The following is a 144,179-nucleotide window of genomic DNA, read 5'->3' on the forward strand; positions in this document are numbered from 1 at the left end:
CCCAGCAGTTATTCTCATGTAAGAATGAAAATAGTCATATCGGGGAATGTAAAGCACTAGGAAATAAAAAATTAAAAGAGATGTAAGATGTAGAGACAAAAGCACTCATCTTCCGAGGTCCAGGGTTCCAGACAGTCTCTGTTCTACCACTGACAGTCAATGAGAATTTGGCAAGTCACTTGCCATCAGTATCCTCATCTGAAATACAGGAATAATGCCTTCCCTGTCTATTACAAAAAGCGAATAATACAATATGAAGAATATGGTAAACTATAAAGTGTTAAGCAAAGATGAAGTATGTTATCATTAATTCAGTAAACAGCTTGAGGTTAAGCTAAAAAGTTCCTTAATCGATAATGAGAAGCTGAGGCAAGGAATGTTAAGCCTTTGAAAAGTTATTTGATCCTAAGATACAGTACTCTGCTGCTTCCTAAAAATATAACATGTACTTTTTAAAGATAGGTAGGTCAGTAAGCTTCCAAATAACAGTGTGCTTAACTTCAAACTTCTGTGCCTAGTCCCTTAGGTCACAGTCCACTTTTTTCCAGACAATTTAGAATTCCAGAAAATTGGAAGGAATCTCATTCCTCCAATCTCTCATTTTATCAGTTAAGGAAACTGAGGGTCAATGAGGTCAATAGGATTACCCAAAGTCATACTGCCAGTGGCTAAACTAAAAATCTGGACCTCCCAATACTTAGCTCCAAACCCTTGAAGCCAGAGTGAAGAGAAAGACATCAGTGAAAGCAAGCAGGATTTAAATTAATTCCTTCTAGATTTCTGATATTTAAATTTTAATTTCATACGCAAGAAAAGCTGGAAGACTCAGGAAAAAAAAAAACAAACTAAAAGACATCTGTCATTCCTCTACCACTATTATATTTGGGTATACATCCTTTTTTTCTAAGTACTTTACAAAAGTGGGGTTATATTAGACATACTCCTCTATAATTCTTTTTTTTTAAAAAAAGAACCTAATTCACATTAATCATTTTCCTACTAATTTATATATTTTAAATGGTTGCAATGAATGTGCTATAAATATCAAATTTATTTCCAAACAGTCTTAGAAATTTCTGACTCTTTCACTACCATCAAATTCCATTCTTTTCTGTTTTCAGGTTTCTGGAAATTGAGATTCTTGGTATTTAACAAGGATACTCAAGTAAATACCTGCATTGCCAAGGTCATAGGACTTTTAAAGATATGAAGATTTGGTACAAGTTCTAATCTTTTCAAAGAGATACTACATGCTGTTTTTAGGTTACTTTTGAAAGCTGTTCCAAGGGAATATCAACATGGACTACTAACCCAACACATTTACTTAAAAAGATCATACACAGCATAGTACATATTTCTTGAGTGCTTCACTTCATAATGGGGATCCACTGACTTTCAGATGAAGTTCAAAGTTCATATAACTGATACTTTGTTCTTCCTTGTTTAGACAGTTTCTCTTGTCTGTACTTTTAGGAAACATCAATCAACTAGAGTATGCGGACAGATTAGTTACAAAATATTGATCCGCTTTCCTACCAGGACGGAAGGATGGTCCCCAAATATTAAAACCAAACTGTGCAATGTGGAGGGACTAAACAGAAAACAGTCCAAGGATTCAGGAAGCAGTATAAATCTTTTAAATCTAACAGTTATTTTATTTTCTCTTCACATTGGAATTTTTTCCAGAATGACCAAAAAGGAAGGTTAACAAATGTTCTAAAGGAACTGACCCTTGCATATGAATAATTAAAACTTTACTGGTGATTAAATTATTTCAAGAGCCCTCATAGGCTTTCCCAATTCTAAAGACTACTAATTTTGTGTATCACTGAAATTATATTACTGACCCTATTTAGAAAACAGCTACACAAATTATTACTGTTTAATGTATGCAATATTTTGTTAGGTTTTACATACACTATTTCACTTATTCTGCATAATAATCTTATAAAGCAGAAATTTAAACCCCATTTTTAAAATGAGCAAAGAATCTAATTCTACCCAGCTAGTAAATGACAAGCCAAGATTCAAACCCAGGACTGACAGACTCCAAACTCAAACTTTTACAACTATATAACTATTTAAATAGATTTTAAAAAATCAAATGTAAGAAGACTCCACGGTTTCTGACTCTTCAGTTCAACTTGCAGACTATCTACAACTGCTTTTCATTACTACTCCCTTACTCAAAAACTTTCACTGGGGCCTAACCACTGCCTAAGAAGTGTATTTTCCCTAAGCCAACTCTTATCCATCGCTCACATATCAATTTTTCTAAAAAATAAAAAAATAAAAAAAACCTTGACCTTCTAATCTAAACTAAGCCTGTTATTATTCTTTCAAAGTATACTTATCCTTTGGGGCTCTTTTCATAATCTCTGTGTTGATCTGTTTAAAGTTCCATTAGGGCAGGGACTACGTGTGGTGTGTTCATCAATCTACATCCCACTTAATCCCATATGTCCAGAGACTAGCACTGTATATGTCTAATAGTGTTCTTTTGCTTAATGCGTACATGGGAAACTAAACCAGACAGTCAAAGACTTCCGTAATATGGCCCTATTGTATCTTTTCAATCACATTTTGCTATTTTGGCTTAATTTACTGTTTTTTGTGGAGGCTGCTGGCTCCCTCGCAGACTGTGAATCCTACTTATCCTTCGAAGTTCAGCTCAAAACCCAGCCTCCCTTCTATTTCCAACAGACTCACACAGTACTTGCTCACCCCACTTTTGTCCAGCCTTTACCATAAACCACTTTGCAGGGTTAATTTACTGTTTCTGCAGGTAGGTCTTAGGTTTCCACCTAGACCTACACTGTGCAATTCAGTAGTCACCGTGCATATGTGGCCATTGCATATACATCAATTAAGAGTAAATAAAATTTAAAATTCAGTTCCTCATTCACGTTAGCCACATTTCAAGCATCAATAGCTACATATGGGTAGTAGCTACCATATGAGAGAGAACAGATACAGAACATTTCCAACACCAAATATTTCTGAGTGCTTTAAGTGTAATAACTGTATTGTACTTCTTATTCCATTCTCTCAACATGGTATCTACAGCACCTCATAGTGAGAGTTCAATAAATAAGAGTAATAAAAAATAACTTGCTAGAGACCTTTGACATGACCCTAATTTCACTGTAAACAATTGGTTTTCCACATTAGCACAGGATCTATACATTCAGCTAACACCAGTCCCTAGGGCAAGCCTTCAGTTTTTCCAATAGTAGTCTCTAAGAGTCAACTACACAAACAACATTTATATGGTATTTTTCAGTTCATAAAGAGCTTCTCATTCATAATTTAGCTGGCAAATTTATTTTCTGAGGAACACAGGAATTCAGGTTAAGTCTAATATTTACCTAGTGGCAAGTAAGTTCCAGACACTGTGTGAGGTGATTTTCCTATGTTCTTATCAGCCTTACTAGATTAAGAGGAAAGTGAGGCTGAGAGAAGGTAATCTATCCACATCTACAAGTAACAAAATTCAACCACTGCACCTTCGACGACTCCTAGATATTTCTACAAAGTCAGTATGTTTAATGGAGTAGATATCGGCTAATAAAAATATAATCTATCTTATGTTTGGAGAAAAAAGGAAAACAAAAAGTAAAAAATAAAAATCTTTAATACTGAAAAATGTAATTAGGTACTACTTTCAAGATAAATGATGTTTTTCCCCCCTCTTAACTAGAAATGCAGTCTCTTTATTTTGGAAAATGGCTAGATTGTGGGGAAAGTATGGGCAACTTTGAAAAGTCTAAATTATAAGACATTTTTAAAGATGCATAATAATATTACTGAAGATATTGTTATTGTAGGGAATATGTACTAAAATTAATATTAGGCAATGAGTTAATTTTTCAGGCCTATATTATATACCATTATTCCAAATACCCATTTTAATACTTTTAAACCTTGAATGACCCAAATGCTTATTAATAATTAGAAATTATGCATTGAGAGAGCACATTAATGAGATTACACCATAAAAATATCATTAAGGAAGGTGTTAAAGTCCTTTATGAATTTCAGTAAATGTGATCCAGAAGAAAAGGAAGGTGTTAAAGTCCTTCATGAATTTCAGTAAATATGATCCAGAAGAAATGGAATGTGTTCCAAGCAGCACTGTGTCAACCTGCCATGCCAATGAACACTCAATCTGTTTCTTCAAATATACAATACTGATGCTCTTCTAATTTACATCAAAGAGGAGAAACTAAGGTGATTACTGTATTTATTAGAATTCTTTCTAACCTCTGCTATAATTTCTTCAAGAAAAATAACACCAATGACAAAAAAATAGCCTTTCACTTATCCAACTTTTTTTTCCTGAGGATGTCCTTTATCTGTACTAAAGCTAGCATTCTCAAAAAGGAATTGAAAGACTGATATACAAAGCATCAAAGCATTCTTTAGAAGGCTTGGTACCCACTATGGTTACTGCCAGGAAATCATTCCAAACACTCATTTTGAAAAAGGCAGCAATCACAAGGGAAAAGGAAGTAGATGTTGTCAGAAGTGGCAGGTGTTTTGAGGCCATTAGTGTTTTGTTTTTAATGAGGCACAGTTGCAGGTCTCCAATTGTGTGCCACAAGGGAGCAAGACATCTGAGGGCTTCTTAATTCTTTTATAAGCATCACCTTAAAGGAAAAGAACACTTCATTTAGATATAGGTTTGGCACCTCTTTTAGGCAGAAAAGCTTAAGAAGTTAGAATCCTTAAAAAGTAATTCACGTGTTCTAGTTTAAAGAATAAAACATTTTTTTTAAAAAACTCTAGAAACAATTAGATAAAATGAAAAACATAAAATTGGATTCCATGTTTCTTTCTTCTAGGGGGAAGAAGGGATGAGGGATAGGAAAAGGGCTACACTCTTTGATTCTTCCTAACTTTTTTGTATAACGTTGTAGACATATCTCTACTTTAGATATCTCTTCCTTTTCACTTGCTACATAAAAGCAGAAGTTGTCAGAAAGAATACAGTTTCTTCTGGTATCTTCCCAGCGGTGTTCTACTTAAAGAGAGCAGCAGCGTTTGGATTTAAAAAAGTTAATATGCTTGCTCCCTGTAACTATGTATCAGGTAATGCTAAAAAGTGTCGAGGTTTCATCTGCTTTACATCAAACCCATCCTGTGCCTACACAGGCTACACTCTTGAGAATGCTCTGTTCACCTTCAAATAAATTGTTTCATCGGAGTCGCTCTACAATCTTGGGACAAGTAAGGAGAAAGGCAAAAGCAGCTCAACCTCCTGTTTAGCAAAATGAGGGGGTTCTGACCCACTGAGGATAAGATGATCGGTAACCTCTCTTACCAACGTCCGGATGACCCTCAAAAGAGTTCTGTTTACAAAGCATACAAACACACATTGTGTGTGTGCCCGTTTACCTTAAGTAAACGTAGGATGTGGACACATGGATCGTGTCTTTCGAGTTTCTCGAACTCCAGGGAAAGGAGTGGAAGGGAGAGCACAACAAACAGTTTTGATTTTCTGAGGTCACTTCTAGGGACTCAATCGCGAGCGCGTTCCAGTAGCAGTAAGTGGGCCCCGCGGCGGCCCACAACGGTCCGGCTGCGACCTCACACTGTCACCTCCTACGAGGGGAACTCGGGCCAGGATCCGCCGTCCTGTCGCCGCCGCCCGAGGTCGGCTCGAGGCTTGGCCCCGCCCCCGCCCGGCCCCGACGACCCCCGGAGGCGGTGGAGGCGCGGACACCGCCTGCGCGCAACTCACATGTGCGGGTTCCTCCTGAAGGCGTTGGTGATGTCCTTCACCACCCGCTGCACCAGCACCGCCACCTCTTCGCTCGTCTCGGCCATGTTGGCGGCGGCCACGGCAGCTCGGGCGCGCCTCCGGGAGAGCGCCGCGCAGCCGGCGGGAGTTCTGCGGGGAGCGCGCGCGTGTGCGCCGGTTTGGCCGCCCTCCCGCCTCCGCCCCTGTGCCTCCGCCCTGCCCCCGCCCCCGCCCCCGCCTCCGCCCCCGCCGCCGAGCACTTCCGGTTCAACTTGCTGGAGGCCGGGGCGTGGCGCCCGCCGAGACTGAGCCGGTGTGGTTAGTCTGCGGCTTCCTCCTGTTACCCCCTAACCAGTTACCCCTAACAGAGTTTCTCAGCGTCCGAAAAGGTACTGCTGACTTAATTACAAAGTTACCTCAGGTCGCTGTTTTATACATTTTATTTTAATTTCTAGTCTACTCGGGGCTTAAGAGCAAGGATCCTCAAGTCACTACCCCGGAGCCAGAGACTGACCGGACACCTTGCCATCCCAATTCTTAGCTGTTCAGGGAAGCAGCCAAGTCCCCAAGCGTCCCTGGAGGAAAGTTTCACCCAGAGTACAAGGTCTCTTCAGCAGTTAGTCCCGTGGCCTTTTGAGAAGTTGCTTTATTTTCCCATCTGTAGAGATGAAGTCCTGAGACTCCTGGCTGAGTCCCAATTGGACCATGTTGGTGGCCTTTTGGCTTGCATGCAGATTTAACGCTTTGAAAGAAGAAATAGGAAAAAAGGAAAATTTACTTGCCACCTGAATATAGAAAATAGAAGTACAGTACAGAAATATCTTTAAATTTTCTATTTTTAGTGTGTTGTGGGCCCTTCTTGCCATTTGATTCCGTTTCTAGCAACTGGATTCCACCAACTGGATTCAACCAGTCCTCGATAGAAAATACTTGGGAAAAAAGTTACGTTGTGGCTGATGTGTATACTATGTAGTTAGACCTAGGATAGTTGCCTCTGTATTAAACATGTACAGACTTTTCTTGTCATTACTCCCTAAGTAATAGAGTGTAACTATTTAACATTTGCATTATATTAGGTAGTATAAGTAATCTAAAGATGATTTAAAGTATATGGAAGATAAATTATATGCAAGTACTACGCCATTTTTGTAAGAGATTTGAGCATCTACTGATTTTGGTATCTAGGTCATGGAGCCAATCCACCAAAAGGAGAGACAACTGTAGTACTTCATTTTGCATAATGTTTGGTGTCCTTTGAGCAGAGAGTGAAAAAAATCAGATCCTGACAGTTTGCTCTTAGTGGCTATTTATCTTGCTACAAATCATTTTTGTAGAAAGGAGAGGATTTCTAGTCTATTTCGATTTTGAAATGCCATAATTCTAATTTTCATATATCAGATTTAACTTTACCCTTCTGTGATAGGAAAATCTAGCTGCCTTCAGTTCAATTCTTTTACTTACTCCTTGAAATCTGTATCTTTTTAAAACTTTTTTTAAAAAGCAAACTCATACTTTGTTTAATGTGACCATATGCAGAACATTTAAAGTAGGATTGATTTTGAAAAAACCATTGGAAGCAAAATTATAAAGCATTGAAAGAGAAATATAAATTAACTATATCCAGTGATTGATATTCCCTGTGGGTATATTTATGACGGATAGACCTGCTGTATGGACGTTGGCCTTATGTGTTTAACAGAAATGAGCTAGATTCACAAAATTGTAAGACAGCACTATGAGACAGGTTTGAATTAGTACAATCAAATCTTAACCTCTTGACAAGTTCTCACATGAGGCAGTGCTGCAAGTGAATGTGTAGTTAGATTCCAAGACCAAGGACAACTTCAAATATCTTAATTACTCTAAGAATATGATACCAATTACCGAATGATTTGAGTTAACTGATGTCTTCTTCCTCTTCACTTAACCAAAGCTTTGCATCCTTTTATAATAAAAATGGAAAATAAAGCCTTACTTCTGGGGTCAGAGCTCAAAGCAACACACTCAGAAATAGAAACATTTTTTTCAAAGACTTTATTTCTATCTTAAAAATTAATGATTTCTGTATCTCACTCTAATGCACATAACGAGGGCAGGGGGAGCGGGGCGGGGACTTTGTCCCTAAGTCCTGAAGTAAAATTGACATTCTAGAAAGATAATTCTTTTATATAGTTCAATATATTCCTGCCCCACATCTGCATACATGCAAGCACACACACCCTCTGTACTCTTTCGAAAGGCATGAATTATATCTCATGTTTCTTCTAAGAGTTCCCAGAAATTGTTTCACTCAATTAAAAGGATCTAGTATGTTTAGAACTCGAATTTTTTAGAGTTGGAGGATGTTAGAACTTTAATTCAACCTACTAATTTTGCAGATAAACTACTGAAGTTAAAAGAAATTAAGATTTGAAATTCATGAGCCTGTAATACTGATATATATATGAATAGAATATGATAAATTCAACATGATTTTGTTGAAGTACTCAAAGATTTATGATCAAGGATCTGATATATTTACCGATAATAATGAAATATTCTGAATAGCTTAAATGCCCAACAGTGGAGACTGATTAAATTATGGTAAATCTATATGATGAAACAGTACTTGGTCATTTAAAAGCTCTTTATAACTAGAAAACTAAATACCAAACTCTTAGGGCAAGTATATTTATAGGACAATTTTACTAAGTAACGCAAAGAACAAAATACAATTTTTGTAATTAAAAAAATTTTTTAAATTATACGTTAATAAAGATGTGGATATATCTATTAATTTACCAAATATCTCTTATTAATTTTCTTAGAAATATATTGAGTTTTAAGTTGACCATGCCTTGACTTATTGTTCACATGGCTGTGAATGTATATTTTTACAATTCCCTTACCCCAATCATGTTTTTCATATTTTAGAAGACTATTTGATGATGGGGGAAAAGGTAAATATAAAATGACAAAAACAAGTATCAAAGTAGTATTCATAGCATACAAAACAACCCTAATTTTATATATACAAAATGAATTGTACATACTATACATATAATCATGTACATATTGGAAGGCTATAAACTGAAATGTTAACAATGGTTATCTCTGTATATTAGAATTACTAATATACTACACTAGAGGTAATTAAGATATATAAATATACATTCTTTATACTCTTCTGAATGTTTCCAGCTTTCTATAATAAATCGTAATGTATGTGGGAGAAGAGAGACATCAAGGTGGTTTTAATGACACGCCTTGTAAGGACTTTTGTGAAGAGCTGGGGATGACCCTATAATCTGTTTTCATCTTTGCTCTGTATTATTCTTATATCACTGTGTTATGTTGTTTATTTACTCCATTTATATGGAGTGGAAGTCTTTTTTCTTATAGTACTATTATACAATGGCAATGTCTTTTTATGAATTCTTAAGAAAAGTTAACAAGAGCAATGTCATTTAAAGTTTGTATTGAATACCATTTTAAGAAAAGGAATAGAATTTAATGAATGAATTAATTAAGGAATAGAAATAAATGAATTTAAAAAGATATGGACATTAAACTCATGAGAGTTTTGGTATACCCTTTGCCTCAATGTGTGGGTTTATTTTTCAAATACAAAACTTCATATATAATCAAACTGTTTTTTTAAAAAGTCATGAAACCACCCATGAATGCAAATGCTATCTATTCTTACATTTAGTTGATATCTTTAGCACTTCATTATTCTAATTGTTATAATATCAATGAGGAAATGCATGGGATGGTGACTAAACTATGAAGCGCTATTGAATTATTATTTCTATGAATAAAGAAAGCTTGATGAGGAAATCACTATTAAAGCAAGAGTAAAAACTAAGACTAAGCTAAATTCTAACTTTCAATATGAAACTGTTGTTTAACATTTCTAGCTCCATTTTTCTTCCTATTTCCTGTGTTCTTTATTGTGCTACACTGAAGCTCACCATAGATAGCTCATGTTACATGGTCACATGGTATCCCCCATGGTCAGGTATTTAGTCCTGAGAGGGTAGTAGCAAGCCAGAACTATTTCTCAAAAGGATGATATTTATCAGTAGAAGAGAGTGGGCTTTTTTTTTTTTTTTAAATCAAAACCCTAGGAGTATTGCCATGACATTAAAACAAACAAGCAAACCAACCTGCTTCCATTGCATGTCCCAGGTCATATGACTCAAGAATGGCTTGCATGGGAGCTGTAGGGTCCATTCGAAACTATGAGTTGGTCAGTAAATTACTCAAACTAGAACCTTCAAATAGAGTATATCTTTCCTCTTGAATCCAAAGTGACCCATGTGTCTCTTTCGCAGTGGTAGAGTGTACAAGATGAAGGAACTTGCCCTTCACCTTGGTGCAAATATTGTGACTCTTAGAAACTTCACTATTGTGACAGGCTCATGAATGTTTTAAGGGTTTATCTTCCATCCTCTGTCATGTATGTATTTTACCAAGGCATGGAGAGTATTTACTACTTCCTACACATGGAATCAAATACCTCAAAGGAAAAAAGGACTAAAACTTTTATTATATACTCATAGACTCCTATATTTTTTCCTTCTAGCATATAGCAAATATAATTAACAGTTGTCTAATTAGTTGAATATTTTTTTCTGTAGAATGTAAAATCCACAAAGACTGGAACCCTGTTTGTCCTGTGCAGTGCTATGTTCCTGTACCTTGCCTTGCATTAGTGGCCTCTCAGTTAATACTTAAATGAATTGGTAGATGGATGAAAGGAAAGGATGGGGAAAAACTAGGAAAGGAGAGAAAAGCCAACATGTAGTATAGGTGTAATAAAGAAGCATTAGTCGAAGTTATCTAGGAATTTAGGGGCCTAATCATGAGCAAACTTGAGGCCATATTTTTGCAGCTGAAATTTTTCTGAAAGGTTGCAGGGAGCCACTGAACAGGTTTATGCTTCTCTGTTGAAATTCCACTCATTCTTTATGTATACTCTCATTACTTTATACTTTGTTTCATTATACATACATACATAAATGAGCACACACATCTATATACATACACACTTTTGAATTTAATCATAATAAAATGAAAGAATCCATTTCACTCTTTGTTTTCCTAACACCTGGCATACTACCTGAACATAGGAAGCCCTTTAGCATTTGTCAAATGAATAAATAAAGGTCCAATTAAAATGCCACCTCTACCATGAAGCCTTCTTTGACCAGCCCAGCCGGAAATGCTCTCCTACATTATTGAACTCCACTGTAGTCTGTGTAGTCTTTGCTTAGCACTTTTCAAATAGATTTTTTATAGTTATTTATGTAAATCTTTTACTAAGTTGGAAGGGGTTGTCATCTTCATTTTTGTATCCCAGCAACAGTATAATTTCTTATGTGAGAAACACATTAAGTATACATTTATTGAATGGAAAAGAAGATATTTACTCTTTCAATGTTAAAGTTACAGATAGCAGGGAATTATACAATGAGTATCATAATTATTAAAGTTTATTATTCAGTTGTTTTAATTTCCATAGATATATTTTATTCTGTAATTTGAAGTAATTTTCACAAATTGGATGTGCATGGTACAGAAAAACTTTTGGAAAAAGTTATAAATCATGCAAGTCTTTTTTAAAACCATTTTTAATTGAGATATTCACATACTATAAAATGTACCCTTTTAAAGTATATAATTTAGTTGTTTTTAGTTGTTTAAAATGTTATACAACTATCACCACTATCTAATTCCAGGACATTTTAATCACCCCCCACTGAATCTGGTTCTGATACTAGCTTTGTCATTCCAGATTCTGTTGTATGTTTTTTTCTTTCCTTTTAGCATGCCTTATAATCTTTTGTTGAAAATTGGACATAATATATAGGATAATAGAAACTGAGGTAAATAGGTCTTTAGTGAAGGGTTTTATTTTTGTCTGGTTAGGACCTTGGCTGTGTGTAATGTTTGCTATAGCTGCAGGTGCCACAGGATTCAGTTTCTTCAGGTGTACTTGTATTTTTTTTTTCCGTTTCTTAGATTTTCCTAAAAATTCCTTCTTAAATAGAAACTGTAACTTGTTACTCTTTCACTTATAATTCACTGTTGTTATACTGGAGCTCCTGTTGATACAGTGGTATTGCAGGAAAAGAATTATTTAATAATTTTATGATTAACTCTGAGTTAGTGGGCTTGAGTCCTTGGACTGTGATCTTCAGAAGTGCTTCTTGGCTCTCTTCTCCTTTTAGATGAGATAAGGAGGATGGATGGGTGAGAGATGGGCTGGAATTGTCTAATTGCCCTTCTCTTGGTTCCAGTAACATCATCTCACTTGGAGCATTGACCCTTAGTACAGAGAATGTTTTAGGTGTATTTCAAAATGGTTACTTAACCCATACTCTGACTAAAATGGGAGAGTATTTTTGCGGGGGGCGGGGGGTCATCACTGTGAGCACCTAGAGGGGTTCCTTGAGGTAAATCCCATAAAAGTGTTTGGATTTCCCTAAGATTGGGCCCCCAAGGAGTTTCTCAAACTTGAGCTAGTCCACACTCGGCCTCCAGGAATTCAAAATTATCGCTTCAGTGTTTGTAACAATTAAAGGTTCTAGCATCTTTTGCTCCAAATAAGCAGATTTTAGCTGTGATCATCTGTATTTGCCTTTCTCTCAAATTTCTGGGTGACAGTTTGCTTTGTGATCTTAATTCCATAAAGGGCCTAAGAAAAGTCTTTTATTTCAGTTCATTTACCTTTTGGCTTGTAAGAATGAGAGTGAAGACTCAAGTTCTTTACATGTTCTAGCTAAAACCAGAAGTCTTCCAAACTTTTATTATAAAGGGCTAAATAAGACATATTTTAGACTTTGTGGGTTATATGTTCTCTATTCTGATGACTCAGCTCTACTTTTGTAGCATGAAAACAGCCATAAGTATTACAAAAATGAATGGGAATCTCTATATTGTGTTTCTATTATTTCATTTATTTCTGCTCTAATTTTTCCTTTTTTCTTCCTTCTGCTTACTTTGGGTTTAGTTTTATTTACTTTTTCTAGTTTCTTAAGGTGGAAGGATAGATTATGGATTTGGGATCGTCTTTTTTATACAGGTATGTAGTTATACATTTCCCTCTAAGCACTGTTTTGGCTGAATCCCACAAGTTATGGTATGTTGTGTTTTTATTTTCATTCATCTCAAGGTATTTTCTACTTTCCCTTGTGATATTTTGACATATTTGTTATTTGAGAGTATGCTGTTTAATTTCCACATATTTGTGAATTTTCCAAATTTCTCTGTTATTTATATCTTATTTTATTATTTTAGTCAGAAAACATTTTTTATGATTTCAATAGTTTTAACTTTATTGAGGCCTCTTTTATGGCATAATATATGGCCTATTCTGAAGAATGTTCCATGTGCTGTTGAGAAGAATATGTATTCTGCTGTTGTCAGGTTGAGTGTTCTATAGATGTTCAGTTGCTTTATAGTGCACAAGTCTTCTATTTCCTTGTTGATCTTTCTAACTTTTTTCATTATTGAAAGTGGGATATTGAATTCTCCAACTATTATTATTGTTGAGTTGTCAATTTCTCTTTCAATTCTGTCAGTTTTACCTCATATTTTGGGGCTTTATTCATAGGTATATATTTTTATAATTGTTTTAACTTCTTTATGAATCAATCCTTTTATCATTGTAAAATATCCTTTTTTGTCTCCAGTAGCAAATTTTGTCTTAAAGTCTATGATTTTCTGATATTAGTGTATAGCCACTCCATTTCTCTTTTGGATACAATTTGTGTGTTGCATCTTTTCCCTGTCCTTTTCTTTACAAGCTATTTATGTCTTTGAATCTAAAGTATGTGTCTTGTAGACAGTATGTAGTTGGTTTATGTCTTTTTAAAAACATAAAATTTATTCTTCCAATCTCCAACTTTTAATTAAAGATATTAATCTACTTCATTTAATATAATTACTGACATGGAATGATTTATATCTGCATTTTGCTATTTTTTCTATATGTCTTACATTTTTTTATTCTTTTATCCATCCATTACTGCCTTTTTATTGTATTAAATATCTTTTAGTACATCATTTTAATTACTTTATCATTTCTTTTAAGTTTTTTTTCTTTTTTAATTTTCAGTTTTATTTCAGTGCTTGTTTTTTGGTATGTTTTTATTGGGTTCCCTAGGGATTACAATTAAAATCTAACATTAACAATCTAGTTCAAAATAAAAACAACTTAATTACAATAGTATGCAAAAACTTCGGTCTCATATATCTCCATTCCATCCTTCCCTATTTGTGCTGTTACATTCATACATATTATATCTTTATATATAGTCTATGCCCATCGACACTACTTATAATAATTTTTATGCAGTTATTTTAAAAATCAGATAGGAGATATAATAAAGTTTTTAACTAAAAAAAATACATTTATACTGCTTCTTACATTTACCTATTTAGTTACTTTTACTAGTGCTCTTTATTTCTTCATGTGAATTTGAGTTACTGTCTAGTGTCCTTTCATTTCAGCCTCAAGAATTCCCTTTAATATTTCTTGTATGGCAGGTTTGCCTGTGACAAATTCTCTCAGTTTTTTATCTGAGAATGTCTTTTTTTATTCCTTCATTTTGAAGGGTAGTTTTACTGGATGTAGAATTCTCGGTTGATAATCTATTTCTTTCAGTATTTTAGATATGTCATCCCATGGTGTCTAACCTCTATGTTTTTTTGATTAAAAAATTGGTTTTTAATTTTATTGAGATTCTATTGTATATAATGAGATGCTTCTCTTTTGCTGCCTTCCAGTTTTTCTGTGTTCTTTTGACAATTTGATTATAATATGTCTAGTTGTGGTTCTCTTTGAATTTATCCAACTTGAAGTTTTGTTAAGATTCTTGCATGTATCAATAATTTTCATCAAATTTGAGAAGTTTTGCAGTCAGTATTTCTTAAAATATTCTATCTTCATGTTTCTCTCTTTTTCTTCTAAATCACTCTTTAGTAATGCTTAATATGCTTAGAATTTTAAATTTCATTATTACATTTTTTATTTTTAGAAGATATTTTACAAATATGCAACATTTCTTTTTAGAGTTACCTGTTTCTCTCAGATACTTTCAGGGTCATCTTTTTATTTGTTTAAATAGAATAACCATTGTTATTTTATAATCTATATATAATATTTCCAATATCTGAAGTCTTTGCATATCTAGTTCATTAAATGTTGTTTTGGTTATTTCATTACTGTTTCCTTGTGTGCTTATTATCCCTGAAAAAAATACATTTTGGGGGTGATTCTTTAAAGCCTAGGATAAAGATTTCCTTCCTCATGGAAGGATTTACTTTTTGCTTCTTCCAGGTGCCTGAATATGATGAACCTTTAAAAAAATCTGCCTTAGGGCTATCCCTTGGCTTCAAGTTCTTGGGATATTTTTCCTTTACTCTCTCAGCCTCTCACGTTCCAGTGTGCCACAAGCAGGAGTGAGAGAGGTAGGGGTGCATTTATATATGCTTCATCCATATTTCTAATTAGTATGTTTCTTTGAGTTCCTAATTGATTCCTCATTTTGGGTTGGCTCCAGGCCTTGACATCTGTTTCTGTTGCCCGTGAGGCTACCCATACCAAAAGACATTTACTTGGATCAGTAAATGTCCTCAGGACAAACATGACTCACGACTTCTGATGTTCCACTTAGCTCTCTGGGTTTCTCTTTCCCTTAGATTTTTGACCTGTTTATTTCTAGTCTCTTGACAGCTCTTTAGTGCTTTGAGGAGATTTTTAAAACTTTAACATTTTAGTTGTTTTTTACTGGAAGATTAGATTGAATAATCTAGCCTACCACATCAGAAATAGAAGTCTGCAAAGTTTCTTTAAGGATAAACCTATAATAATACTATCTGAAATCTTCTCTTATTATATGTCACAAGAGACAAAGATTAGCATAGGAAGTTAGAAAGACATTTTTTAGATTTTTGAATTAATCACCAAAAAGTCTTTCACTTACAAGTATCTGTTGAACCACTTGCTGTTTTACAGAAGACTGAGTGTTGGAAGGGTACAAAGTTTTAACAGTACAAATATTTTTATTAGGCATTTTTTTTTATTCCAGTAATTCTCAAATTGTAATGCCTCTTTAAATTACTTTTTACATTTACAGGCACAATTATGCTATCTAGCCTCCTTAAAATCTCAAGGTACTGGGCCTGCTCTTAAGATAAAGGGATCTGTGGTATAGAGTTGTATAATTATATTTATTTAAATGGGTTACTTTATTTAAAGAGTGGATTATTTAAAAGTATTAATTAATTATTAAGCAATATTTAAATAAGAAATTTATTTATTGTTGCTTTAAGATAGCTATAAACCAAGTTTTTTTCAAGTTTTAGTTTTGCATTATGTATAAGGAATCAACTTTTTTTGTTAAGTATTTTTGGAGTAACATTGGTTAATACAATTATATAATTTTCAGGTATACATTATAATTTGACATCTGTATCTTCTATTGTGTGTTTACCACTCAAAGTCCAGTTTCCTTCAGTTACCATATATTTGATCCCCTTTATCCACTTCACCCTTCCCCTACTCCCTTATATTTGATCCCCTTTAACCATCTACCTACCCCCTAGTCCATGTCCATGAGTCTCTGTTTGTTTGTCCTGTTCATTTGTGGCTTTTAGGTTTATATTCCACATATAAGTGATATCATGTGATTTTCAACTTTTTCTGTCTGGCTTAGTTTGCTTAGCATGATTATCTCAAAGTCCATCCATGTTGTCTCAAATGGCAGTATTTCATCTCTTCTTATGGCTGAGTAATATTCCATTGTATATATGTACCCTCACTTCTTTAGCCAATCATCTATTATAGGACACTTCAGTTGCTTCCACATCCTGGCCACTGTGAATAATGATGCTATGAACATTGGTATGCAAATATCTTTTTGGATATGAGTTTTTCAAGCCTTTAGGGTAAATACCCAGTAGAGGGATTGCTAGATCATGTGGTAGATCAATTCTTAATTTTTTGAGGAACCTCCATACTATTTTCCATAGTGGCTGTACCAATTTGCAGTCCCACCAGCAATATATGAGGGTTCCTTTTTTTCCACATCCTCTCCAACATTTGTTATTACTTGTTCTGTTGATTATAGCTATTTTAACAGGTGTGAGATGGTATCTCATTGTAGTTTTGATTTGCATTTCCCTAATAGCTAGCGATGTTGAGCATCTTTTCAAATATAGAAATCAACTTTTTACATGTTTTTAACTGACCTTACATCTTATAGACAGAAGTAATGTTTTGGTTTCTTTGCTGATCTTTACCCTCTTGTATGTCTGCCAAGTTTATGAAGTCCTGTTGTCATTCAGCAGAATGGTTCATTTGAAGTGTACATGAAAAAGAAACTTGGCATAAAGCCACAAATCATTAGTGGATGGATTTTCAACTTTAAGAAAGAAAGGTGTTTAACTCTAGGAAACCTCAACATATACCACATTAAGACAGCAGGGATTTCTATCTATAATTCACACAAAGCCATTACCAAGGTGTCTTTTTATTAATTAGATATAATTCACCAATCACAAATTAAACACAAGTTGATTTTTGTGTGTGCATTATGACAGCATATTTTATTTGCAGAAAAGATGTTTCATTCTTAACATAGGGGATTATGCAAAAATCTTGGGCAAAAATTAATAATGTTTCTTTGCTGTATAATTTAATAAATATAAGCAATGATTTAGCAACTGCAGAGTTTTTTACACAAGTACCCATTTATTAGCTATCAATGACATATTATAAGAAGGAATAGTAATTCATTTATATTCTTAAAATGTGTTTAAATATTTCATTAAAGGTATAACGAATGAATCATTGTAAAGGAAACTGAAATGTAGGCTTCTGAGATTCTTATTCTCTTATTTCATTTTAGGCTGAACGAGAAAAATTATCAATATATGCAATGTTATTGGATGTTTTTAATTACATCGTCTCATTAATTCACTAAAATGATTATTTTATAGAAATCTAATTCATACGAGATGTATTATAAGATAGATTTCAAAGACATTCTTAACATTCTATTTGCTGTTTTATAAAAGCCTATATTTTCACCATACTAAATTATATTATGCAGTTGTGGTTTCTTAGTGTTATAAAAAATGTAGTGAGGCTTAGCTGTCCTATGGTGGCTTGGTGAAAATGACATCAAGGAAATGGTGTCAACATAGTTCTCAAATGAATGAGAGAAAAGGAACAGAAAGAAAACTTCTCACGAGACTATAGAATATTTTTTAATTATAGTTTACTGAAAAAATTTCATAATTTCTATAGTTTAGTTATAATAATCAGGAATTATAAATATTTAATACGGTATGATTTTTCAAAAACTTCCTTTTGTTATTCACTTGATAGCAAAGAAATGAATATTGATATAAATACATAAGCTATTGTGTTCATGTGTATCTTATATTTTTAATATAAGATGAAAAGCTGGCTTTCAGCTCCTTTTAATGCACAAAATAGTCTTAATGAATTCTAACAAAATCATACAGTCCAATGAGTATATTTGCTTGAAAACTTTCCTGTACTTCATAAACTCTAGACAAAATGACTTTATGTTGAGCAAATTTAATCCTGTGCTAATCAATATGTTCTTTATATGAAAGATTAAATTAAATATAAAAATGTATTTCAATTAAGATGGTTTTATATTCTATATCAAATTTTTTGACAAGATTTAATTTTGACCAAGAGTATTACTGTCCACATTACACTTCAGGACCCCCTAGTAGTCCACATTCATTTGTACCTGTGTCAGAGTAAGTTAGATTTCTCATTGCCTTTGATAGCATACATTTGAGCCAACAGACCCTACCCCAATAATATAGCACCAACTAATATAAGCTATCTTTTAATCATTTTTAACCATATTTTACATTGTTAAAATCTTTGTGTAAGTGCATGAGACATTGCCAACTCAATACTACTAACATTAAGAAAAGATTGGCTCTGTATGACTGGCTTTAACAGCTGACAGTGCTCTTCATTTCAACAAGAAAAACATTTCATAAATATGTATTTTCTTTCAGGAAAAATGAGTGAAGCCATTTTAGAAATTAATTTTGTATTCTCTTTAAACAGTAAAAAATAATTAGTGATAAATCTAAATTGTAGAATTAATTTTAATGTGATTTTATATAATTTAAGTACTCTAGTTCATAGCTAGAACTATTAAATAATATATTTACCTTGATGCAATAAAAAGGTGAGGTTCATTTATGGTTAGTAGCATCCACCTTTACACAATGTATTTGATGAAGTATTTTAATGGAACAAACATTTATTTGGTATCTCCAAATACATGGCATGTCCAAAGAGGTGACAAAGATGACCAAAGCGTAGACCTAGTCCCAAGAAACTTATTTTATAAAGCAGATGTAACTTGTTTAAACAAACTATATTTCAGGCTTTTATTTCAGAAATTATATTTGGAACAATCCAAACTGCCCCCTGACACTTTTGTGGCTATGTAAGAAAGGCCTTTTCATTTTTAATTATAAACAACAATTAGAACTCAATTCTATACATTTTAAGTCATTTGTTTTTTGAGAAGAGTTACTTGTATGTTATTAGCAGCCAAATGTAGATTTAAAATTAAGATGGCTTTTTAAAAAAAATCTAGGGTTTTATAAGCAAGCTCTCAGTCCATTCCTGTATATTTGATTTTTAAGACAAGAACTTTTAATAGAATATTAATTTTCTATCCTAGGATATTTCAAGCTTTCAAGAACTGATAGAGGAGAAAATTTCAAAACAATTTACATTATTCTAGATAGCTATTTGCTTATAGATATGACGTTGGAAACCATGAATTATCTGGATAGGGAAAACTGGTTCTCTTGAATTCTTAAATTTTTCCCTTTTCTAATAGCATTTAGATGGACTCTGCTACAATAAAAATGCTGGAACTGACAAGCTCCAAGTAGTATTTTGAAGCATCATTTGTGTGTATGTGTGTGTTTTAAGATCACTCATACAGGAAATAAGTCTATTTCATGCCACTGGCCTTCACTCTTCTACACTTAAACATGGAGAGAGAATGGAAACGGAAATTGGAGTTGAAAGTGTTTCTTTCTACATTCTATTTCTTTAATTTTTCTTTTTGTTTCTAAAGTTTCCATACAAAACAGGCTATGCAAACAAAAAACTGACAAAAGCACAAAGTAAAAGCATGGGAACATTTAATGAACTGTTTTAAATAATAATCTTTATTTTTTCAAGTATTTGACCAAATAATTTAGTGGTGGTTATTGGATCATCATATACATTAGGTTTCCAAATTCATGTATTAATTCAGCAGATATTTGTTGAGTACCTGCTATGTTCCAGCCACCATTCTAGGGACTGGAGAAATATTTAAATGGAACATAAAACAATGCTGGGGACATAGTTCTTTGGAGCACAGAGTCTTTTCAGTTTTCTCACCTCAAAGTTTCTTCATTACTCTATTAGATATTCTCTACCTTTTTTCACATTGATTTGGTTTATTTGTATCCATTTTCCCTTGTTAGGATCTAACATAATTTTGTAGACAACATATAGTTGGGTCTTGTCTTTTTATTCATTCTGATGGCCTCTGTCTTTTAGTTACATTTAGACCATTGACTTTTAAAGTGATTATTGATATAGTTAGATTGATATCTACCATGTTTGTTATTGTTATTGTTTTCTAGTCATTGTTCTTGTTCTTTGCTTTTTCTTTTTGGTCTTTTTTTGTCTTCTCTGGTTTTAATGGAACATTTTATATAATTCGATTTTCTCTTCTCTCTTACCATATTTTGCTAGGGCTGCCATAACAAAATGCCACAGACTTGGAAACTTAACAGAAATTTATTTTCTCACATTTGGAGGCTAGATCAAGGTGTTGGCAGGTTTGGTTTTGTTCTGAGGCCTCTCTCCTTGGCTTGCAGATGGCTGTCTTCTCGCTGTGTCCTTATGTGGCCTTTTCTCTGTACATGCATATCCTGTGTCTCTGTTTATTTTTCAAGCTGGTATCTCTTTGTATGTCCAGATTTTCTCTTCTTAAAAGAACAACAGTCAGATTGAATTACCTCCTACCCTAACAGCCTCATTTTAACTTAATCCCCTCTTTAAAGGCCTTATCTCCAAATACAGTCACATTCTGAGGTACTAGGGGTTAGGAATTCAACATATGAATCTGAATGGGGCATGGGACACAATTCAGCCCATAACAGGTATCAATTATACTTTTTTTAAAACTTTGTTCTAATGGCTTTATTAGATTTTACAATATACAGTTACAGCTAATCCAAGTTCAATTCTTCTCTCCTGTTCCTTGTAAAAGTGATGTTATTCATTTCACTTATCCATAAGTGATAATCAACAGTATATTAACTATCGATATTATTGTTTTTAACAAATTGTTATTTGTTATCTCAATTAGGAATTAGAGAAACAAATTTTGTTATTTTATTCTCATTAATTATTATCTAAGGATCATCCTTCTTTATGTAGATCTGAGTTTCTGACCTATATCATTTTTCTTCTCTTTGATTTGACAAATTACCTTAATATCTGTTTATCTGAGAAAGTCTTTATTTCTCCTTCATTTTGAAGGATAATTTCACCGGATACAGAATTCTAGGTCGGTGGTATTTTCTTTCAACACCCTAAACATGTAATTTCACTCTCTTCTTGCTTCATGGTTTCTAAAGAGTAGTCAAATGGAATCCTATCTTTGCTTCTCTATAGGTAAGGTGGGTTTTTTCCCCTCTGGCTTTCAAGATTTTCTCTTTGTCTTTGATTTCCTGAAGTTTGAATATGCTATACCAAGGTGTAGATTGTGTGTGTGTGTGTGTGTGTGTGTGTGTGTGTGGTGTGTGTGTGTGTGTGTGGGTAGGTAGAGGCTACAGTGCCAGCCGCGCTTGCATTTATCCTGGCTAGTGTTCTCTAAACTTCCTAGGTCTGTGATTTGGTGTCTCCATTAATATTGGAAAATTTTCAACCATCATTATTTCAAACCTTGCTTATTCCCTTTTCCTCTTTCTCCTCTTCCTGATAGTCCCATGATGTGTATACTATTCCTTTTGTAGTTGTCTCACAGATTCAACATAACGTTCTAGTATTTTGAAATGTTCAAAAAATACTTTTTCTCAAGAATAAAGGAAAATCAAAAGCTAGATTTAGGAACCTTGGTTCTACCTCATTTGTTTTTCCATTTACTGATTCATTCAACATGTATTTTTATTAAATGCCTTCTTATGTCACCTCTCTAAGTATCTTCATTTCATAACATGGCCTTGTATGCATTAAGCTCCTTAAGTATTTCCTAGCAGTGACAACTTCATGCAGTGACAACTGCATGGAGTATTTAGCACAATACCTAACTTAATACATGTTAATTACTCTCATTTGCCACATAGTTTGAAATGAAAAATACAGATCATAGAAAGTATTATCCCTTTAGTTTTTAACAATACACATGAAATATATTTTTCTGCTCTTAATTGTTTAGATTATAAAAGCAACAACTGCTAATGGTACATATAAAATCAAATAAATTAGCACAGAAAATTTTAAATTAAAAGTAAAATCCCCTGCTACAACATGGATAAATCTTGAACACATTGTGCTAAGTGAAAGAAGCCAGCTACAAAGGACTACATATTATGTGATTTCATTTATATCAAATATGTCCAAAGTACAGAAATCTGTATAGATGGAAAGTAGATTAGTGGTTGCCTAGGATTGGGGAAGAGATAAGGGGGGTTAGAGGGTGATAGCTAAAGGGTACAAGGTTTCCTTTTAAGGTGATGAAATGTTCTAAAATTGTGGTGATGGTTGCACAACTCTGTAAGTATACTAAAATCCATTGATTTATATTCTTAAAAGGGTGAATTATATGGCATGTGAATTATATTTCAGTAAAGGTATATATTTTTAAAAAGTTGCATTTCTATGTACTAAAATGAGTTATAAGAAAAGAAATAAAACAACCTCATTTATAATAGCATCAAAAAAGTACTTAAGAATTTAATGAGTGAGGTGAAAGATCTGTACACTGAAAACTATGACACTGATGAAAGGAATTAAAGAATATGCAAATAAATGGAAAGCTATCCCATGCTCAGCTATCCCATGCTCATGGATTGGAAGAATTAATATTGTCAAATTGCCAGTACTGCCCCAAATTAATCTACAGATTCACTGAAATCCCTATCAAGATTCTACTGATATTTTTTACAGAAATAGAAAAAACAATTATAAAATTTGTGTGGAACCACAAAAGACACTGAATAGCCAAGCAATCCTGAGAAGGAAAGCCAGAGGCATCGTATTTCCTGATTTCAAACTATACTACAAAGCTAAATTACAAAGTAACCAAAAAAATCTGATACTGGTATAAAAACAGACAGAACAAGGGAACAGAATCAAGGGCCAAGAAATAAAACCATGCATATATGGTTAACTAATATTTGACCAAGCAGTCAACAATACTCTATGGAGAAAAGATATAGTCTCTTTAATAAATGGTGTTGTGAAAACTGGATATTCACATGCAAAAGAATGAAACCGGACTCCTGTGTTATACCAATTATAAAAATTAACTGTACATGGATTAAAGACAAATGTAAAATCTGAAACCATTAAACTCCTAGAAGAAAGCATGAGAACAAAGCTCCTAGACATTGGTCTTGGCAATGATTTTCTGGATATGAAATAGAAAGCAACAAAAAGCAAAAATAAACAAGTAGGACTCCATAAGCAAAAGAAATGATCAACAAAATGAACAGGCAACCTATGGAATGAGAAAAAAATATTTGCAAACCATATATCTGATAAGAGGTTAATATATAAAGAACTTATACAGTTCAATAGCAAAAAGCAAACAATTCAATTTTTAAAAAAGGGAAAAAGGACCTAGACTTTTTTTCAAAAGATGTTCAACCGATACATGAAAAGGTGTTCAACTTCACCAATTATCAAGAAAATGCAAACCAAAACCTCACTGAAATATCATCTCTAACCTGTTATAATGGCTGTTATCAAAAAGACAAGAGATAAGTACTGACAGGATGTGGAGGAAAGGTACTTTTGTGCACTGTTGGTAGAAATGTAAATTAATACAGCCACTGTGGAAAACAGTATTGAGGTTCCTCAAAAAATTAAAAACAGAACTCTCATATGATCCAGTAAAATCTACTTCTAGGTACACATCTAAAGGAAATGAAATCACTGTCTTGAAGACATATTTGCACCCCTTTGTTCATTGCAGCATTCTTTATGATAGCCAAGATATGGAAACAACCTAAGCATCTATTGATATATGAATAAAGGAAATGTTACACACTCACACACACACTGGAATATTATTCAGATACAAAAAAGAAAGAAATCCTGCCATTAATGGCAACATGGATGGACTTTGAGAGCATTATGCTAAGTGAAATAAGTCAGAGAAAGAAAAATATTGTATTATCTCACTTATATGTGGGATCTGAAAACATCAAACTCAGAAACAACAGTGCTTGACAAGGGTGGGGAAATGGATGAAGGTGGCCAAAGGGTACAGACTTAGAGTTATAAACATGGTGAGTATAGTTAACAATACTGTATTGTATATTTGAAAGTAGCTAAGAGAGTAGATTTTAAAAGTTCTCACCATACAAAAACAAAAATGTAACTATGTGAGATGACGGATGTTAACCTTATCGTGGTAATCAATTTATAGTATATACATATATAAAATCATTACATCGTATACCTTAAACTTACACAATGTTATATGTCAATTAGCTCAATAAAGCTATAAAAATATATAAAAATGTACACAAAACAAACAAAAGTAAAATCTGCCATTCCCAGGCCCACTTCTCATAAGTATCCATTTTAGTTGCTCTGGGGATTTAGTTGTTCTTGATGTTTTTAACTTTAGATGGTATCTGTTGACCCTGTGGGGAAATGCTTTCTCGTATATACAACTTCCATCCCTGGCTCTTCTTCTTGATATATTTTAATATTTTTATTTCATGCCATTTCTCCCTCTCTTCTTTTCCCTATCCATACATATAACACACACATATAAAAAAATCTGAAAAGATTCATGTACTTCAAAATGTTGAAAGCATTTATCTCTGGGTAGAGAGTTGTAGATAATTATTTTCCTTTTGTTTCTCTGTATTTTCTAATTTTTCAATACTGATTAGATATTGTGTAATTAAGCAATTAAATTGAAATATTAAGGATATTGATGGAAATATTTTAAAGATTATTTTTAATACTTGCCTTCCTTATTAGATAGAATTCTTTGCGTATTTCTTTTCTTGATGATGTTGATTATGCAGATCCCTACCTCCAGGCTAAGTGTCCTGCTCACCTCTATACAACTTCCAAAGTGATTTTTCAAATACACAAAAATGATCATGTCAATTCTGTGCTTATCAGCTTTCAGTTACTCTTTATCACCCACTAAAGAAGAATCCAGATTCTTGCTCATAACACAGAAGGTTTCAATAGCCTCACCCAGCCTACCATTACTGGACTTAATGTTAGATCCTATGCTAAGATTGCAAAGAGGAATAAAAAGTGAATCTTATAACTTTGAGGTAAAAACAGATTGTGAACTGGTGCTGCTGCTCAGTATCTGTAATGGTCTAGTTAGAGCATAAGCAGGATTCACCATGGCATTTCAGACTCTTGGGTAATTATGTCCGATAAACAAACCTATTTCGATTAAAATAAGAAAGCCTAGAATTTCCCCAGGAAGAGGACATGGGCATCAAAAAACGAGCCTTGAAAAATAATAGTGGGATGAGGAGAAGGCTCTGCTGATATATTTGGAGGTGGAGTGACGAATAATTGTATATATAAAATTGTGTGTCGGAGGGGGAGGAGGTTTGAGTCTGTGAAGGCTTTTTATGCAACAACACCATCTCTTACACATCTATTTTATTTAGCCCTCAAAACAACTCTGTGAGATCTTATTAGTATCCTCAATTCACAGATCAGGAACAAGACACAAAGAGATGAAATCGCTGATTTAAAATTACACAGGAAATTCAGACTTCCCCTTGTCTCCAGATTCTATGATTATCATGGATAAAACATCAGGGTTTACTCTCCGATCCAAGAACAAGGGAGTGGACAGGAATGAGATTGCAGGTTCTGGAGCTAGTCTCTTCTTAGGCCACTGTGAAGCAGCCTCTTGGAGCTACTCGTGTTTCTTATTGTGAAAACAAAAACAAAAACAAAAAAACCAAGAGATTGTTACTATGTTGACCTTGTACCTGGCAATGTGCTAAATGCTTTACATATATTATTGCATTTAATCCTCAGCAACTTTATGAGGTATCTGCTTTATTTTTCTCCATTGACTAGATGAGGAAAATGGGGCTTTAGATAAGTGGCTTAACCCAAAGTCACACAATGAGTTAGTGGCAGAGCTGGGACTAGAACCCAGGTCACTTTTGTGACAGAGCCCACATTCTTCTGTTGAGCTTTACAATCCAGTGCATGCCTTCCTCTAAGAGAATAGTTAGACGATTTTTTTTTAAATGTAGGATAGCTTTTTATAGATTTTTGAGTGTCATACATCAGCTTATTACAAGGTGCTTCCTCTTACCTCTTTGGCTCAAAGCCATATTGATTAAATGAAAGGGTATGATGACAACTTGTTTTTTCTGTGATTCTCCTCATTTCCTCAACCTATTTTCTTAATGTTCTAATGTCATCAAGCATTGCAATTGTTTAAAGTCAGCTTGTTATTTAGCCTTAGTATAAAATCCTAGAAAATGAGTACATGGATCAGTGGAGTAGAAGCAACACCAAAATTAGAATCCGAAAACCTGATTTCCAGTCTTGATTCTGCTCCTTTTTATCTGTGTGTTCTTGATCAAGGCTTTTCAATTTTTTAATGGTGTCTAATTTTCTTAACTTTAAATTGTCAATAAGAGTTTCCCCTGTGCTCCCTCCCCGCCATCATAGAACACATGGGAGATTAAACTGATCAGTTTAGTCAGAAATTCAGTAAAAATAAAACAAAACAAAACAACCCCAGACACCGGTATTCTGAAATTTTTTCACTTTTAAATCAACTTCAGAGAAAACCCTTAGAGTACTATGTAAGAATATTTTAAGAATTTCATTGATTTATCTCAGGACTATCAAGCCCAACTGATACCTCCATTTTTTGATCTGCAGTTTTTGATTTGCAATGGAAGGTAGTTTTTCTTTAAATAATGGTAAATGTACAAATCTCTTTATGTAAAAAGCAGATATTTAAGATATACTCAGAGGTAGTGACTCTTGAATACCTTTTTCTTCCCTTTTAGTTCATGGATTATAATTATGTCAGTTAAGTAGATGTATATTCTTTAGTAATTATGAAAGCTCCAATTGCTGATTTCCCCAGCAGTGCACATCTTGAGAAGCTGTGGATATTTTCCTTCCTCAGTCTTCCCCACAGTTCTTTATTTTATGGTTCTAAAGAGTATCCATGTTTGTTGCAGCTGCAGATTATAGCTGGAATCACCTTGACCTTGGCCAGAACCAAAGTTTAGTGAAATAGAGCTGACCTCTAACTTCTGAATGCCAGAGCCAGCACAACATTCACAACATTCACCTTTCCCCTTCAGTCCTTTTGCCCCTAGATCTCAATATTTTCCTCCCAACTCTGACTTTCTCCTACTTTTCCTGGGCTGGGAGGATTCCTTTACATTTTGGCCGGGAAATCTAGGTTCGGTGGCCATTGGTGTGGATGCAGTAGCTGTGAGTGATGATGATGTCACTCACAGGGAATAAATGTAAAAGAGAAGAATGCCATCAATAGGACAATGCCCTGCATGAAAGACGTCATTTATCATGTCAGCTTTAATGTACTACCCCAGATTTTCTTGTTGATATTTGAAATGTTTTTATTAGCTAAATATATAATTATACACATAAATAAAATCTGACATTTACCATGTAATCAAATGGCTTAGATCTTTGAAAAGAATGGGTGGATATATCTGATCTTAGAGTAGGAGGGGTCTTCCTAAACATGTCACCCAAGACAGAAAACATAAAGAAAAAAGTTTGAAAGACAAAAAATAAAATTAGAAAAGTAAAATAAGAAAAAGAAAGACTTGATAATTCATATGACATATAATAAATATTCCTAACATATAAATAGCCCATGTATCAATAAGGAAATTATAAACAATCCAATAACTGTCCAAGGAACATGTTGAGTATTATTGTTCAAAAGGGAAATATTTTTTAAAAGAGGGAAATGTATTATTGTTTAGTTATTATTATTAAAGTGTATTTAATTAGTAACTAAAATAAAAATGTTATAAGAAAACATATAAAGACATAGAGGAGAGATTGTAGAGCATTTATTGTTACAATTCAAATTAATGGAGCTGTTGGTCCAGCTAGATGAAACTGTGTGGATTCAGCTCTCAGTGACATCAATTGTTCCTCAAATTAATGATATTATAATAGAAAATACACAAGCAAAGAAGTCAAAGAGTAACTAGAACTGAAGCAATGTGTAATCCAACTTATTATACCTTACAGAAGGTCTGGGGACAAGTTTGAGAGAGGTCTGGGACATAGATTATAATATGAAATTACAAGAGAATGGTCTTGGGTTGTCAGTAAAATGTAAGAAACTCCCTCGGAGCTGCAGTCCTATTCTCCTGCTAATGAATATGTGGTTAGTACAAATAATGAATGTTTTGTGGATTCATATTGCCTTACCTGTTCTACAGAGCATTCAGTGTGCTTGGATGAAATTTGTGGATTTGGCAGCTATAGTGGGAATTGTCCTGGAGTGGCGGCTCTTGAAAACTAGTTTAAGATTTTAGTAATGTTATCAGCCTGCAACTTGGATTCTTTTTCCTTTATTTTTCTTTTCTCTTTTGCTGTGACCAAGAAGGGTTGAGCCCTCCCAAAGGAGTTAAAAAAGATAGAATAGAGTGTTTACAGAACATCTGAGATGTTAATGCAAATGAGTAGTCAAAAAAATGCAATTTTAAATAATAATTCTTTACCAAATTGTCAAATATATATATGTATACATACATACATACATACATATATTTAATGTTAATACTAAGTATTATCAGATACTGTTGATTACTACCAAAATCTACCCCACCTCAACTTCTTCCTTACCGGCAGAATCCCCATGTTTACTCTAGGGTAAAATATAGATTGGTTTAAGGCTTAGCTATAAACTCTTTCTGGTAGTTCCATTCTCTTTATCAGTGACTGGTTTAAAAGAGGGCATATCACCCATTTGCAATGAAAGACACCCAAGGAAAGTCTGCTGTTGGGCTTCTGGGAAAGATTTTCTCATTCTGTGAAGGAGACATCAGCAGATATGATCCTTTATTACCTCTGGTTATGGTTTTGCTGGGATGTTCATCCCAGAACTGCTTCGACTATTTCATAACTCTGTGAACAAAGCAGAGAGAAGAAGAATGACATTATTGAACCATTGAGTCAAGCAGTCTTGAAAAGTGTTCTACCATTGGTCCTTTGTTAAATGAGATAGTTTCATTATTAACCAATCTCCTAGGTTTTCTGTTCCTATTAGCTGAATGCAATTTTATGTACTGTATGTACATAAGAATTTTAGTTCACTGCCGATAGAGAATAAATGGGCTTATTATTTTCAGAGGGAAATTTGATCAAAGATTTTGATCTAGAAAAGTCACTTGAGTAAGTAATAATTGTATATTAACTTTGAATTTATATCTAGTAATCATACTTATAACAAACATGGTAAAAACTAAATTTCCAAAAGTAAGGTTCAATAAATAGATTTTAGAATATTCAACAGTGCCATACTCTTTTTCACCAAATTAAAAATTTCAAAACCAAGTAACTCTTTCATTGTGGCTGTAATAATTGTATGTGCATGTAAGAAAAGCTATTACCACAAAGGAAATATGGTTTCAGTTGATCATAAATATATTTTCCATTTATTCATCAACATTTTTTGAGTGTTAACAATGTGCCAAGCATTCTACTAGATGCTGTAGACACAGTGGGTCAATGAAAAGTAAGTCACGGGACTCATAGGAATTAAGTTCTCGAGAGGAAGGCAATAAACAAGTAGATAAAGAAATAAAAAAGGTACCTTTGATTTTCTAACAAAGGAAAACAATAGAGTTGTGTGATGGGGTGTAAATAGGTTGGTGGTTTAGGGTGAACTTAGGGTAGTTGAGATGGGACATGATGCATGAAGAGCTGTCCATGCAAAAAGTGAAGATAAGACTGATTAAGGAGGTAGAACAGCAAACACAAAAGTTCTACTGTGGAAAATAACTCAGCATGCTATAGAAGCAGAAATGATGCCAATGTGATTGGCACAGTGATGGAAGGGGAGAGTGGTACCAAATGGAGTTGGAGGAGTAAACAGGATCACATTCGTGTGTAAAGGCTTGTAAGCTGCAGAAGTTGTGATTTTATTCTAAGAGCCACAAGAAGCCAATAAATTATTTTAAGCTGGAATGTCATGTGATGCTACTAGCACTTACTATTTGCTTGTGTAGACTGGATTGTAGTAGAAGCAGGCAGATCAGTTTAGAATCTATTGTCAGACATGGCAGTAATTTGGAGAAAAATGGACCGAATCAAGATATATTTTGGAGGTAGAATGAATGAGTTTTTCTAATGGACTGCATGCTGGTAATGTGGTAATAAGAGAAATAGCCAAACAATTATAAACCTCAAAATACAAGTTATGTAAGTCTAGAGTTCAAGGATAAAGTCTAAGCTAGACATTGTATCCAGAAGGTGGTGCAAAACATTGATTTACTTTCCCCACTGAGTCACCCCACTGAGATCAATTTTTGTTTTCGTTGTTGTACCCCCAGACCTTTTCCTATTACTCTTTTTCTCAAGGCCCCTGATCTATCCTAGAGAGGCCAAGTCACATTCTTCAGATTCTGTGTATCACTGGTCCTCGGGATGCTTTGTGAAAATTTTTTTTTAAGAGAAATGAACCTTTCTTTTACAAAACTCTGATGCATTATTGTGTTAACAGTTGACAAGAGGGAAAAGAAAGAAAGGCCAACAATGAGGAAAATGGCCTCCTTAAGTATAATACTCATACAAAAAGAATATGGGGAAATGAACACACTCATGCACTGCTGGAGGAAGTATAAATTCTTATTAACCTTTCTGAAGGGCTATTTGGTACAGAGATCAAAAGTCATAAAATGTGCTTAGCTTTTTATCCATAAATTCAATTTTTGAATTTTTCATGTAGAAATCATCATGTAGGCATGAAAAGGTTTAGTTAGAGGATGTTAATGGCAGTATTCCTTATAATAATGAAAATAGGAAACAATAAATATTTAACAATAGAGAACACTGTATGGATTGCCGAAACAATGAAGTGTTCTGTCATTAACTTTTAATTGTTGAATGTTAACATATATGTTAACATATTACTGAGTAAAGAATGTTACAAAATGGTGTGTATATTGTGATTACATTGCAACAACAAAAAGACTGGAAAGTTTTTACACCAAAATATTAAGTGGTATTGGTATTGTGATCCTTCTTTCTTTCCCTCTTTTCCTCCCCTCCTACCTCCCTTTCTTCCTCAATTCCTTCTTTATTTCTCTTTCTTTCTTATTTTCTACAATACACATACGATTTTTTAAAACCTTAAGAAAGAAGTAGCTGCTACTTGAATGACATATTGCTAATTGACAGATTTGGGAGCTCTATTACAGATGATGATATGATTATTAGCAATCATGATTGATATCAAATAAAGAACTGGCAATGCAAAGAAAAAAGTAGACATTCATATTTAGCAAATAATTGTCTTACCTAATGTTTCCTCTGAAAACATTTGTTGACATATGACATTTTCAATCTCAAATGATTAAAAATGGACATCTAGACTGAGTCGAGGTCTCACTTAGAGTTAGATGTGACTATGGTCCTTGTGCAATGAGAATGAAGGAGAACAACATCCAGATGTGGATGTCTTGGGAGTTCAGTGGAGCCTGTATGTGGATGTTGCTTATCCTCTTAATGCAAGAGAACCCAAAATAAATAGTCTTAAAAAGTTTTCCTCAGAGCAAAGCTAGTTACTTCAGAGTCTTTCCTTCCACTAATCTCTCTGATTGTAGAAACTAGAAGTCTGCGTTTGTAAACCATATGGCACATTTTGAAGGCCTGTGAGATTCACAATATTGCTCTATGTGTTTCTGTCTCCTTATCTTTCTTATACTACTTTCTCTGCTTATATTTCCCTTTCTACCCTAAATGGTACCTAGACCCAGGTTAAGAAATACTACCATAAGCAGTCATCTATTTATAAATTCTAGCCTTGGACAGAAGACAAAAATCTTTATATTCATGTCCAAAATATGTAACCCCTATCTATCCAATCTGAGAAGTGACCATCGTATTACCAATGTCAGTTGTAAACTCAAGCTGGTGGAAACACCAGATACATGCTCCCTGGGTAGATCGAATGAGATTTAAATGTCTAAATGATATAAAAGGGAACACATCACAGAGGTCAGCAACATCATTCGGGACAGATGGAGGTTCTAGCTTCCGAAATCTTCACCGCTGCATAATTACAGATGATAACGTCTGAGTAAGGGTTATACCAGTCTTTCTGGAGATTTAGTGGTCTTTATCTTTACATCTAGATTTAATACACAAGACTGGATCAATTCTCCAAGTAGACTAGCCTGCATCTGTCCTGGGGCCACTTCTTAAGAGCCAGAAGCACCTCCTTAAATCCAGCTTTATGCTGTGGACAAACTAAATGAGGACCAACCAAATGAGAAGATGCAAAGGCTATTTATTCAGACCTTGCTATAGTAACAGGGTCAATTACTATCACTTGAGTTTTGGCAAGGACTCAAAGGCTCTCAGAGGAGTGGAAAAAAGAGAAGCCTTCAGGTATACCATGATTGGAGCCTGTTGGCATGAGGAAGTAGTGGGCAGGCTAGGGACAGAAATTAGGAAAGCTGCCAGTTTTAATCAAGTCCTGGCCATTTGAGGTTTATTGTTGTAGGGTTTTGTTTGGCTTTATGACCATCACTAGAGATAGCAATCTAACTTTCTTCAAGTCTGACAAAGCAGGCTGGATTCTTGGGCTAGTTGACTTTCTGAACAGTTATTGCAGGTAATGGGTCAGAATTCTATGATCTGGTCTGGTCATTGCTATTTGTATATTCAATCTCTCAATACAACACACGTTATGATTATAGTGGGAAGTACAATACTATAAACCTGAGCATGAATAGTCTCCATTCATCACTCTTGATTTCTCCAGATTGCTGCATCCTGATTCAAGTATATTATATTCTTAAATAGCACTGCAGAGCCAGAATAAAAGTTACTTTCCCAGAAGCTTCTAGGAGTCATGCTTACAAACCCTTAGATAAGCTATAAAGTGTAGCCTGCAATTGAGAAAGTAATATGGGCAGAAAATGGAAGCCAAACAGAAGCGATGACTGTTTTTTTTTTCCCCCAAACCACCTTCATGGCCATCATGTTTTATCCATAAATCTTAATGCTACCACTGAATGAGACTCTTAAATTGTTTCCCACTACTCTTTCTTGGATTTAGGAGATTTAGGACTGTGTCATCTAGACAGAGCTATTCATATACAGTTGTAGTGACAAATAAGCTGGGCTTGTTGAAGGACTTGAAAATGATATATTCTGACAGCCAAATTGCCTATGGACAGAATAACACGTCAGGTGCTCAGAGACTCATTCTGGGAATTGTGGAAGTACTGCTATACCCCCGGCGTGGGAGTTTAAATTAGAAGGAAGCAAAGACCCTGGAAAGTAAACCAACCAATCTTTCTTCCTTGGGTTTTGTTTGAACAGGAAGAGAGGTTGGTTGTCAGCTAATGACTGGTTTTTATACATACATTAAACAAATGTAGCACTTAGATGGCTCTCAGCAAAGAGTAATGAACAAGAATGATACTTACACAATACTTTCTTACCATTCATTTAAAAACATTTCTGCTTGTACTACCAGAGGCCATAATGCTTTAACTCCCCTATCCCAAGTTGTCTGAGATGTTGTATGAATCCCATGTCTCAAATAATTTCAAACGAGATTGAAGAACAAAGTAATTTAAACTCAGTCCAATGAAATAAGCACTCGTTGATGGCATACTTTGTCATGTAAGCACTATCATCTTACCTAATGTCAAAAGGTGAAATTTCATTTCTGATTTTGAAAAATAGGGGAAATATAGGTTAAAGAATATGTTGGAAAAGCTTCATAGGAACCACTGGTAAAATAAAAAATAGAATGTATACTTTTTAAAATCAATGAAAAATGTAATAGCAAGTAGGGCATAGTCCGTAGACAGAAATAAAAGGAAAGGAAGAAAACATTGAAAAGAAGGGAAAAAAAGGTAACGTAACTAGATAAAAAAAAAGTTGTGATGAGAAAATCGTTTTAAGTCCCTTTGGAAAAGCAAAGATTAACTATATTCTGATTATAAATGAACCCAATAATGCTAATGTTAGGTTCTAAGAATAGAAAGACAGGTGAAAATGCACCAGGAAAACATAAATAATCAGAGTAGATGTTGCAATACTAATATCAAACTAGTACAAAGTCAAAAGAATTAAAATGGAACACAGGACATAGTTTTATAATAATGAAAAGAACAAGCAAAATGTCCTATTTTTAGCAGAGATTATAAGAACTAGGTTTATTGGAGAATATAAATTAGCAGACTCATTTCAACCCTCTTCTACTTATGTCAATCCTAAGGGGGCCACCTGATACTATTCACCTCACCTTCCCAGTCTATTAGGGATACTTACTGTACCTCAAGATGTGCCTCATCATCTTTAGGAATTTTTTTTTTAAATAATACTTTCTGAAATATCACTTATTTTAGTTTTCTATTGTTACATAACAAATTACCACAAATTTAATGGCTTCAAACAACACTTATTAGTTTTTGGTTTTATAGGTCAGAAGTCTGGGCAAGCTTCAGTGGGTTCTCTGATTAGGGTCTCACAGGCTAAGATCAAGGTTTTAGCTGGACTGGACTCTTATCTGGAGTTTCTGGGGGAAGAAATCACTTCCAAGCTTATTCTGGTTGTTCGCCGAACTTATTTCCTTGTAGTTGTAGGACTGACATCTCCATTTTCCTACTAGCTGTCAGCTATGGATCACCCTTACAGCTCCTAGAGGCCACTCTCCCATCCCTCATGTGAACCTTCCATTTCAAAGTTAACAATGACACCTTAGATCCTTCTGTTCCAGGTCTCTGACTTTCACTTTTGCCACTAACCAAGAGAAAACTCTCTGCTTTCAAAGGTCTTGTGGTTAGATTAGGCCCACTGGAGAATCTCCCTTTTGATTAACTCAAAGTCAACTGATTGGTGATTGCATCCACAAAATTCCATGTGTCATGTAATGTAAAACCATAGGTAAGATACTGCATTCATCATTTCATACTTCCTATGATTAAAGCAGGAAACTTTGGTGTGGGGAGGGGCAGGGATTTTAGCATTCTGCGAACTACATCGCTCTTAGGTTTCTCTCCACTTACTGTCATGTGAATCCTAAAGCTCAGCAGCCTTTATAAATATTTTGGAGTCTCTCTCTTAATTTTACCAAAATTTGAATTCCCCTCCCTACACCCCACATTTCGTGTGGCTTTCAGATTTCTATGATGAGAGAGGGAAACTACTGATTAATGCATCCACATTCACACTGAAAATGTCTTTGACCATTTTTTATAGTGATTTATCCCTTGGTCATAGTGTTTTGTGATTTCAAGATTTGTTTCTCTAGAATTTCCATTTAGAGTCCTCTCACATGCTACATCTAATAATTTAAACATCTGAGTTGGGTGGTGGTAGGGGACCCAAATCTGTTCTTCGTTATTTTGCTCACCCTAGCTTATTTCTTTCTATGTTTGCCAGTAGTTTCTTGTGAGTTCATATTTGTGGAATTTAATCTGGGGGAATCCTGAGAGTTTAAATTGGGGATATTTTGCTTCAGAGAGGATTTATATTTTCAAAGCCCCTGGCTTAATGCAGGAGGCTTGATATTAACTCTCCAACCTTGCCACAGATCCAAAGCTAAGTCTCCAGATGATAGTTCTGATCTAATATTAGTGTCAGGGCATGCATGTATTTTGGATTTGTTTATTTTTTCCTGGTCTGGTTTCACTTCATCTGTATTATATGCCCCGCCCCCGCCCCATCCAACCTCACTTCCTACCTCTCTTCCTTTCTTTCCCCTCTGTTTAGGTTATGCAAATAAAAACACAAAATCAAATGTATGGGACACAGTAGCCCCACTGTACTGGGCATTGGTCAGAGTGACTGACTGTGCTCTTTTCTGAGAGATGTTTTTCAAGGGGATCATGATCAAAGTGATACTCATCCAGCAGTGTCAGCCATAATGAAGAACAGTTCTGGGAAAACAGAACTCATGTCAACTTTCTTCAAATATCTGAAAGGATCTCATGGTAGAGAGAAATAAGACATCTTTTATCTTCCAGAAACAGAACAAACAAGTGCATCTAGAAGGAAGGTTCACGTAAGCTCAATATAAGATGGAATTTATGGTTATACTTGTACTCAATTGGAACAGAACACCTTTGTGAATAGTGAGCTTCCTCTGAGCTCATGGAAGGTAAGAGAAGTAACCTCAGCAGTATTTTAGAGTCTAGGGTTCCATTTCTACTTTGGCTAAGATGCTATACCACGTAACATTTACTCTCCCTCCCAGAGAGCTCAGATTTTAGGCTTGTTTATTCCATGACTCTTATGAATTTAGATAGAAAATAAGCAATTATAGCCATCTAGAAAAAAGTTATCCTGCATTCTGACTATAATGCAAGGAAATTTTGTGCCACAGTGTGGAGGAAACCTTTCAAATTGGTGAATCAGAGTAATCATTAATATTTTACTTCTAAAATAGTCTTTCTTGTAATGTGCCAAGAAAAAATAGGCAATTAATTTTTACACAAAATATTCTCATGCATATCCATACTAAGAGAAAATATGATGCATTTTTTTCAATAATCACAAGATTCAGTCAGGAATAGAAACTTAGTTCACCTTAAACCACATAGAATAGACAGTGGTAAATGAGAAGCAGTGACACAGGATGATCTATATAATTAAATTTAAAATATATTTCAGAGTAGTTTCTTTTAATATTAAAACTGTAATTCTTGATAGAACTGGATACAGGTTTTCTGAATTTTTTTAGAGTATATTGAGATCTTGGCAACTTTTTTTCTTACAATTTTATATGAAAATAAAATCACACTTGTTCTAAAATCGTATCTTTGGGTTAAAACAAAGCATTTAATCTTCTACTGTGGAATACAAATCTATATTAAAATGTTTTAGAAATCTAGATACCCTTTTCCATCTTTGGAATCTAGAGTAATGAGAGAATTCTGAGGAAGAAAGGTTCAAGTCCTCCAGTCCTGTCATGGGCAATGGGCATACCACAGGGCGATGGAGTTACTCAGAGAAAGGAAAATCGATCCAGACACAGAAAGAATGAGAGCAAAAGAGGCAAAGTGTGAGCTAGATGTTTTTCAGAAAAGCTGATTCAAGTGACAAGGCAAAGGGGCAAGAGACACAAATAATTTGATCATATTTTATGACAAATCCTGGGGTATTAAATTGTATAATTTCAGGAGAAATTAACAAAGGAGGACTTTGTAAACGTACTACTAATCAATCTAACATACATCTACCTAATGCTTTAGTCATAACATACCTAGAGGGAAAATAAATAAATAAATAAATAAATAAATAAATAAATAAATAAATAAATAAATATGATAAGAATAAGGAATAAGACTGGCTTCCGGTTTTGCCTCTTACTAGATACGGGATTCGGTTTACTTATTTTCGAAAAAGAAATGACAATGTACATGCCACATAATTTTTGTAAGGGCTGAGTAAGAGAGTATATGTAGACATATTTTATAAAATGTTATATGGGTGGATGTCTTATTGTTAGTATCTATAGTAGGTTTCTGTTGTTTTTGCCTACCAGACATACTTTTCTCTTATTTTAGAAATAGCATCCTATTTTTTTCTTTAGTCTAATCCCATATTTTCAGTCTAAATTGCTCAATAGGGACACTCTCATCCCTGGAGAGAAGCTCATGACAAAGACCAAGCTGAGGAGAGTACCATATCATCAATGGGCCTGGCTAGGAATTTTTGAGAACAACCATATGAGTCAAGTCAGATCAATTGGTGTCTAGGACTTTTGCTGGAACTAGAGGAAAGAGGAACACTTTATGTTGTAAGAGAGTGGGGGAAATGTAAGTTGGTGGCCTTTTGGGGAGAGCTTGCCTAAAAATAAGCTAACCCAAGAAAGAAAGCAGAATAATAAAATAGAGAAATAGTATCCCAAAGACAAGCCCTGGAGTTCAGATGTGCTTGAAACCCAAAGTGCCCCTGGAACTTCCAGTTACATGGGTCCAAAAATTCCTTTTTTTATCCTAACTAGTTTGATTTGGCTTTCTGTCATTTGTCGTCAACATTGTACTAGCTGAAGTCCCCATGATTAAGGAAAATTTAACTAGAAATTGTTAGTGTTACTTAGAAAATCTCTGCATCTGGTTTATACTAAAGCAATTATGTGACTACTTCAAATTCAAACCTTAAAAGCAGGTAAGTTTTCATTTCCTTCTGTGCATTTTTCCTTCTTAGACTCTGTCTTCCAGAGTTAGCATAATAGAAAGGTCCTAAAGACATAAAAAATTTTCCTTTCGGTCAAATTCTAATGTTTCTTTCCAAATAGTTTGAATACCATAATTTCAGCCTATCTTCTATTAATACTAATCTTTCATAATGTTTTTGGTTGATTACGTTAATTTGTCTTCATAATATTTTTGTTATTATTTATTTAATTTTTTTATTCATCAAACATATATTCAAAGTCCTCTAAGCCAGGCCTTTATCTTTATTACTTTTTCTCTTCATAGGAAAAAAATAGATTCAGGAACAAACGTACAGCAGACTTTAAAAAAAAATAACAAGTAACTGAGAATATAACTAATATTAATAAATTATTTACATGTTTTAAACTCAAAACCAGGAGTTCTTATTTTAATATGTATGAAATGGACCTTTCGAGCATATATTGAAGTCTATGGACTTCTTTTATGGATAATGATTTTTAAATGCATAAAACAACAGGATTACAAAGGGAACTAATCATTGTAACATATATAAATGCTAAAAAAGACAAATTTATGATATGTTATATGTGCTTTTTAAAAATTCATGCATTAATTAAAAAGATCCAGCATGGATCTAATAACTAACAGAATTTCAAAGCAGTATGAGCGTAAATGCTATTTTGGGATATTTGCAGCAGCAATAATATAATAAAAAGATACCTATGATTGCTATTTGTCACAAAGTCACACGCTTGCTAATGCCATTGTGGTCTGTTACCTATATTTGTAATTGAAGAAAATGTAAATCTCACTTAGAAATAAGAGAAAATAAAGCTGTAAGTTGTTTTGGTCTCAGTTATGAATTCTGGGTTAATAAAAGCTATTCTAAATATTTTCATGTAAATGATACATGTTAAACAAAACATTTGAAATAAATTTGGACTAAAACTTATACTCAAATAATATTTAGAGAAAATTTTAAATTTACTTTGAATTAATTTAATTAATTTTTAATTAATTAGAAAATAAGCCACAACTTTAACTATAATTTTATAGATGGTTTTGAGAGGCCAACTGTCTGCATTCAAATCTAGTCTTTATTATTTAGTAGCTGTATAGTTTCAGAAAGTCACTTGAATTAAATAAGCCTTATTTTTTCATCTTTAAAATAGTTCTAAAATAGTTCCAACTTCGTAAGGCTGCTGTGAAAATTAAATGAGATAATTATATATGTTGGAATGCTTAGTATAGTGCATAGCAACTAGAAAGTGCTAAATGAATACTGGCTTTGCTTTTTCTTGATTACCATCCAGGTTTTATGCATTGCGCTACATATTGGGGATGCCAAAATGATGGTGTCCTCAAGTCACTCAAGCTGGGAAGATAGAGATATAAATAATTAACTTTTGTACAATATGATGGGCGACATCATAAAACTTGTTCAAGATGCTGCAAGAGCAGAGAGAAGGGAGTGGTCAGTTCTAGCTGGAGAATGTGGAGTGGGCAGTATGGAGGCGGAGACACACCTTCATAGAGGAGTTGATACCTGTGCCGAGTGTTGAAGGTGAAGTGCCAGACCAGCTTGGTTCATTTCGTTAATGATCCATCATCACTCAACCTCAGTTTATATATGTGAGACTGGTAGAGGGGAGGGAGAGCAGTAGTGAGAACTTCTTCGGAGAGGGTTGGCATAATGCTGTAGTCTCCTCTTCTCTTTTCCCTTTTCCATTCGAGTGAGAGGGGTTTTAAAATACTCTCAGAGAGGTTGACATATACTCCAGGGATTTGGAGTACTTGATGAGTGGTGCCTATTTCTAGTCTGGAAATGTTTAAAGGTCAGAGGCCTCATGTAGCTACATTAAATGGCAGAGACAGGAGAGGAGCAGCCTGTGCTTCCAGGGTTTGGAGGACACCAAAAGTGCTGAGTGTTTCCTGTGGGCAAGAATGGACATTGGAGAAATTAGCTGGGCATGAGCCAATTTCAAACGACTCTGCCCAAGAAGCATGACTGCTAAAGTGAGGTGACCGCAACAATAAAGATGATACATGGCTTGCTCTTATCGATGACGTAGTCTTCTCAGGGGACCCTTGAGAAACTTGAAAAAGCTCCCCATGAGCAACATTGGGCATTATCACCCAGAGGGCCTTGACACCAGATTCCAAATTCATCAAATAAGACCTTCTCCCCACCCTCATTACCTATCTTCCCTTCCACAATCCTAGCAGGACAGGAAACTGCATAGCGAGCCCAGGAGGAAGAGAGTAGTAGTTAAGATGGGGGAATAATAAAGCAGCTGACCTTGCTTCCAATTCTCCCAGGGGGCGGGCTCCATGGTGGGCTCACTTTTATAGCCTACACAGCAGTTTCTCAAAAACCCTCCTTTTCTGGCAAACACTATTTGTTCAACAGTACCCTTAGTTTCCTATGAAAATAACCATTTCAATTCTTTTCCTCAACTTGAACCATGTTCCAAATTGTAAAGAATATATTAATTACTCATAGAATGGGCGACAAGAAACTAAATGAACCCTTGGTGTTGAGTATCTTTATATCCTATGTCTAAGTCTCCATTTCAATTATTTTTTTAAACATGTTATCATACTTAACTTGCTTTAGTCCCCTCCTGGCTCTTTATAAGATGATCCATCTCCTGAAATTGCTTGAACCTCCCTACTTTAAAGCAACCTAAACACAATGCTATAGAAAGATATTTAATTAACAGAGGAAACAGCACCACAAGTCTGACATATGCCAACTGAGTATGGGAAACTCAAAATTATGCAAAGCTCAGACATCCCTCAAGATTCAGAAAATTTTCTAGCTTCTTCCAGCTCCCCACCTCTACCCCAGCTGTGCGCTCAGCTTACTTAACCAGAAACCTCCTGCATATATACCTGACTTTCTGGGAGAAGCCTTTCAGTCAATTCTTTATCAGCCTGCTCACTGTGCGCTGGAGGTGGGTCTTGGGTAGAATATGGGAAAATGTCCACCATTACCAGGAGCAGAAAGGAGCCCAAATCCAACTTCTTTCCTCTGAGCTTCTTCCCTGAGAGAAAAGGTTCTTTTATGCAGATTAAAGACCATGAGGAACAAAGAAAGCCACAACAATATTGAATTCAATTTCAAGCACAAACTCCTTTCACGAGAATTGTTAACTGGTTGCAAAATTGTCTCATTCTTGTTGCTAATGAAAGTGAAGGTGTCAAAACAAAACAAAACAAACAAACAAACAAAACAAAACAAAGCAGTACAGGGGGGAAAAGAAAATGATCCAAGGACTTAGATCATTTTGAAAATGGATGTTTAGTCTTTGACTAATTAAGGAAATCTGATTTTCAGATAGTAAAGAAATCCCTAATCTACATTTATGTTAGAACATGTCATTACTAATCCAGGATGCTAAATTTTTATAGTAATAGTTATGTTGTACAATTCTGCCAAAGAATTTTTCATATTGGCTAAATTAGATATCAAAATAAGAGAAATGCTGATTATAGAGTACTAGACATTGAATATTTAATAAGTTAATGCCTGCTGTGCGGCAGCACTTAATCAATACTAGTTAATAAAAATGGCTTGAGAACAAGTTGAAGCTTAATAGGTTTGCAATCCAAATTAGAAGCACAGAGGCATCATTCTCAAGGTTAAAATCATTCTAAAAAAGATCGTTGGAAGCTATGAATAGTTAAAGGAAAAGAAAGAAGATTGAAGCCTTTGCCAGAGTTGACTTCCTTTAAGAGTTCCTGGGTCATTAAACATGAGTTTATTCATACAAATTTTGGCCCTGGTTTCTAGGTCTTATTTTTCTTTCATATTTTTTATATCACTTTGAATTATACCAGAATTTCAGCAACAGATTCTAACTGTAAAATCCAAATCACTTCTCAAAGGAGGAAGAAGAGGAGGAGGAACTAGATGGAGAGAAGGAAGGAAGAGGAAGAAGGGGAGGAAAGAAGAGAGGAGGTAGGACATGGAAGAAGAAGGGATAACCAGACACTTCTCATTCATTTTGACATAACAGGTGGATGCCAACTTTTTTACATAAAATAGTCATAAGTGAACCCCTAGATATATATATGATGGATAATAGGCAGCCCCTATTCCTGGAGAAATAAAAAATAAAAAATAAATACTATACAGTCCCTGATTAGGATATAAGTACTTAGTTTTAAATTTAAATACAAGATTTTAATATCTTTAAACTAGATTCAAAAGAGATAATACAAATTAATTTACTTATGTAATTTAAAATTTTGTCTCTCGGCTTAAATAAATGACATTACTATTAGAGAGAAGAAATAGAAGATGCTGATGGTAACTTTGTACGGTTCTAAGCAGGGGCTTTTCTGGAAGTTGAGCAGACAAATTGTTAAGACACAAAGGGAAAGGAGATGAAGAAGTTTGCTTCTGTGGTCATTTACATCTAGTTTGTTTACATCTGTTTTAGGTTTGCTTTCCTGCTCAGACAGCAAACCTCTTTAAGTATCTGATAATGCTAATAAATATATGACTAGGCTCAGATGACAAGATTCCCACTTCCCAAATTGGTCTGCCTGCATTTATCCTATAGAAAAGTCCTGTTCGAGTCACCTGAGCTGTAATTTTCTTACCACAAAGCTATTACGGTGAAAAAAATTAATATAAATAGAAGGCATTGCTTAAGCCATACGCTTCATTGGTTTGATGAAATTTGAGAAAAACGGGAATAAGTCATGTGTTGAGGCTCAGTGATTTCACATTTTTAAAGCGTAAAGCTTATTAAGGCTTTGGAGTGAAACCATTCTATATGAATACAAAACCATTGTTGTCACTGGTAACATACCAGGATATCTTGCCAGCATTTTTCTGATTCAGACTATAATGTTTCATATTAAAATATGATTTAAAAAAAGATAGTCATTAAAAAGACCTTATAAACAGGCAAAGCTTGAAAAACAATGAATATACTTAGGAAATTTCACACAAACAACAATCATACTTTAGGATGTTTTTCTCAAATGATAAGGACAAAGTTAGGAAGTAATCATAGCAGTATAGCTGAAATTTAATTGATGACTGAGCATCTATTAGACAATGTTCCACCTGCTTTCAATGTAGTTATTATCTTATGTAATTCTCATAAAGTTCTCCTGAGATAAATACTGTTTTATTCCTATTTTATCGATAAGAAATCAACAAACCAAAAATTCTACAGAATGTACTGGTGTATCCAAAAAGAATAAAAAGCATCTAAATTTGAGGGTGTCAGAGAGTGAATCTCCTACATCTCAACACGAGGATGTTGAAAAGTATTTAATAGACACAAGACAATAAAGCTTATAAAGTTCTTATAAAGGGGAAAGAGAATAGTATAACAAAAAAGCATATTCATAGACTCAAATAGGCTGTTAGCTTGGCTTAAAGAACTCTAAAATAACAAGCTATCTTTTTCTTATTTTTTTAACTTATTGCTACTTGGTGTGCTGAAAAGCTTTCAAATATCTGTAGCACCATAGCACCACAGAAAGGTCTTGGCTCTGGGCAGCTTCTGTCTCTATGTCAAATTAGATGCACAGAGTTGACATCTTGGTTGCACATATATTAAGTTGCCACCACTTTAAGCATAAGTAAAAGATACACACTAACCAATTGATGATAGAAATTATCGTAAAATTTGGAGCAATAGCAATATGCTATGTTTTGTACAGAACTGAGCTTAACACAGATCTTATTTACCCTTTCAAAGTTAATTTCTATTTTTCTTTTCATTTCTTCAAGAAGGAAAGGACTAAATAGCATTCAGCACTCTACTAACATTTAGCTGGTTGGGTTTCAAATAACGTGGCTTAACTGCAACATAATAGAGGTCTTAGGTACCACGGGCACCCACCCTGGGTACCACAGGCCACAGAGAAGCACTCAGTTGTTGTGTGTGATCAAATTTGTGAAAATTGATCCAGAAGAGCACCTCACTATCGAGACGAGGGCTATAATAAATCTTTTGCAAACTAGAAAATCTATTTGTAATGTGAAATCTATCTTAATCTGTTTTTAAATTTGAATTTTTGTGTACACATGGTCTTCCTAAAGTAAGATGATACCTCTGGAAGTTATGGAACCCAGATAAATCTAAAATAATCTCACATAATATTCATTTATTTGCTCATTCAACACTCTGAAATGATGCCACGTACTAAAAGCTCTTTACCAGGTAAGAGGAATTGCCATGATTAAGTCCATCAATGCCCTTAAGGTGTTCAGCTGAGGTTGGGGAGAATTCTTGGAAAGTCAAAAATGAAATAAGCATTTTTCTTCTATAAGACAGCTGTCCAATGATTTCTTGAAGGCAATGCTATAGATAATCTTTTTGAAATCCATGTGAGTCCACACATGACTCACAACACAAAAATGTGATGAATTTGTGTTGTCACAAAATATCAAATATTTAAATAAGAACTTGGCAAGTCTTAAGGAGCTGAATGTCCTGGAGCACTAAACTGTACCCATGTGAAGCGACCTCAGATTCTTGTTTCCACTCCCCACCTTCCGCCCCAGTCCCACTCTCTCCTTGGTTTTTCAGAGGCAGAAACTCGTGCTCAGAAAGGTTGAAATAGCAGCTGAAACTAGAAGCAGCCAGACCTTTTCATCCTCAGGCTTTTTAGCTGATTTGCAGAGTGATTCCGCTCCTCCTCTTTCTTCTTATTAAAGCTATATAGATAGAAATGAGATAACTTGATGGGTGTTCTCTTGCTCCCTTTTAGTCAAACTTGCAAGCAGAAGGTGTGGTGGCAGCAGATGATGGATGGTAAGAACCTTAGCAAGGGTAGCGGGAACAGACCCCTCTCCCGGCTCAGGTCTCATTGCCCTTAACTGACCAGCGACTACCCCTCAACTCTGCGCCCAGCGGCTCCAGACATGAGGCCGGTGGGCGGGCGAAACTACAGGTCCCAAGATGCAGATATCTCTCCCTCCTGCTACGAAGTCTGAACGCTCCCTGCATTGCATTCTGGGAAATGCAGTTTCCTTCGAATCAGCAGCAGCACTGTCTAGGAAACCAAGGTTATTAGGTTTGAGGGATCCGCCCCTCCATTGACCCCGCCCCAGGTTGCTTAGGAGATGAGAGACGCCGAGTCTTGGTAGACGTCGGCGCTGGGCTGAACAGGTGAAGAGGGAAATCCTCTGAGGTCTGTACCTCGAGGATAGCCATGGACGGCTCCAGCCAGGATTTGTGCAGCAGTAGGCAATACCAGTATGAGCTCGGACCTACGGATTTGCTGGAGCGCAAGGGCTCTCTGACCCTCCGCTCCCATCACAAGATATACTCGAAGCCGGTGTTGGTGTATTCCTGGTGAGTAAGTTCTCCAAATTTCCCCGTTTCCCTTTGCTGGGAGGGGGAGAAGGGGAGAAAAAGGGAAGATGGGAAAGGAGAGTAACAGAGAGAGGACGGGGTGGCGAGGAGAGAATAAACAGAAGAAGAATGAGAATAGAGGAAAGGAGCAGAGAAATAGGGGAAAGAAGGAAGAGGTGAAAAAGAAAAACGAGAGAGAACTGGGAGAGCAGAGGAGAGGGAGAAAAGAAAGGGAAACATCTTCAAAAGAGAGATGGAGAGGGTAGAAGTGCAAGTTGGAGAAATGGGGAGGGCACAGGAGAGCCCCTCAAGAGTAGCTCCCCAGAACTGAGACCTGCTGCAGCCAGCTTCCTAGCCACCAGAGGTCATAGATCACCCACACGCAGGATATTCTGGAGGGTGTTTTCAGAGCCTGGAAATCACATTTCTGGGATAAGTACTCATAAAAGACAGGGTCCATTAGGAGACCTAGGCCGCAGCAGGAGGGTGGTGTTTTTCAGAGGATGGCCTCCAAGACTGCCTTTTCTTGAGTTCAGTGAGGCACACTGAATAATTTGAAAGAAGTCTCTAAACACCCCTTAGGCTACTAGGACTTTCTGGTCAAAGATTGCAAACTGGTATTTCTCACTGGGTAAGGCCAACAGTTTTTGGCATGCACTGTGTTTTCATTTCATTTTTCCTTTTAAATTAATTGCTCACATATAAAATCAGAAGATCACGCATAAAAATCAAGGATTATGTCTTTTGTTGAAAAGTTGGAAGGCCTGGCAATAGAGGATTTTATTCCTCCTGGCAATTACGAATGTGCTGGAGCTGAGCATTGGCTGCTCAAGATGAGAGTTCTCTCTGGTAACTTAACTCCTACACGTTCTTACCTGGGCCCTAAGGCATTTGCTTTACTTCCTCTGCTTTAAACCTTGGACTTGGAATTCACTTAGAGATTCTCTTGTTTTATTAAATATTGCACTAACTAATATCAAAACCATGACATATAACTGGGAGAAAAATGGGAACTTTTAGGGCAATTAGTATTCTGTCCTTTGGGTCAATTTTGCTAGCTATGCTGTTGACAATAGTTACTTTTGGAGTATTTAGAGTATTCTGGGGAAGAGGACAGAAAGAGAGAAACGAGAAGACATCTCAAATCTTGTGGACTTTAATCTTTTGTCATTGAAAGATGATGAATGATTTTGACTCTATCCCTAAGGTTAAGGCCTCCTTAATCCCATTTATTTATGTGAGCTCTACAGTTTCTTGTAAACTTTCTACAGCCTACTTTCCCACTAGCCTACTCCCTTACTTTTCTTCTCATCCCTAAAACTGACTATTTTGAATTCAGCATGAGAGATTATATAGATTTGAAATCCAAAGCTATATTGGGAAATAGAAAATCCTTTAGCCTCATATAAGACTTGCCTCATGGGCTCTCAAGCAAAACACTTAGCTCTTCCATGATTCTGTTACTCCATAAGGATTCATGTCATAATATAAATTACTACTAGAAATTATTGTTAAAGAGAAAGATCTTTTTCAAGTGGATCATGCTTCTGTTCTTTTCTCCATTGCTTTGAAAGTTGCCTTGTGAGCATTGCCGACATCAATAGCAAAACCACAGAAGAACGTAAATTAGAAGGAGGTGAGGAACTTGGTTGGAGAGAAGGGCGGTGTAACACTGAAAGTCATTCTGGCCGCTGCTGGAAATGTAGAAAGTTCTCATGCTTGGTTTTAGAAAGAAGGTTTGGGAGCAGGAAGAAATAAGTTTAATCCAACTAACGTTTGTGTGTCACACACTTTACTATGTGTTGGAGACACAGAGAGGGATAAAGGGGATTCAATGAAATAATTTGTGTAAATTATCTCACCATTTAGCACCATGCCTGGCACATAATAAGCAGTCAATAATATGTGGTACCTAATACTATTTCTTTAGGATAACTTAATGGTTAAAAGCTTGGGCTCTAGATTTGAACACCAGCTCTGCAGCTTGTGTATGGCAAGTGACATGACTGATCTGGGCCTCTGTTTTTGAAACTGTAAAATGGGGACAAGAGGATTATTATAAGATTAAACAAGGTATTGTATGTGAAACACCTTTTAACATACAGCCTGACACAGAGTAATCATAATAATGGTTATATATGTATATAGAACATGGTTATTGACTTCAAGGAATTTCCTAGGCCAGTAAAAGAGAATGTCAATAATCTGGTTTGTGCAAAATAGAGATGAGTATAAGAGGCAAAGGGAATGGGGAGGGGAGGGGTTTGTGTGTGTGTGTGTGTGTGTGTGTGTGTGTGTGTGTGATTTCCTGAGAAGGATTTAAAAGGAAGAAAAGGAGCTTCATAGGAAAAGAGAACAGGCAAGTACAATTGAATAGTAAGAAGCAGCGTCAAAAGGAAATAAAAGTAGTTCTCTATAGATGGCAAATACAGTTGATTCTCATTATTTGTGGGTTGTGTATTTGCAAATTCGTCTACTTGCTAAAATTTATTTGTAACCCCAAATCAATACTTGCAGCACTTCATTTACGGACATGTGCAGAAAGGCAAACACATTTCTAGTTGAGATCAGACAGTTATACATGCTGTCTTCATTTCAGCGCTCATACTGTGAACAAGTATTATTTTCAAAGTCTATTAGTGCTGCTTTTTTTTTTTTTTTTTTGTGCATTTTTGTGCTTTTTGCTGGTGATTGCATTGTAAAAATGGTCCTAAAACGTAGTAGTGAAGTGCTGTCTAATATTCTTAAGTGCAAGAAGGCTGTGATGTAGAGAAAATTTGTGTTACCTAAGCTTCATTCAGGCATGAGTTACACAGCTGTTAGCTGTGAGTTCAAAGTTAATGATTCAACAATATGTTAAATAAGGTGTCTTTAAATATAAACACACATAAAACAAGGTTATGTATTCATTGGTTGATGAAAATGTGTTCAGAGGCTCACAGGAACCTAATCCTATATTTCTTCTAGGAGCAACGGTTCAATATGTGTTAATTGTTTATGACAACTTTATAGATCATACTCTCGAATAATGGGAATCAATTGTAAAATGTGAGAAACATTTGTATTTGTCTGAGCTGGCTATGCTGCTGGCATTCTTGTTTTTCTTTCATATACAACCACTCACCAAGATATGTCTTAAAAAAAAAACTGCATAAAGTTCAAATTGTATAAACTTTCAAATGAATAATGTCATTGCCTATTTTGTTTTTTATGCATTCTGGTCATAATTGTTTGCTTCTGTTGACTTACTGTATTACATATTAAAACTTTAATTGAATTTTAATCTTTTACTAGTGATTTTTTCTTTAATTGATGAACACCTGCTATCTCTACTACACCATTTGGGTGGCCTATAAATTGAATATTTGCTCAATTAAGTGATTATAACTATGGGTTTGAAAAAGAATTGGTGACTAGGAGAAATTCTGACTTACCTCTGCTTATATAGTTTAAACATTTGGAGGATTCCTGTGTTTCTGTTTACATGGCATGAAATGCAAATCTGTTTGACTTTACTAGACATATTTAAAACAGTTGTTTATAGCAAACATGATAGAATAATATACCCAGAATGGTTGTTAGAGATATCTCTGGTCCATTACTGAAATAAGACATTGCCTAAGATCCATAGCTTCCTTATAGCTAGAGTGATGGATAAAGAACCATATCACCTGCATCACACCTTTATGCTTCTGAGCGAGAGAGGCCTTTTATAGAGATTATCTTTCTTTATTCATTTTTATAGCATTTATGAAGCTATATCATCAAGTGATTACATCAGAAATTTGAGTTGAAGGAAATTTTTCTCTTGGGATATCTTTTCACTTGCTGGAATAATGGAATACTAAGAACCAGAACAACTATATTTGCCCTTAACCCTAACTCTAACCCTAAAACCTTACCCCTAATCCTAATCATAACCCTAACCCTAATTAATAAATTATCTGGTAGGAGGCTAGTTCTTATATTTTATTACTTACTTACTTACTTACTTACTTACTTACTTACTTACTTACTTTTACTCATCCCTTCCTTGGCCAAGTCAACATCCAGTAATAAGTGATAATAACTTAAAGCAAAATATAAAATCCACTTGAATCTTCATGAAGATAGTTTGTGCTCTGGTCTCCATGATAACAGAGTTTTAAGGGCTCAGGTTAATTTTATGTATTTGTAAATTTTAATTACTTTTCTCTTCTGCCTAAGCCCTAACTTAAAGAGCCTGGGCATTTTACACTCTTCCTACCCCATCACATAATAGGAAGAAAACAAAAAGAGAAAGAAGAAAAGGGGAGCAAAATAAAATGTGATATTTGTGGGGTAGGGAATGTCATAGTTTTAAAGATTTTTATAGAAAATCATTTGGGCAGGAGAAATAAAGAGCTTTTGGTGACACCCTTCAGACTTACACCCTATTGTGTTGTCTGAACAGGTTGTTCATATGTATTTAAGGTATTCTACATTCACAGGAGAACCCCGTTTCAAGGTACCAAGACATTATTAGTGTACTTAAATAGAAAATAGAGATGACTTTTCTAATTTGCTGTATCCATTCTTCCTGTATTTAATCAGCAACTTTTTTGAGGCCTAACTTGGAAGCTTTTAGAGTTCTTCACATCACTAAGGACAAAGCTAGAGTAATATAGATCTTCTTTAGCCAGCAATCCCATCTCTTCATATCTCCAAAACATACTAAAAAAAAACAGGCTAAAAAGGCAAAACAAAACAAAGAACAAAAAAAAAACAAGAAAGCCCTTTAGTAACCACATGCTGTAGCCTGCCTCTTGGTTAAAACCTGTAAAGATTTCCCCTTCCATCCTTCTACCTTTAATAACTCAGGCTCTTAATCAAAAACTTATTAACTCTTATTTATAAGTTTGATAATGTGGTTTCCATGTACACAGCATAGAACCTGCAGCAGGGACAGAAGGGACTTTAAAGGGGCTTTTTTTGGGTCAATAATGAGAAGTGAGAAGAGCAAGCCTCAAAACAAGGGGTAAGAACAGAGTGGATGCTCAGTTGATCAAAGAAATGAACAAATGAGGGAGTAGAAAGAACACACACAGAAACCTAAAAGGTAATGCAGGCTGGGGCCCTCTATTTTACACTTTAAAAAGGTGCTGAGGTAAAAGACTACAGGATAGCATTAACATTTTATTATCCATAATAAAACCAGAGTTGATTCTCACAGCCATAATCCTCATTCAATAGAATGACATCAAAACATGCTTGGTCACCCCTGTATAAGTGAACTTAGAGAGGTATAATGCATTAGACTTGCAATTAGAATGGTAAAGAATTTAAAATGAGAGCTAAGCTGTTCTCTTCCTAGTTGTAATGCATGACTTATGAGGGATTGACAAGTAATAAGGAGATTTTGAGTTAATATAGGGACAAATGATATTTACTTTTTAAAGAGAACTTTTTTTCTTAACTCATACTTTAAAAAAATCTAAATTATAATATCATGTGACGATTTAAGATAATGTAATAGTAGACCAAAGACGTGGAAATATATTCACTATCTAGTGGGTAGTAGAATAGAAATTTCCATACAACTGAGATGCATATATAAAATTTATTTTCTAAAACTGATCCTTATGGCTTTTCAACTATCGGTCACTAGAGAAAAATTCAAACATGCCAATTAAAGGATATCTCTGACTCTTCGAATTAGATTGAAATAGTCTCTTTCAGAACAGTGCCCACTTTTTCTCTTTCCTCCTCCATGCTCTACTTCCCCCAGTAGCATCTGTTTATGTATGAGGAACTGAAGTTATGTGATACTTTGATGGTGAGAGAGTGAGGGCTTCGGATCTATGTGTAGGGCCTTGTTCTTCCTCACCTCATCCTTTATTCAACTTGTGTGCCCTCCGCTGATGAATTTGTAACTAATCCACTTGGTTTGTTGAGGACCTGATATCTCTGCTTATGGACTCAGTTCCACTTTGGCTCTTGCTGACACTACAGATCCCCATGTCAGGCTTGTCCTTCCCCAGGCCAACATGGAAAAAGTCCATGTTGTTAGAAGTTAATCAGCAACACGTTATTTTTCTTCATATTCCCAGCACAACCATCCTAAATCTTCCCAAGGCAAATGTGGATGCCTCTGGTTTATCAGAGCAAATGTTATTTTAAAGAGTTAAGCAAAACAGTACAAAGATTAAGATTTAAAAGATAACCTCGCTATAAGTGAGCAAAAAAAGGCAGTGTGTAACATTCTTTTGTTAAAAAATATGTCTATATGCATTGAAAAGAGACTGAAAGGTTATTCACCATTAATGCAAAATATTTACTGCTGAATGGTAGATTTATAGATTATCTGTCCTTTTCTTTTTTCTCTTTGCCACTTTTACATTTTCCACAATGAACATGTATTATTTTCATAATAAGAATAAAGTTACTTTAAAAAATTAATATCATTTTCTATATCTTTCCCTTGAAGCAAACATTCTCTAAATGATCAGAATTTAGACACAATACTTCATCTCTTTCAGAGTCTGAGTCATTCTTCACGGTTTATTGTGAGTCTTTTTAAAATATCTTTTTAATTGCTAGTTTATGTTGGATAAAAAGGATGTTGCTATTCACATTCATTTGGTTTAACCACCCTTTCATTCTGTCTGTGTTCTATAATGGTAGATCCTACGCCACGGTTATTTTTAATCTAGTCCTACGTTCTTATTCCTCAACATACGCACATACCCACAAATGCTTTTGAATGTAGTAGTTTTGGAGAAGACATGCCTTATTTTTTGTTTTTCAAGATGAAATCCAAGAGATTCTGCATTCTTTTGCCCCCGACTACATTTTTCTTTCAATGCTATTTTCTTTTATAAAGTTCCATTCAAATTATTATTTTGAATATGTATGATTACAGAATTGCTGTACTTTGACGTTTGTGTGAGGTTTTGCTCAAATTAACTGAGATTGGCCAAAATAAAACAATTTTGCTTGCAAGGTGAACCCTTGTAAGGCAGAGTATTCCAGGACAGGTACTTCTGCATGTGGGTGCACTTGGATTAGGAAAGATTATTTCTGTATACAAGTACCTCTGCCTGAACCAAACCCCTACACTTGGGACCATTTCTTACCAGGACCACAGGAGCCACTAAAGCCCCCTCCTCATTGTAATTCTCCTGTATTTTTTCCTTCACAGACAGTCACAAGTACTTTTGCATCAAGCTTTCCCTATCTTACCACACTGATGATCCCTTCCTAGTTAAGGGTGTGAGGTTTGTAGTGGGATGTAAGAAGATGGGGCTTAGTGACATTTTGATAAGAAGAAGTTTAGCCTATGAATACCAGGATACTCAGACTTCAGATTTTTGATAGCACCAGAACTAGTATTGTTAGATAAATTTTTCTGAGTTGGCATGGGAAGTCACCCTAGTGCTACCATTTTCTGTGTGTGCTGGTCAGTCTTTTGGTTGCAAGCTACATATTCAGCTTGCAATAGCCTAAGAAAAGCAAGAGATTAAATTAGCTCATGATTTTCATAAATGGCTGATTACCAGATAAGAGAGCAGGGGTGCAGCTCGACCTTAGGAATAGCTTGAGCAAGGAATGCAAATGCACCCAGATCATGCTTCATTTTTGCTTTCTCCTCTGTGTGTTTGCTTCATCTTATCATTGAAAACTATGGGAAAATGGCTGCTGCAGTTCTGGAATTTATACCTGGCATCTTTATCCCACAAAGAAAGGTTGGTTTTAAGGTATTTTCAGTTCTGAATCCAAAAATTCCAGGTCAGATATCCATTCTTGGGCCAGATATCTGCTTGGGCTCATCTCACTGGGCAAGGTTAGACAGAAATACGGTAGCTCTCCAATAGCTATAGGACAAAGTGGATCAATCCAGGAGAAAGAAGAGCTAGGCTGGCAATCCTATACATACCTGCTATATTCCATCTTAGCCTATAGATATCTACAATATCTACTATAGAACTAATCGCTACTACAGTGGAGAATGAATTCCAAATTTCAAAGACTCAATTTTATAGCAAAAATTTAGAATACAACCCATTAATATATTGAGGATTTTCTACATTTGCTGTTATTTTGACTTCAAACTACATTCCACCCACCCCTACCACCCATACCCCAAACAAATATCAACCCAATTCAGTTTTTTAAAAATTGGCCTTAGATGTAATGAGCAGGAAACAGAAATCTTGTGTAGAGATTAGATGAACAGATCTTTGTGATGCTTCAGAAAAGTCAGTTCTGAATAAATTTGATCATTATGTTACTGTTTTTCGATAGACACTAATTTTTTATTACTATTTCCTTTATTCTACTTGAAATACAAATTCATTTTAATTGTTATTAGTCATACAGTGTATTTTATTTTGATTTAACTGAGTTTTGATGCATTAACAAAAAAATTAATTGGCAGAAAAATTGTTTCTTTTTTAAGATGTTAGATTCCCAATCAGATTGTTCCAGGTTTAATCAATGGAATAATTAATATAATGTTATTTATTTGTTGCAAAGAATTTAGTCTCCTTTTGTAGAAAGTGTTAGGAAGAGTGTTTTGAAATTAAAATATATGAATGACTTGTCACAAGTTTTTAAACACTTGGAAAAACACAGATGCTCAGCCAGAAGCCAGAAATATTAATTGAGCTTTTACAAAAGAATAAAATAAAATACAATATAAAATCAATTTTAATAACTTTGTGCTAAAGAAAGAACTCTTTTCTGAATAGTATTTGTTATAAAGAAATTATTGAATCATTGCTGGGTCTCGGATTTGACAGTGAGCAAGACATCCTCCCTGCCCTAGGGGGTCACGATTACAGTGAGACAGAAGTGAGGAAAGCTAACAGGACAATCACTATGCACTATGATATGTGCTAGGATTAGGGTAAGCAGGGAGCTCTGAGAACATTCAAGAGACACACTTAGGTCTGTTGGACCAGGCAAAGTTTTCTAGAGGAGGTTGTCTTAGCTCCTAGGATTCATATTAAGAATAAAGGTGTCGTATTAGTTTTTAACTGAGAGCTTTACTATCCTTTTCCCCAGAATGTTTGAAAATATGTGTGGGCATTTTTGATAAGTCATTCATACATTATAATTTCAAAATATTCTTCCTAACACTCTCTATAAAAAGAGATTAAATTCTTTGCCATAAATAAATGGCATTATGTATATTATGGGAATTATTAGAAAAATTTAGTCTAGATAGATGGTATGATTTTTATTGGATTTTTTTTGTATTTTAAACAATCCTATAATAAATAAAAATCATTTAGAAACGCTATACCTCCAGTTAGTTTACACTTATGTTAAAGTTAGTGTAGTGAATGTAATGTGATCCACTATGGGTACCCATGCCTGTGTACCCCTGACAAGTGAGCAGGTCATGGCACGCCAAATGTCCTGCTAGACGTTCAGGCACAAGTAAGATATTTCCTCCCTCAATAAAACCATCTGGGCCTAGTACTATTTTGAGGGGGGTAACTCTTTTTTCTTTGACAACTTCCTCCATTTTTTCTTTGGAAGTTGTCTGTTTAGACTTTTGTTTCTACTGGGGACAATTTTGGTAAATTGTTTCTTAGAAAGTTCGCAAGTCATGTAGCATTCCAAATATATTTGCATAGAGTTAGGGAAAGTAGTCTCATTATTTAAAAATTTTTTCTTCTATTTTGATGGTTATATCCTTTTGGAGGGGGCCTTCATTGAAATATAATAGACAATTAGTTGCTTGTATTTACATTATATAATTCAATGAGTTTTTTTTTCAATTATAGTTGGCATACAATAATATACCAGTTTCAATTGTACAGCATAGTGAGTGGTTATATCCTATTTTTAACAGCTTTATTAAGATACAGTTCACATGTCATACAAATCACCCTTTTAAAGTGTATTGGCTTTTAGTAGAGTTATACACCCATCAACACAATTGATTTTAGGACATTTTCATTAACCCCAAAAGAAGTGCTGTTTCTTTTAGCTATTGCCCCCAAATTCCCCCAGTTGTTCAGCCCTAAACAACCACTAATCTACTTTCTGTCTCTGTAGATTTGGCTATACTAGACATTTCATATGGGTGAAATTGTGTAATATATGATAACATGTGATCCTATGTGGCCGGCTTCTTTTACTTGGCATAATATAATGTTCATCCATATCGTAGTATGTATGAGTACTTCATTTATTTTAATTGCCTGATAATATTCCTTTGTATGGATATTATATCTCTCTACTTTTTTTTATCTCTGCCCTTTTTTTCTTGATTTTTCAGATAGGGGTTTACCTCTTTTGTTTACTCACTCATTTGTTCTGTCTTCTAATTCATTTTATTCTGCTTTTATCTTGTATCAGTCTATCATTCTGATTTCTTTTGGCTTGCTTATTCTTTTTCTGTTTTTGAATTAGATATTTTATTTATTTATTGTTTCATTTTATTGATATAAGTACTTAGAAGATTTAAATTTTTCTCTAAGTACTGCTTTATCTATACTCTAAGGATTCTTATAAGTGGCATTTCTATTTATTGAAATTTTTGAGAAATTCAGCAATTTAAGTTTATATTGATCTTTAATTTAAGAGTTGTTTGATAAAGTATTTAAATATTTCCAGACTGAAGACAGATTTCTTTAAAAATGTGTATGGATTTCTGGATTATTATGAATATTATGGATTATTGCATTGCTATTTGTATCTTTTAAACAGATCGAAATATTTTTTTCTTAATTTCTATGCAAGTTCCATGTGCACTTGAAGATGTATCCTTTAGGCAGGTCACCACATTTTGGTCTCACTCTTCCCACATGCAGACTATGTTCGCCCAGTTAATTAAGGAATATGACCCAGATTCCATCCAGTCACAGGTCAAAAGTCCAAAATCTCCACATGTTATGCCGTATGGTCTCTCTACTAAATCTAGCTGTGGCCTCTCCTTTGTTCAAAAACCTATAAAGCAACAATATACAATGATGGGGCAGGGACAAGATAACTTCAGTAAGTACTCTTGCTTAGAAAGAGGAAGGATGGAGGTGACAGGACTGTCATTTGTCCACAGACATTCTTAAATTCTGTCAGGCAAACTTTGTTAGGGAACCCTACGCTGCTGTCAGGAATGTTCTTTGACTAGATCCTTATTCTGCGGTCTGGCAGTGGCTTCTCTTTCCTTCCTGTTTCTCTCTGTGGCTCTTGGCTCTGTCCATGTGATCTTTTCTAGAATAGAAAAGATTATTAATAATAGAAAAGATTATTCTCATTGACCACACCTGCAAAGGGTGTTATAGAATATACCCTCCTGTGGGTTGTATGGCTTTCTCAGTTCATTTTCTGTTTGCAGAAGTTAGGGGGCCAAAAGATATTTTAAATGTGGAACAGATAAAGGATTTTAAAATGCAAACTCCTGGTTCTTTTGGAAGGATGGCTCTTAAAACTTAGTTTCCTATTTGTTTGAATCCAATTAATTCCAACTGTTAGTAACCTCACTCTCAATTCTTTCTAGACAAACTTCTCAGACTCGTTGTATTTCTTTACTTTTTCTGCTCATAACATTTTAAATGTCACTTTGAGACTGTTATAATTACAGAAATCGGAAACTCTGGGAATTTCCATTTGGCCAACTCCTTAAGCTGATATCTGCTCTAATGTAACTTGATTCACTGGGAAGCTCTGGCAATAGGATGAACCTTGCTGTAAGCATGAGCTTTAATGGAACTCTGCTCAAAAAAGTCTTTCTCAGTTTTCTCTCTTACTGTATGAGACCTAAAGTTTGTTGGCTCTTCTAAAATTTCAAGGATCCAAATTTCTGGATTCTCTCATTTCCCTTTATCTTGTCAACCAGCCAGTTTCTGAATTTATCTCTCTCACTCTCCCTTTTTAAAATACTTTGGCAAAATCAGTTGTCAATAGCAATTCACACACAGAACTGTTTTCCAACTCTTTCCCGTTCTCACTAGGTACATGATTTGACTCTTCACCTACTATGGCTATCAAATGTTTGGTCTTTCCAGCCTGTGAAATCAGTTTCCAATTTCCTGTTCTGCCTGGCCTTTCGCCAATGCCATATATTTTAGATTTTATTAAGATAGCACCAACCCCATTTCCAGTACTAATTTCTATGTTAGAGTAAGCTAGGCTTAATAACAAATAGCTCTAAAAACTCTCAGTGGCTTAATACATAAAGGTTTATTTCCTGCTCACACAAAGTCTGCTATAGTTTTTTAGTGGTGGGTGGGCATGACTCCACAGAGATGCTCTGGACAGGGGTCCCCAACTCCCAGGCTGTGGACCATACAGGTCCATGGCCTGTTAGAAACTGGGCCACACAGCAGGAGGTGAGTGGCAGGTGAAGCTTCATCTGTATTCGCAGCCGCTCCCCAGCGCTAGCATCACTGCTCCACCTCAGATCATCAGGCATTAGATTCTCATAGGAGCACGGGTCCTTGGTGCCAAAAAGGTCGGAGACTGCTGCTCTGGGATACAGGCCAACTGAGGCTCCATCATCCAGAAAGTCAATTGCTCTGGCAGGGGAAGAAAGAGTTAAGAATTGTACAGGAGCTTTCACTGTCTTAGCCCAGAAAGAGCACATTATCGTTTCTGCTCATATTTATTTTATTGGCCAGAATTAGGCAAAAGGCCCCACTAACTGCATGGGATCTGGGAATTTTAACCTCTTGCATTCCCAGGAAAGAAGGAGAAATAGTATTGGGGAGCACAATGTATATGATCTATGAAAGACTTTCTTGTGAAACTCCCTCCCATGTGGGCTCTAGGACTAGACTTTTGTTTCTCTAGCCCTGAAGCCATTGCCCTTGTACAATGTCGGCAAACACCCTGAGAGCATCAGCAGATTTGGTATTTGGGGGTGCTACTTATCCCACTGTTTACAGGCTTTCATCCAAAACTGCCCTAGAAATTTCCCCTGGATTTTCTGCTCTTAAATACTTTTAATGTGTTGGAATTAAAATACATATATTTTTTTTATCTAGCATTTTCCATTGTGTTCTGTGAAAGAGTTTATCTGCATAATCACAGAAATGTAGTTTGGTTGGTATTGTGAGAGTTCCCACCTCTGGCAATCTCATTATTGAGATTTCCTGCTAATACCTCTTATCTCCATTTCTTCTAGTTGTCTTAGAGAGGATCTTAGCTGCTTGTGGTAGCCCTTGCACATGATGTAATCTGGAGATTATAACTTCTGATTTTGCCAAAAATTGTTTTCTTACTATTTTTTCCATTTCCTTTGCTTCTTTTGAGTGATTTCTAGGAAGAAAAGGGAAAAATACTTATTTGTATTAAGAGAAGAGAGGAGTCATCTGAAAAATGCAAAGGGAAGGGCTTGCAGAAATGACCACTAAGCCAGTTGTAGATTAGCCACATCCTATAAATCTCTAAATGGCCTTCTGGAAACTCTTGCAACATCTACAAGACAGACGACCTGTAAATAGATAAGACCAGTGGTCTGGAAATTCCTTCTCCCTTGCAGCCCCCCACCTGAAACTCCTCCTCCCTATCCTGAGTCCTGAGGTGTACTTAAAACCTCAGACAAAGGAATCACATGTCTCTTGCATGGACACTACAAAGGTATGTAAACTGTAAGAAATTTAACCAAGGTGAGCTTGTGCTCTGGTGCTGGTAAGCCTCAGGTGCTCCGCTGGCTAATAAATTTTCCTTCCTCTAACAAAGTTGTCTGAGCATCTGTCGAGTATAACTTCCTGCAACAGTGTAGCTATGTTTGTAATGGAAGTCTGTTTTAACTCTAGATTCTATTCATGAAGAAAGGCTTGTTCATTTGTTTCTAATGTGAATGAAATGATTAGCTTTGAAAACAAAGAAGTTTGTATTATTTACTTAATATGCAGTTGCTCCTGCACTTACGGAAGTGTGCATTAAAATGGGCCTTAAACTCATGTAATATAATCTTTCAATGTTATTCTAGAGTAATTAATTCAAATTATTTAAGCCAGTAATAGTAAGACTATAGAGATAGGAGCTTACACAGGTAATCAGATGTTTGCTTTTTGTTTTGGAGCGGGGCAAACTGGTCTTCATGTCACTCATGCCAGATATACTGTCAAGGTATTCTTGAGACTACAATAATTACTAATATATAATACACTTAAAAAATTCTGACTCTCAAGATCCATTCATGTTGTTGCAAAAGGCAATATTTTATCTTTTCTTATGGCTGAAGTAGTATCCCATTGTACACATGTGTCATATCTTCCCAGTGAAATAAGTCATGTGGAAAAGAATAAGACCATATGATTTCACTCATATGTGGCATATAAAACAGAAAGCAACAAACAAACAAAACAAACAAAACAACAAAAAAACTAATAAACACAGGCAATAGTATGGTGGTTACCAGAGGGGAAGAGGGGAGGTAAAAGAGGGTAAAAGGGGTCAAACATATGGTGGCAATAGGAGACTTGACTTTGGGAGTGAACACATAATGCAATATATAAATGATGTATTATAGAATTATACACTTGAAACTTATATACTCTTATTAACCAATATCATCCCAAAACATTTAATAAAATTTTTAAAAATGTTGAATCTCTTTGGTCCAACTCTTCCATCACATAGAGTTTCTTTGATCAGTCAGTATAAGCTGTTTCTGGAGAGGGGGGAATCAAAGAAATCCTAAGAAGTATCCTAGGATTTGAAGATAATTGAGATCCAGTTGTCCGAAGATAGAATAAGAAAGTTTTGATTCTCGTTTGACAAGAATAGTCCAACTTTTCACCACCACAAGTGCACTTAGTACCTCATTTCCCTCTAAAAGTGTGGGATAATCAATTATAGTATCACCCTATTTAATATATGTCTCTTCAGTTGATTTCATAGTCATGTGTTTGGCAGTTAATCAGACTGAACATTTATTTAATGTTTAAACTGTTAAGATAGGGATAGACTCCAACAGCAGAATTCCTTTGGTTTCCCAATATTCTCTACAGAGCCTTCTGTTTTTGATGATTTTGTGTGTGTGTGTGTGTGTGTGTGTGTGTGTGTGAAGAAAATTCATAATAATGATGAGACTTATTTACATGCCACTCAATATATGTTGAGAGAAGAAAATGACTTGATTTATCTGCCTCCATCAAATGGTTTTTCTTTTGAGTGCAGTTTAGGCTTCACATTCTGTGATTTCATAGTTATAGATGCACAAAACATATACACCATGAGAAACACTGAAAACAAAATCTGTCTTCATAACTCGGAAATGTCGCAGTATCTCCCAAGGACATAAGATTTTCCTTATGATTCTGCAAGTTCATCTAAAAGTCTTCATTTGTCAGTTTGATGACTATACCACCAGATAACACTACCTTAGCATGTAAATCAATCGTCTATGAAATCTTTAAAGAAGATTGCCAGACATTTCTTTGCAGTGTTTGATTTTATTGGTTTTGTGCTCTAATGTATCAGGAAATATAGCTGATTCTTGAGGGTAATTTTCTTTAAAGTCCTAGATGGATAATTATAAAACCTAATAGAAAATGTATCTTTCTGTTCTCATTTGGGTTAGATTTACATCAGAGAGTATAATGGCTGAAAGAGTAGTTGTGAAATAAATTAATAATTCTAAAATTTAAAATTAATGTATTCTGCCATCTGGAGTCTTAAGTAAACATTTTTTAACATCTTTGAAATTCACAAAGAAAATGTATCTCTTGTCAAGAAACCAGAAGCTAGAATTCAGCTTGGATTTTCATTGTTCTCATGTCAGATATTGCTCAGATTCAAACCCCTTTGCAATCAATGTTATGCATATGTATGTTGACAGTTTTCTCATTCAGCAAGTAGATTTATAATTCCTCCTGAGACAAGTTTTTGCTGCAAAGGACTAGCATCTCTATATGCATAATCACTCCCTCTTTATTGTGTGCTTTTGCAGAGTGAGCAGGGATACTCGTTATTTTTATGAACACGTTTGAAAGCTGTTGCTCTCAGCATTTATATTAAGAAGACAGTAACAAACTGTAAGAACATTCATTCAATCAATCAATCATTTAAGATTTAATAAGCATTTATAATATGTTAGACTATGCTAGGCATTGAGATCACAAAGATGAATAGAAAATAAGCCCTGTGTCTAAGAAGCTCTTAGCTAATGAGAAGGCAGATTTATTAATGGATAGTTATAAAACAATGTGAAACACAGAGCAGTAATAAAGATATTGGTTTCTTTGCAACTTCTCACTTTGCCTCCCCTGCATAGACATGGGGCCACAAGAACCTTAGAGTGTAACTTGGGGCCCTTTCTTTTGAGAAGTATCCTATGGCCTAACCCCACCCTGTCCTCCACTGACTGCTGGGGCAGCCTCAGGGAAGCTGAAGATCCCTGCCTGAGTATGCTATGAACTCATGGTTGTTCAGCCCTGCACCTCACGTGAGGACTTGTATGTATTTATTTAAAGGGGACTTACAGATCTGATTTGATGTGGAATCATTCAATTCTTACGGTAGGAAACTCAAGCTTCCAAAAGACCCCAGAAATAGACCCAGAAGGTCCACTTGACAAGACATGACTTAGGAATATGTTAGGCCTGAAGAGATAGGAAGAACACAATCTACAGGGTTGAGGTGATTGTAAAGTTGGTGGCAGGAAGTTTTATGTCAACTGGATGTGTTGGGCATTGGTCCAGAATATAACCCACTCAAACTGTCTTTGCCCTACTAGATTCTATTGACCTTGATCCTCTTTACATCAATCTAAGTGGCATTTTTGGCAACAGGGTCAGAATTCCAAGCTCCTTTTTTATACTGTTGGCGGCTCCGATCCCATTCAATCAGCCCTTTCCCTATTCCTAATTCTATTCCAATTTATACTATTATTTACACAGTAGCGAAAGCAAATTTCATCTGTTATAAGTTACGATGTCTTTCATAAAGATTTCTAATGTGAAAATAGAGCCCAAGCATTCAGCTTTGGGCTTGATAGAGCAAGGTTCTCAGCAGAAGCAAGGCTGTTTTTTAAGAAAGATTCTAGCCCTGCTGGCAGGAAGCCCTGTGAACCCTCCTTCCAGCAAGAATGTCAGCCTGTACTTGAATGCCTGGCATCAAAGACACAGCTCTTCATTCAGTCATATTCAAGCTACTTTGGCCTTGAACTGACTGCTGACCAGTTCCTGTCAAATTCATGTCTGGGCAAATTAATATCTGCGGAAGCCAGTCTGTAGATTAGACCAGTGCTGGTCAACAATGACCATTTTACTAATCCAAAGTGATGTACAAGCTGTAAAGACAATGTAGCAAATTTTTTGTATAGCTAAATTTATTTCTTTTATGGGACTCAGATTGTTTTTACTTATCTTTGGTGTTAGAAGTCTTTTTCTTAAAGGCGATAGATGGTTATTTTATTTTTAACGTTTCTGTCAAGACAAAAAGTTGGCAATTTTATGTTGGTTCTACAAATTTTGAGGGAAAGTTTTGCTGCTACATGAAACACTCAGGTTTGGGAACCATCGACCTAAGAGTCTGGTATGCAACCGTTCTCTAGAGCTTTCTCAACTTTAGCACTATTGACGTGTTAGGTTCAATATTTCTTTGTTGTAGGGGCTGTCCTGTGCACTGTAGGGTGTTAGCAGTATCACTTGCCTTTACCTACTAGATGCCAGTAACAACCCACCCATCCCACCCAGGTACAACAGACATATTTAGTTGTTGCATCTGGGAGTGGCGGATTGTTACACTGGCAGTTTCTTGGGTTGAGTAAGTGTGGGTAAGGTGGGGCTGTGATCAAAAAGTTTGAAAGTTACTTTTCCAGAGACATTGTAAATTTTATTTTATTATATTCATTTTTTCCTCATAAAAATTTGTATTGCAATAAATGACGTCATAGCAAGTTGTACGGTGACTGTAAATAAATGTAGGTAGCGAGGAGAACAAGGCTATATAAAGTATGTATTTATTATACCTTGATTACTTTTATCTCACAAAGATGTTTTGAAGTTCATTGGTATTGACAAAGTATTAAAAATACCCAAATAAAGCATTTGTAGACAGACACAATATTATTACACACTAATATTTTGCATGTATATGTCACTTTTCACTTGAGCCTCTCAATCCATTGATTTGTTTGTTTCCTCGGTATATGATTTTCAGTTCATCTTGGGGAAATTGAGGCATGATGTTCACCTGATATAAAATCAGGAAATTAATTAGGTCACCATGTCCTTTATGGTACCCTACTCATTTTTACTGTATTTTTATATGCAATAAATATACATGTAGTATATGGTAAATATGTTATATTTAAAAATACAAAATATAAAAATTATTTAGTATATAGTAAAATTTGTGTATTTCATGTTATATATTACTACATATATTTAAGAAACTTTAAACATGTATGTTTATATATGCTAGGCTGGTAGCCTCTTAGATGTTGGGGCAGATCTTCAGCTGGGTATCTCTCATAGCCTGCAGACTGCAGGCACATCCTTTGCGGGTGGCCTGCAGGCTTTAGGGAATGGCGGTTACATTAGCTCAGTCCTCCAAAGAAACATTTTCATTATAGATTCATTTCATTATAGTTTTCAATGTTGGGCTTTTGGCTGCTATCTGAGATTGCTATAAGAAAAAAAGACATATCTGTATCCTTTGTAATAATCTGGTTATAATACAACTTAAAATACATGGTGGGGTAGTCAGAGCTGCGATCCGACTCTCATGGATACTAATTATCTTTGCTTTTATGGGCCCCTCCCTCCATTGAAAAAAAAGGTTAAAAACGACAGTATATGACTATGTTGGTATAAAGTGGAATATAATCCTAGATAAATTATATTCTTTTTCTGATTTAAAAATAATTAAAATACTCTCCCAGCCCATTAGAATATCACGAGCCCTGGGCTCTGTGCCTATAGTGCCCAATAAAGAGGTGCACCCTGGGGATAACACATTGAAATGTTAACTGGTGTTCTTCATTGCTATGCTCTTAAGGAGATATTCTGATTTTATTGCCTCAGGAAAGAATTACCTAGCAGGCAACAAAAGCCATATTCTTGGCTTTGGGATTCAAAAGTTTGGACCTTAGGATGACACCACAGATTTGGAAGAATAGATGAAGAGCAGGGCTACCACAGTAGGAGAAGAGTTCATGGACTGAAGATGGAGGAGGCCAGAAAAGTTGACAATATGTGGATTTGACCAGGATCCCAAATTTGAATAAAGACTGTGGAAATTCTAGAGTAGATGGTACCTATCACTACCTAGCCCTCTATTTTCTGGGTAATGTCTGTGGAGCTGTTGAAGGGCAGGGCTCCTGTGTGTCCCCCAATTCTGGTATGGTGAGGATATGAAACACACGTCTGCTTGATGGGCCAGGCAAAGAGCCCAGGGACAGCATCTGGGTTTTCAGGAACCCTGGGCTATTTGCCTTCTTGTAGGACACAAGAAGATTTTTGGTGGGCTAGACAGTGGCACCCTTGTGGCGCAGTGCCAATCTACACAAGCATCTGTGCGGCAGGACCAGGAGAGAATAGCAGAGATCTGCATAGGTTCACAATGGGAAAACCACGATGGAAAACCATAAGGGAATGAAGATGTTTCCTGGGATGCCGCCACGGAAAGACGACAACGATAGATTCTTGTCATTGCGGCACCACACAAACCCTTCACAGCTGGAAGGAGTCCAGAATTGACCAAGGTTAAGGTTTTTCTACCTGGAAAATGAGAGCTTGGAAAAAATTAAGTTAAATAATGGAAAAATTGTTTTAATTCTTGTATACCAGAATTTTTTGAAGCCCAATTAGTATTCAGTATACGTAGATGTTTATGGTGCTTTACAGTACTTGAAGAACCTTCTGCCTCTATTTTTTTTCATTTTAATTCTTATATATTTCTTATTTTACACATGTGAAAATGGAAGCACAGAAAGGTTAAATAACATGCCTAAGGTCACATAGCTAGCACCTGGCTTAGCAATGACTCAAACCTATGGCCTTATTCACTCTAACACTTCGGGTTCTTGATATTGTTCAATATCCCCGCTAAGGACTTAAATGAGAGCTTCCTGTCAGAGTCTCAAAAGAGGCTGGTATGGCACCAAAATGTTTTTAGTGTTTTGAAATTTAGTGCTCTGATGTGAGGAAGGCAAGAGGGCTCAAGTGCTGGAACTCTGCCACTCCACCCTCGGCTCCCTAGCTGCTTTGTTGTATGCAGAACTCCGCTCCCATGCTCAGAGGTGGGGAGGCAAGGGTGCAACCTGAATGCAGTGCAGAGGCCAAGATGAGGTAGTGAAGGGTCAGGTCCTAAAGAGCCACCTAACTTGGACGATGGGTGCCCCATCCAGGTGAATGGATGTTGTTCTGCTTCCAGAACCCTGTGACCACACCCAGCATGTTGTATATTTTTCTTGTTTGTTGTGTCTCTTGTCACACTGTGAACAACTGAAGGTAGGGACAGCATTAGGCTTGCTCCCCATTGCATCCCTTGCACCTAGCAAAATGCCTGGCATACAGTAGGTACTTAAAAATACACATGAAGGGACAGATGGATAGATGGATTCTTGGGTATCTCAGTGTCCCTTACACAATCTTAGCCCCATATGCCTTAATAGCAAGGCCCGTTCTTAGGGGTGCTTGGGTTCTGCTTCCTTTATCTCACCCAAGAAAGCTTTATGAAAAATAACTACTTCTGTCGCAGGCTACTTCACCTCCTTTTCCCTTCCCTATCCCCAAATGCCACTTTTATTATTATTCTAACCAGTCTTTTAGTCAAGATGTTTGGAATATTTTTTTCTCTTCCATCTACATGTTTTAAGAACTGGGTTTTTTTTTTTTTCCCAGCTTATGTTAATTGTCAATTTTCTTTAGACCCTCTTTAGAAGCAAGAGCACATGTTATAAATTCATATGAACAAATACTGCTGCTTTCTCTCATTTCAAAAAAAAATATAATTAAAATTCATGATAGAAAAAAATTTATAAGCGGCAAGTTGCCTTTCTAAGATATTACCATGTCTTATTTTAGAATTTACTTTCGATAAGTAATCATTATTAAATAAGATTCACTTCATTGGAATCATTGAATAATTACTGTGTTTGGTTTGTTTTTGTGCTATTATTAGTTTTACCACATGTGCCAGGTTGTTTTTAGGAAGTAGTCTCAGCATTACTCAAAAAGAGATGGAAATATGTTATATGTCACAAATTCAGTAAATTTATTATTGAAATAATGTCACAAATATAGTAAAACATCATTGTAATCAAAAAAATTAAAAGCAATACATGATAAATAAGCTTTATCTCTTAACAATTTCTTAATTTTTTCTTAAGGCACCATGACAGAGAAGCTTATCCGAAAGATTATGACATAGGGAGCCCTGAGAAAGTAAAAAAACTGTGTTATTCAACATATCGGAGACTTGGAACTGATGAACCCCCAGTAAGTAGTTGCTACTAATTTCTTTAAGTCTGGAATCTTCTTCCTTGTGAAAATGAAAAGGTAAAAGGGAGGAGCACTTTGTCAGTGCCACGCCTCTTAGCTCTTAGCTACTTTGCTAAGCAGAGGACTTAGGCATTGTGGGCTTCAGCAACCTTACCTGTACAATGTACACACTTCATACAGTCATCAGGAAAATTAAATGAGATAAAGCAAGTAAAGTGCTTAACTCAGTGCCTGGCTCATAGCAAGTGCTCAAGAAATTATTACTATTGTTAGGATGCTGTTGCTGCAGCTGCAGCATCTTGCTAGATGTCTCTTTTAACCTTCACAATAACCCTGTGAAGTAGGTATTATTATTTCTACTTTATAGATGGGTAGAAACTCCTAGAGGTTAAGCAACTTAAAATCATACAGCTTGGGAATGGAAGAGTGAACAGGTCTTTGATTTCAAGTCTTTTGTACTTGTCTTAAGATGGTAGAATTGTAATTAAAATATGCTATTATATAAAATAACGTCATAACATTTGGATGACCCAGTTACAAAAAGAATATTGATTGCATAATTCAAATTCCTATGCTTGGATCCACTTGGCTATTTAGTTTTCTTCCCAATCAGGAGGAGGTAGGAATTCAACTCTCCAAAGACCTCCAAATTATGTCCTAATTTGCTAAGAGCTTTGGGACTAGTTGAAGACTCACTTCAGCCTTACAGGATGGCCTTGGGACCTGAAGAACTGATAATTTGACAAAGGCATATATGAATGTGTTGAGAAGACTGGGTTTGTATCACATTCTGCCCCCAAAGACTGAGCTACTTTGAAATAGGGCAGTCCTAGAAAGATCCACAATTCTATACTAGAAATGGATCTAGGAGAAGCTCCATTCTCCAGAGTGATGGGAATAAATTAGTTTAGTAGGGCCTGGGCCAGTCTCTCTTGGCATCTCTATTTGCCTCTGCTTAGTTGCCCTCTTGCCCCATAGCTTAAATCTCAGGGGCATTCTGATGGTTTCCTCAGTTTCCACCCTACCCTCTTGCCTTTATACCAAGCTTCCTCATTGGTCATTAGTCAGCACATGATGGAGCTCTCAAGTCTGATGCCCAACTCAATCAATAGTCACCCTGCCCCACTACTCCAAATCTAGCTTAACCTTTCTGTCTTGAACACAGGGCTGTGGTCAGGACAAGAACAATTTAGGCAAGGCAAGAATTACTTGGCATGTCCTTAGAGTCTTTGACCCTTAAAAAACATTCATTTTTAAATTCCTAAATGAAAATATTCTTGGTCTCTGTGTTGTTAGAGGAGTGAGATGAAGTGAAATATGAGGTGTAGGAACCTCAAACATTTGTTTCTTATGTTCTATGCATTATAGTAGTCAAGCCTCAGATTTAATGGAGCTTGTATAAATAAGACATAAACTTCTCTATGACTTTTGTTCATGGTCATTGAAATCTTGTCCTTCCTCTACTAGGTTTACAGTATATATTAGATAGGAAGGAAAATAGACCAAGGGTTACTATTTCAGATGAAACTGCTATTCTCATATCTTACTATTATCTTACTATTATATTCTTATATAATAGTAAGTTACATTTTTCTCTATAGATTTTTTTGTATATAAAGCACTCGTTCATCCACCTTTTTTCTTGCTCCTTCAACAAAGTTATAAATTTGTCAGGAAAGATACTATCCCAGTTCTAAACTTAGATGCAGTGATTTTAAATGACTCACCCAAGATCCTAGGTGTAAAAGGGAGGGAATATAGGCACAGAGCCTCCATACCTTCATATATCAGGTGGATGCTGATGTGGCAGGAGGATGGATATGTCTCCTTGTTATAACAGAGTTTTGGTAGAGGCCTAAATACTAGGACACCCTTGCTATTTGGAAAGAACCATATGTCCTAAAGCAAGTTACTAGACCGTCTAAGCAGGACCTGTAAGAGATTCTAAACTAGGTTAGGCCAGTACGAGTGGTTATGTTCTTGAAGACCAGCGTTGAAAGACGGTTTATTTAGTTGTGGGCTGCATGTTCCTCCTTCCATAGTTGAGAAACATTTCAAGGGAACCAGTCAGAGAGATTAATAGGTGTGTCCTCAAATTTAGAGGACATAGGGTCCAGGTATATGACACATGCCTGAGAACCTAAAGGTGAGAGGTCTTGCCTGGTCTGGCAAAGCAGAGAGGGAGAGGGAACAAGCAGCCTGTGGAGCAGGGATGGTGGTCAGGGTGTATGAGTATGTGTGTTTACCTGCGGACCCATTGAAGAGAATTTGCTGGAGCATTCTTAAAAGGGCTACCTAGGGTAGGAGCAGAAGATAAAAAGACCTAGCATGAGAGACCCACCAGCTACCCACGGCTGAGGAAGAGGTATTACAATCAACCAGGAAGAAAAGCTTTGCCTGCTTCCAGCAAGCTGCAGTTGAAGGTCCTTGTAAGACAGTCTCTAGAAATAATTACAAGTGTGGCCCATGAGAGAAGTCAATTTTGAATGTCCTCCAAGCCCAGGGCTGCCAGCAGAGGTCAAGAGAATAAGGGCCAGTTAACACTATGCCTCTTCACCCTATCTCTCCCCATCAGCCAGACCTGGGAGGGACCTGTGGGTTGGGGGAAGTAGAAGAGAGAGGCCTGGAAGGGAAACAGCAGTGGAGCAAGGCCCGACCCACTTCAGGCTTCCAGGCCTAAAGCAGCACTGAACTGGAAAGATGAGAACCTTGAATCTTATACAGTTAGAGGTTTTGATTTCTTTACTGGGCTGGAAAATTTCATAACTAAAATGAAATCTTTCTTGAGATTGAATGGCCCAGAAAAAACTATGGGACTTGCTTAAAATTTCAATTAAGCCAAAGGAAAGAACTAGCCTTCCATGTGGTATGGAACAGACAGCTTGATTAAAATAAAGTTGCTTCGTGATGCATACTATTGATGAAATAGGATCAGTTCAATAAGACGGTTATGTGAACAGTACCTCATTTTATCCTCTGGACAGCTCTCCTGGCAGGTACCACATGTGACCCACATTGCATAGATGAGGACTCTGAAGCCAAGTGAAGCTTTATCAAACAGATTGAAAGTGTATTAACAATTAAAATTTACTTATCTCCACTGGTTCCAAAGTTTAAGATCTTAAATACTTTCCCAAATTGCCTCTTGGAGTGCCAAGTTGCTCCACTCTTAGTTCAATGGTCTTTTAAACATCCAACATTGCATCCTCCTTGCAGGAAGTCAGCCTGATTATTTGTTTATTTATTTATTTTGCTCTGGCTTGGGTATTGTATACATTTCACTGCATATGTCTTGGGGCTTTGATTTCCTACGTCTTAGCTAACCTTTGTCCTGTTTCCCAAATTATGTCCACACATGTGCTGGCAGGTCCTATTCCCATGTGTTTCTCCTCCTGAATGCCTTCTTAGCATTTTTTGTTTTTCTGCAAGATTATTGCTAAGTGGTTCCTTCTTAGGACTACCAACATTTCTGTTTAGCTGATTGAAATTTTCCTTGCCCTTAAATGCTGCTGCTGGGGCTGATGTAATCATTGTTTATTTATAAAGAGATTTAAGATGGGACTCTCTTTGTCTACATACATTTGGCTGGGAATCCAAAAGGTCAAGATTAAAACCATAGTGTCAGGTGCCAAAGTGAAATACTAGGCCACTTATGTGAGACCCTTAAAAAAGATGGTACACTTAGGCCAACATGCAGGCTATAAGAGGAATCCAAGAAACCAAATGAGGAATCTGAGAGCAAAGACAGGGTTTTGGAAAAGGTGTGCTATAAGTCTCATCTGCATACCCCTTGGGTGCCTGCTGAAGTTATAGATATGAGAGGCCCTCGGGGTCTATTTGAAGCAGCAGAGCAGAAAGATAGGAACTAACTACATGTGTACTGTTGGTGGAGCAACAATAAGTGAGTGCTCAGGGCCAGATGTGGCTTTTGGAGATCAGGTGTTGGCCATGTAGAACAGAAAGATGACATGAGACATTTCTGAGCCTGCCTAAGAGCACCTCATGTTGGGTTGGAAGTGGGGATTGGCTGAATATTGCAGGGGCTGAAGCAGGATTTTTAAGTCCAGCCAGTGGGATCCTGTGTCATCGGACATCCAATTGAATGTTGCCAGAAAGGATCTCAACATCTACTAGAACACCCCAAGAAAGTCAGCTGTGAACATCCACCAAAGCCAGAGAGGGTCAAAGATAGACATGCCCAGAGGAAAACAAACCAAGATCACTGCGATGTTGTGATTTATAAGAAAAATATGTATTTTGTCATTTAGATGACCAAACTACCTTTCTCATATATATTTGGTCTTCATGGATCCTGCCTCACAGTTCCCAAAACCTTTGGAATTTCCTGTGTTGAGATTAATAAAGGTGTCTTTTCTAATATTAATGAAGTGATTTTTAGAAACACCTAAGCATGGGGGCTGGTTGCTAGTGGAGCCAACCATGTGATTAAAAAGTTGAAACTTTAATATCCTTCCCCACCACCACTTCTTCAGAGGGTAGAGGTGTCGAAGATCGAGTTCAATTACCAATGGTCTATGATTTAACTAATCATATGTATGTAACGAAGCCTCCATAAAACCCAAAAGGACAGGATTCGGAGAGCTTCTAAATTGGCAAACACTTGGAGGAGTAGGGGGAGTGGTGCACTCAAAGAGGGCATGAAAGCTCCACACCCTTTCCTCATACCCTGCCCTATGCATCTCTTCCATCTCACTGTTCCAGAGTTATATCTTTTTGATAATAAACAATTAATCTAGTAAGTAAAATGTTTCTCAGAGTTCTGTGAGCCAGTCTTAGCAAATTAATGGAACCCAAGGAGGAGGTCATGGGGATCTCTGATCTATAGCTAGTTACTCAGAAGCACAGGTAATAACCTGGGCTTGCAACTGCCATCTGAAGTTGTTGGTGTGGGGACAGTTGTGTGGAACTGAGTCCCTCACCTGTAGAATTTGATGCTATCTCCCAGTAAGTAGTGTCAGAATTGAGTTGAATTGCAGGACACCCAGTTGGTGTCCAGAGAATTGCTTGATGGTGTGGGGAGCCCCAACCCCTGCCGTCACAGTGGAACTGGGTGAGCAGAACATCAAAGAATTACACTTGTGCCTTTACTACATTTACTGTTCTTCTTTCTCATATCCCCATACCCTTGGCTTCAGCCCCCAAGGAGCCAGAGGAAGTTGTAGAGTAGGGAAGAAATCCAAGGGGCACAACTGAGAAGAAGCCAACTATGCTTCATTTTTCCATGGAGGCCAAAGCAGGCCCAAGGTGGAGGAGTGAAAATCTTACATTTTAAATGAAGTGCGAAGTTTTGACTAGTACATGGGACTAGGTATTTTACTTGCCTCAATTAGACTTTTCTTGGGACAGAGGTAGCTGTAAGATTTTTATATTTTCTGAGAGTGACCAGAAAGGTCCTAGGACCTGTCCTATATTTCATCAAGGAGCATAAGAAAGAATTAGCCCCTTTAAATGACTATGGATAGGCAGTGATGGAGAAAGAATAGATTTGTTTTTTAATTATACTTACTTACAAGTCCCACTTGTTCAATGAGCTAGTTACCCATCGGTAAATAAAAAGATGGTCATATCATCCCTTTCTAGCCCCTCTCCTTGCTTTAGTTTTTTTCATGGCTCTTAAATCACTGGACATATTTTAGACTTCTTTAGTTGTTAATTGTCTGTCTGCCCCTACTAAAATACAAGCTCTGTGACAGAAAGGACTTGGTCTGTTTTATTTTCTACTATATCTCTAGTTCCTAGAATGGTGCCTGGCACATAGCGAGTGCTCAATAAATGTTTGTTGAAAGAAGAATGAGAGGAAGGATAGAAAGAAGAGGAGAAGGGAGGGACAGAGGGAGGAAGGAAAAATCGAAGAAAGGAAGAAAGGATAAAAGAAAAAAAAAAAGGAAGGAAGAAAAGAAAAAAGGAAAGGAAGGAAGGAAGGAAGAGAGGGAGGGAGGGAGGGAGGAAAGAAGGAAAGAAGGAAGGGAGGGAAGGAGGGAGGAAGGGAGGAAGGAAGAAAGGAAGGACTACATTCAATAAACATATGTTGAGGACCTATTATTTTGCCAAATGCTGGGGTAAGAAACATTATGCCAAGTTATTATGTTAAATGCTAGGGCAAGAAACATAATAATTCAAAACGATATCCCTGTGTATAAGGAACTGAAAGGCTCATGGGAGAAGTGAGGATGAACAACCACAGTGGCAAAGTGTATGATGGATTCCATAACAAGGAAGAGAAGAGGATGCTGTGAGGGGCACCCAAACTGAAATGGGTTGAATAGAGAGAAGACATGTCTTCCTACTGGATGTGGCCCCTTTGAAGCTCCTGAGCTGAATTTTAAAGGAATAATCTCTTGAAGGAATCTGGAAACATGCCACTCAGGTTTCAGTGGTGGCATGATGGGTTTTCTACCCTGGTGGTCCCTCAGGCTCCAGGAGAATGACTGAGTGGGGCCATGGGTGATCCAAATTCACAGGGGAGCAGTAATTCAAGCCACTGGAATTTCTATGATTGTCTTATTAGTCTAAGTGTTTATGGGAAATAGCATTTTGAACTACAGTATTTTTTAAGTAAAATTATTGGGGTGACGTTGGGGAACAATAAAATCAAATAGATTTCAAGTGTACAGTTCAATAATGTCATATGTATTGCATTGTGCGTTCACCATCCAAAGTTAAGTTTCCTTCGCTACCAAATATTTGACCCCTCTACCCCTTCTACTTCTCCCCTCACTTGTTTTATACCCGACATATGAGTGAAATCATATGGTTCTCAGCTTTTTCTGTCTGACTTATTTCGCTTAGCATGGTTATCTCAAGATCCATCCATGTTATCACAAATGGCAGTATTTCATCTTTTCTTATGGCTGAGTAATATTCCATTGTATATATGTACTACATCTTCTTTATCCAATCATCTATCAATGGACACTTTGGTTGTTTCCATGTCTTGGCCACTGTGAACAATGCTGCTATGAACAATGGGGTGCATATATCTTTGCAGATAAATGTTTTCAAGTTTTTTGGGTAAGCACCCAGAAGAGGGATTGTTTTAAATTTTTATTTGGACTTTATTCAGGGGCTACTTAGGTATACTAGAATGAGTCTCATGCAAACTAAAATGATCAGGAGTACTTCTATTATTTTTTGTGCATTTGTAAAGTCTCTCACCCAAGGATCCTCACAAAACTACAAAAGGCCCTGTCATAATCACAATCACAAGACCGCTTCTGAGGAAGTGATACATGTTGAATCCTGTAAACTTTAGGAGGGTTAAGTACAGAGCATATTTGATGCTGTATCATAGAGGATGAGAAATTTACAGACATAAAAGAACAAAGAAAAGCAAGTCATTTTATTTAACAGATTTTTCTTATACAGCTAATGAATCAATGCCAAGACATTTTTGGAACTAAGAGGACAATATTGATGAGCAAATTAGGCTAATATTAGTATTAACAGCATCACAGTCATTTTAGACTTTAAAATGGCAAATGAATAATACAAAAGTTTGCTAACATTCATTTTATGAATAGATGAAGAATAGCTAAGTAGGCCTCATAGATAATCTGTTAGTGGATGAAAATATGACACTTAAAAGTTAATGACCCTAAAGGGGATATAAAGGGATATAATTATATCAGATCTGAGAAATTCAATTATCATTTACTTACTTGGTTCAGGTATTTTTTCTTTGTTTGACATAGTAAAATGATATTTTGACCAGTATAGTCTTAGAGAGACTTCTTGCATTCAGATCTAAGTACCTGAAAGAGGCATATAGATCAAATTTTTGTAAATGGAATTATTTTAAATGCCATTGTAAGAGAACCACTTAAACCAGGAAAAAGGAAGGTGTTTGGGGGTAGTGGACTGTTGAGTCAGGGCCCCCTCATGCTTTCTGTCTCCATAATCTCTGAGCTTGGAGTTGATGCCATCGGTTCCAGCATCCTCTCCTGGTACTACTTTGGATCATTTTTTCCAATATTAGCACAATTGAATCCACCTTTCCAGGTTGAAGAATTGTGTATAAATTTTGGCCCAATAAGTGTAGCGTCCTTGTTTTATGCTGTAGCTATGGTTTTATTCTAGCAAATAACAGCTCTGTTATTTGGGACGGGAATGAAAGTAGGCATCTGCCATTTTGATCCCAGCACTGTCCTTTGCAACTCTTTCTATATCAACAATTATGCCCTAAATTTAAATTTTAGAGAAACTTGATTTTAATTTTTTATGTATATCAGTTTGCATAAGCAAGTGTAACTGTTATTGGTGAACAAATGGAACTCAAAATGAGCAATCTCACACACACACACACACACATGCACGCGCCCCTGTATTCTTTGCCTCTACTATCTATTTGACCTGCTTTGTAGAGTTAATTCTTTCTTTACTCTTGGATAAAATCTTGTGTCATTTCCAATATTTTTATGATCACTCTCAGATAATAAAAAGTCTATCGGTTGCATTTCAATAGTTAAAATACCTCATCAAAATTATGAATTTTATTTAGGATTAAAGCTCTTCCCTTCTTCCAGTTAGAGTTTGCTCCAGGCCAGAGCAATCAGCAGCTGAAAGTATATGAGGTGTATGGGGATTAGCTGATTTTCTATTTCTTCACTTGCTCTGCTTCTCCTTTCCCTCAGACAACTAGACAACTGAAAAGCTCTCTTGAGATTATTTTATTAATATTAATTACTTACCTGAGATTGTTTTTGTGACATACCTATTTCGTTATCTGAAAATGATCGGAAAAAATATAATACTTGTCCAAGATTTATTTCTTGTAGGAATGGGGAATGAACCATCCCACAAAGGCTAGCATAGCTAGGCAGCGAAGAAAAACAACAAAATTATTTTTCTGATTGTACCCCATGAGTCCCAGTTGTTCAAAATAATAATGGGAATAGGTCCTCTCTGCTTCTCTGGCACTGCTGTAAATAATCTGTATATGGCACTACTGAGTTCACCTAGACATGAAAATAGCCATAATTTCCAAGGGCAAAATTACTGCTGAGAAATAAGCATAGCTTTTTGGATGATTTTAGAAGATAAAGATGTTTAACAAAGTCTCAGTATTTACTTGTTGATGATAATGACTTTTTTGGCAATGGTGCATAAAAGCTACCGTTGGTAGGGGAGTGCTGTTTGACAGGTTAAAATAAGACTCTTCTTCAGTTACGACTGAAGATCTAAGATAATGGATGCTAACTTCTTCATTACAAAGTGAGGTGCCAAATCACTCACGTAGCACGTGCAAAGCATTTAAGCAGTAACTGATTTTGAGCTTCTTGGTGTCTCATCCACCTTGAAGATTAAAAAAAAAAAAAGGTTGAAATCGAAGAAACTTGACCAAGAGTATTTGAAATCTGGAGGAGTCATTTGGAGATGGTATGCATGCTGAGTCCCACTCCTTTTGTCATAAGTATCTCTTGTTCACTTCAAGCCTTTGAGCAAGGCCTCGAGGATACTAGGCAGGGAACTTGATTAGTGTTTCCTTGAAGGCAGGGAGCATGATGGACTGGAGTCCGACTCATTCCTGAAGCAGCCTGTGGCATCAGAGGAGAAAGTTGACTTGGAAAATACCTGTACTTCCTTTAGTATAGGTTAGAGGAGTATACTTTCTGGGGCCCTTGTGAGAAACCCAAGAAATAAATGTCAATTGAGTATTATCTTAAATGACTCTTGCCAAGAGAGATTCTGCCAGGGGGTAAGTCATCCTCAAAAGAAAGAGGCTGGTTACCCTCCAATGTGGAATTTCAGAGTAAGTCTTTAGTGACCTGCTTGCTCCCTGTACCAGTCACCCAGGTTATATGTCTTCTGGGTTTTCTTAAATGCAGCACATATGGGAAGAGTTCATCTTGGAAGATTAGAAATGAAGACTTTAAAAAAAAATTGATACTCAGGTAAATAAGGAACAAGAATGATATTATGAAGTGATCTTCCTATATACACGCTAGATATTTTTTATATTACCATTTTATATTACCAAAACATATGGAAGTGCCTTTATAAAATTACCCCCCTTATGTCAGGTTATGAACATTTCTATACCAAAGTAATTTTTCACATTAAGATGCTGTGGGATTAGGTTTGCCTACATGCAACAGAAACCACAAATCAACAGTGGTTGTTCACATAAGGTTTTATTCTTTCATGTAAAATGTCCAGAGAATAGCAAACCAGGACTGGTATGGAAGGTCCACAAATTATCAGAGACCTACTCCTTCCAGCTTTCTGCATTTCCATCTTTTGGGTAGGGCCCAAGACAGCTGCTGGAAACCTGTCATGTCTGCATTCCATGCAGCAAGAAAAAAAAATAGAAGAGGGACTTTTCTCGGAGGTTGTATAAATTACTTCCACTTACGCCCCTCTGTCCAGAATTGGTCGCTGGTCATATCTAGGTATAAGGGAGACTAGAAAATATAATCTGAAACAACATGAGTCTAGCTAAAATTTGGGGTTCTATTACTGATAAAGATGGGAGGTCTAATATTGGGGGATAACATCTGCCTCTGAAAACACAGAAATTAAGAGCAAGCTCTAGAGTCAGATGGCTTTTCTTTGATTCTTGGCTCCATTACTTATTAGGTTGTAACTTTGGTCAAGAGTCTAAAGCATTCCATGTCTTTATTTCCTCAGGTGTAAAGTGAGAATAGTAGAGTTTTCACAACATTTAATGTGAAGATATTTTGAGTAATGTCTGGCCATGTGCTATTGTTATTACCATTATCCTCATGATTACTGTAACTCACTAAGCTACAGTCTGTATAGCCTCTGGATTTTACTACTCTAGCTGTAGAACTTAGTAGGATGCCTAGAATTTCATGGAAATGAATGGATGAATGAATAAGTCAGACTGAATGAGTTTTGAATTGTAGAACTTCTACTTTCTCATGGCTTACATGAGCATGAATTAATCCCTTTCAGCATTATTTTCCCTTTAAAATGAAAATAAACTATTCCAAGTGTTCTTCCTTTCTCCTTTAAGATCTATTTTCTACCTCTTCAATCCTGCTCTTTGCCAAGGAAGCTGACTTTTATGGATTACATCAGTGTCCTCTGGCTTCCTGTTGAGATTGGCCTGTGGAAGGCACTGACAGGTGATCAGAGGTGGGAGGAGAGTAAGCTTGGACATTTATTTCTATGGTTTCTCCCTGCAGGGCCACGGTTTGGCAGTGGCTGTGTGCTATAGACTAAATGTTTGGGTTGCCCCCAAAATTATAATTCTGAAATCCTAACCCTCAGTGTGGTGGTATTAAGAAATGGGTCATCTGGGAGCCCTCGTGAATGGGATTAGTGCCCTTATAAAAGAGACCCCAGAGAGCTCCCTCCTCTTTCTGCCATGTGAGGACAAGGTGAAAAATAGCCTTTACCAAACACTGAATCTATCGGCGCTTTGATCTTGGCCTTCTCAGCTTCCGAAACTGTGAGAAATAAATTTCTGTTGTTTATAAGCCACCTAATTTGCAGTATTTGTAACCAGTAATGGATTAAGACACTATGTGTCTGTTCTGACATCCACAGCTATCAAGTAGCCCTCTCTTTGCAGCTGTAGGTCTTTCAGGGTTCCAGTAACTGCCCCTACCTTATGGCTCCCCACTATTGCTTTCCTCATGGCATTTCAATATTGTTTGTGATTTTCTGAATGCTGGCCACACTTTTATAAGTGCATCCTTCATTAAACTTTCTTCATTTCCCCATTTGATCTTTTCATTCTGTGACCATGATTGATACGTAACACTCATTAGGTTGCTTTGAATATTTAATGAAATAGCGCATACAAAGTGTTTGAAGCAGTGTCTGACACAGAATAAGCACTCAACAAACTTAAGTTCCACTAATGCTAATATCACTTGTATTCTTTCACTTCTCATTATTTCATGTTTGGCAATATTTTTGTTTCACATAATTTTCAAAGGTGTTTATTGATTTGTTAAAGTATTTTACTACCAAAAATGATCAGAACTTTCCTAAGGTTAATTTTAGGGTCAAACTTACACCTTAAAATAAAATTGTGGCTAGTAGTTTTTCCCCCAAAAGATATGTCTTCTTTTTGTTAACATATAAAATGTGTAGCCCAATACCGTGTCCTCTCCCATTACCGTGAGAACTTATGAATCTAAGAAGAGGAGTAGTTGAGCTAAAGGCATAGGAATCAGAGCTGGGAAATTGGGCTGAGAGACTGGTGATTCAAGAGGTTGAGGTCTTAAGGAATAGTAATGAGAGAAGCCAAGGCTCTATAGAGCCATGGAGTAGACTGGAGAAGTAGGACCACAGACCATAGTTAAAATTGCTTTGAGCAGGGTAGATTCCTAGTTATTACAGAGCCTTATTATACTGAACCAAAGGGGAACAAAGGCATATGACTGTAGCTATGATACTCTTGCAGTTGAAGTCTCCGAATTTCTAAACAGTGGTTTCTCATTTTTAAAGCAAAATCTAATGGGATTAATATGAGCTGGGGCTTCATTGCATGTGTTGGGGAACCTAATCTTTAGGCCTAGGGAAAGTAATGGGTTCTTTTGGTGGTGGTGAGTTCTGGTTCTCTGCTATTAACCTCCACATTCATGATCTCCTAGAGTATTGTATGAAAATATTCAATCCTTAGCATCCATTTTTGTTCCGAAGATCCCCTAGATGATGCCCATGATGCATCTACAATTGATTTGAGTACATTTTGCAATCTTCAGATTTTCCTCATAATAATTGCGTGATTGAATTATCATATGATAGAGAATAAATGATGATGATGCCATTGATGGTGATGATGATGGTGATTGTATCTGAAGTCCTATATGATTTACAAAGTGGTTGCTACAAAAATTTTCTTACTTATGGAAGTTAAAATGTATTAACCTTGAGAAGGAAATAGAAAGGAGATATAATTGGTATTTAATTGAATGCAATACTTTCTAGTTCATAGGAACAATAATTTGATTTTTATTTTCCAATAACACATAGTAAAGAATTGCCATTTTTATATGTTTATGATGAAATAGTTAACTGCTATGAGATATCACTTATTTTTTTAATGTCAATGGAGTCAATAATTAAAAGCAAAATGTACTTCAATAGAAATATATTTTAGTAACTCATCATTTCTTATAATTAATTTATTTTTCTTCTATATGGCTTCTATTTTTCTAGATTTGGATATCAGAAACACATGAACAAATGGCACAAATTTTTTTAAAAACAGAATTGGCTGAAATAAAAAGCAAAGCTTTATTGAATGCAGAAACAATGAGCTCTGGGATTATTGAAAGGTATTCTCAATATTTTCCTTTGCTTACAGAACAGGCACATGCAGGAAAGGATTTATATAAGTACTGAAGAGGTATAGTGACCCCAGCTACACATTACAGGAACACATCAAGCACAGAAACACATTAAGCTTCCATGCTTTCTGCTGATGCCATTCCCTCTGTTTGAAATTCCCTTCCCTCATTTGTTTGCCAATCAACACTACTTATTCTGAGTCCAGTTAAAATGTCATTTCCTCTTACATGTTTTTCCTGTAGGAGTTCTGACTATCTAGGTTTGAATCCCAGCTCCACAATTTACTTGTGAAAGTTATTTGGTGTCTATAAGCCTCAGGTTGTTCACCTGTAAAATGGGAATTATAAAAATATCTGCCTCATAGAGATTTTCTGAAGTTTGGATGAAATAAAGTATGTAATGTGCATAGAAATATTGCCTGAGGTGCATTAAGAATCAGGTAGGTGGTTATTAATCAGAATTAATTGTTCTTGTATCCTTGCCCTCTGAACATTTTATATTACACATAGCAGTTGTACGTACATACATCTAGTTATTTATATGTATGTATGTTTCCCCTGAGATAGAGTTCCCTGAGGGTAGGAACTACTACTTAGTCATATCTGCAGTCCTGCTACCTGATACAGTACCTTCCCGTGGAGTTGTGACTTTGTCTTATATTGTAATTATTGGAAAATGCAGTCAAAGTAATGACAAGATTTACACATTCCATTTACGCATTAGAACATTTTATTTTGCCAAGTGCATAAAAGTCGCAAGCATGAAAATCCTTTAAAAGTAATTATCATGAAAATATAGCCCCAAATAAGTTTTCTGTGGCTTTGATAGTTTATAAATGTCAGTCTGACATGTTTCTAAAAATTGATATCTTGTTTCCAGGGACACTGGATTGCCTGTGACAGGCTTTGGAGCTCTCTTTACTAGACACCCACCAGATCGGCGCAAAATGTGAGTACTCCCTAAACTGCTGCAGATTGCACAAAATGTTTTTTAATGATTCAGGAGGTTTGTTTGCAGGGATGCTAAAGTGCTATTTAATGTTCCTAAGCAGCCCTATGGAGCAAATTTGTGTGTGAGATGAGCTTCCTTCAAGTATGAGTTATAGGGCTGTTGGCTATTTTGCAGAATCTGCCAGAGGTGGGGATAGGGGGGTGCCCTAAATGATAATGACCTACCTCATTTCACAATCACCTGTTATAATTCTGGCCAGGTAGTGTAACCCTCCAGGTCCTAGCCCTGATTGTTTCAGCAAGGCTGGCCTGGGCTTCATCCCCCACAGCCTTACTGTAGCACCTCTGAGTTGGCTGGAAGGTCCACAGGGAACATCCCCAGGATGGTCCTTGAGGAGATTGGGCTTCTGGCTGCCATCAAGGTGATGTGCTAAAAACATTCTGCTGGCTCCCGTCCCTGTGCTGAAATCTGGAATTTCCAGCAAAGACATGGAAAGGCAGAATGAATCCAGAGGCAAACTTTGAAAACTGTATCAAAACACTGAGAAACTCTAAACAAAATAAAGGGCTAGAGCAGGAGAAAACTAGGGAGGAGAAAAGGGATAAGGCAAGAGATGAAGTCTCTAGATGGCATCTTGGGCCAGTCTAGGGTGGGAGCTGTGATCTCGGTGGGCCTGGCATAGATGGGAGCTGAATGAGTCTTGTCTATTGAGTTTGGATTATAGCTCAAAGTTGTATTTTCTGCAGTGACTTTGACTGCTGTTTTTAGTCCAAGGCAGAAAATGAGACAGCCACGGCTCTACATAATAGAAGATTTGATGCCAACAGCCTACTTCCTTGAAGCTCTGATCTCAGCATTGAGATCTGTAATGCCAGTCACGGATAGCCAGTAGGACCCTGAGTTGTCTCCTTCAACTCTAGTTAGAGAAAGCAACCTCGGTTATAGAAAAACTGGGTATTGCATCTTAAGGAGAAAGAAATGTCAGGGAAAACAAGTGGAGTTAAGCCCAGCAAACTGCAGTAGAGGCACTCAACTCATATTTCCCACACTCACAGTGAAGACACCAGCTTAGCCACACTTTTCAATGGATTATCATGTAGTCATCAAAAGTGGAGGCAGCTGAAAGTCTTAGGAATAATACAGACGAAGTCTCAGTAAAAAAAAAAAAAAAAAAATTATGACACATGTAAAGAACAAAACCATCATGAAGAATGAGATATAGGCAACCCATACCAGAGGAAGCAGATCTCATGGAACAAATGGAATAGGAATTTAAAATCAATGGAACGGAAAGTTAAAGTTTATTATTTAGGGAAATAAAGGAAACAGCAGCAGCAGACATCAGGCAAAATAATAAAAATCAGGTTGACATTAATTTCCCAACAGCAACACTGGATACAAGAGTATAACATTAAAGTATTGAAGGAAAAGAATTTTGAACTCAGAATTATTTAAATGTGAGGGCTGAATAAAGATATCTTTTGGTAGAAAAGGGCTAATTTCAGACTTACTATACTGCCATGAATAACTATAAAACTGGGCAAAATATATTAGACAACTACTTTCAAGTGTTGGATAACAACCAGTGAGGCTCTGTGCTATTTGAGATGAGAGGTGAGCATCACATTCTCCCCTGACTCACCACGAAGTTTTCCTGGCTGTGGTGCAGGCAGGCAAACTCAAGTGTACAGCAGTGTTCTTGTTGAACTTGGAGGTAGAAATAAGAATTTAGAGCTTCTGACATGACTGGAATTTTAGGACAGGGTATTGGAGAGAAGGAAGTTTTGCATGGAAGTGGGAATAGAAATCTGCATGGAGTTCCCCTCAAATGATTGATCAGGTGCTGGGCTCTGCATGCACTATCAAAATAGTACATATCCCTGGCTTTAAAAAATCAACTAGAGCCGTCTGTAGTGGATTCTGAAATTTCACAATGGTATTCCCTCCCGTGTGGTCGTATTATGTAGTGAGCTGCAGGGCTATGTTACCTGCCTTCACATCCTGGCCCTGCCACTTACTAGCTATGTGATCTTGGGCTAGTTGTATAACCATTTTGTACCTCAGTTTCATCATCTGTAAAATTGAGATGATAATTATATAGGCTCCCATGTTATAGGGTTGTTGTGATAATTAAGCAAGTTAATGTATTTAAAACAACTGGAACAGCAACTTATGCATACATGGTAAGTGCTACGTGTAAGTCAGCTGGGCCAGATACTTGGGCAAACCTACAGTCTAGAATTCATATCTATCAGTTCAGGGAAATGATCTTGATTTATTTAATTGATGATTTATACCTTCCATTTTCTCTGTTCTTTCTTTTTGGAAATTCTTTATTCGGATGTTAGAATGCTTGGCCTGGTCTTTTAATTGTCCTGTCTTTTCTATTTTATTTTCGACTTTACTCTCTATTTCACTCTGTTTCTTTAACCCTATTATTGAGTTCTGTTTTTTTCTGAGTCCTGCTATTCTTTTTTTTAATAATTTTTTTAATTTTTTAATTATAGATGGCATATGATATACTAGTTTCAGAAATTAGACATTTATATAACTTATTAAGTGATTACACCAGTAAATCTAGTACCCATCTGACCCTATACATAGTTATTACAGTATTAATGACTACATTCCTTATGCTATGCTTTATATCCCCATGGCTATTTTGTAACTACCGATTTGTACTTCTTAATTCCTTTCCCTCTTTAACTTACCCCTCTAACTATCCTCCCATTTGGCAACCTTCAAAATGTTCTCTGTATCTATGAGTTTGTTTCTTGAATCCCATTTTTCTTATAGGAATCTTTCGTTTGTTTCATGACTGCAATATCTTTTATCTGTCTGAGATGTTAATGATAGTTTTCTTTAATTTTTTTTTTTAAAAAATCCACATATAGTCTTTATTTTCTCCAAGATCTTTCTTGTTTCTGTTTGTTTTATTTGTTGGCAAGTATCTATTTTCTAATCCAGAGATTTTCTTCAGGCAATCTATCCTTAGTTTTCTCCTCATGATTAAAAGATGAGGCTTGGAGCCTGTGAGTGAGGCTTGTTGACTTGGAGCTTCACTGGAGGGATCTATGTGGGTCTTTTTTTTTTTTTTTTTTTTTTTTTTTTTTTGGCAGAAGCCCCAGGGTCAGTATTTGAGTCTTTCCTTGTGGATTGGTCATATTCCCCAGAGGAAGCTCCCTGAATCACCCATCTAAAGAGTGAAGGGCTGGTACCTGTGTTACTGGAGCGAGGAGGACAATTGGCTGAGACATCAATATTAATCCTTCACTGTTAATGGTCACTGAACCATGCTGTTGATCCAGGTCTTTCTTTTACCCTTTGCAGTGAATAAATTCCAAGCTTCCTGCTGGAGTAGGGGAGGGACAGTAGCATAGCAATAGGGAGTGGAAGAGGGGCTTGGATTTCTAACTGCTTCTCAAACAGCTCTCCTTAAGTCTTCCTTTACTGATTTAGGACTCAGCTTTCAGCTAAATCAGAGACCACTTCTCCATCTTCTCTTTAGCTTTTAATACTTGTTTTTCTTGTCCCTTTTCCTGTTTTTCCTATTCTTATGGATTTATTACTTTTTAAAAGTCTCTTTAATGTGGTTTTGGTGGAACTTTTTGAGTAAACATGATGCCACATGTACATTCATTCTTAACTCTGAAGTCATCAAATCTCATCTGAAATGTCACCTTCTCCAGAGGAGCTTCCCTTCCTACTGTCACCTCCAACCCTGTGGTAGGTCCCTTGGGTATTCATAGCACTGTGTGTTTCTTTTACTCTAATACCATCCCTTTTGGTTGCAATTAGTTGCATTCTTGTTTGTCTTTCTTGCTAAAGTCAATGCTCTGAAGAGCAAGACTGTCTTAGCTCTATTCCTACTGCCTAACAGAGAGCCTGACCTTCAGCAGATGCACAATAATTATTTCTTGAATGAATAAATTATTTCTGATGTTGAACAGCAAATTAAAATGGAAAAGGAGTATAGATAATTCCTATCTTATTTGATTTAGGGCTTCAAGGCCTGTGGAACCGAAAGTTATTCTAAATTCTATTCTGGTTAATGCATTGGAAGACATGGTCTCTTAGAAAATTAGCCCTTATTGGTTTGAATTACCAAAATTACTTGTTTATTTTATTTGATTCATGAGTATTAACAAGGAAATAAAAACATGAGCACCTTCAACCATTTCTGCTAATTTCATATGCAATTCTTTCTTTCAGTTGATGTACATTAATTACAGGACATTCCATACAATAGACTGTTGTGATATTTTAGAATCTGCTCTCTTGAATATTAAATATTCTTTTGCTTCTTGCCAACTGTACAGCTGTGGAAGTTAAATGTCAACTTTAAAAGACAATGAATAAGAATAACCTTGTTCGATAGACCAAAATAATGTGCTTCCAACTTATAAAAGAAAAGCTGTAATCATAATGTAAATTTAAACTTCAAGTTACTTCTTAACAAAAAAAAAAATAATCAGAATACAGATATAGCTTTGTTATTAAGGAGACATTAGTCAGATGCATTTATCTTAATTTTTAGATAACATCCATTATGTTGTGATGACATTTGGCAGTCTGTTTCTTTTCTCACAACTTAAACAATAGCCTGCTATTTTATTTCGAACAAATGTGAAGAAGACACAACACTTTTACTCAAATTGGCAGCAAACATCTCAGTAGAACATATTGAAAAGCAGAATAACTAGAATGCTTGGTACCACTGGACTTATCACTCCTGACCTTAACTAGAGAATAAGGCTCTGTGGATAATTACTTCCACATAATTCACAGGTGGAGAAATTTTTAAAATTATAATATAGTCATGTTGAGACTAAAAGTGATATCAATGACTTAAACTTTAAAAATGAGATTTATATAGTTTGAGGTTAATTGAACTCATCTAGAACTAGAGCAATCATTTCTCTTGAGAGCTGATTGCCTTCCATCAATGAGTTTCCAAGGAATTGACATTGGACAGAGTTGTAAGGGGTGAGAGGCAAGGAGGCTTAAAGACATCTTAGACATTAACAGTGTTCTTACGGACTCAAACAGATACAGTTACATGCTTAGGGGTGTCTAACATACCTTACTTTTATTACCTGGATAGAGACATTAAAGGTGTAGAAAAGGAATGAGAGACACATTTCCTTTAAGGCTCATAGGGAGAGTGGATGGGAACATGAATATAATTAGTGAGTTAAGAGTCTTTCTTGCTCTCCTATCTTGTTCTCAAGAATCCTCAAGGAACTTTCACTTAATTTGGAAGTATATTTTGAGAAACAGAAAACTAATTCACTCATTATCAAAAGACCCCTGGATATATGATTATCTAATACAAAATCATTTTATGATTTGTCTATAGAACCAGACAGTTATAGCTGATTCCTTCTAGGAAATAAGGTTTTTCACGTATAATATCTGTACTGCATCTATGACCATTAAACAAACAACCAGAAACTAAAACAATAGAACAACAACAACAAAAAAACATATCAAGCAGATAAAATTTTGAAAGGAAAGTGTACTATAAATATAATTTTAAGATCTTATTTCTCAGAAGCACTTATTTAAATATGCATAAGTAACCATGTGTGATCCTGGGGTAATGGTTTACAGAGAAGTTAGTTTTTCTGACAGGGAAAAGCCAGTTCTGCCATAGACTATTTCCTGGGTGAGAAGCAGGTCCATGGGAGTCTGGGGCAGTTTGAAGGCAGCGCAGGAGTACTGACCACCTACTGGAGAATGGAGAGGTACACAAGGAAGATCTCTTACAAGGTCAACCCTAACTAATGTGTCCTGACATTTTTAACAAATTTCATTGTCTCCTGGTTGTAGTGATTAGTGTATATTGTTGAAGTTTTATGATAAATGTGTCATTTCCAGAATTCATCAAAACATTTATTGCAATCCGCATGACTGGAGAAGAAAGAAATTGTGTTTTGGATCACTAGGTAGCTTTTTGGACACGATGTGGTTTTTCAGAAAGGGTGTGGTATGAGAAAATAGAAGACATGGGTTCTACTTCTGGACCTGCACTAAAACTGCTCTGTGGCCTTGTGCTGGCTAATAACTCTCTCTGGGCTTTAGTTGTTTCCATCCGGAAAATGAGGGAATTGATCCAAATGACCTGTGAAGTCCTTTCCTGCTCTAAAATTTTATGATTCTGAGGAGAAAGGAATCTGTAGTCACATAGATGGACAAGTTAAATCAGGCAAAAAAGTAATTCAGGCAGTTAAGTTTTGACTGCTGACATAGAGCACTTATCCATTTGTGTGTGGAGTGATTACTTCACTGTAGTAGTAGCAAGCTTAGGCCACAGTTTAAACTTTTTCCATTTATTCTTTCCATGGGGGCGTGCAGCATCTCTAAAACCTTTGGCACCCTTCAGAGGAATGGGACTGCATATGAATAGTAAGAGAACTTTCTTTCTTCTTTTCTTTTCTTTTTTTCTTTTCTCAAAGTACAATGGAAGGCTTTTACTTTTGTTTCTACTCAGGCACTTGTGTGGTGGGTTCTCTCCTGGTAAAATACAACATTTTTCCAAAAGAAAAAAAAAAAGTTAAAAAAATTGCCCTGTTGTGACAATGATGAGGGTAATGACAAAGAAAATGTGAAGAGGAGAGTGGTATGTTGGTGAAAAGACCACAGAATGGGAATGAGACAGACTGGAATTCAGTTCTTGATTCCGCATCTCACTCATTGTAACACCTTTTATTTTTCTTCTTTTGGACAACATTGTCTCTCCCATTCGATGTAATCTAATTAGGCCATAAAATGACTGGGCTGATTTTGTTCCCCCCCTTACCTCTTCACAAGCCAAGTGTCGGTCTCCAGGCCAGGACAATCAGAAAGCACTCTAGGATAATAACTGGTTGGAGCAAGATGCTCTCTCACGCTCCAGGTAGCAAGTTTACAGAGGGCATCTTACAGCTGGGGGAGCATCTATTTGTAAATGAAGCTAAGCAGAAATGTGGAAACAGACAGAATTCTGATGACGTTCTTTTTATGTGTGCTGGAATTTTCCTTTTTTTTTCTTTATGGAGTTTGAATTGAGTTTCTATAACTTACAACTTTAAGAGTAACACTGAAAATAGCAAACACTTCTATGCTTGCTTATTATGTGCTTGGCACTATTCTAAGGGTTTTACGTATGCTAACTCATTTACTCCCTACAAAAAATGTGAGTTGACTCCATCATTATTTGCATTCTATGGAGGGAAAAACAAAGGCACAAAGAAGTCAAATAACACATTCAAATTCTCACAGCTGGCAAGTGATAATGAGCCAGGATTTGAACTGAGACCATCTAATTCCAAAGCTCATGGTCTTAGCTATTTTTCTATGATGCCTTTTTGAATAACAAGCCAATCAGGAGAACTCTGAACATCTCTTTCCTCTGTAGATATGGAGATGATAATTGCTACTTTTAGGCAGGTCGGGCCTTGAGCACCAAGCTCATAAAGGAAAAGTTCTTTATCTCTTTTGAAATTTCTAGAATCAAATTTTCATTTTTCAAACAACCTGGGCTACTCGTTCCTCAGATAATCCTTGGTCTGGGCCTGACATTTTTCCTCATCGAGGCAGGAATACTGCTTGAGGACATATCTCCAACTTGGGCTCCCAGGAATGGGTGGCTTAGCGAGTGCTGAGTAATTGATAGCTTTTCTAGTTCTCCAAATTTGTTGAAATGATTTCAGAGCCAACCAAAATGCTATTGCCCTTTGCATTACTCCTTCAAATATGGTGTCCTTCCTTAGCTGGTATATTTTGAAGCCATATGGCTAAGTGGGACACTTTTCCATTCATTAATATTCGGGGTTGTGACTCAGGTCCTGACCTGAGCTGTGTGCCTTGGCACAGGAGTATTTTAATGGTGGGTAGCAATAACCTATTCTATTGCTATTCTTGCTGGGTAATTCAAATAATTTGATAAGAAAATTTGTGTGAATGTACTTGGTATGTGCCTGCTAGATCTAAAGTTTGGGCATCACAATAGATTAATGGCTGACACTGCCCATTTTTATGTCTTTATTGAATCTAACTTCATTGAGTAGTTATTCAAGTTATACCTATCAAGTTGAAGGTTTAGGTTTCTTTGCATAGTCAGGTGGGCTCAATGTGACTCTCAAAATAAAATTATGAAGCTAGGCTTATTTGATTTACTTATTGTGGTCACTAGTGTCTAGAGCTGGCCTCCAATAATTCCTTCCCTCTCTTTACAAGCATGCCACCTCTCCCATCAAGTAGCAGAGGTTATTTGCCTGCCCTCTGAATCTGGGCTGGTCTTGTGACTGATTCTGATCAATAGAATGTGGCAATAGAATCTGGGACTTCTGAATGCAGACCCACTGAAGTGGACTGGTAGATTCTACTTTTTGATTCTTAGACTCCAGCTGACATACTGTGAGAAGCCTAAGACACATGGAGAGGGCACCTGGAGGAGAACCAAGCCACTGTATTTGTCAGCTCCAACTGAGCTCACAGACAATAGGCAAAATAAATTGCCAACCACGTGTATGAGCTATCTTTGACATTCTAGTAGTCAAGTCCCTGGATGCCTGTGGCTCTAACTGACATCACCTGGAGCAGAAAAATCACCCAGCTGAATCCAGTCATCCCACAGAATAATCAGAGATAGTAAAATTATAGTTATTTTAAGCTACTAACTTTTAAACCATAGTAATAGGTAATTGAAATAATCTTCATGTCTCTAACTACCATGATTATGTGGCTATTTCTATCATTGTTTAAACTATATGATAGACCTATATATAATGGCCTATTTGTCATTGCTAACTCATCAGGGGTGCAAACAGTTCAAACTTTTGGGACTGATGAGCTAACAAAATGAGTGCGTGGTAAAGATTTTCAAAATGTCATGGTTGTGGAATTTATATTTAATTTTCACATTTCTTTTTATCCCATGTACATAATGATGAGTCGGTATTACTAGTATTTCTTTTTATATAGTATTGAAAATTTATGTGCTTGTCATAAAAATATTATTAGTTATAATTACTTAAACTAAAGTCTTCATTGGATCCCAGTGGATAGTACGGTACTATGAGTCTTTGACCCATGGCGGTGGTTTCAAAGGAATAAGAAGTTTCCAGAATTACAGAAACCTTGCTTCTATCCATATTTAACTTGATTCCATATAAGGCACTTATATAGTTCAATTATTGCCCTAACATGTAAGCCTTAGAAGATAAAATAGAGGACAATTTGAATCTTCTTTTACTCCTAATCAAAGCCAAGCCCTTGCTAAGTTCTCTAGCAGTTTTGGAAGCAGTTCTCCCTTCTTGAGACTATAAGGATGAGAGCTACCTACAAAGCCATTTCCTTAGAAGAGGAGGAAGAGACAGGGATGTTCATTTCAGCACATTATGAGATTTTTAAAAAAATGATTGTTGCTGTTAAGAATGAGACAGAATTTTTCAGAATGATTGTAAGCTCCCCACTTCCCTCCTACCACACAGAGTCAAGTAGACACCATGCCCCTCTGTGGTTATAGTCATCCTAAATAATGAATGCTGCTTCTGCTGCCAGCGATGGGATTAATTTCAAATTAATTCTCTGCTACTGTAAGTCACTTACTCAGATTCAGACTCTGAGGAGGAGCCATATGATATGCTGAGTAGATATAGCATGCACTTCTTCCGGCTGCCGGGAAGCTAGGAGAGCAAATATCTGCCCCTCCTCCAGAAAAACAAACAAACAAACAAACAAACAAAAAACAAAAAACAGAAAGGAAACAGTTGATCTTTAAAGTTCTTGCAGATTTAAAAAACTGATCTCATGAGTTTTGGTGCATCATCCTGTCATAGATCCACAAAAGGTACCACTGGTGTTAGTGTAAGTATAGGTATTTTAACTAGTACCATGGCTTTAATGATAATTTTAGTATCAGACTTCTTTTCTTTTCTCATCTTACAAAACATCTCTACCTTATAGCCATTAAAAGTTGAAGATGACGTGTGTGGCAAATTGTGGGTGGTGCTGGGTGAAAGCTGTCAACTTCCAACAGTGTTTACAGCATGGCATTACCCTGGTGAGTGTACCAGAATCTTGTCTTCAATTTTACATTTTAAGAAAAACCCTTTTATCCATGCTTCAGAATTTGTCTGACTCATGAAGACTGACTTATGCTCATTAAACTCACACAAAAAGCAAGAATTCTAATTAATTAAGTAAAATGTGCAAGCATACCAGCCATATCGGCCTAATAAAAGCAATCTTTCTCTAGGTTAAAAAACAAAAACACATATAAGAAGCCAAACTATAATCTGAATGTTGTTGTTCAGAGTGTTTGGATAGAGCAAGGTAGTTATATGGTTTCAATGATCAATGGCCTTGGACTCTGATTGCCTGATTATAATAGTCGGGACTCTTTTCAGCTGTAAGTGAGATACACAATTAAAATTACTTGAGCTAAAAGCGGAGTTCATTAAAAGAGTAATGGAGTACCATATGGAACTCTGGGAAATTCTATGGTGAGTTGAGCTTCAGAGACTGCTGGAATCAGGACTAGAAAACCTCCAAGTTTCTCTTCCTATTGTCTTTGTTTGCTCTCTCTGAGGGTAGGGATGTTACACCACATGGTTCTCATCACCAGAGGGTGGCCCTTTCCCATTGGTCTCTCTTAAGAAATCCCACGGGAGAGCCCTGACCAGACATGGGCTGGAAGCTGATATTTGGACTTACCAGCAATGGGTAGGGGTGGAGTGGTAATCGGGCATGAGGCACAGGCTTGTTCCTGGTGATTCCAGTCATTGTTGGCTGTCATAGGTCTGCAGCACTGACATTGATGAACTCCATCTCTGCCCCCGAACTAGAGAGGCCTATTTATGAGCTAGAGCATCTCTTCCCCAGGTTGATGCCTGGAATCAATACCTCTCTTGTCTTTCTCACCTCTTGCTTTCTTGAATTTCTTTGAAGGCCATTTCTCTTCTAATGGATTGTTCTTTCCTTATGTTCTTTATTCAATTACAGCCTTAAGCTGACATCTAAGAGGCAGATTTATCATATTTTTTTCTCAAAAGACTATCTTATTTCAAATTTGATGAACTATATTACTTAAAGATTGTTGTCCTGTTCTTCAGATTTAAAAAAGTGTGTGTGTGTTGGGGTAGCAATCACAAAAAGTTTATAAGTAACTGAAAGTCATCTTTCGGTATTACAAAAGTTTCCATTCTGTTGATCCACAATGCCTTTTTAAAAAGATAACTGAATATTTTAATTTCCATTTGTATTTACTTTAAGTTCTCAAAAATCTGTCTCTTTATACCTAATTTTATTTTTATTGCTTTAGTCAGTCAATAAATATTTTCAGTACCTACCTTATAACAGACTCCCTGCTGGGAGGTGATAATAAAGAGAGAGAAGGGCCTGAACATGTGTAGAATGGGTTTCTGACTGCTTTAAGTGAAGAGAGAGATGCCCAATGCTGACTTGCAAGGTGGACCTGCCCAAAGCAACACTCTGATATTTGACTGATAATCTTATCATTTGAGTCATAACTTTAGATGAGAATAAGACAGGAAAACTAGTTCATTGTCATCTATTAATACTTAAATGTCTTAAGATTATAGAATATTTCCCATTTTAAGATTATTGAATATTTTCATATAAATACTATTCAAACATCCATCTACCTACTCATTACCTGGTTATAATGTAAGTTAATATTTTTACTAAATTTGCTTCACATTTTTTAGAGAAATGATTTATCATGTCTTATATAAGCATCCAATATAACTACCCTATTGATGGACATTAGCTTCCAAATTTTCACTCTTACACATAAGGTTGCAGTGAGTATCCTCCTACATGTCACCTTTAGTATATATACAAGGGTTTCTTTATACTCAGAAATAAAATTGCTGGGTATTAAGAAGTGTGTATCTTCAATTTTGCAAGATATTGCTACCAGTAGTGTATGGATATATCCATTCTTTCATATCCTTATAAATATTATAGAGATTTAAAATTTTTATCTATCTAATAGATTTAAAGTGGTACCTCATTGTTGTTTTACTTTACCCTTTACTCAGTACTGAATTTAAGACTAAATTTTAAGCCTGAATTTATCTTAAAATATATATTAGCCATCTGATTTCTTCTACTGTGAATTGACTGTTTATAGGCTTTGTCCATTTTTCCATAGGATTTTGTCTTTTATTGATTTTTAAGAATGTTTTATCTTGGATACTAATCCTGTTTTGATTAATTTTATTATGTCTTCTACTCTATTATGTCTTCTTCTCTTATAACTGTTTATGGTGTCTTTCAATCAATAAAAGTTTTAAACATGGATAGACCACAAGATAATCATGCTAAGTGAAATAAGCCAGACAGAAAAAGTTGAAAATCACATGATATCACTTATATGTGGGATATAAACCTAAAAGCAACAAATGAACAGAACAAACAGAGACTCATGGACATGGACAATAGACTAGTGGTTACCAGAGGGTAGTGGGGAAAGAGGCAAAGGAAGATGGGGTAAAAGGGGTCAAATATGTGGTGACAGAAAGAAATCTAACTATGGGAGGTGAACACACAATGTAAATATATATATGTATATATATATATATGTGTGTGTGTATATATATATATATATACACATATACACATATATATGCCTTACTATTAAAATGTACAGCTGAAACTTATCAGATTTCATTAACCAATGTCACCATAAAAAATTAATTAATTAAGTATATAAATAAATAAATAAAATAAAGTTTCCCATATTAGGGATTGTTCATAAAAAATAAATAATTAATAAATAAGCTTTAAATTATAATTTAATCAAGATCTATATATAAAATGTCAGACTGTAAATTTTTAGAAACTAGATATGTATGTATATACACATACACACATATATGTATTTGTAGCATTTATTGAGTCATCCATCTATAAACAATGGAGTTATTTTATATCCTTCAACAAATTTTATAATTTTTTCCACAAACATCTTATAAATCTTCTTAGATGTAGTCCTGTAGGAACCTTAGAGATTTTATTGCAATTATAAATGGAATTTTTCCACTTTAATCATGCTTTCTAATTTCTTGTTACTGGTACATGGGTATACTATTTTTGTATACTGATCTTGTATCCAACAATCTTCTGAAACTTGCCTGTTTTTATGATTTGAAGAGTCTCTTGGAGTTTTTAATGTAGACAATCTTATCATCTGTGGAAGATGAAACTTTTGTTTCTTCCATTCTAATTATATACTTATGCTTCTTTTTCACGTTTTACTGCATTTGCTAGAATCTGCAGTACATCATTGAATAGAAATGCTGATAGAAGACTTCTCTGACTGGAAATGTTTCTGGAGGAATTTTCATCAGTTTAGTTTCGATTCTTATTTACTGTTTTCTTCTCATAGTAATGTTGCCCTTTTCTATACATTTCTAGTATGTTGAATTTTCCTGGACTAGCAGCAGTCAGGTAATTCTATGGAGGAGGGAGAATGAGAGATTTGGAGAGTTTCCTTAATATCTTAGTTAAAGAGTGCCCTCTTCAGTTAGAACAGTGAAGTGTACTTTATTTCATTAATGGCATCTTTTTTGGAAAAGTGGTGCTTCTAAGGACCCGAAATTTCTGGGCTTGATTTCTTATTTTCCTTTACTTTGCTAATTTCCCCCTACTTTCCTAGAGGCAGTGCCTGACCAAGACGGCCACTGTGGTCTTACATACTTTCTAAGCCTTTTTCTTGGAAAGCCAGTGTTTAAATCTTCTGGTCTCAGACTTGTTCTCAGATTTTCCTCACCAGGGAATGATGCTCTCTTTCTGAGTCCATGTTCTATGTGTTCCATCCCCACTAGGGACTTGCTACTATCTCCTCTCTTCCATGTAATCCCCACTCAATTTTGCTCCAGCTTGGACTGTGAATCTGGTTCTACTAATTCTGGATTGTTCTCCTACCTATATGAAAACAAGTGTGTAGTCTTCTCTAGCCCCTATTATTGTCTATGCATGGGCTATTGTGTGATTTTATTTGCTTTCTGTTTGTCTGTATGGTTTTGGAGGATATATGTAGAAATTTGTATTTAAGGAACTAAAGGATCTAGTAATGTTTTACAGTTTTCCTCCATGACTGTGGAATTGTCTTTTTGTCTATAACTGGAATTTTATCTTTATGATATTATTGTTTTTTGACTTACATATTCCACATATTATTAGGTTTATTGGCCTAGGATTTTTATATTTTCTTGGTGACTTGCTCCTTTAACAGTAAGATTAGTAAATTTTTGTAACAATTTTTGACTCGAAGTCAATTATACATGATATTAATAAAAGAACACTAACTTGCTTTTGGTTAATATTTGTGGGATATATCTTTTTATATCCTTTACTTTCAAACTTTATTTGAAAATAATTTTATTTTAGGTATAAAAGCGTAGAGTTGGACTATATAATACAATTTGATTTTCAATTTAAGTCTGAGAAAATACCTTCACTGATGGGTTTAAGCCCTTTACTTTCTTTGTGATTACACAAAGATATTTAATTTTATTTTTATGATTTTAATTTGTCTGGTGAGCAGAAATGATTTTCCTTCCTTCCTTTTTTTCTCTTTTCCTGCTTTCTATTAAATTGGTTTTTTATTTTGAAAAAAATTTATTTGCTGGTTTGAAAGTTACAGTAATAATTTTTATTCTTTTAATTGTTAATATTCAAACTTTAGTGTGCATCAAAATCACCTAGAGTCCTTGTTAAAAACACAGATTGCTGGACCCCACCCTCAGAGTTTCTAATTCAGTAGATTTGGGGTGGGACTCACATACAGTAGTGCAGTCATGCACTGCTTAATGACACTGTGAGAAAAATATCATTAGGTGATTTTGTCATTGTGTGAACATGGTAGAATGTACTCACATATACCTAAATGGTATAGCCTACTACACAACTAAGTGATATGGTATAGCCTACTGCTCCTAGGCAAACCTGTTGCTGTATGAAACAACATGAGATTAAATCAAGCACAAGAGACAATGACACAATCAAGAGAAATGGTAAACATGACATATGAGTCTGCTGCCGGCATTAGCATGGCATACAGTTATACGACAAATGGTTTTTTTTTTAGTAGAAAGAGTACGCTCTAAAATAGTGATAAAAAGTATAGCAAATACATAAATTAGTAACATAGTTATTTATTATCATTACCAAGTATTATGTACTATACATAATCTTATGTGCTATACTCTTATACGACCACTACTGCAGTAGGTTTGTTTATACCAGCATTACCACAAACACGTGAGTAATGCACTGCACAACATTACGACGACTACTATGCCACTAGGCGATAGGAAATTTTCAGCTCCATTATAGTCGTATGAAACCACTGTTGCATATTTGGTCCATTGTTGACTGAAACACCATAATGCGGTATATGACTTTATTTGCATTTCTAACAAGATATGCTAATATATCCCGGGTAATGCTAATGCTGCTACTCTGGAAACCACACCTTGAAAACTTCTCAGGAATTGGTGGTTACTACCAGGTAAATATTAGCACCTGTATCCAAATAACCATTCTGAGTTTAACTTTCTTGTCGTTTTGGAGTTCTTTTATTGTTGAATTCTCTTACGGTCCCACCAGCTCAGCTATTATTAAAATATTTAAATTTCCTTGTACCCAATATTTTTAGTTGTTGGCATTGGAAACTCTCAGAGGAGTTTCTTTGACTATCTTGTCAAAGAAACACTGCCAGGAACAGAATTAGGGCTTTAATTTCTCACAGAAGAATAATTTTCCCCCCAACCTAAGTTCCAAACACAGAAACTTTCTTGTAAGTTCCCCTGGATTGGTAACTGGAGTTTTTTCTGGTCTCTTTTTTATGGAGATGCAGCTTTTACAGACTCCTCATTGTGAGTAGGAGTTTAGCTCTATGCCTTTGGTGAACCCATTCAAGACCCTGTCTTCTGCCCTTGATATGCAGTTCAAACTTCAACCCCTATCCTTGGGACATCGGCTTATGGCTTCTCATTCTAATGAGTATACTCTTCATTTCTAGCACCTCAGGGTTTCTCTTTTGAACCTGGTTCTGCCTGTACACATTGGGGAGGGAGGATGTATTTCATCCAGCATTTCTGTGTGCTTAATGGGGTGGAAGAAGCTATGTTATCTCAGGCCTCTTGGTTGTTTTCTATTGTCTTTTTAATTGTCATCTAGCATAAGATCAAAAAGGTTTGAGAGGCAGAACATGGATAGTAAATAGAATCCATAAAGTCTGGATGGACCTGAGCTCAGCGACTTGGGTTGGTAGCATACCACTAGCAGAGGAGAATAGTAGATGGTGCTGAGTTGGCAGTATTGAAGGAAGGGCACTCAGCTGGTGGAAGTTAACACTATAAACAAGGCCTGGGGCAGTTGTGGGTTTTAAATTTTTTATTTCACATAGAATGTATTTATTTCACATAGAATACATACCACTAAAATTTTAAAATATTTTTCCTTTTGGGGTCATTCTTTTCTCAAATATCGATTTATCCATCCCTCTTAGGTGTGCATTGACAACATATGCTGAAAATTACACTCCACCATATGATTATCAGCCACTTGTGAGTATAAGAGGACTGAAAAGCCATATTCTAATACTTTTTTATGTACTTAAAATGATTCTTTACATCTATTGTAAATAGTCAAGCTTGGGAAGAAAGGACAGATTGCTGAGATTTATGATGTTTTATATTTATTTAGAGGTATAGCTATTTGTTGGAGTCAATGGAGTGTTTTATGGTTATGATTTATTTTAGGATGTTTATAGATTTCAGGGAGAAAATATTGCAATGTCCAAAATATATTAGCTACTTTCTTCTTCATCTTGTTTTATTATCCCCATTCCTGAATTCAATTTATCTGAAATAAGAACCTACCTTTCTATTTATTTGTATTGTGTTGACACATAAAAGTGGCTTAATTTATCTCTAGGAAATGTATATGTTGATAAAATATGTCCAGTTTACAACTTTAATATACTTTTACTTAAAAAATTAAACAACAGAAATAAAACAAGGGTGCATCCTATTAACCTTGTTCTGGAAGACTTAACCAGTGCAATAGATAAGAGATGTGATCATTGACAAAGAAAGAAAACAAGTTATCTTTATTTTCAGATAGTATGATTATCCTCTTAGGAGAATCAAGGTATTAAACTGAGAAGTAAGTAGAATGGAATAAGACCATTTAGTAAGATGGGTAAATACAAAATAAGTGTATCAAAGATGGTATCTTTCCTTCATATCATCACTAATTGATTAGTAAACTATAAAAGAAAAATTATACAAATTATTATAGCAACACAGATTTAAAATACTTTAATGAGGAAAAATCTAGATCAGTAAAGACCAATAGATAAGATACGGTAGTTTGTCTCCAAAGATGGGAGACCTTCCTATTTGCACAGGTCACTTTCCCAGCATGATGCGAATGTTCTGGCCAGTCAGGTCCTCGATTTGATCAACAGAACGTGGCAAAAGTGACCCTGTGCCAGATCTAGGCCTAGCTTTTAAAAAGACTGCTTTTAACTTTTGGAGCCCTGAGCCACCATGTAAGAAATCCAGGCTACCATGCTTGAAGGAGAGACCACGAGGAGAAACACTGCTGAGCTTGATTTATGAGTGAGGAAGCCATCTTGGACATCTAGCCTAGTTGAGCCTGGCCTCCAGCTCTAGCTGCCATCTAACTGACAGATTCCAAAAAGAGGATAATAAATTGTTGTTTGTAGCCATTTTTTAAAAAAAATATACACCCAAGAAATAAATGGGACAGAAATCTCCAATAAAAAGGAATAACTATAATTTTAGAAGATTGGAAAACTAAATTAATTATAAATTAATTAATTATAAATTAAATTAAACTTCATCAGTGAGATGAAGATGGGGTGAGAAGGGTTCTTCTTTTTTATATATATATATATTTTTTATTTTTTAGATTATAATTGACTTTCAATATTATACTTGTTTCAGATAGAGAGCATAGCGGTTAGACAATGTATGAAGTGACCCCCACCCCATTAAGTATAGTACCGACCTGGCACTATACATAATTATTATAACATTATTGACTATATTCCCTATGGCATACTTTAAATTCCTGCAACTATTTTGTAACTGCCAATTTGTACTTCTCAATCCCTTCACCTTTTTCACCCGGCCCCCATGACCCTTAGTGAGGTGGGTTCTTTTACCTATTGCCAGGCAAATTGTTAATTGTTTTAATTTTTCAGGAAAGGAATTTGGCAGTATGTACCAAGATATTATTTGATCTAATAATTCTCCTTCTAAGAAATTTCCCCAAGGAAAAATAATTTAAACTAGGGATAAAATTTATATTTAAAGATACTCATCACTGGATTATTTATAGTGGCAAAACTTCGAAAATACCTAATGTTTTACTATTAGGAATAGTCCTAATTAAATATGTATAATAATATGATGAGATATTTTGCAGCTTTTATGATGTTCACAAGTAGTTCTTAGCATCATGATAAATCTTCATTTAAGGTTAAGAAAAACATTAAAATACAAAATATAACGTATGTTTTATCTAAAATATGTAAAAATATAGAGAAAAAACCTGAAGAAACTGTCAAAATGCTTGTGAAGCTGGCCATTGAAATAGTGGGATTGTAGTTGATTTTCTTCATCTTTACACTTTTGAGCATGGTTGTTTATAAAACTATATAACCGGAAAAAAAAAAAACACACAAAGAAACAAACATATTATTTTAAAATGCAGTTCAGACCCATTTTCTTATATGCATGGAATTTGGCTCCAACTCTAAACAAAAGGAAATTGAAGACACATAATTAAAAATACAAAATTTGAAGGACTAATTTCCCCATAGGCAGAAATATAAAGAAAGTAGGATGTATTCTCAGAGTGTATAAATCTTTAGCTATTGTGTTATATATTTATGGTTTTAATTTTTTCAGCATTAATTCTAATATTTCTCCATTGCTTGTTTTTACATTAACATCACAGCCTGCCATGGCAGTTGTTTGGCTTTATTTAGAGTTTTCTTCATTTGCTTCCAACTTCCATACCAAAGTAATTGATTTTGAGACATGTTTTTATCACTGCTTTCTAGCACTCCTATTTAACGAATGCTTGCATTACATAGTTATAGGATACAAAACATTATTTTAAATTATAAGTGGATGGGTACATCAACAAGTGTATATGTCATAAAATACTAACAAATGAAAGAGGATTTTTTTTGCTTGCTAGATACTTCACCATATGATCTTAGCATAAATAGTTCACCACTCATTCAGGCTACCACCTTTGCAATAATGCAATTCTTGATGAAATCTTAAAATATTTGGATTCATATTATTGCAAATTTTGTGCATGAATTGATACTTTGTTAATTTTATGACGCCTCTTACATTTGCTTTATTCATATTTGCATTAAGTGGGACAGCATTATAGGAAGTTTAAAGGGAGTAGAAGTTATCACACCATGGTTCTAGATGTAAGTAAGGAAATACAGAGTATTAGAAAGCTATAAAATCATTTCTAAGGAGAGAAATGAAACAATTGCAAGCTACTTCTTCAGAGCTCCATGTCTTCCTCTGGGTGCTTATTATAGCTCACCCCAATTTCAGTGAAAGATACTTTCTTTTAAAAGTTTCCCTATCTTTTTCCCAAAGAACCAAAATAAAGGAAAAATTGCAGAGAAGGCAAATTAGAGGACTGGTCCAAGCTGGTTGTATATAGGGTGCATGAGCCTTTAGGACAGGGGACAAATGAGTTGAGGATAATGGTGGAGAGTCCACTGAACACACTCAGGGTGAGTAAGGAAAAGAATTAGTTCAAGCAGGGACTAGCAAATTCAGAAAGTTGAAGGGCCAAGGGAATGAAAATGTTGAGAAAAAAGAACAGCAAGCATACTAGTAGTGAAGGAGTGAGAGAGCTACAAGAATTAGAGGTAATGAGCAAAGGGGATTTATTAGAATTTCAAAAGTAGAACAATTCTGAGGAATGACAGAATCCAGGATGGGGCCATTAGAGTGAGTTTATACAATGGAACCAAAGTCATTGACTTGAGAAGGTGAGAAAATGGTAAGACAGAGTGTAGGCTAGCTTCTAATATGGGTGTTGAGAATCAATCTACAAGACGGCAGGAAGAAAGGGTGAGGCCAAGCCCTCATTGAACTTTGGGGAGCATTTTGAAGGTTAATGGCTCCTCTCAACCATGCAGCTGCCATTTGGGTACATTCATTGATCAGTATCATGTTTGAAGAGAGCTGCCTATTGAGTTATCTTTGCAGGCATATGAATACCTTTAAATTAAAAAAAAAAAAGTGTTGCATACCCTAGTTCATTCAGGGATAGAAAGATGAGAAGGTTTTTAATAGAGAATTATGTTTTATAGTTGGCATGCATTCCAAATTGACCACATGGAGTCCATGCAGTGTTTCATAGTAGGTAAGAAAGGAAGCTGCATCTGTTTAAGAATTATTCCCAGTAACAGCTTGGCCTGTCCTACTACTGGGCCTTTATGTACCAGTATAGGTATAGCATTGTAAAAATATTGATATTTCTGTACTAATTAGATATTAGCTATGGCCTTGAATCCCTCAGAATCCTGCCACCTGAGCAGCCCCAGCTCCTCCTCTTGACTCTGGACCCAGGAGGGTATGATGACTTTCCCAGGCCCTAAGCACTTTTGCCTTCGGGGGCTCTTTTTTCCATTAAAAAACCAAACAAAAAAGCAAAACAACAACAACAAAAACAATATGTTTTACAACTGCATTGGTATAAAAACAAATATAACCCAAACCAGATTATATTCAGTTTTTGAAGTAAAAGATTATTAAAGAAATACATTTTTAATTTCTCATTGGCATTTTGTAAAGATTACCCATCTTTTCTCCCTCCTTTCCTATTTTTGACTATTATTTTATTTTATGGCCATGTTATATGACTTTGTTAATGTTAACAATCTTGAAATTACCAATAACTGAATGAGTGTTATTACATGAAACTAAAGCATACAATACTCATTTTTTGGGAGTAAGTACTGTCAGACTTCTATACCTTATTTTAAGCAAAATTTACTGTATGATAGGTGCCATTGGTTTCTGCTGTGAGATGTTTATGGCTGTTATAGTACCAGCATCATTTCTTGGCTTAGCTATGAGATTCTATTATTTAATAAAATTAGTTTTTTCAAAATGTCACTTGCATTTTTATTGTATTAAAATATACATAATAAAAAATATTATTTTAACCCTTTTTTAGTGTACAATTTAGTGGTATAAGTATATTCATATTGTTGTTAAGTTAATTTTTTAAATTCTGATTTTAAAAGAAATGGAAACATTTTTGTCAGTCCCCAAAAGTACTGTGAGCCCTAGGCAGTGGGCTTCCTGTGCCTCATGGCTCAGTGGGCCCAGCCTGGACCTTCTGGAATTTTAACACCTGCTTGGCCAGGGGCTTCTAGAATTTGCTCAGTCTGATTGGCTGCGCTTTACTGGTTAATAAGTACTTTGTATTGTCCCAGACCAAAATCCGTCTTGGCCGTGAGTTAGACGTGGGCAACATCATTAGGGGCCCTTTATTGTCCAGTTATGCTCATTCACATGAAAGAAACTCCCCAAAGCCTGCAATTATGCTTAGTTTTATGCCTCCTAAGAAGAGCTGTCTACCAGGGGCCTTAAAAAGAAGGTGAAAGAAAGAATAACTTCCTGAGAAACACTAAAATTTGGGACAGAAAGTGAATCTAGAACAGGGTGGGGGTTCTGTGGGAAGCATCACTTGTCTGAACTAAATTAGCTTTCAGTTCCCACTTCTACAATTTCAATTTCATTCCAATATAGACAGCCCTTTTGTATGTGTTCTTTTCTTTTTCAGTCTAGAATAATGTGTGGTTTTGCCAAACTTCTACCCAGAAAATTAAGGCTGAACTTTAACTAGGTAGTGTTCCAGGCTCCATGATGTATCTTCATGACTTTTATTTTAGTTCTTTTTGTCTTTGCACTGTATTTTAGTGTATCTGCTGTTTAGTTCTCTACTTTTTGTCCTGGTTATGTTCCGACTCAATATCTACTAACAAAAGAATAATGACCATTTGTTTGAAAATACTTGTTCCTCTTATTATGTATTATTAACTGAAACAAATGAGAGTTTTAGATTCTCCTGCAAACGAAGTAGTGGTGTGGGGTGAAATTGGAAAAGAGGGACGGGGTCATGTGGTTTCACCTAATATCTTTTGGTTGATGTCAGTGTATTCCCAAATGCTGCTGCTAGTTAACCATGGAAATAGCCATCTATTACTTGGGTTTAGAAGACAATGATGGCCTTCCTGAACTGAAATTCTATCCCTGAAAGATCTCAGTACATGTTGTACATATGTGTGCTGACTTTGTACACATGCATGTAGGGTTGATCTTGTAGCATTTAGGCAAACAATTCTCGTTCTGAGTCTCATGGCATTCTGCCAGCACCAAGGGGCCATATTTCCTAGGCCCCAGCTTTAACATCAGGATCTATTGGCAGTTGCTTATATAGTTACACAGCTTCTCCAGTTAATTGGGATACAATAGAATTTGATTACCCTCAATAATGTGGATGGGCTTTGTCCAATCAGTTGATGGTAGCCTTAAGAGCAAAACTCCAAGGTTTCTCGAAGAAGAAGGAATTCTGCCTCAATATCTGTAACATAGAAATCCTGCCTGAGTTTCCAGTCTTACATTCATGTGAGCCAGTTCCTTAAAAATCTTGGTTTCTCTGATTTTTGTTCTCTTTCTTTCTCTCTCTCTCTGGAGAGACTTCACTGATATAGACAGAAAGATATTCATGAGCTCTCTGGCTTTCAAATTCTACTATTTGATCTGATTCTCTTTTATTGATTGTGTGCCATCTTAACAGTCATTTATTTATGATCAAGTAATCTTTTCGATTAAGGACCTTGGCAGGCATTTAATTCAAACCTACTTAAAAATTAGAAAATAAATATTAGAACTTCTGCTCATCTGGTATAATACCAGCAATTGAGAAATTGTGGGTCTCTATTCTCAAGAAACTCAGATTCTTAAATATTTTAGTATTGTGTCTTTAGTAGAAAGAACATATTTTTTTCTAAAATTATACTTTCATCTTATATTACTTTCTGAAAGTAAGTTACTATGATCTCCTCTTTGTTTCTAGGTTAAGTCATACAGCTCAGTTCTACTTCAGGGAACTTGAGATTGTGGGAGATTTCATTTTCTTCTTTTTGATTACGTTTATTTTCTACAGTGAACATATTTGACTTTGTAATGGAGAAAAATTAAAGAATTTAAAAATTGAGAACCTTAAGTCTCAAGTTTACACCTAACAACACCATTACAAAATAAAACAGCTGCAGATGTCCTTATATGATATAGATTGAAGAGTAAAAAAATGATATTTATCTTTATATGATTAAAATTACAGAACGAATCAAAATTTGTGCATTAGGAAGAAAAAATTAGTCGATAGCTAATATTGTGATAGTAAGTCAGCTTATTTTGTGAAAAGTTTGTTCACATAGATCCCCATATTTTTCTTTCGGATAAAACCTTACTATGTTGATTGGACTCATTAATGATATAAATGTTTACATTTATACCCATAGGCTAAACTTCCTCGCACTTCCCATGACTACTTTCCTTTAGTTGAATACCTATATTTGTTATAATTACCTTTCCTTTGTAAAATTTTATAAATAAAAAGGGCTAGTAAATGTTTCTTAAATATGTAACAAAATATATCAAATTAGTTATATATTTATTATAGCTATATTTGCCAATTAATTTTATGTTTATAAAGCAATCAACAGTAGAAAAAAATATCCAATAGAAATGAATTATCCAAAAGGAAATGAAAGAAGGGATCTGTTTGAGATGTCTATCCTCTGTGGTCCCCAGGGATGAAAAAGGAGATTTGGCTGTGGGGGAAATGTTCTTTCCCTCCCATGGCACACTACACTGCATGTGTGCTTAGGAGACAGCTTTATTAGGGGAATATAGGTCTTCAGTTAAGTGCATATAAGTGCTAAAGAATTTTATGTATGATGTATACTGAAAATAATGAAACAAAATAGCACAGCAATCTACTTTTATGTCTACTTTCATTTTATCCAATGTGACATTCACATTAATAAGCTTGCTGCCTAAAATACCTTTTTAAGAGGAGATAGAATACCCCAAATGAATGTGCTTATATAGGCATGCTAGGGTAGAATGATCTTTACTGTATGAATGCCAGGTGGCTAATAGCTATCCAGTGGACACAAGGTTAGTTCTCAGAGACTGATTTGGCCAGGAAACATAACCCATTATGCATTTTTATGGATGATCTAGATGAGGGAATTAAACTATGCTTTCAAATTATTTTACAATATTAAATTAGGCAGTTACTGATGTTCCAGACGGCAGGCCTAAACCTGAAAATGACCTTGAAAAATAAAACTATCAAAAATAAAAGGTCCTAAGAGAAAGAATGAAATCAAATGTGAATAACCACAGAACAGTTTCCTGGATGATTGGGAAAAACTGGTGAGGACTGGGTATACGATTGACCGAAAAACAGCAATATCATTTCATTCTGTAAAAAAGTTCAGGAGATAATGGTGTTAGAGTAAGAATATAACAACCAATGGATAATAGGGATAAAGTGGGAAGGGGATGGCGATCTAAGAGTAGGATACACTGATACATTTTACTGATATAAGTGTTAAAACCATATTGTTTATCCTTCATAATGAAGGAAGGTCGATTGGGGGCCCCATTCACCAAGAGGACCCTCCTGTAACATCCTATCCTGCCTTTCTATGACATGTCAAAAGGAGGAAGAAGAGGAAGATCTTCCCTAAAGTGACTCTTCTATTGCATCTTTAGGAGGTCCTGCTCCTACAAGGCCTGTTGCCCTCAGTCTTCTTTTACCTGACACTCTTTATTTTTTCATCTTTTATCAGGATGTTTCAACTCTTCCTTGAAACAGCACCCTCAAAGATGATGAGAGATTGATTCTTACCGTTGGTTGTGTTTCGTCAGGTCTTGCTCTCTATGGTGCTTTTTTGGAAGTGAGTAGTTGTCCACTACCATGCATTCTCTTACCTCCCTCTCCTTGCAGAATCTATGACATTGCAGCACTCTCTCCATCACCCTTCTTTGTTCTTCATTGTTTCCTTATGGATCCAGCCACAGGCATCCCCAACGTAGGGGCCCCAGAACCCTACTTTTCTCATTTTATACAATCTCAGAAAATTCATCTACTCCCATGGCTCCCCAACCATCGCTTTTTGGGGGGAATATATTTTTGTCTAATTTCAAACTTACAGGAAAGTTGCAAGAATAACGCAAGGAGCTCCCATATAATCTTGAACCAGAGTCACTAACTGTTTACTACTTGAGAGTAGGCTGGAGACATTGCACCCTGTTACCTCTATGTGTATTTTCTAAAAACATGGACTTATATCTATGGTAAAGTTTTCAACCTCAGGAAAATCAATACAGTTTAATTATGTTATGCACAGCCCATATTTCTATATTCCAATATAATTAATGATCCTAGTAATGTTCTTTATAGCTTCTGTTCCCAGCCAGTGATCACTGCTTTGCTTAGGGCATTGACCTCTCTCCAGGCCATCTGTCCCATAGTACCACCTTCCAAATAAACATTTGTAGTGATGTCATCTCTTATTCTTTGTAGTGATGTTAGAACTCTCTCAGCCATCTAGATTGGAACATCTTTGGTTCTTTCTCATCGTTAGCTAGGTAAATCCTCTAAGTTCTTCCTGTGAAATGCCCTCACCAGTGTGGCCCTGCATAAGCCATTGTTTGCTGATGCCTACCCATTCCATACCTCAGACAAATTCTTCCAGTTACCCCCATCTACCAGGACTCAGAAAAAGTTTGCGGTGATTGTCCTATCTTAAATGAACTTTGTCAGTACTCAAGATCTGTGTCGCGCCAGAATAGTGGACTAGCCCAAAGTAACATGATTAAATTGATGTTGATTATTAGCTATTATACTCATCCTCTGAAAAAGCTGCTTTTTGTCTCCATGGACATGCCTATTTTGGACATTTCATACAAGGAATCATACAATGTGTGGTGTTTTGGTTTAGCTTCCTTCACTTAGCATAATGTTTTCAAGATTCATCTATGCTATAGCCTCTATCCATTATTTTATTGCTTTTACTGTCCAGTAACATTTCATTGTGTAGATAGACTGCCTTTTGTTTATCCACCAGTTGATGACATGTTAGTTGTTGAAATCCAATTCTAATCACAGTTCCTAAATCCAGTCTTTTCTCCTTCAGTCTTTAGTACCTTCTGCTTCCAGAATCCTTTTCCTAAAACATCGCATTTAATCTTGTCACTCACCTCATCAAGATGAATTGTTTTCTCTGCCTAGGAGCTGCTAAAAGAACACACTGACCTTGCATTTGAAACTCTCTTCAGTTCGATCACAGCTGCAGGAGAAATTAACAAATCCTGCCTTTCTCTGAGAGGGAAGTCTGGACCATTGATGCTCAAATCTCATTTAAAGGACCTCTACCTGACCAAAACAAACAAACAGACAAACAGACAAAAAACCAAACAAACCCAAAGAAATAGACCCCAATGACAAAAAGCAAAAGCCCAAATTATATGGAAAGTGACATGGATATTATGTAGTTTTAGAATTTTAATGTGTATATTCTTTTTCATCTCTTAATTATTAAGAATTTCATGAGGGTCCTGGAGGGATAATGAATCTTATAGTCAGTTGGTTAATTTGAAGTCCTGGGTGAGTCACTTAATATTGTTATTCTTTAAATTCTCTCCTTTTAAAATTTTAAGCAAATCATCTTTTCTTATATGGAAAGTGGGAGTAGTAATTATTTTCAATAAAGCCAATCGAAGATTATAACTTTATTTTGGCATTCTTTCATTGTTCTGTAGTTTTAGTGATTTAATATCAATATTGTCCTAGTGCTTTAAAATTAATACCAATTTAAGGCAGAAATTAGATAATTAGTTCAAGGGCTTTATGTTCCTTATCTACCATTACCCTTGAAGTAATCTGAAAGAATCAGTATTTCCTTTGGGAAGTCAATCAGTATTTCCTTTGGAAGTCAAGTGGCTTCTTTTACTGCAATAGAAGCTTTAATGAAGTGATCTCAGAATAAATACCTTAAACATTGTACTGGGTTATGCTGAGGTAAATTTCTCATGGGAATGAATCTTTGAGCTTGGCATTTACTTGCAAGTGTGACTTGTTAGTAATTATTAAAGCTATACCAAGCTATTGTCCTTTGGAATGATTATAACTTATATTGTTTTAAAAAGTGTTGAATGGTAGATAAATTGTAATTGTTTAGGTCTTATGCAGGTGATCATAAACTTTAAATTGTTCTTTATGCTGTATATTTATGTAGAATAATTTTAAATGTATAATAATTTATCTTTTTCAATTTATAAATAAAACAACCATGAACTAGTTTCTTTCTTCAGAATTATAAGTACTTATAAATGCAATAGCCATTTTTTTCATTGAGGCATGTATAATTTGAGAGGTAAAATTAATCAATAGTTTGAAAATTAATCTTTAATCATAATAAGATTAACACATTGAAGATCAAATTTTAGAAATCACTCCTTTTTACATATTTCAGTCATTCAAAATCATTTCTCTTTCTCCTTCCTATAGGATTATCCTTGTCAAGATGATTATTCGATAGTCCACAGAAAGTGCCGTTCTCAGTTTACAGATCTAAACGGTTCCAAGAGATTTGGCATCAACACTTGGCATGACGAGAGTGGAATCTATGCTAATTCATATGTAAAACAAAAACTCTTCCCATTAACTGGTGGTCCTATTGTCCCATTTTTAAAATAATGTATGAAATCAGATTTCTAACGAATGAAAGAATAATGGGTTTAACAGTTGATGATTTTCTATCCTAATAAATGCAATAGAAATATTGCTATAGTAGGTTTCTTTAAAAACAAAATTTTATATTCTAGACCAGTGTGTACATCCTTCTTTTCATAAGCTACGCTGGTATTTTCCAAAGTTTAGTATGTGTACCACTGAGAGGATATAACACAATGTAGCTAGTACTTGGTGAAATTTTATTTTATTTTATTTATGTACTCTATTTATTTGATTTTTTTTTTTAAAAAATGAATAAAGCTAGCACAACCAAGCTTATGATTGCTTAGAGTGTGGCTAATTAAAAAAAAAAATGAGCTAACTTAAATTCCACTTTTAAGTGAATAAAAATATGGGTGGTATTCAGATTGACAGGAAATTCCAATGGTGGAAGTTTGGGTAACACTGGCACTATAATAATAATGTGTGTGTGTGTGTATTGGGGGCAGAGTCTGTTTAGAAACTTTGATTTATCCAGCACCCAAGAACTAACACTCATTAACATATCTAGAGTGGACAACTGTTTGAAGTATGCAAATCAGGATGTCAAGCTACTCATCATTTTTTAAATTTCTGTAAGGAAAAGTCTTACTGGGCATATCATTACTTTTGAAGAATGCTTGTTACCTGGAAAATAAAATTTACCTCTTTGGCAGTAATTCTATATTGTCGCAATGACTAATATCACATTTTGCATAAATGACCTAGGACTGCCGTGAGGTAGTCAACTTAGAAAGTAGTTTTTGTTTGGTTAGAAGGAGAATGTAATAAGAGAGATTTTATTTAAATTAGTATAATAAAACGGTGCATTGAAATAAAGATTACAGCAGGGGTTTGCCTCGTTCCAAGTATTCAATTGCCATCTATGAGTCAATGAATGTTGGACCCAATGAACCCTGCAATATTTCTCTGAAACCTAGTTCTTTAGGTGTAAGTATTTTGTATTGATTTGGATTCCTTAGGAATGGTTCCTCTCACTGGTATCAAAGACCATTTGAACAAGAAAAACTGGAACTCAGATTTATTCTTTGGAGAATGTCTTCTTTAGGAAGTGACCACATTGCCTCCTGATGGGTCCACATGTATACTTAATAGGATTTCACTGAGACACCAAAATAACACTGTTTCTTGTGTATTTATAAAGTTAGTTGCTGCTGCTGCTGCTGCTGCTACAAGGTTAAAGGTTGCTGCTTCTTCTCTTTTCTTCTTTCTTCTTCTTCTTCTTCTTCTTCTCCCCTCCTCCTCCTCCTCCTCCTTCTTTTCTCTCTCTCTCTCACTCTCTCTCTCTCTGTCTGTCTCTCTCTCTCTCTCTCTCTAGTAAATATATGTATTAGTAAATATATGTATATTATTTAGTATTTTTCTTTCTGCCTTTAGGCATTATAATGTCAGAACTGTTGCTATGAGCCCACTATGACAGAATGCAGACCAGACTGCTGTTGAGAGAATGAGAGACTGATTGGGCAAATTCTAAGAGCTATATCACAATTGGGATCCTTTAGTTAAATTTGGCCTGCATATAGGTTTTATTTAGTCTGTACAATTTGTTCTTTTCTCATTAATCAAAAAATTTTCTAAATTAGAACATTTTATTTAAAAATCTGGATTTCTTTGTCCTTGACACATTGGCATATCTAGCAGCACTAGTCCTCATTTTGATACAATAACAATCAGCAGGAGTATTGTGGTAGGTCCTCTTTAGATGGGCCTAAGTTCATTATTTTGTTGCAATTCTCACCTGGTATACTTCACTCATTTATGGAGGTATTATAATGCTTTACTTAAGAAGAAGCGGAACAAACATGAAGTAATAGGTTGTATGATGGAAGTGAAGTAACAGAAAACTGGCAAACCATATATATATTCACCATATATACACACATCCTATTGATTTTGTTTCTCTGGAACACCCTAATAGTGCATAGAATGCTTTTGTAGGGTGGAAGAGTGTGGGCATCACATTTAACAAAGGTGTAGCATAGATTAGATTGGCTGCGCATTATAAAATATTTAGGTCGGGCTGGGTTTAACTGCACTGCTTTCTCTTCCACCTAGGAAAGCTTTTCAGAATGCAGGTTTGTGAAAGTAATATTGTTATAGGTGTACATTAGTTCACATACTTTTGCCTGAAATTTTTAAACCGGCTTAAATAATAAACACGTGTATGATCTCACTTAACAAGAAGTCCAGAGGGAGGGCAGGTCCCCAGTGTGTTATGTTCGGGTTCTGAGGTTCTCTTGCCTCTGCCCTCTTCACACTGGCTGCATTGTGGATGAAGTTGTTCCAGGCTTCACATCCAGACATGAAAATGTTCAGAGGAACAAGAAGGGTGTCTTCTTGAATATGTTGCTCAGGAGCTGGGAAAACCTTCCCAGAAGCCTCCTCCACACAATCTTAGTGGCCAGGATTGGATCACATGCACATCCCTAAAACAATCCCTGGAAAAGGGAATGCCATGATTGACTTAAACACCAGTCTCCTGCTGAGCTGAGAATGGAGTTAGCTTCCTCTGGATCTTCCTGAAAGGCAAAGCAGAGTCCTGTCAGGAAGAAAGAAGGGGGCAAGTAGATGTTGGGTAGGAAGCCAAAAAAGTCTACCAAAAGGGAAGTTGGCTGTCCCTTTTTTCATGCAAGCAATGGAATATTACTCAGCCATTAAAAAAAAAAAATGAAATCCTACCATTTGCAATGACATATATGGACCTAGAGGTTATTATGCTGAGTGAAATAAGTCAGACAGAGAGAAAGACAGATGCTATCTTGTTTCTCTGCCAAATGAAGCATTGGTTTCTAAAAAAAATAAATAAATGAAATCAAACCACACGGAGCATATTGTTTTTGGAGACATTCAGTTACTGAGGCGTGAGGATGAGTTTATCACACAGCACGTGACAATTTACTTTAAAATCCCCATTAAATGTCTTTACTCTCACATCTCTTCCTTCTCCCCCTTCTCTTGCATCTTTCCATTCACCCAAACCTTCACACTCAAAAGCTCATAGCTTCTCTTTTTCAGGAGCTGACCTCACACTCTTTTCTTGACTACTTACTCCTAATTTGAGGAGTCCAGCCTTGAAGTCCAGCCTCCAGCCTCAGAGAATTATCAAAGTATCCATTCACTTAGCAGTTGCTAAGAAATTTTCTCTGTATCGTTACATAGAGAAATCTTTATAACACTCTATTTTCTTTAAAAGTGTAAATCTTTTGAAAACTTGGTATTTTAACTAATATTAGTAAAAGGCTACTTGTAACCTATCTCATAAATGATTGTAATGGATCAGAGTCCTGAGATGTGTGATGGAGGCCTTCTAATCAATAATAATCAATAACCCCAGCTCTGACTTCATTCCTAAACTTGAGTCTGATATATTTTGCTCAACTCCATCAGGCAGGAAAGGAACCTTCTTATGTTCAAACTGAAGTAATCTTACACTGCAAACTTTTCTCTCCTATTTCCTATTGCAATCAATAGCATCACCATCCTCCCAACAATCATTTAAAATTTTTCTTCCTTGTTCTTTCTATTAAGCTAGCACTTCCCAAATTTGGGTCTGGAGGTATTAATAAGTGTTCCTTGAAGAAAGTGTTCTGTGGCTAAATGCCTTTTGGGAGTGCTATCTGCCATATTCTTGCCTTAGAGCATTACAATGCACATTCAAATGTTAAAGATCCTGAAAGGTTCTATAGAACAGAAGGTAGTCAAGCCCTATTAAAGTCATCATTTCCCAGGCTTATTTCATCACAGAATCATTTTTGCAGTAAATATCTGTTGCTATATCCTGTGATATTAGTATTTCATGGAAAACAGTAAGGAAAACATTGTTCTAAGCAATTTCTAAATAAGGGTAAGGGACAAATTTAATATTTGTTGAATAGTAAGTACCACATACATAGGTGAAGTTCATTTTATACTGGTTTTATTAAAAGGGAGAAAAGTCCAAGTACCTTTTTTAATAAACAAACTTAGACAGAAATCCAACTTCATGACAATGAAATACGTATAGATTTATCTTACATATTATGGTGATTGGCAAGTACATGTTTTATACTTTCTTCCTTTATATACAAAGGATGATGGCCAACTCCTGCTTTACATTCTCAATACTTGTGTCACATTTACTCTGAGATTTCATTAAATACCACTAGAGCTTGTAGCCTGTGGTTTCAAGTATCATTTTAAGAAAAGCAGAACTGAGTATTTGTGAGTAACAAATATTTTATTCTACATTATATCACCAGACTAAGGACTTAACAAGAGTCTTTTTACCTTAATGCTTAATATATTGAATTCATATAGGTGCCTAAGTAGTGTTCACTTACGAGAATGTAAGATTCTATAGGTTCTTAGCCCAACCTCAAGTATTATCAGAAAAAAATTGCATTTAAACTTAAGTCTATACAAATGGGTAGAGTTGCCTAAAAGAAAACAAATTGAAAGGGATAACCTGAAGCAAATTTGGAAATATTTGGGAGAGTAGAAATTCAAGTTGTGACAAGAGAATGGGACGAGATAAAGAATGGATTAAAGGAAGAGTATTTTTTAATAATGTATACTTTTAATACATTTAATTCAAATGTTTGTTAAAAATTTATACAAACTCCCAGTAGATTTAATTTAATGTGGTATGTTGATAAGATAGTTGATATAACACTGGCAATTAAAAAGTTGATTGGACTTTTTAATGTGAGACCCTAGAGAGGTTGGCTACAGAAAAGTCCTTAGTCACTACTTAAAAAATCAAACTGCACACTGTATACGGGGTTTCTTTTTATTAATTGAAGCACATCAAACAAGGAAATATTTCTAATGGCTCAAGCAAATATAGGAATCTGAAAACACTTTTCTGTTCAAGACAGCTGAAGAAAAGAACATAGAAAAATTATAAAGCAAAGAGCATTTCTTTTCAAGATGCCTCTTTTTTGTAAGTAGTTTAAAGTCCAGTGGAGTATGCAAAAAAAGCTCTTTCATAAAGCAAGAAAATAGAAAAAGAAGCTGTTGGTATTTCTGATTTTATTGATTAACTGCCAAACAGTGGCCGTGAAATAGGTAGCCAAAAGGCATGATAAGACAATTTTTAAAAAGCAGATGAAGTGAGTGGGGAAGCAAATTAAATGCCTCTCACTTCAGAGAAATTAGGCAGAGAAAATTATCTCAAGAGATTGCCAAACAGATGGCATGCCGAAGAATCTTGGAATTCTCTGAAGATGAGCTTGCCTCAGCTGGAGTCCTGGAGTAGGAGAAAGAGTTTTTCTGTGCAGAAGATGAGTGGATTGCCTCACTTCTCAATTTCTGCTAACGAGAGGTGGAGGTAGTGATTATTCATGAAAAAATATCAAGGATGAAATTTTAAAACATTTTTAGACTTTTAGAACCAAACTGTAGAAAATATACATTGTCTACTCACCTTGAGGTGAAGTTTGACAAATAAGTGTTTGTGGCACTAGGACTCCTTAGAGATATAATTGGTTTGAAGGTGCAGCAGGGAATATACAAGATGAGTCTGGAAAGTAAGAAAGTGCTAAACACAGACACACAGACACACACACAGACACACAGACGCACACACACACACACACAAACACTATGATGGAGATATGTCAAAGGGACACAGGAGTCAACTGAGAGAGTTTCAAATAGTCATAGCTAAAACGTAATTTTAAGCAACGTTACTGAAGCAGGCAGAAGGAGAGGTTAATAAATTGAATATGGTCAAAGAAGTCTGTTGAAACTGTTAGAAAATTTGAATAGGTTACTTTAATTTGTGTTTAGGGGTGCATGTCTTCATACCTTCCCTTGTGGCAAGTAAATTAATAGGTATAGTCAGGAGGTTTCTATTTCTTGGGATATGATCAAATTTGGAAAACATCCTTTATTACTTTCTGCTTTTGAGAAAATACATTTCTGTAATGTGTAAATGTCTAGCCAACACGTTCTGTTTTGAGGATTTCACCAGACTACCATTTAAAAAATGTTTCATATAAAATATTTACTGTCACCTATGATGTAGTCTAGCTAAATGTTTAACTTGAATACATTAAGCCTTTAGTTCTATCTTTAAGTTTATAGCAAACACAAAGGCTAGAAGAGTGAGCTAAATGACACCATGAAGAAATAACCTACAAATCTAGAATATGGGACATTTTGTGGGACAACTGTTCCAGTTAATTCAACAAGTCAATGAGGTTTAAAATTTTTAAAAGAGGGGAAATGTCACCTTACACCTGTTAGAATGGTAATCATCAAAAAGACAATAAAGACAATAAATACAAGCATGTGAAGAAAAGGGAACCCTTGTGCACTGTTGGTGGGAATACAAATTGGTGCAGCCGTGATGGGAAACAATAAAGAGAATCTTACAAAAATTAAAAATAGAGCTACCGTATGATCCAGCAATTCCACATCTGAGTATTTATCCAAAGGAAACAAAAACACTAACTTGAAAGCATATATTTATCCCTATGTTCATTGCAGTGTTATTTATAATAACCAAGACATGGAAACAGCCTAAGTGTCCATCAATGAATGAATAAAGAAAATGTGGTGTGTATATACATATATATATATATATAATATATATATATATATATATATACACACACACACACACACATATATATATACACACACACATATATATATATGTATATATATATACACAATGGAACGTTATTCAGCCATAAAAAAGAAGGAAATCCTGTAACTACATGGGTGGGCCTTGAGGGCATTATGAAATAAAACAGAAAGACAAATACTGTATGATCTTACTGATATATACAATTAAAAACAAACAAACAAACCTAATTTATAGATACAAAGAACAGATTGGTGGTTGCCAGAGGGGGGTGCAGGGAGATAGGTAAAATGAGTGAAAGTGGTCAAAAGGTACAAACTTCCAGTTATAAATTAGTGCTTGGGATGTACAGCATGGTGAGTATAATGAACAACACAGTATTGTATATTTGAAAGTTGCTAAGAGGGTAAATCCTAAAGTCCTCATCAGAAGAAAAAAATTATAATTATGCGTGGTGATGGATGTGAACTAAAGTTATTGTGGTGATTATTTTGCGATGTATGTATATGCCAAAGTCAATTATATCTCAGTAAAAAAGAAAAAGACTTTTTTCTTTACCCATAAAAAAATAGAGTCTCCACTAAAAAACAATGACCAAGATGTAGTGATACCGTCATAGAGTAAGTTTTATCTGAACTTGAAATCAGATACCCATAAGATGAATATGTTTGTAAAAATCCTACCACTTCTAATGAAATTGATAGAGAAGAGTTAAAAAAAAGAAATATTTATTACTAGGAAAAATTACTGTCTTTTGTAGAATTAGTGTTGGTCTCTATGATGTAGTTTCTACTGTTTTATATTAAGACCTAGAAATGAGAATTTAGTATCATAATACTTTTCTTTTTCTCCATCAGGCAATCATTGCTATGGAATTGTGATCTGGTTAATGCTTAAAATCTGGCTCCCTCTACTGGAGGACAAACAGGAAGGACCTCCCTTCTTTTAACTTGAAATCCAAGAAGCACTTAAAGGAAAAGTATTCACAGCTCAGGTTTTCCAATCTTAATGCATATATGGAAATTGCCTCATTGACCAACTTGTGGTTCATAATGAGAAAAAACTTGCAAATTTCACTATAAATCAGCCGCCTACTGCCCCACCCTTCAAACAGAGCCAATGTTTAATTCAGTCCTTAAAATAAATAAGAAATGGCCCTGACATTCAATCATTCCTTCACTGAGACCTGGGCTGCTGGTCTGCATTTAGGCTTTCAGAGATGGAAGAAACCTCAGGGATCCTCCACTCTAACTCTTTGTTTTCCTGGTGGGAAAGCACACGTGCAGAAAAAGGGATGGGTTCCCCAAATCATTCAGTATACATAACAAATTATGTGTGATGCACTTCTCTAACATTTTACAGCGATTAGTGCGTCAAATCAAGTTAATAAATATTTCCTGATTGCCTGCTATGTGTCAGATACCAAGAAGTGTGCATAGATGTGTGAGACATGATCTTTGCTCCACAAAGAGCTTATAGTTAATTAAATTGTATGAATGATGATCCAGGTTAGACATAGCTGCCGGGTCTGTAATTCCAAATGGCCAATTAAATGAACTTTTCACATTAAGAAGCACTATTTCTTGACAGATAATTGATAACTTCTTTGCCCAGCGAGTTAATCTCCTTCATTAGGCATTGGCTCCTATATAGCTCGCGTTGGGGTTTGACTGCCTTTCTGAACTAGAAATTGTGTCTTTGGTGGGGGACAATATGTGAGTTGGGGTGGAGTTATAACATTTTGTTTTTTCTTGTTAATGTAGAAAATGACTTTGGATTATCCTGGTGAATGATCTAAAGTTGCTTTTCAATGGAAAGTCAGAATCTCTATAAGTTTATTCATTCTTTGAACAGCACATCTGCATACTGGGTTCTATTTGTTAGTCCAACAGTCTGGGCTTAATCCATTTTGCAATGCTAAGATGCCCATGCAAGTCTTTTTCAGCAGTTCAGTATATTACTTTTATCTGCCCACTGTAACTTCACATCAGTTGTTGTAACACCATTTCTATGCACCTGTATGCATATATAGGCCCTGGCCTAAGAGCGAACTAGTAAACAGAGAAAGAATGGAGCCCTAAAGCCATTCTGACTTTGTTTTGACCACTCCACTGCTCACTTATTCTGCTGCCCCAAGAACAATATTGTTATTACTTATATAGAGTCAGTACATTGTAGTGATCGCCAGAGCTTCAAACTCCAGCTTTGTGGTTTGCCAGTTGTGTCACTTTAGTAAAGTTACTTAACCTCTTTGTGCCTCACATTCCATATGAGGTTGCCGTGATGATTTATACATTAATATACATAAAATCATTAGAAGAGAGCCTGGTACATAGTGGGCATGTATATGTATTGGCTTGCATTATTATCACTTGATTTGTATATGCAAGGAAAACTAACATGGTGTTATAAATTCTAAAAATGACTCAAATGGCGATTTACAAAATGAGACCCAACTAAATAAATCCCGTTTCATGCTGACTCTGGACACAGATGTAAGGGGAATTATTCTCTGGGGAGAGTGAGCCCTTTCACTAACCACAAGCACCAGGGTAAGAAACCTCAGTTCTAAACTAATGAACTAAATGTCAGTCTCCTGCTGTCATTATATCTTCTATTTAGAAGATATAAAAACATTATGGAAATTGTTTTTTAAGTCCATTGGTGCTGTGTGTGGGGGAGACCCCTAGAGTCAAATAATATATATTTAAGCATACCACATCTCTCTTCCGCCTGAAATTTTAGAAAACATATTTTAGAAATTTTAGAAAACTATTACGAACTTCTTGGTAGTGCTTGGGTGTTGGATTTTAACATCAAAAGAAAGATACAACTATAACGAAAGGACTCTGACTTCTTAATATTCACAATGCAACATCAGGGGCTTCCCTCAGCACCTCTCTGAAGGCTTTAGACAAAATGAAATACCTTCCAGAGCTGAGAATCATTTTGAGGGTTCTCAGTACCTCATATTCATCAAGGTAGATGTAAATGTGATTATTGCAAATGACTAGAACTTTTCCAAGCATTTAGCTTTTCAAACTCAGATGATACTTAATCAACTGTTTCCTGTTTTGTATCACAGATACCTCTTATTCTGTATGGCCCAGATATCAAGCTGAACTTGAATTAAGATCCTGTTTTCTAGGAATCCTGAATGACAAAAAGACTAATTGTTTTTCAGCTTCTTCAAAGCCCATACGACAGGTTGAGTTTTAGATATTTAATCATTTGTGTTACTCGATAGTGTCTATCCAATCACTGACAAACCCACACCATCTATCAGCTGTTTTCTCTTAGTGGCTGTGATCTCACCAAGATAATGCATGGTTTCACCATAAGCATCTTGTCACTGTTAACTGGAGATCGCACACCATGTCCCTAGTTGCTGCAAACCCATTTGGCATTAATGAGTGGGCAGCCTATACTCCATTGCCATTCTGCTCTAAGTTAGCAACGAGCTTGCCTCTCCTGGCATGGAGCCAAAATGAAGGGTTGCTGGACTTCCCACATTACAGTGTGAGGAGCTCTGCTGATTTGCTTCATAGAGAAACTGGTGAAAATTATTCTAAAAAATGCTAAAGCCTCTAGAAATGGTCTTAAGGGCAAGTAGCAAATGAAGAAACATCTATTCAAGAAAATACACAAGAACTTGGTGAGAAAAGTGAAAGTCTGTGTTATCTGAACCAAGACTATTCTCTCCTTCTCTTCTCCCAGATCCATGAGGCGGAGACCTCACACCAGACTGCTGCAGCCAGGAAGACAAGATCCCTTCCCCACAGCTCTCAGTCAGAGGGACTTCTTCCCAGGAGCAAGACTTCAGCACTTCTCATCCTGCCCCCAGCTAGCTGTTGCTGAGGCTAAGTCCTGGGTGAGTACAATCAATAAATGAGGGTGCCCTTCCCCTCAGGCCCCGTTCATAGATTGGAGACTGTACACTGGATGTGATACGCTACGAGTGCTGGAGCCCTATCATCTTACCCCAGCTCATGAGTTGGTGGCTCCATGCCAGGAGAGGCAAGCTCGGACTGCTCCTTTCTCCTTCACCAAAGGCTCAGCATGTAAAGCACTCAGTACATAAAGCACAGAGTCATTCATACAGAAACTCACCTTCGTCCCCACCCCCAGATACAGAGCCCTGGCTCAGAGATTTTGCCTTGTGGGGAGACGCAGGCCATAAAACAGATAGTTCTCAATCTCTTCCCAAAGGAACTAACTCCATTTGCAACAGCCCATGGAGAAGTTCAAGCTAAAGGGCATTCTCAAGAATAGTGGTCTAGTGGTGAAATGCAATTGGGAGGCAAATTTGTGGATTTAATGAAGGTAGAGCCAAGATGGTAGGTAGATTACAGGAAAGAACTAAAATAGGACAGTTGGGAGCATCCCTTCTGGGTGAGAACAAATATTGACATCAGAAGCTATTCCTTCAAAGGAGACACAATTTGATTGGATTAGTGTGTAGAGCTATTTATGACCCAGGGTGTTGTTGAAGACAACAGACCAATTAACTGGCAATTAGTGGAATTTAACAGCTCATTGTGTTCAGTGAAAGAAAGAGATCTACCAACACCACTGTCATGCCAGGGTTGCTGAGGGCAAACCAAAGGCATACTTCCCTGAGTGGCAACAATGGAGCCTTAACACTGTGGGAGGAGGAGGAAATAGACTTTAATAAAATAATCCAGCAAGTCGATTAAAAAAAAAAGCAAATAACAATAACAGCTCTAGAGAGGAGAGTCTAATACCCAAAATTGCTACAATAATACTCTCTAAAATATCTTGTTTTCGATGAAAAATTATGAGATGTACAAAAAATGGGAAGGTATGACCCATACACAGGAAAAAAGCCGGCAACACATGCTGCCTATGAAAGTGAACAGAAGTCACATTTAACAGAAAAATACTTCGAAGTAGTCATGAAAATATGTTCACAGAACTAAACAAAAACATGATTAAAGAAGTAAAGTATAAGGACAATGTTGAACCAAATAGAGAATATCAATATAGAGATAGAAATTATTTTAAAAAGAAATTTAAGAAATTATTTTAAAAATTCTAAAGTTGAGAAGTACAACAATTGACATACAAAAGTTAATAGAGGTGCTCGACTGTAGATTTGAACTGACAGAAAAAAGAATTAGCAGACTTGAAGATACATATTTAGAGATTAAACAATCTGAAAAACAGAAACCAGTTCATTTTATGAACCCATTATTATGCTAATATAAAAACTAGACAAAGACATCAAAAGAAAACTACAGATTAATTTCTTATGAATATAGATACAAAACAACCTCAACAAAATACTAGCAAACAGAATCCAACAACATATAAAAAGAATTATAAACCACAGCCAAGCGAGAATTATACCAGTGATGCAAGGTTGGTTTAGCATCTGAAAATCAATGAATGTAATAGATTGTATTAATAGAATTATATATATATATATATTTTATATATATATATAAAATCCCCTCAATTGATGCAGAAAAAGCATTTGACAAAATCCAACATCCTTTCATGATAAAAAACATTTAACAAATGAGAAATAGAAAGAAACTTCCTCAGCCTGAAAAAGGGCATTTAATGGAAACCTCGCAGATAACATTGTACTTAATGGTAAAAGAGTGGATACTTTTTTTAAATATCAGAAATAAGACAAGGATGTCAACTCTCACCAGTCCTATTCAACTTATACTGAAGGTTCTAGCCAGGGCAATTTGGCAAAGCAATATTATTATTAAAAGGCATTTGGACTGGAAAGGAAAAAGTAAAACTATTTCTATTTGATAAATGATTTTATATGTAGAAAATCCTAAGGAATCCACTAAAAACTATTAGAACTCATAAACAAGTTCACAGGATACAAATCAATTGTATTTTTATACACGTTGCAATGAATAATCCAAAAATAAAATTAAGAAAGCAATTCCATTATTTTAAGGACTACAGTCTTCTCAGGGTTCCTAAATATTTGCACATCCTGCTTAAAATTTGTGGTGTCTTTCTAAAGCTGATAGTAATTAAGAGTTATCTCTACTGTGTATTTAGAGAAAGGAAGCACAGGAAATTTATGACTTTAACTTGCATATATTCCTAAATATTATTTTATTTTAAAAACCTATGTTTCGTCCCTCACTAAAAAGTAAACTCCATGATTCATTCATTCAGCAAATGTTTATTAAATCCTGCAGTGTCCCAAACACTGCTCTGGGGACAGTTTTTCTCAGGGAGGAAGACACAAAATTTTATGAACTCGTGGAATTTACATTCTGTTAAGAGGAGATAGACAATAATCAATAAGCTTAATAAATAAATAAATCATAGAGTGTGTTTGAGTGGCCAATCTTGTGGAGAAAATAGACCACGAGAGCAACGGTTTAACGTGTTTTTACATGAAAACCCTGGTGCTCGAAAGAATACATGGCTCAGAATGGCATGAGGAATATTTGTTAAATAAATGAATCAATGAATAGATGTTCAAACTGTATGTTTGGCTTCTAAAGCTTTACAGTTTGCACTTTGGATTGGTTTTCTTTTTCTTTTTCTTTTTCTTTTTAAATCACCACATCTATAGAAAAATTTCATATCCATCCTTCTTTCCTATTCTGCTTTGCTCTAAAAGGCGGCATAGTACAGTGGTTAAGTACACAAATCTCTGGAGCCAAAATGCATGGATTCGAAGCCTAATGTTACCACTAGTTTCTGAGAACTTTAATTATATTTATAGCAATTTTTAAATTGCATTCATTTTATTAAATAAAAGTCGAGGCTTTGTGTTTTGAAAACCATGTTACAAATAATTTTGATATTGTTTGTTAGCTTCATCTTGACCATTCCTTTGAGTTTTTATATTCAGTCAAATTTTGTGTTCATTGTTTGCAAGAAACTGTCCTGGGTCCCAAAGGTATTATATAATGATGTGCGCATCATAAGTGGATGTTAATGATCCTCTTCTGCTATTAATAGGAAATTTGATATATCTAGATTCTATGCAAGATGTGAACATCTTGTCCCCTGGGACTGCCTCATTCATTTCTAACATCCTCAGAACCTTACATGGTGATATACGAACAGACATACAGCAAATGTTTAATGAATGAAACAAATGTTATTATACTGTAACAGCAATCAGTTATATATACAAAAAGCACATATTTGACACTAGTTGCACATTCTATTTAGAATATCTTTGGCCTGTCTGAGGTTGGCCGGCTTGGATCCGGACTCCCTTTCAAACTAACAGAGTCTGCATGGGTAGAAGACTATCCTAGAACAAGCTTGTCTACCTTGGACATCAGCCACCCTGGGGCCAAGTTCAGAGAGTAACTCCTTCCCTCCTTGATTGTACTATTGCAACTCTCCCCTGTGAGCTGACTTTTCACTCCTGTGTTTTGGGAGGTACTATTTCAAAAGTAAAGCAACAGTAGGGTGTGTGTTAAGATGTATCAGTCATATTGTAATTTATTAGCTGTGCTATAATGATACCAGGAAATGGCAAGCTCTTTGGTTATTTATTTCCTTCGCTGTGGATGGAAAGAATAAGCATAGAGATGACTCATTTGCTATGGATACTGAGTCTTTGAGATAATAGAATCCTTTGAACATAATCCAGTTCAGTAAGATTGGCTTTTCTCTTAAATGTTATGTCTACCCAACATACTTTTTCTAGTACGAAAAATATTATATCTTTCTCCCAATACCAGAAAGTGGACTTCATTTTCTTCTCCATTTTTTCTTTCTTCCTATATCTCTTCTTTCCTACATTAGAAAAGATGACATATATCTCTGGCTTTCCTTCTATCTAAGCAGAAAAACTGATTTCATTGATTCCACATAATTATGCACAAATACGGCAACATGATTGACCCAGTTGAGATGTTTAAATTTTTAAACTCAATCTTCAAAATCCAGGTTGATTATAAAAAGATATGTAACCATTTCCTCAGCATTCCATTGGTTCACTGAGTCAGAATTCTTTGAAATAGAATCCATTTAGGATGAATAATTTTTGAATATAGCTTTAAGTTAATTGATTGTTGCGCAGGAAAAAGACCACCATGTCTTCAAAATAAAGCTCAAGAAGTGGCAATTCATAATTCAGGAGTATTTAAAGAAGTCTATTCTCATGCATAAAAGTAGTCAGACATCATACTAGGAACATACATTTTTAAAGGTTTAAAATGCCTCATTCATCTATTTTTTCAAAAGGAATTCTTAGAGTGAATTTACCAAAACCCAATACTTATTGAACTCCTATTTTGGTCTCTTATTCCTCATTTTAACTTGTATTTTTCTTTAGAAAGCGGTTAGGTTCATTATGTAAGTTTAAAAAATGTGCAGTAAACAGAATATACTCATTGCATATTTGCATATTTACTTTCAGTTGGGAAAAAAGTCACAAAGTATAATAATTCTAGGTTGTAGTAGGTAAATTTTGCCATCAATTACAAAATATTTTCAAGTTCAGTCTTGTGGAAGACACTTATTTAGACTCTACGAATACTTCTTTAAATGAAGTGCTTTTTTACCAGTTGCATCATACATGACTAAAACAATGGTTATTTTTTAGTCTCTGGCTAAAGTGACATAGAATAAATTGTATCTATTGATAGTCAACTTGAAATTCATTAAGATTCATTATTCAACACAGATTGAGCTGTGTGGTGAGCACCAGATCTTTTAGTCTGAGGTTCAGAATTCCAACCCAAGGCATTTAGAAATTCCCTTTTGAATAGCTCTTCTATATACTGGTGCTATTTTTGAGGCCTTAAAATTTCATTTCCCCCCAAACATGTTAATTTAGTTCAGAACAGATGTGTGTGGCATCTGTGCACATATGTTGCTGAAGAACTCTTGGGAGTGAAGGATCAGTCCTCCAACTTTGAAGCAGGTCCTTACAATGAACACACTTGAAATTGCTATTTCTGGATCTGAGAAATTAAACTTCCTTTCTATCTCTAAATCTATCTGTGTTTTATGTGGCAGACAGGCAACTTAATGAGTTGCTTCTTTTTTTCCCTAGTACATTCCAGTTTTCCAGCTGGGGTCAGGCTTGGGGCTCACTAACTTCTGGCCCTGGAAGTCAGCCTGGCAGGCCCAGCCCCAGAGCTATGGCCCCCTTACAAAGCCAGCTTTGTAACTGGGCTCCTTGACTATGGAGAAACCTAGAAGAGCACAAAGTGTCTTTCGTCAACCCTTGGAAGCTCTGACAAATGTTCTGAGCATTTCACCAGGCATTCTGACTTCTCTATGAGGTTTCTATGGCTCCACAGTCAACATTTTCCAATACTGATTTTGGAGCACTTAGGAGAGAACGCCAAGAAATAACATATGTTCTACATGAAAAAAAAAAATCACTTATTTAGAAATGGTTAGAAATGCCAGTTATATTTGAGGATGCACTGAATGTCTCTGCCATGGGCAAGCATCCAATTCTGGAGGAGGGAGCCCCACAGTCAAGGGTTCACACCTACTGATGCTGGTGGTCTAGGGGTGAGTGGTGCTCACCACACCAGAATCCTCAATCAAAGTGCTCGTGATATCTGTCAGATGACCATGGAAAGGTAAGTGTAGCATACCAGATTATGCCATCTTAAATACGCCTCTTTGACATAAGGAGTATTTTGAGAAACAGTAGACATAGGAGAAGCTCTGAAAACAGTAGAAGTTGCCCTTTTGTAAGGAAAATTCACATTTATTTTAAAAATCACTATTTGTGCGATATTTCCCTGTCTGTATCAGGAAGAAAAAGATGACTGTAAATCTGAACAAACTCTTATTAATGAAGAAGTCACTCAAATTTGCATGATAAATCTTAAATCTGCATAATAAAACTTACCTTTGTTTACTGTACTTTTCCTGGTCACTTTCTCTTAACTTGTCTTCCCAACACCATTCTTCCTTTGTTTAGCTGAAGAGGACATTTAAGCTCAAGTTCTAGCCACCTCTTTGAGTTCCCTGAGTTTCTCTCTCTCTCTCTGACACACACACACACACACACACACACACACACACAATAATAAATACATGTTAATAAATTTCCGTTTGTTTTGCTTTTGTTAATCTGTTTTTCATTAACAGAGGCCGCAGCCAAGAAACTAGGAGGGTAGAAGGAAAAGATTTTTTTCTTCTCCCATATTAGGAATGTGACAAACCTGAGCCCAGTGTCACCTACAAACTGGCTTTTTTTTTTTTTCTTTGCAGATTTTACAACACCTGGATATTTTTCTACTGCTCCCATCTGGGGAATCAATCAGGTTTTTAAAAAATCTTCAGAGTTGATTCTGACAAAATCCAAGTCAATAATTCTCTGCATCTCTCCCAAACCTCTTCTACTATGTCTATTGTATCTCCATGATTTATTGCAGGGCCAGGTAATCTTGGAACCATGGACAAATCATTGGATTACAGTTCAACATGCATTTGTTTTTAAAGGTAGATCAATACTGATTTAAACATAATTAAGATTTTTCTAATAAATTCCATAAATTATTATAGCTGAGATGATATATTCTGAATATTTAAGAATTACTGAGCTTACCCAATGAAAAAGCATGTACAAAGTGCATTGATTGTATTATCTTTATGAACTCTATGATAGGTGCTATCTATGCCTATTTTACAGATGAAAACAGAGATTCAGAGAAGGTGACAGGTCGAGTTGGTACGTGGTAAAACTAGATCCTGAACTTGAGACTATCTAAGACCAAAATGTGTGATTTTAACTACCATGCTACGTTTTTCCTCACTGCCCTTATCTGTTTTGTTTTTACTTTCCAGTCAAAATCTGAGCTATTTTTTTTCTATTTCCCAGACCTTTGGAAAGTTCCTAACCTTTGTATTGGACCCCAAGTTCACCCATTTCTTTGGGTTTCAAGCAATTGCTGGGAAAATATAATTAAAAACAAAATCTCTCAACCCAGAATACTGTTCCACAAAGGTGGAAGAGGAAGAAAGCAATTTTAATATTGAGTAAGCATTAAACCAGAATGTGATGTGCATCACAGGCAGTCCACTGAAAGAAAGAATTGCAAAGACAGAGAGAAATCTCACTCTTTTTATAGCTGAGTGGAGGATACATTAGGCAGGTTTTGTAATTTGCATTCGGGTGACAAGTTATACCCAGTTCCTCCCAGGATACCGGGGGATGGGCCTTATTTTTCTTAGTGATTATATTCCATAAAATGGCTGCCAGGATCTCAAGGAAATTTTTCTGAGTCATGAGACTGGCAAGAGGCTTATTTAGCCATTTAAAAGATTTACATACATTTGAAAAGGATAGAGAAAGAATTCCTGAAAAAAGGGGGAGAGAGAGGAAAGTCTCTTCCTTTATTTTCCACAAGGAGAATTAAGCCTCTCATTTTTAATTTATATTTGCCTCTTACACTATATAAGTCCTAACTCTTCTGGATTACATTGAGCTCGACCCACCCTTCACTATACCAGCTTTGGGTTCAGCAGCTCTTCACTGCTCCTGCTCTGACAATTTCATAAAAAGCTCTCCCTACTCCACTATGTCTAGGATTTCACTTCTCTGGTCTCTTAACTCTCATTAAAACAGCTACTACTTTCAGAGACAAGTCTCTGAGTCTATTTCCTTTCCTTAGGAGCAGCATTAACAAAATCATTTGCTTCTCTTGGACTGAATTTCCATTTCACTTACTCTGAAGGCTGGACTACAATAATTCCCAAGTCGCAGAGGCAGAGAACCCTGCCCCCAGAATTGAGTGACTCAAAATATACTTTCTGGAAGCAGTTAGCCAAGAAGAGTTAGGGGAAAGATAATAGTGGCCTGTCAGGTATAAGTCTATCTTCCAGTTAATAACCAGAAAAAAACACTTAATTTACTGCCTGAACGTGATACAAATCAAGTAAAATCCCAGCTTCCGAAGGAGAGGAAAGTTTCTCTCCACCTTCCTTGGGTCCCTGGCCAGGTGCAAAAATTAAACTGATAAAGTTTAACACCAGAAAAGCATACAAATTGATTTAATATTAGTTTTATGAGACAAGAGCCTTCTTAAGAAAACGCAGATCCAAATAAATGGGTAAAACCCATTTTTTTACACTAGGTTTGATGAAGAATGGACAGTCATGGAGAAGTATGATAGGACAAAGGATATAAGGCAAGCGTAGTGAAGTGGGGAAACTTAGCAAGGCCTGTTCATTCAGATTGCTACCTGTGTCTCTCTGTCTTGGAGATAAGGATGCTCCTTTCCTGCGGGTATAGGGAGAGCACCTCTCACATGAGGGTCTTATGACCTGTTTCAGGGGAGAAAAGCAAGGGAAGGTCCGACAGAGAGACCTTCTTGCTTCTGCCATTTTCTCAGCTTCCTTCAGCTTAAAATATTTAAGATGCCAAAGTGCCATATTCGGGGGAAGCAAATTCTGAAGCTGTCACTTGCCATGAATTGCATTTCTTAACACTGAAGTGCATTTCCTGAGGGATCCTCTCCTCTATTTCTCCTTCAGACAATTCTTGCCCTTCTAATATCTCTTTTATAGAGAGAGCTGCCTTTTAAAAACACCTGATTTCAGCCATGAATGAAATGACATGATGGTGAAGGTGATCAAGATATGCCATCCCAAAATATGCCACTTTGGCATAAGAATTATTTTTAGCTGAAAGCATTTGAGTTCCTGAAATCCCTAATCTGCCTAAAAGTAGTGCCTCCCAGAACAACTCAGTTGTCATAAATCCCACCCCTGGAGCAATTCTAATCTTCTGGGCAATGAGAAGTCAACTCCACACTCAAATGGCATTGTCACTAACTACACATCTCTCATCTATTCTCCTAAGAGCCCACTTATCTTTCCCAAAAGTCATTTGTATTTCCATAAGTACCCATTCTTCTCACCTTTTAGGAAGTCATTTGTTTTCCCCCAAATGCCCCTCTCCTCCCCCTCAACCCTTTTTCCCTTTTAAGATGGCATATCAGCTCTCAAATGTCACCACTCCTTTGGGTACTTACTTCCTTCTGTGATATTACTTGTATGTAAAATTAAAAATTAATCAATTTATATGCCTTTTCTCTTTTTAACCTGTCTCTTGTCAGTTTAATTTATAGGCCTCCAGTCGCTACACCTAACAGAGTAGAGGAAAATTTTGTGAATAGATAAGAACTGGCTCTGGGTTGAGGGTTGTTGAGATTCGTGATGTCTCCTTTAACACTCTCCATACTAAAAATTAAAAAAAAAATAATAATAATTGCTTTACCTTGTTGCCAAGAATTTTTAAATGTTTCCTTATCTTTGGTTATTATTTTTATTATTAGGAAAACAACAAGGAGGAATTTATAGCTGAAAATTCACCCATCAGATTTTCGGAGGCAATATTAGGTTGTCTGCATGGGTAAAGTAAGTGATCATCAGCCTGTAAACTAATAACTATTGTATATTGAAAACCTATAATATGCTACATACCTTGTGCAGTACTCTTTTGAATCTTCACAAAAACTCTGCTTAGTAGATGTTATTTTCTCCATTTTATAAGTGTGGAAACTGAAACTGATAAAGTTGGACAAAGTCACCCAGCTAGTAAATGACAGAGCTGCGATTTAAACCAAGTTATGTCTCTCTCACCTATGTGCTCTTTCGTTCATATATTTGACAAATGTTTATTGAATGCTTGTCAGTCACCAGGCATTGTTCAGAGTCATGAACTTGGAAAATGCCATCTTTGCCCAAATCGGCAGAACCTACAATCTCTTCCTTTTTCCCTGAACCACTTCCAACCCATGGATTTGACTTGTAGGCAGAAAAGTAGGACCTGACACTAATCCTCTCTCAACTACATGGAAAGCCAAGGGACAATAAAGTTATTGTCAGGAAAAATTGTCCAAGACTTGGAAATATGCAAATGAGATTACTGAATGTTTATTCAGTGATGTACTGGACATTGTCTAGTGGATGATTTGGGAATTAACTGATTCCACAGAGGTGATACCTTCAGTTGTCTGTCTATTGATGGATATTGTACCACATTATAGGGATCAAAGTTCTTTGTAGAAAACTGATAGCTACACAGATGATTCTGGCCCATAACAAGAATGTAGATGAAAGATGGAATCATACCAAACATTACGTTTTATTACTTGATGTGATATTACCCAGATTTGCTTCCTGGTTGCCAGTGACTGATTTGGAGAAGCCAGAGAGGCCAGATCATGGTGGGCCTTGCAGACTGTGGGGAGGAGTCTGGAATTTACTGGAAGTGCGATGTGAAACTGAGAAGGCATGGTGTGAGTTACCCTCCATAAGGAGCGCTCAGGCTTCAGGGTGTTCTGAAGTCGGATAGACATAAAGCTTTAGGGAAATTGTTCCATCTCTCTTTCCCACAGATCCTTCATATGTAAAGTGACTAAAATGGTAACAGCAGTGCAAGTTTGTTGTGAAGATCACGTGAGGCTGGACACATGCATGCCTCCGCTCTTCTGATGTAAATCATCACTCACTTAGATGGGTGTGTCTGCATTAAGCCTAGCAGGGCTGACTTAGCCACTAGATGCATCCAGATGGCATCTTCTGAATGATCTTTACTTCATCTCCTAGGGGAGAGAGAGGTCATGCAGGTAGAGTTAAGCTAGGTAGGGGACAGGGATGAGGCAAGAATACGAATTTAAACACATGCTTTATGAGCCCTGGCAAATCTAGATTGAACAAGGAACAGTTGATCGGGGTTTTTATTTTGTTTTGTCTTAGTAGACAAATGTGAAATATTATTTATTATTCTTGTGAAAGCCAGAAAAAAACGCAAGAAATTGTTCTACATTGCACATAAGTTTGGGTTGAAGAAATCGATCTTCCTTTCTGAAGGTCCCTGAGTAGTGACTTTCTATCCCTCCTGCTTGGGGCAGTTTTTTAGGCCGAATTATAGGAAAAGCAAACCTGGCCTGGAAAATACTCAGAGTAGAAAGAGGAAAAGAAAGAACCTTTCGTTTCCCAGAATGTCTGAAGATTCTCCTTACCCTTTTCTGGTAAGATGTCAGGTGGAGTGCCTGGTGTGGCAACAACTCCATGAGGCTAAGACTGTCTCCCTCATGGTACAGATGCTGAAACTGAGGCCCAGAAAGGTTAAATTATGCACAGCTGGTAAGCAGTGCAGCTAGTATTGGAAGAAAGTCCTACCTTTCTCTAAATCCCACACTCGTAAACCTCATGGTACGTACGTACCAGCATATTGATATGGTTTGACCTACACCGAGTTTTTTAATTCAAAGTATTTGAATTTTGAATGCTTTTGAATTAAAGATTCCGCTGTTATAGTCCCTGCCCTTATAAATTCTTTACCTGTTTAGGTAGTAAAGAGCACATAGATTTAAGATATTTTGGATTTAGATCTATAATCTTCAGTTCTTCTAGAGACTAAATATACCTGACACGGTTTTTTTAAAAAAAATCGAATTCCTTTAATTTCTTATTAAAAATACAGCATATGATTAAAATTGTGCAGGAGAATAGGTTTGTTTCACGTAGAATACATTCATTAGGATAGTTAAAGTAGATACATTTCAGACTAATGTTTGTTGGTTAAGAGAACTGACCAGAGTTAGATGGTAAAGAAGCTACATGTGACCAGGGAGTGTTTCCTGTCTGGAACAGTGCCAGAAATCAACAGTTAAGAAGGTACACCTTGGCTGTATGCCCTGTATTAGCTCAGATCAGATTTATATCACATTAGGTCTAATGGCCATTTCCCTGCCATGTGATCATTTCTATGATGTCAGGAAAGTCTGTCTTTTTGCCACTGAATTGATGGAGTGGGACATAAGGCATGAAGACTGAGTAAGGAATTGTGTGTGTGTGTGCATGTGTGTGTGTGTGTGTGTGTGAAAGAAGAAAGAAAGAAAGAAAGAAAGAAGAAAGAAAGAGGAAGGAGGAAAAAGGGAAGGGAGGAAGGAAGAAAGGGAGAACAGGCTATGTGTTTCAGGCCGAGAAGAGAAAGAACATACATATTTTAAGTTTGGAGACACAATGCACTAGTCATTATCACATAAATCTGGTCTGTGGCAGCCTTTGTGGCATTAGCCCTAGTAGTAAGACTTTCTGCCTTCATTTGTTCCAATGCTAGCCATTTTTTGTAAATTACAAAAGCAATTGGCTCCTTGGTATATTTCTTCTCTGAGATGTATATAGGAGAAAGTAGAGTGAAACAGAGAGCTATTTTTGAGACTAACAGGAGGATCTCGGACCTTCTTCCTTACATTTTAAAAGAGGCATTTAAAAGCAGCCTTCTCATCTGGTTAGTTCTTGCATATTTGCTGACAGAAGAGAAGCACGAAGGGTGCTGGGTGGTGGTGGGTGGGATAGTGGGCTGCTAAGGCCGTGTTCCGCGGAAAATCATGTCATCACATCTCAGACTTGCTCTTCAGCACTGGGTCTTATTCTTAGTCTCATTAGTTGTATATGAATGAAACCCACTAAAACCTGCCTAGGCAAAAGGATAACTTATTAAAAAGGCAAGAAAGAAAAGGGTTTAGAATACTCCAGGGCTAGGATGTAGCCGAGCCGGGAGCAGATGGGAACCAGGGCCTGAAACGGAGTCAAGAGTGTGTCTCTTTGTGTCTTCTTCATTCTTCTTGTTCAGAAAGACAGCCTAGTTTCCTCTGCTTTTCTCATTCACTCAATAGAAAAAACTAGTCTTCCAACAGCTTTTGAGTTTAAATATTACAGTTGTGACTCTTTAGAAGTAGTTTTTTTTCTGTCTGTTTCTGCCCTTCTCTGTCTGTCCTCCCTATCCCTCTCCCTCTCTCCTTCTCTCTCTCTCCCTCCCTCCCTTCCTCCCCTCTTCCTTTCTCTCCTTCTCCCCTTTCTCCCTCTCTCCTCTTGCCCCCTTCTCTGTCTCTCACTGTCTTTTTCTCCAGTTCTAAAATCTTAGAGCAGAGACTCTGACTTACCAATCTGGGTCAATTGCCCACTCTCAGCCCAATCAACTGGGTAGATTTTGATATAAAAGATAGATTCTAGGCGAAGTTTAGTTTGGGGGGAAAAAGTGGGCTGAGAAGAGGCCCTCATGATGTAGAGGAACGAACCTGGGCTTAGGGCTCAGGGTACTACAATGCTGCCAGCTTGACCTCTAGCTGACTCTGTGATACTTTTTCAGGATCTCCATTTCCCAGGGAAGGAGGTGGATTAGATAGCCTCTGTGACCATTTAAGGTTTTTATAAATTGCTTTTCCTATTGTAGTGAAAAATGGAATGGGTTTAATAGGAGAGAAAAGTCTTGGCAAGGGAACTATAAAGCTTATTAGCAAAATCCAATTCTGATTAGGGCCCATTATCGATATCTGAAAGAGATGTTTTACAGGTTTATTCTCATGGATGTTTGCAGGATTGGTGGATGTTTATGTACATGGCTGGGGGAAGGAGAAATGCAATTCTCCATATGTCATGGATATTTGGCTAAGCGATCCAGTTCCTCTTAGCAAGTGCCTAGATACAATATGTTTGTGCCTGTGCCTAAGACTGAAACTGAGGCCATGGAAGTAGGGAAAGGGAGGTTGCATTGGGGGAAATACAACATTTTGAAAGAATAATTCCTGTACTTCCTGTAGTGTGCACAGAGGCAAGGCAGAGAGTAGAAAATAAAGATGCCCTTAAGTGCTTAGAAGTCACAGCTGACTCGCCGACCATCTACTGTCCCCTCTAACTCTCCATTCCTTCATCCCTGCCAGGCTCACCTTTTCTCTTCAGGCCTCTCATCCCTGAGTCATTCTTTATTGTTTTAGACTTACAGTCCTCTTTTGACTCCACTTGACTCTATAATCTCTGAACTCCAAGTCAGTTGTTGCCCCACCCCTAAGAGTCCCCCAATCAGTTGCCCCTTGGACCTCCCACTCTGTCTCCCATACCAGTGAGAACTCCCTCGATCTCTCCACCCCTGACACAGGTCACCCATCTTCCCTTTTGAGCTTTGTCTGCTGGGAATTTCTCTGTATCTTCTCAAACCTCCTTTCCATCTCAGCCAAAATTCTGCCACACCATCTAGCCAAGACTAGTTTCTGACACCTGTCCCTGTAATTATACTGTGTATGCTGCAACTTAATTTTGTCCATCTCCACTGGCATTTTCTAATTGACAAACAAACAATCAAACCTCTTCTTTTTGCTTAGGTTTAATACATAGAAATACTGGAAATTAACAAAAATAAAGGAAACTTAATATTTTAACCCAGTATCCTGGTTATTGTGGAAAATTGGTGGAACAGAACTTCAGATTAGGCTGTGAGACCGAAGGATGCATTTTGAATAGAAACCCCAACTCATACAGGCTGAAACTTTAAAAGAAACTGAAATGTGTAAAGAGGAGCCACAGGCTTGATTTCATGACTCAATGATGTCATCAAGAACCTGATTTCTTTCATTTTATCTATTTCTCCTTCCATGGTATCAACTTCAACTAAAATTAGCTTTCATTGTGGCTCCAAGATGGCTACAAATAGCTCTCGGACCTATGGGCTTCCTAGGTCACCTCTATAGTCGAGAGAAACTTCATCTCAACATACCCAGCCAAAGTCCTGATATTTACTGTTAGTCTGCTTACCTCTGACCAATCACTTCAGTTATGGAGTGGAATATAATGCTGCCATAGCCTTAGTCACATGTTCTACCTACTCTTGCAGCTGAAGTCGAGTTTTCTTTCCGAAAACCACATGGCTCCCCCAAACTAAACAGAGTGTTGGCCCTTTGCTTGTGTACGTGCAGGACCTACAGATTGGTTTGGACTCCACATACTGACCCATTCCTAAACCTACATCTAATTGGTGCTCTAACCTCTCTTAGCTCCAGCCCTTCCACTCCATCTGTGAGAGCACTGGATGTTAACAAAATACCATGTGGAAAATTCCAGAATTATGTGCGGAGGTCTGTGGGCAGAGAAGAAAGGATGCGGAGAAGTGGTGAGGGGGTAAGGACTGCTTGGCTCTATAATAGTCATGTGGTGATGTCATGACTTTAACTCCCCAAACATCTGCAGGGAGGCTCCTATTGCTAAAACTGGAACAGCTGATTAGAGGACAAAATGAATAGAACATCGACTGAATTCTGACCAAAAGGGAAAAGCCAGTTGGTGAAACAGAAGGTATGAGAAACATGGGAGGAAGTAGCTGAGTCACCTCGGAATTCATAATGGCAGAGAAAGGAAATAAATGAGCATGTTCAGACGTATCCATTGAATTTTTTTTAATCATAGAAGGGTAAAATGAGTTCATAGTCAATTTCTAAAAGGGGCTATCACTTAAGAAGAGTAGCTTTTAAAAAAGGAATGCCTACCCTCTAATTTAGGTTATCCCAATGAGGACACTGAGGAGACATTAAAGAAATAGAATGTGCTCAAGGAATAGTCCAAGCCTCGATTTAGAAAGGACAAAAACAGAATCTTGGATGCCAAGCACATAGCCAAAGATGAGTAAAAGACCGTGGCTGTGGCACAAATCCGCACGAATGAAACAGCTTGAAGACTGTGAATAAACTGACACGAGAGAATGTTAAGACCATCACGATTGCAGGCTATTGTCTGCGTGGTACTCCATGTGCTTGCCTTGCTGCCTAAGGCTTCCCTTTTGCCCAGGTCCAGAGTGATTTCCATGGCTGTTTTGTACTTACATCATATTTCCTTAATTACCTTTTCATATGTACATGTGTCTTACTCTGTTTTAACCTTAATGGGATCAGGGATTGTTTTACATATTTCTTTTCATCCCCAACGTCTGGCACAGTCTCTTGCATGTAGTACATGCTCTGAAACTGAATATTATTGATAAAGGAGTAGGTTAAGTTAATGATGATTTCAAGTATCAAAACATTTGTTATGGTGAAAAATGATAGTGCCCATGATGAAAGAGCGAAGCACAATGGGAAATTAAGGCAGAAATATAATGTAGACAAAATTGCCATTTAAATCCCTTAAATCTCAGTGTCCCTCTACAAGTAATTTCAGTTGCATTGGAACTAGTCAGTCTTAAGCTGAACACAGATGAAGTTGTTGGTTTCTGTTTGGAAGACATGTTGCACCAAAAATTATGCTTTTCAGGGTGTGTGAGGTGGTGATGATGGTGCTGTCTGCATTTTTTCTCAAGTGTGTATTGTGAATTATGCATATTCACAATGTACATGATTGGACTCCATTGTAATTACGTGGCATCCAGGTATTGATGCCTAATGAGTTTAGGTTAGTGGTTTAATCCTTCATGTCTCCATGGCTGATAACCTTTCAGTGAAAACTTTTGGGAAAATTGCCTCTTGTTGCATCGAAGATGCCTTTCACTAAGAGTTGGTCTTGGAAGTCCATGTGAAGGTGGAGGGGAGGATTAGTCTCCTATATCAAGGGTCCCCAACCCCTGGGCCACAGCCTGTTAGGAATCGGGCCATACAGCAGGAGGTGAGTGGTGGGCAAGAGAATGAAGCTTCATCTGTATTTGCAGCCGCTCCCCAGCACTAGCACCACCGCCTCAGCTCCACCTCAGGTCATCAGGTATTAGATTCTTATAGGAGTACTGGTCCATGGTGCCGAAAAAGATTGGGGACCACTGCCCTACACTCTTTTTAATCTTCCCTCCTCGTCTCCATAGCAGTGCCGCCACTTTCTACACTATCCCAAATATCCAGACAAGTGTATTTTTGGAATACACTCTTCATTCCTTTAGCAAATGTGGACTGTTACATCAACCAGCAGATGGGTAGACTGTTTGGGATGAAAAGACTACTGTCAGCTTAGTACTGCGTGTAACTTATTCATGGTTATAATTCAGAGGAGACATTTTAAAACATTAATTAGGTTTGGAGGGAAAAGTGCGAATACAAGTTTAATGTTTCACTTTGCTAAACTCAGGAAGCAACTTTAATGACCCTGATGAATGTGGAAGACAGCAATTGAATAAAACTCATTAGGCAGAAAATATAAGTCTCATCAGAGGAACAATCTAGCCATGAAGTGATGGACAGTAGTTAATTGTTGACTGAGAAATTAGCCATAAGGTCAGCCTAAATATGAACATGAGTTCCTCACCTCAAATGGCCGAGAAGGGTTGCCTTGTTTTGTTGTTATTGCTGTTAAGGAAAAAGAAAATCATGAATCTGGATATCCTTCTCTGTAATATGAACAATCTGGCCAAATGTAACCTACTTATTTCCTGGCTGACATTCGACTTTTGTGGTTCTTTCTTTTCATAGTGATTATGAAAAATCCCTAATGGTGACTGGTGCTCACTAACATAATACGGGACAGTCATTTGGAGGCTGGCTTCCAAGTTATTCGACTAGCTCCCTTTCTCCAAAATTCCTTAAATTCAAATATTAAAATTCCAAGGGTGACAAGGCAACCCACATTGCTTATGAAGACTTCTCAGAGGAAATATGTTTTGAAAATTATTTTAAGAATTAACCTTCTAAGGATAGAAGAAAGAGTGGAGCGAAAAGATGCAAGGCCAAGGTCAACTAACTCTGACTGAAGGGAAAAAAGAATGTAAGCCTGTTTTTCAGGCTCAACCAGATGCAGAGAGAAATAGTTCCTCAGCTAATGGCGAGCAGCTGTTCAAACAGAGGTGCTCACCTCAACCATCATAACCAAAAGTAGTTGAAAAAATGTTTAAAACAAGTGCCAAGATGCTATCTCTAAATTTGAAGGATTATGCAGCAAAGGTTGGGTTAGAAGAATGGGAGGATTCTCAAAGATACTCCTTAAACTATAACTATTTTCCTCAAACTTTGACTTTTATCTGGTCTATTGCCAGTGTGGGTTGAATCGCATTAGAAAGACAAGACCTGGCTTTCATGTGATCAAGTTTGTATTGTATAGCTAATTCTGGGGGAGGCTACAAAAGAATTTGAAGTGATACCTATAACTAGTCACACCCTTGGAAGTTTTCTTATCAGCCTGAAATCTGACTGATAAGAACTCATTAAATGAAAGGAAAGAGTTAATTTTTGTTGAGCCTTGTTTCCATGTGTAAGAAAACTACAAATAACTGCAATGAGATGCCTGATGAGGGTAATCCTTGCATGATTCCCCAGGCAGTTTACAGCTATTCGTCAATCAGTATTTTCCACTTCCTTGTTGCCCTTTTTATTAATTAATTCAAAGTGCTCTATTGGAGGCTTCTAGGGGCAGAGGCTGTGTTGCATCTGCCTTTGCATTTTTTCAGACCCTATCTTTTCTTCAGTAGGTGTTCAATTCATTGATATGAGAGAGTCTTATGAACCTTTAAAAGCCCCATGGAGCAGAGATCAAATGTAAGCAAAGGAAGTGGAGAGACTGGCTTCATCTCTTACTTGGTGGGTGATGACCTCTTGGAGATGGATGTGAAAGCCAAGAGTCAGGAGAGAAAGATGCAAATCGAGCTGGAATTCCAGATTATTTTCCTGCAACTGCTGGGTCATGTACAGGGTTGCTCTTGAAGAAAGAAATCTGTTCTGTTCCAAGTTCCCTGCCTTTTATCCTCAAATGTTGACCATAATTCCAAGCCAGTTGAGATGGATACCGTGTTAGTGGAATTTAAATTGCATCATTTAAAAATGTTTCCCTTTCACTTGGCTCTAAGTGATATGTTTCTCCTTTTTACTTTTTCCTCCTGCAGAGATAAAATGCTCTGCAAGGAGTTAATGGTTTTATGGCCATGCAGCTGGCAGCAGTAGATCACAAAGCTCAGTGCAGAAATACAATTATTTCCTTTGTTTGACATGAAAACCAACACCTGGGAGAAGGACCTCTGCTGCGGGCCTGCTTGATTTAAGATTTTGTTCCAGAAAGGACAGGTTCTCTGATGCAGCTTGGCTCCTGGGTCACAGAAGCTCACCTTTCTGTCCTGCCTGATGCTAGCCACCTGAATACATCTGGGATGCATGAAATAGGACAAAAGAATCCTTCGTTTAAGTTTCTGACTACTTTAGGGCTCAGGATAAGAGTTAAACTAGCATAAAGTATCCTAGGCTAAAGATGATAGTGATTCCAGTAGCTTACTACCAATGTAGGAGATACTTAGGGGGTAATTTGAAAAGAGAAGCTGCCACTGAGACCTTCGAACTAAGCCTTGGCCAGCAAGTCTAGAAATAAATACATAAATACAGAGAGATAAGATAGACAGCTAGAAATGCCTGGGGTTTTTCATTGGCTTCGAGTGGGTCGGAAAATTTCCAAGTCCAAACCAAAGATAGAATGTTTATGTTTTATTTTTTTTAAGTAGCCCAGTTATCAGAAACCACTCTGTCACTTAAGTAAATACTCTCTATCCATCTTGTCCCAGCAAGCTTGTAGAAAGATAGAACAGTGTACTTACTCACACGGAAGCCCAGAGAGGTGAGCGAATTTTCCAAGGACACAAAATAATCAGAATTAGAATTGGGATCAGAAGCAGCAGAATGGGACAGGCCGCAGTGTGGACCTTGAAATCAAAGAGATTTGGCTTTGAATTCCTGGGCTGCAGCGTAAGAGTTCTAATCTCTTATCTGAGCTTTTATTCCTTCATCTTTAAGATGGGGAAATAATACTTACCTAGGTGATATGTTAAGAAGATTAGTGATAATGTACAGAAATGTATTTTCCCCATAATAATACTGTAGGGTAGGTGAAAAGGAACAGTAGGTAATAAAACAGAAAGGAAGTTAGACTCAGATTATGGAGGAAATAGAATTCATCAGCTGTGCTTGTCAAGATAGCTTGTTCACAAGGTACAGAGATGGGCTTTGACCAACAGTTATATGGCACGGCCAAGGCTATTATAGGCTCCATGGAAGCCTGTGGGTAAGATAGCATAGTGGAGTAGCAAAGCTCTTCCTATATGGCCATAGTAGGACTCTTGAGTGCTGACTTGGTTTTTACTTTAGTGTAAAGGTATAAAAGGCAGGATTCTCACTTCGCATGGGACGCTCTGTCCTCTTAACCTCAGCGATGCATCTGTGAAGGACCAGGACACACACACACTCAAATGTATTCTTTCCTGGTATATACCATTGGCACTGCTTATTGGGTGTTTTGGGAGTAAACTGAAGTGAAAGCATGCTAGAATCTCATCCAAGTCATCATCCTTGTCCATTCTCAAACTTGGACCATTCCTGTGTGGTCTGGCCTAGCTAACTAACTTAAGCCAAAGAATAATGAATTAAAAGGATACAGGATAGTTTAGGGAATGGAAGGAAATACTTAGCAACTAGACTTCGACAGATGGGAGTCTGGGCTTATTTGGGGATCTGTAGGAAGCAGGAATAAACAAGGAGTTTTTTTGGGGGGTACCACTAATGGGATTGATCAATTTCAATGATTTTCCCCAAAGCTGGGTCACTCCCATGAAGATTTAAATTTCTAGAGAAAAGACTCTGACTGGTCCAGCTCAGGTCATGTATTTACAGTCCCCCACCTAGACCCTGTCCAATGAGGAAGGGGCATTTTCTTCAAGGAGAAGGAAGAATAGAAGCCAAGTAGGTCAAAACATCAGCTGTCTCTCCTCAGGTTGGGACACTCATGAAAAAGTTACACTCTCCTGCTATTGTAATCCCACAATCTTTCTCTGGAGGAAGCTGCCTTTGCAGAGTACAATGAGAAATGGTTAACCAAGGCCTGCGCGCATTTTGCATCTCACTCCTGAGCTAAATATGTCTATATCAGTTGGTAAACAAGCTTCAGTCTAACTTAATATGAAAACTGCTACTGAGCATCACATGGTCCAAACATTGCAGGGCTGCATTTTGAGCAAGAAGTCAGTATTTTGGAAATATACCTCCTGATGTGTGCATAAGGAGCTTATTCAATTCTAGGTCTCGTTGCTAAGAAAGGTGTCTCTCCTAAGCAATCAGAAGGCAAGAGCTACTTGGGATTGCAACAGGAAGCATCACAGAAGGGCTGGTGTCTTGGTACTCTAGACCTGAGCATGGCTGTCTGAAATAATTTTCTGGGGAATAGCAGACAAGTCTTAGATGTTCTGTCCCTGCAGCAGAATATGTTGGTTCATCCTGAGTCGAAGCATTCAGAAACAGCTCTCCAGCGCCCAAGCCACCTCCCTAAACAAAGAGGCTTCATTCTGAAGCCTGGATCTCTGTCCCTGTCCCCTCTCCATACTCTCTCAGAGGCCAAGGACTCTCTCCCCACACAAACTTACTTTTAGAATAGAATCTGTTTTTAGCAAAGAATGTGAAGTACTCATTAACATAGGAGTAAACAATAGCTACTATTCGTATAATACTTCATATGCATCTGAATGTTATCTCTTTGAATTTTCACAATGACCTCCAAACACTGGAATGCTCATTCTTCCTCCATATTCTCTCTCTACCTTTCTCTGTCTTTCCCTCTGCCCCCAGAACACTGACTTTCTATGAATCATATCATTGGGCTTCCTTGCCCATTGGTTTCTGCTGGGGTTTGGCTGAGGGAGGCACCTGCGGGATAGAGGAGGGTAAGAAGAGAGGAAGATCAAGGTAAGTTTTCCCCTGGCTTCTTCCCTGCTAGACCAAGGATTAACAGTATCTGCTTTTCACTTGGAAGGCCGCAACTCCGGCTATGTAGCCCTTTCCTTTAGTTATAGCTATAGCTCTCTTTTTTGTGTGTGGGAATTGTTCTTTCTCTCCTTGTCCCTTTAGACCTAGGAGTAATAAAGGACTCCCTGCTTCAACCCTTCTCAGCATGCTTCAGCATGCCTTGTTAGTTTCTCTAAACACTGCACTCAGCTCTGTACATAGTCCCTTATTGAATCCTCCTCAATTACCCACTCTGTCACACCTGCCAAATGTGATCTGGGTCCTCATTTTCAATTTTTGAAGAAACTTTCCTTCTTTAGTTTAAGAAGAAATGCTCTGAATCCTCTCTTTTCACTCAGGAATACCTCCTGAGATTTTGATATTTGCAGTTCTATTAGGCAGAACTTTTAAACTTATTTAAAAACAATCTTAATAAAATCTGACTCAAAGTAAGTCCTGAAATACCAAGTCAGAGAGAAACCTAATTAGCTTATTCTTTTTCCTGCTCTGCTCCAAAACATCCATTTGAACTAGAAATGGCCTTAGAGTTTATCTAGGTTTTTAACCTCATTTTGAGTAACGTAGACCCTCTTAGAATTTGAAAAAGCTATGAACACTTTCCCCAGAAAAAAAATACAAATTCTCTCTCTCTCTCTCTCTCTCTCTCTCTCTCACACACACACACACACACACACACACACACACACACACAATAATTTACCTATAATTTTGGGGTTTCATTGTCATCCTCAAGCCTACTCTTGGGCCCCCAGATTAAGCCTTCCTGTCCTAGGCTTATCCCTCAGGTTTACAGATAAGGAAGCTGCTACCCAGTTAGTAAAAGTCTGGCCCAAGGCCACACAGCTCATTAGTTGGTATCTCAATCGGGTTGAGCTAAGTTATGCTGCAATAACAAACAACAAATTTCAGTGACTTAGTTTATGGCCATGCTACCCTGAACAAGCCCGATCCCATCTGATTTCGGAAGTTAAGCAGGGCCGGGCCTGGTTAGTACTTGGATGGGAGACCACCTAGGAAGACTAGGTTCTGTAGGCGTAAAAAATAAAATAAGGGATTGTAAGCTGACAAGGTCTTTGCAATCTGTGAGGTCAACCAAGGGTTGCCTCCCCTAAAAAAAAAAATTTTTTTTCAGTGGCTTAAAACAACGTATTTATTTCTTATTCACGCTGTATTTCCACTGTGGATGCTCTGCTCCATGTCATTTTTACTTAGAAATGAAAGGTGACAGACACATGCCTTCTGGAACTTCATCTGTCATCATGGCAGAAGAAGAAGGAACAGTGCAAACTATACACTGATTCTAAAGCTTCTGCCTAAAAGGGACACATCACTGCAGTCATACTTCCACTGGCCAAAGCAAGTCATACGGCCACGTCTAACCTCAAGTGCCAGAGAAATATTTGGTGGCTAGGACAAATGACTAAGAAAGCTGAAAAGCCTGACGTACAACCGAGGCATTTTTATTTTTTGTCTAGTGCTCTCTACTCGTTCAAGGTTACCATATCATAATCTGATTCATCTAGACGTATCCCACAGAAAATTTGTCATCAGCTCAGGAGGGCTGTATCTCTGATATAAAATCAAGACTAAACTGGAGACTTCTTGTTATCTTATTTATAAATGCTGATTTTTCTGGCACAGCCCATTTAAGATTCTATAGCAACAAAGGAGGACTGTTTCACATGCAGTGGATTGTTATTGATTTTATACAACAATCATTTTTCAAACTAAAATCTTTTTTTCTTACTGTCTGAATTGCTCTTATGTTTCTCATACTCATTCATTTTTAACAGCCTCCATAGCTTGGGAACATGGTGTTGCCAATACAAACACAGAAAAATTTCTGAATTTTTCTTGTATTAGTAATTGGTGATAATCGTGGTTCTATGTTTATCTTCAATTGTCCACAATTTACTGAATATCTGCTTTGCCATGAGGGTTGTAGTGAGGATTAAATTAGAAAAATGCACAGTCTGGTGCAGAGTAGTTGCTCAAACATGTCGCCTGGTTTCTGTGTTTGCATGTACTTGTATATTTTGTAATCAATATAGGATAATGATTGAAAGCACACATTTATAGGATTTAGACAATTTTATTCATCTCTCTGTGCCTCAGTTTTCTTTATCTATTATACAGAAATAATAATACTGCTAAACTCAGGCTATGGTGAGGACTGATTATAATAATATATGTAAAGCATTTATCCAGGACCTGGCTTGGAAAAAGTCTTTGATGAAATTAGATATTAGTGTTATCAGCATATTATTAGAAAATATGATTGCTATTTGCTAAGTAGGCAGTACAACAAGGAGGAAAGAGCACAAGTTTTGGAATTAAGTAGACTTGGGTTCCAATCTCAGCTCGGTCGTTGTGTGAATCGAGGCAAATTACTGCTCTTATCTTCAGCTCTTCTTCAGTGATACACGCCAGCCCTACTCACCTTGCACGGTGTTTGGGAGGACCCCACAGGGATATACCATCACAATGTCTTACAAAGGGCATGGCATTTTGGAGACTGCCAATAAATATTAATTCTTCTGGATATTGTGGGGCATTCAAAGGTGAACCAAAGAAAAAGTCTCTCTCACCTTCCAGGGCTTATAATCTCACTGTGGAGAGAAGACAAGTCCACACATAACTCTAGATGCCCTAAAATTGTGAGTGTGTGAGAGAGTTACAGCTAATGGGCTGTAGAAGTTTATATTGGGTGAGTTATTATAAGAGAGTCATTTAACTGGGCTGTTGGCTTTGGCTGAGAAAAAGTGCTCTTTACTAAAGAGATATTTTAATTTACAAATGCCATTTGTTTTCTCTCTCTCCTCATCATGCCCTCCTTACCCCCAAACCTCAGAATACCATATTATGCACCCT

At 36.3% G+C, this 144,179-nt stretch overlaps 2 protein-coding genes and 1 pseudogene across 5 annotated transcripts in view; 2 read left to right on the forward strand and 1 right to left on the reverse strand.

Annotated features, from left to right (window-relative positions):
- Positions 1-5,933, reverse strand: part of PTAR1 (protein prenyltransferase alpha subunit repeat containing 1) — a 38,246-nt gene extending 32,313 nt beyond the window's left edge. Inside the window, exons 1-2 of one of the 3 annotated variants that reach the window (XM_039837833.1) lie at positions 5,744-5,893; positions 4,442-4,649 (exon numbers count right to left, since the gene is read on the reverse strand). Coding sequence is in view for 1 of the 3 variants with exons in the window: in XM_039837741.1 (XP_039693675.1) it covers positions 5,744-5,829 (86 nt within the window). In the remaining 2 variants the exon portion in view is untranslated. Of the gene's footprint in view, positions 1-4,441; positions 4,650-5,743 lie in introns of all 3 variants that reach the window. The other 2 variants (XM_039837741.1, XM_039837923.1) reach the window with 2 other exon arrangements.
- A 39,593-nt stretch (positions 5,934-45,526) lies between these two features.
- Positions 45,527-109,446, forward strand: CFAP95 (cilia and flagella associated protein 95). 2 transcript variants are annotated; one of them, XM_039837985.1, is made up of 6 exons: positions 45,527-45,744; positions 67,004-67,112; positions 80,271-80,389; positions 81,282-81,350; positions 97,882-97,939; positions 109,050-109,446. In XM_039837985.1, exons 1-6 carry the CDS (start codon positions 45,602-45,604, stop codon positions 109,236-109,238), a joined length of 687 nt encoding a protein of 228 aa, XP_039693919.1. In that variant the 5' UTR covers positions 45,527-45,601; the 3' UTR covers positions 109,239-109,446. The 2 variants fall into 2 exon arrangements, with proteins under 2 accessions (XP_039693919.1, XP_039693937.1); XM_039838003.1 differs by lacking the exon at positions 45,527-45,744 and adding an exon at positions 59,250-59,295.
- Positions 109,447-142,224: 32,778 nt separating this feature from the next.
- Positions 142,225-142,343, forward strand: LOC120599990 (uncharacterized; annotated as a pseudogene).
- Positions 142,344-144,179: the final 1,836 nt, after the last annotated feature.

Source organism: Pteropus medius, unplaced genomic scaffold, assembly GCF_902729225.1.
Source record: "Pteropus medius unplaced genomic scaffold, Ma_sr-lr_union100, whole genome shotgun sequence".
Taxonomy (NCBI): Eukaryota; Metazoa; Chordata; class Mammalia; order Chiroptera; family Pteropodidae; genus Pteropus; species Pteropus medius.

Bases quoted from the DNA above. Each gene is read 5' to 3' on its own strand.
- CFAP95 (XM_039837985.1), top strand. From the start codon at position 45,602: ATGGACGGCTCCAGCCAGGATTTGTGCAGCAGTAGGCAATACCAGTAT. The intron at 45,745-67,003 runs GTGAGTAAGTTC...TTTTTTCTTAAG, and splicing joins CCGGTGTTGGTGTATTCCTG to GCACCATGACAGAGAAGCTT. The intron at 81,351-97,881 runs GTGAGTACTCCC...CATCCCTCTTAG, and splicing joins CCACCAGATCGGCGCAAAAT to GTGTGCATTGACAACATATG.